General features: G+C 38.5%; 6 protein-coding genes and 1 long non-coding RNA gene across 7 annotated transcripts; 5 read left to right on the forward strand and 2 right to left on the reverse strand.

Moving 5' to 3' along the window:
- Positions 1–15,606: 15,606 nt before the first annotated feature.
- LOC140933813 (uncharacterized) lies at positions 15,607–45,444 on the reverse strand. Its single transcript, XM_073383471.1, has 26 exons — positions 45,218–45,444; positions 44,963–45,142; positions 41,281–41,428; positions 40,378–40,671; positions 38,589–39,819; positions 38,464–38,498; positions 36,981–37,033; positions 36,352–36,411; positions 34,604–34,725; positions 33,441–33,547; positions 32,466–32,564; positions 31,967–32,017; positions 31,745–31,820; positions 30,665–30,720; positions 30,068–30,254; positions 29,850–29,960; positions 29,075–29,287; positions 23,871–23,954; positions 23,091–23,263; positions 22,467–22,669; positions 21,912–22,050; positions 20,543–20,688; positions 19,635–20,074; positions 17,574–18,746; positions 16,919–17,208; positions 15,607–16,125 (listed from the first exon to the last, which is right to left on the reverse strand). Exons 1-26 carry the CDS (start codon positions 45,411–45,413, stop codon positions 16,080–16,082), a joined length of 5,913 nt encoding a protein of 1,970 aa, XP_073239572.1. The 5' UTR covers positions 45,414–45,444; the 3' UTR covers positions 15,607–16,079.
- Positions 45,445–45,580: 136 nt separating this feature from the next.
- LOC140933814 (bridging integrator 3-like) lies at positions 45,581–57,964 on the forward strand. Its single transcript, XM_073383472.1, has 12 exons — positions 45,581–45,686; positions 47,300–47,339; positions 50,196–50,236; positions 50,642–50,703; positions 51,082–51,161; positions 51,472–51,525; positions 52,480–52,520; positions 52,713–52,773; positions 54,406–54,486; positions 55,822–55,884; positions 57,086–57,157; positions 57,669–57,964. The coding sequence occupies exons 1-12, from the start codon at positions 45,679–45,681 to the stop codon at positions 57,816–57,818; spliced, it is 753 nt and encodes a 250-aa protein (XP_073239573.1). The 5' UTR covers positions 45,581–45,678; the 3' UTR covers positions 57,819–57,964.
- Positions 57,965–58,606: 642 nt separating this feature from the next.
- Positions 58,607–66,395, reverse strand: LOC140933816 (uncharacterized). Its single transcript, XR_012165082.1, has 5 exons — positions 66,191–66,395; positions 64,558–64,656; positions 63,895–63,968; positions 60,550–60,627; positions 58,607–59,724 (listed from the first exon to the last, which is right to left on the reverse strand). It is a non-coding gene; the product is annotated as an uncharacterized lncRNA (long non-coding RNA).
- Positions 66,396–73,716: 7,321 nt separating this feature from the next.
- Positions 73,717–106,548, forward strand: LOC140933817 (U5 small nuclear ribonucleoprotein 200 kDa helicase-like). The gene is made up of 44 exons (XM_073383473.1): positions 73,717–73,888; positions 74,930–75,093; positions 75,887–76,058; positions 76,258–76,323; positions 77,161–77,287; positions 77,921–77,979; positions 78,886–78,978; positions 79,470–79,853; positions 80,421–80,495; positions 80,892–81,065; positions 81,608–81,901; positions 82,686–83,120; positions 84,314–84,495; positions 85,131–85,338; positions 86,100–86,261; positions 86,816–86,918; positions 87,035–87,126; positions 87,471–87,557; positions 87,664–87,897; positions 88,221–88,304; positions 88,420–88,526; positions 89,092–89,310; positions 90,066–90,310; positions 90,707–90,880; positions 91,928–92,088; positions 92,988–93,086; positions 93,737–93,865; positions 94,858–94,959; positions 95,270–95,359; positions 95,737–95,915; positions 96,680–96,737; positions 97,281–97,483; positions 98,146–98,296; positions 98,573–98,720; positions 98,981–99,057; positions 99,643–99,730; positions 100,377–100,498; positions 101,358–101,501; positions 101,934–102,023; positions 102,370–102,456; positions 102,862–102,945; positions 103,495–103,571; positions 104,363–104,494; positions 104,908–106,548. Exons 1-44 carry the CDS (start codon positions 73,844–73,846, stop codon positions 105,116–105,118), a joined length of 6,417 nt encoding a protein of 2,138 aa, XP_073239574.1. The 5' UTR covers positions 73,717–73,843; the 3' UTR covers positions 105,119–106,548.
- An 18,701-nt stretch (positions 106,549–125,249) lies between these two features.
- On the forward strand, positions 125,250–126,341 carry LOC140935911 (somatostatin receptor type 4-like). Its single transcript, XM_073385486.1, has one exon. It carries the CDS (start codon positions 125,349–125,351, stop codon positions 126,333–126,335), a length of 987 nt encoding a protein of 328 aa, XP_073241587.1. The 5' UTR covers positions 125,250–125,348; the 3' UTR covers positions 126,336–126,341.
- Positions 126,342–131,986: 5,645 nt separating this feature from the next.
- LOC140934762 (uncharacterized) lies at positions 131,987–133,867 on the forward strand. The gene has a single exon (XM_073384332.1). The coding sequence runs from the start codon at positions 131,987–131,989 to the stop codon at positions 133,865–133,867; it is 1,881 nt and encodes a 626-aa protein (XP_073240433.1).
- A 4,396-nt stretch (positions 133,868–138,263) lies between these two features.
- Positions 138,264–139,371, forward strand: LOC140934763 (somatostatin receptor type 4-like). The gene has a single exon (XM_073384333.1). The coding sequence runs from the start codon at positions 138,382–138,384 to the stop codon at positions 139,369–139,371; it is 990 nt and encodes a 329-aa protein (XP_073240434.1). The 5' UTR covers positions 138,264–138,381.
- The last annotated feature ends 4,808 nt before the right edge of the window (positions 139,372–144,179 follow it).

A 144,179-nucleotide genomic window follows, 5' to 3' on the forward strand; every position in this document is an offset into this window, starting at 1 on the left:
GCCTGGGAATGAAAGAGTAAAGCCGTAGGTCTTCAACAGATCCGATTTTCCTGCTTCCATCAAATCATCATGGTCATCGCCATTATTTCATGAGACTCCGCATTGGTGTTTTTTTCGTTGAAAACTACCATCAGTAACTGCCCACCTACACTAGAAAAATTCTGTGAAACATTATGCTCCCCTGTCATTTTTGATTCTTGAAATTTTGGCTGATTAGATTAGATCTCTTATCTAGAGATCCACCGTTTATAACTAGAAGGATCTTCATCCACGGTTTTTGCAGTTAATTTAATTCAAAAATTCAACCCTATCCCTATGCAATTTTGCGTATTTTTGGTCAGTAAATAGCTCTGGCCTAGACACGTCGGTTGATGCCATTGGCACAGTCATCTACCCAACCTGTTAAAAGTTATAAGGTGACAAAGATTTTGAGAGGGACCACGCCAAAACATTTGACCTTCTCCAATTGGTCATCAGTTGACTTCAAATACAGATATATAGCGACAGTAAGTCTCTTGGTACAATGATGATACCCCAAATATGGCTCAAGATATTGATAGCCAAGATAACTGAACAGCAAATAACATTATCACACAGGTTCACATCGGGATTGGGATTGAAATCCGGTTCCCGTTATGATCGGGATCAGGTTTGGGATCGGGATAGGAAACAGGATAGGAATCAGCAACCATAACCCTAATTATCTTCCTTTGAGCAAAATTCCCTGCAGGTTAATTTAGGTAATTCTACAAAAAGACGTCTTTATCAATTTCACAATTTTTGCAGCGATGATAAATATGACCAAGGTACATTGTTTTGTGGAAGGTTAAAATAACATCGATAAAAGGGAGGCAAGTTAGGGCTTACCCTAGGGAAAACACCGAACTTTGGGAGAATCGAAAAGGCAAAGCTCTCTGGAGCCCAATTTTTCGGGCAATGGTGTTATATTTCAACCTTACTTAATGTTTCCAGTACCTCGCCTTAACCCCTCTCCTGAAAAAACCATAGTTTTCAAAGTTCGAAAATTTTTACGTCTTAGTCATATCTAGTGACTCGATTTTGGATCAGGGTTGAGACATGGCTGGTTTTTTGGTACCCATGTCACTTTAATACCTTTTAACTCCTGTCACTTTACCAGTTAAGATCTGAAAAAATTCACATTAATACAGAACAGATGGAACGATCTGTCAGCCAAATTTCAGGACTTTTGGTTAAGACGGAAGCTGCTGAGGATTTTGGTGTTGTTTTTGGTGTGGACAAATCATCAGAGCAATTTTTCCAAGCTAAAAGCAGATAACGCTCCCCAAAAGCCGTACAAGGGGGGGCCCCACAAAATCTTGAACTTTCGCATAATGTAACGCTGTTTTTACTGCTTAACTTTGCATTGCTTACGCAAATGTACAAAATGCAAACGAAAACGGCAACCTTTTGGAAAGTAGGGAGAACATTAAAGTTGGATGTGTCATGCACCGCGAGGTCACGTCACAGTACAATGCATCACTTTTTACACGACAATCTTTTTACACAGACAATCTAACGCAAGTTCCAGCTCTTAACTCCTAATAGTTTCGGACAGCCCGGAGTAAAGCAAGTAATAGGGAAAATAAATGAGAAACGTCAAGACACATACACGTTACTATGCAAATGTCATCAAGCCTTGAAAGACCGCGCTCTTACCTTTGTAACGATGCTTTGTTTGTCTATGGGGGTTGGAAAAAATAGAAGCGAAATAGATTAAAAAACGCAGGCGAAAAAAAAAAGAAAACAAGAAAAAAACGAGGAAGAGAAAGACCAGAAAGAGGAAGAGGAATAAGGAGGAGGGAGAAGATCATGATGGTGAAGAATTCGGTAGCCTGCGTAGCAAGCGTTTCTGTGCGGTTTAGGAGCAAAGAACAAGGAACGATCGTCAAAGACAGCGCGAAAAATGGCGCAAGTTAAATAGCGGACAGGGGGTCGCGAAGAAAGGAAGGAAACGCCTGCAAACAAACCCCTGGATTTTAAAACCGCCCACTTTGGCCTGTGTTGCCTGAGTTTGTGCACCGACATTTGATGCTGTCATCGTTGACCAATACAACGCCTGGCCTTCCGTGGAGGAGAAATTAACTTTACAGGACGCGTGTGTAAAACCAACATTTTGTTTTTTTGTATTTTGAAACGCGTGGACGCCATTAATGGTGAAACTGCAAGTCCACCTTGAGTAGCCGGAACTAAATGCTACCTCGAGAATTGAACAGAAAACTTGTGTATATGAAAGCCCAAAGTCAGAGAACTTTAACATGTAACGGCCTCTGCTGCGGAGTTTGAAATAGCGTGCATATTATGCTTGCCAAAGTTGAACTTTCGTAAATGCATGTTATTTTTACTAACAGTAGGCCTAACTTCCTTTAGTTTGTTTTGAAATGCCACTCTGAGATTTTCTAAAAAGTACAAGCTTTCCAACGATATCTTGCTTTCTTCAGGAAGGCAATGTGGTCTGTTATCAGAGACCTCCTGCCCAATCTGCACATCATGAGATGTGCACACCATTGGATGCAAGCTCTTTGGAGAAAGGTATGTTATCTTTACTTTTCTTAGTAGTTAATAGCTTAGGGGATTTTTGGTTGTCTCCAAAGATCTATGTAGCGTTTTATTCTTAGCCGAGTAGCCCTTCTATCATCTTAGAAAACGCTGGGGTAGGAGCATGTCTTATTTATACCAAAATTTTCTCTCGGTTAATAAGTGGTATATAATCGCAATATCGTGGTGATACCAGATTTCCCATTGTAGAAGTTGGGTAATTTTGTCTTGTAATGCTTGTGCTTTCTTACATTTAGGTGCAAGAACTTATTATAAACAGCCTACACAGGTGTAGCTTCCCAAGCAGACGTTCTTAGGGGTTTGTCACGCGTTCCTGCCCCAAGAACGTCTGCTGAACTGAAAGATAAATTCTTTTCCCATTGTTCGCAAATATCGGCTGGAGATCACATGCAGCTTATCGGAGATCCAATTGGCGTTGTTGAAGTCAAACTGTTGACAAGCCAAACACATATGTACAAGCTCTGTAAAATGTGATACGTGACCAAAGATGTTTGCTCCTGAAGAGAATATGGGAGATAAGCGTTGGCTTTTTGTATATTTCTCTCTGTAAAGACTGGACTAGATGTCATTTGCTCATAAAGTCGTTCTTTGGGTGATGCAACGGCGGGGCTACCTTGTAAGACTGAACAAAAGGCAGAACTTTTTTCCACACGTTATTGTTTAGTAGTAAAGCCGACTTCCGTTCAGCAAATTTAACCTCCGAGGTAATTATTTGCAACGACATTCTGAGGGTAGCCACTAGTACGAACGCTTGTGAGTTAACGGAGTAGTTTGTTTTAAAAGTGTAAGGTCTTCACCTTTCATGAGACCTTTCTTATCTTTTCTGGAGCTATAAAGTCAAGCGCGAAATTTCGCAAGGTCCAAAGTGCACTTCCCAGATCTGGAAGTCTGCTGTGATTGGTCTACGTTTTTTCCCGCTCAAGTCAGCAGACGTTCGTGGGGCAGAAACGCGTGGCGAACCCCTAAGAACGTCTGCGTGGGAGGATAACACAGGTGATCAAGGTACCTACCGCTATTTGCGGAAGATCATGGCACTTCCACTTATCCGAACCACTGAGATAACTCCAATGTTTATGTGGTTAAAGCGCCATGTGAGAACAGAGCCACTCCAGCAGCTTGTGGATTACATCGAGGACATAATAATAACAATAATGATCATAGTAATAATAATAATAATAATAATAATAATAATAATAATAATAATAATAATAATAATAATAATAATAATAGTAAAAATAATAATGCAGATGCATACGGATAGAGTCTCATCAAGGACCATGCCAACCGGTGTCGCAAACCACGTAACGGTACAATCCGCCTGAAACACCTCGACGAAAGTCATGATTGAAAAGCTCTCAAAACACAAAGATCTTGAGATTGAAACCACGAGAATGTGGGGAATGAGGACAGAGACTGTGTCGGGTATTGTTCGTGCGCTGGGACTTATTAGAGAGGGAATGGACCAGAATTTAGGAAAGATCCCTGCAGCCATAACATTAATGACCTGAAAGAGATCATCCCCCTAGGAACGGCGCACACGCTGAGGTTTCTGTCCATCAAATAAAAAAACTCCTCGTTTCTAGGAGAGTGTAGGAAGCTAAATTCCCAGATCTGGTATATGTTTGGTATACGTATATTACCAATTTAAAACCAAGAAATTACCGTAAAATGTCAGTATCGTAATCTGGGACTGCTGTGGCATATTTTCCCAAGTTTTGTGCCAGTTTAAGTCGGGTTAATCTTGGTCAACAGAATAGCCGATTCCCAAAGCTGGAACATGGTGGTGAATAATGCTTTAAAAAGGAATTTCATTGGCAGCTTTATAACAAACATGCGAGTAAAGAAAGGCTAAAATCCCAAAATTGGGATGAGCTTGGTAAAAATGCTCTTTACCACTTAGGGAATATAACATGCAAAAACAGGCTCACTTAGAGTGGGTCAATCGTGGTAAACACAAAAGCTGATTCCAAAAGCTGGAATTACCTTGGCAAAAAGTGCATTAAAAAGGGAGTTTTTTGAGAGCTTTTTTATAACACAAACTTGTGGGTAAAGAAAAGGAAGCTAAAATTCCAAATGCTCTTTCCCACTTGTTGAATAAAAGATGAACAGACACGCTCATTTAGAGTGGGGCAATCTTGTTTAACACAAAAGCTGATTCCCAAAGCTTGAATTACATTAGTAAATAGTACTTTAAATTGGGATTTTTGAAGGGAGCTTCACGTGAGGCTAAAATGCCAAATTTGGGATGAGCTTGGTAAGAATGATCTTTTTCATCTGGAGTTTGTTTCCATGTCCTGTATTTAATCTTGGTACCCATTTGGTGCAAAATCGCATTCCTGCATCTTTTTTTAATCAGGAGAAAAAAGTAACTCTTATTCCCACAGCAATTAGATGGCCAAATCCCCCACGTGGTATCTTGTGTTAAAAGAAAGCTGTCAGTAAGATTTTAAGTTGCGAGGTATATGTAATTACTAGGCGGGAAATCGAACAGCTAGGAAGTTCTATTGGTTCTATTTTCCTTTGCCTCAGATGAATGTAGCTGGTGATCATGCTCATAGTAGCCAGGAGAAATCTGTAGCTCCCAACCCTTAGTGACAGCCCTGATAAAAGGAAACTTTAGTTTAAATACTAAATTAAAACATGAACATACAGAAGAGAATTCAGTACATAACATTCAGGACAGTTATCTCACATTACAACTATTGCCCTCTTGCTTTCATTGAATTAATTTTTAAATAGACAATATTATTAAAACATACATAATGAGAGCAAAGTTGGATACTGTGTGGAATATATTATGCAGAAACTCAAATAGTACTGGGTAAATGCAATATTGAACAACTGTGCAAAACAGGCCCATGAAGGATCCACAAATCTTTGGTCAGCATTGATTTCTAGCCCGCTGCCATGCTACCAGTCTGTACGAGTCGAGTGCACAGTGGTTCAATACGGTGGTAAAATCCCAGTATGGGCTAAAGTAGAATTGCTTTGCATAAATTTTGATGGACTGAAAGTTCAGTTTGATAATTGGCCAATTTCAATGTCAAAGTTTCAAGCCAGACTTATTCACAAAGCCATGGAACATTTTGAGGAGTCAAGCGGCATTTTGTGAGAGAACTAACTGTGTGGTTTAAAAACTGAACCTACTTCGAAAATTGCTGGGTTGTTACATTTAAAATGTCGTCTATTTATGAGACTTGGTCCAGGTGACCCCATGGAAGTGAGAGGTCTACGTGCTGTTCAGGGGGTGCCACCATTTTCCTTTCTCTCTACTAATGGAATGGTGGATATGACACAGAGATTGTCTCAAAAGACGATTCAGCTGAAGAAATTAACATTTGGCAAGGATGGCTGCCAGAAGGTGCAGATATATTACGATAAAAAAATTATTCTGCATATTTTGTAAAAGCACAGTAAACCATCACTCTTGAAAAAAAGTTTTTGCTACCGGGCATCAGCCAGCAGCAGACCATATTGTTGAGCGATTTGAGATTTTTCATTCCATAGTTCCATGGTTCAATGGTTCACTTGTGACTGCAGCGCTGTGCAGTCAGCGGTTTGCTTAAGCAAGTGCTTAGCTGCCGCGCCTGTTTTTCTCGTAGGAGCAACCTGCCATTTTGTTTTGCTCTCATGTAAGATCTGTGCAGAAATCGTAGTTTATCGGATGCTTGCTGTCTTGCTAAATGGCCTAAACGGTAAGAACAGTTAAAGAAGTATTGTACGGAAAATTTTTTTGGTTTATTTTTTTTATTCTAGGTTTCAAGAGAGTATTCTTTTGTCACACAGATTGTTATCTCAGGAATCAGGATTGTAAGTTACATAAGTGAACGGCATGTGCTGTACGTCTACCTGACCTGCGAATTAACAAGTTTTGGCCTTTACGTTATTTGTTCGCAACTCATCTCATCCTGTGTGCGATGATTGTTCGATGAAGAAACAGCCTATCAGTACTGCTGTTGTTTTAGAATTTCGTGAATTATTAAAATGAATTACAAAATGGTATTGAAACCTTAGCGAGTTATATGAATGTAAGCATATTTGTCATCATGATCGGTTCATTTTCTAAAATTACGATCTGAGTGTTTCATAATGCCAGCAAGTCTAAGTTATTGACTTTAATAAAAAAGAATTCATATGTTCAACTGTTCAACAAACTGTCTTTGTCCTATTCGCATCGCAACTAACGGCAGCACTTCCCTTGTTAATGAGAACTTCTAGTTTTTAAAATTGGCTTTCGAAAATCCCAGCCTCCAATTCGTGCCTTGTTTTCATTTTGGCGCACTTTTAGTCGAACGATCTGCAGTTGGCACTGGCTGGGAAGAAAGGATAGCTTCTGCTGGCGGGTGAAACAGTGCAAAATCTTTCACTTTTTCTTCTCCTAAGAGCAAAAGTACTTTACAAAAAGATCTGCTAGGTAACATTTCATGAAGTTGCTCTTGATTAACTTTAGAACATGGTCAATTTGCTGGCGATTTTGCCGAATGGCTAGAATTCCTGAAGTGCGGTCTTTCTATTCATCATGGTGAAACGCTACAAATTGTCTTGTAAAAAATTTTGGAATTTGAGTTGTCTTAGTAAGTATTTTCTACACTTTTCTAGAATGGAATACAGATGATGTCCTGCAGTGGTTAAACAGCCAGGGGCTTAAAGCTTTTAGGACTGGTTTTCAAGGTGAATTGTTTTATCTGTTGTTCAAAATTGAAAGCCCGCACGAAAAGATTGCGACAGAGAAGAAGAACTAAACGCAAGCTTACTTGTAAAGAAAATAAAGGCCTTAAATTTGAACATGCATAAAAAAGCGTCTTGCCACAATAAAGATGACAGTGCATCAACTGATGCTAGGAAACATGAACTAATACACAGGTTAGCTTTCCTAGCATTTTCTGCCGGAAAAAAATTCATACCTTTTAAATAGATTAAACCACCTTCCATAGAGTCGTTTTACCACAAACGTTCATATTCATCTAAACCTCCCTCGTGTTCAATAGTTCCACTATTATGATAATCAAATTTGGCAATGATAAAATGCATTATTTATAGAATATTGAACCCCTGACCTTATCCCGATTTATTGGTTAGTTCATTATCAGAAATAGAGCTACCATACAGACTTAAAATAAAGCAATTGCTACCACTCAAGGACAACTACCAATGCTTTGAGGGTATTACTGTTCTTCTATGTTGAGAGAATCAGTGGAAGAATTATAAATGAAGCTGAACGCCTTCATAACCAGAGGAACAAGACAAAAGCAAATTACCTCAGAAAATCCTGCGACATTTAAGACAATGACGACATTGATTTAAAAGGATCTCCAAGTCACTACGGTGGAGAGAAATGTACAAAAACCTGATAAACAAAATAAAGAAAACAGTGTGCAAGATTAGGGATCTTATCTTTGAGAAACTTGAGGCAGTGGTCATGAATATCGAGAAGCATCTCAACAATTGACCCTTAACATACAATGAGGGCAGACTAGAAACCTTGAAGCCAAATGAACGGTGTTGCCACAAATCCCGTGAGCTAAAAGTTGTTTGGGAGCTTGAGCAACAATGACAGGAATGGCTACGAAAACATCACTTAAAAAGCAAATTCCCTTTGTTTTCAACCTCGCTGTCCAGATTGCGTCACCTTTTGGGAGCTTGCATCCTTGTTACTGCCGTTTTCTTAAGGCCACAGAGTTTAAGCTTCCTAATGCTTTGATTTTTTCCTCTCATATTCGCTTGACTCTTCAGGACATTGCTGCAGAATGCCCAGTTTTTCCATCTTCAAAGTGCGTCAGAATCAAGGCCTCCAAAAATAAACCCTTTCTTGGGGGGGTTGAAATTTACATTGGCAAGGGCTGCTTCCCCCTGTGTGCTGTGGGTGCTTCGATGGCCTACCTCGCTTAAGGAGCAAGGCACCAAGGTCTTTGTTGTAGCTTCAGGTTGGTCGCCTTCTTTCTTGCTCACAGCTTAGAGATTGGCTTAGGCATCAACTGGAGAGGCATCTGGTATCAGATGTACATTAGGACTCCATGTGAGGTTCGGGCTGTCCTATCTTAGCCAACGTGATTTTGTTGGTCATAAACCTCTTTAGGAATTTGCATTCCACAGAGAATAACTTCTCTGTTTATTGTTGACTGTTTTTTCCTTCTTAACATAAGCTCAAAAAACGATTGTGACACTACATAGCATCCAAGTTGAATTTTAATGCTTCTCACATTATGTACATCACTTCTGTGAAAATGTCGGCCAATTGCATTGAATTTTTACTTTCAGGTTCAATTTTTGGGCACTTTTCAATACACTGCTAATTTATTTCGTTTGAAAGGACTTATTATTCTAGATTATAATAAAAGAATTTTTAAAGACTATTTGCACTTTAAGTTTACTGCACAGAGGGTCACCAAGTTTGAAGTGACAACTTCAAGAAGTCACGTTTTCATCAATGAGTTAAAAGATGGCATCAAAATTTACACACAAATCAGACTTAACTGGTAGTGTCGGAGGTTTCTTTGCTGAAATTTTACAATGTTCACAACCTCTACTTGACAATAAATGAGACTGAAAAATGTATTGAGACCTTACCTGTGGCACCTGAATCAAGAGCCCTCCAAAAGGGCACAAGATTACCATTCGGCTTACCGAACACCCCAGCTACTTTTCTCAAATCTAAATGGACAACGACCATAAAACAAAAAAAAGGGTCTCAAACCTGTTAGATACCGTACAAAAAAAAGAAACTAAGCAAGCTTAAACTCACTCTTGCTTTTAAAAGCCCCCATTTACAACATCCTCTTTCGCATATCCTCACAACCAATAATTTGGTTCACTGCACCAGCTCTACCAAAATAATGAGAAACAATGCCTACATATTGCCACCCTCAACACAAATGGCCACTGCAGAGAGACAGCCCAGTTTTGGTCTCACTATGTTTGGTGCCTCAACCATGTTTTGTGCCATCAGAATGAAAATCTTCGAAACCAAAGCAAGTATGACACACGAGGGCACCTACGACTGGTTTACATTGTTTTAGTTTGCTTTTCAAAATCCAATCCAAAAACAGCAACCAACCAATATAATTGCCAAATTAAAAAAACGTTTAACCAAAAAAGAATAAATTCAAGATTAGACAAACAACTACTCAGAATGGCAAACTTTACGAGCTGAGTAGTTACAATAACTACAATACATTCTATATGGTTGTGACACATGCAAGCTCAAGTGGACAATAACTTAAATTTACGAGAAAAATAATAAAGAAATGAATAAATAAATAAAAACAACGTAGAACACAAAACAAAAAGCTACCAGATAACTATAAAGTTTACGTTAATGAGGGTAAGCTATATCATGCTAGCCAGCATCAAAAGTGGATAAGAGATTTGCCTTCATCGTTTGCTTAAATAAATGCAAAGAACTACTTTTTCAATTTAAATTTTGTGGAGGCAGCATGGCCGAGCGGTTAGAGCGCTGGACTTGTAATCCGGAAGCCCCAAGTTCGTCCTGCTCTGATCGCTAGCTGGATTTGCTCTTGGTAGTCTCAAGATCAAATCCTTGGCCACGCTTGTACATAACCAACTGGTTCGCCTCCTACAAGTTGGGATTCTGAAACATATATTCTATTTGAATTATTGATTCATCATCCCTGTAAAGCCCCATAAGGGGAGAGGATAATTAAGTATTTATTACTACTATTATTATTATTATTATCATTATTATTGTTATTATTATTATTATTATTATCCAGATTATTTCATTAAACCTAGCTGTGAAGACAATGGTCTGGAGTGAGCATCTCGATTAGAAGATCTATAATTTCAAAGTTAGTTACAAGTGAGAGAAAACAACTTAAGCTATGTGTGTACGAGTCGCACAATTCTGATTTTCAGCTGCTAACCTTACGACAATGGTTGAAAAATAATTATTAAATTCATTTGCTATTAATTAAGGATCAATCATCTCTTGAAAATCCTTAATACGTTTATTGGGCCGGACGAAGTGTTTTTTTAAGTGATACAAACTGACTTATGGCTCTCCAAATAGTTTTGACATTACTTTGGTTAGCTTTAATATAGTTCTGGTAGTAAAGCTTTCCACTAACTCGCAGAAAACCAGTAAGTTTGTTCCTCCAAGTTTTGTATTTGTGATGACTGTATGAAGATTTAGTTCTAACAGTATCCGTACAGAATATTCAGGTTGTTAATTGATTTTCTTAGCTCCTTAGTTATCCACGGTTTGGAGATAAATTTAACTGCGATACAGGAACGTTTTCTTATGGAAAGGTGCCTATTTACAATTGCTAAGCACTTAAAGAACTAGACTCGCCAAGAAGTTTACTAAAACAGAAGGCCACCTTCCCATTGATCCTGATTGCACTGAGATTTTAAATAAACGATCCTAATTTGCTGTCCACAGTCTGCACGAGGAAAGCATTATTATTTTTCCACAAAGATAAAAATATTCATTTTTAAGATTTTTCTCTTGTTATTTTTCTTCAACTTAAAGGGGATGCGCTTTAGTGGCCATTGCCATGTAGAGAGGTTTTAATAGGAGTCAACCTATGGACTGTCTGCCCGAAAAAAAAGGAAGTGGCCATTGTGATGGGGTAGCCATTAGTGGAGGTTGGACTGCAGATGAAACAAATTTTTTACCACAATACCAATGAGTTGTAAGTTCCCTTCAGTTTGCTATTTGTCTCAACCGACGCTTACTTTTTTTCGTTGCAGAAAGTTATCCTGTTCTTATCTCCTCCAAATTTTTTTGTACCAGCCAAACAATAGAGAAACACTATTCACAGTCCTTGGGTATTAAAAAGACTAAACGAAACGCACACTTTGTGCTCGTGAACATGTTTCCTTCTGATCACAAGTGCACAAACTCAGAAATTGTTATCAGTTCCAGCTGTTGATCTCAATGCACAATTGACCTTTTTATCAATTAGAAACCAATGGTTGATCCATATTAATGGTTTATCCATATTACACTGTTTTTGCCCCTTACATTTACGGTTTCTATTCAACACACAGTTTAGGAAAATACAGGTCGTGGATGTTATGTGCACTATGTTTTGAGTTAAATCCATTATAGGCATTTAGTTTACCCCTCCATAAGAAGGTATGCATGGCAAGATACTTTACGGGAGCTGTGATCTTTTAAAGGTTTCTGGAAACTCGCTTTTGCTGACATCAATATAACGTGCTTGCTGAATGGGCGAAGACACAGAATTGAGGAGAAGCAGAGCAACTCATAACAAGATCATGCACAAATTTTATGATAAGAAGTGAGTAAGATACAGATACAAACAAAGGCAAAACCTCTGGGCCACATAAAAAATAACTGTAAGCTCTATTCAGTCACCACACCTTATAAATACAGCTGATATTTCCCTCAAGTTGGTCATTGTGAAGCTCCCAGCTACCCCAGTGACACTTTGAACATGTGTACTAAATTCTCAAAGTTCCTATTTTCTATTTCCTGTAGTATTTACTAACTCCTCAGTAGGTTTATGGATTTCAAAATTTAAAAGATTGAAATAACCCAATAAAGTACATAGTTTATATTCTTCATTTACAATATCAATATCTGAATAAATCTTATTTAGGGATGTGTCTAGATTTGAATTTGGGAGATAATAGTCCACAGAGTTGTCTGAATTGATCCAAGTTTCAGTAATACCAGTAAATGAATGGAAAATTTAGATCAACTAACATTTGAGTTAAGTGATCAAAATTTGCCTTTAGACACCTAATATTACAATTAAGGATTGAAAAAAGTGTTTCGGATATCTGTAGAGTTGTCGAAGTCACAAATAGAGTAATAAGCATATTGCCATCAGGGTCTGGTGGTGAAAGTTGAGGGATGTTGATTACATCTTATATCAACCAAAGACAGGGTGGATCCAGTAGATTTTCACAATTTGTACAAGTCATCCGGTAGTTGTTGTGCTTGCATTTGCATCATTAAACCAGCATCTAAAACCTGAGCAGCTCTTGAGGATTCCTCAGACAGTGTAGGAGGCCTTAATTTGGCTTCCCATTTTACCAGACCTTTCTTGGAACAGATTTGAAATGGGGTGCTAGCATCACCCTTACATAGAAAGACCAACTATATCGAAGTTTGCATTTCTTCTTAAACTCATTACATTTGTGCAATAGCTCCCTCCTTGCTGGAATAAGACTTTCTTCAATAAAAATCTTGTTTCCACCTTGACTACCCAAGCCAATGTCTTCAATAGTAAAGTTCTTTAACCTCGACCTTACTTTGTAAAGAGCATCCCTGGCACAAAGACGAGTAAACTTGACAATTATAAGAGGAACCACATAGTCACCTATCATTCTGGGGATATGAAGATGTCTTTATCTTCAATAGAAACATCAACGATAGAGCCAACATTTTTAACCCATGGATTTGTATTCTCTTGCGCTGAAATGGGAATTCCTCATACCTCCAAACAATTATGCTGGATATATTGTTACTTATCTTCAAGTTGTTTTCATTTGGATTATCACGTTTGCTATACGGGATCTCTCTTGCTTGAGGAAATTACTTTCTTTTATCAAAACCGCATTTCTCTCTTTTTTCATGTCCTTGAATTCCTTGTTTACGAAATTTATCGATGAATGTAAGATATAAGGGTTCAAGCTTTTTATCCAGCAACGAAGCTAGCTTACTTTCCAGCATTTCACCTAAAGCTGACCTAACAATCTCTTAGCTGTGACTTGTCACAATCCATCTTTGTACTTTAGGTTAGGATGGTACGATAACAACAAAAAAAAGAATAAACATAGTTTTACAAGAGTTAAATTAAGTACTTTGCATGACATTACAAGCACTCTTTAACCCACAATAGCAACTTCGGAAAAGTGCACAGCCATAGCACAAAGCTGAAAGGAAGAAGCATATCTTCACTCTGTTTTCACCCTCCTGGAGAATATGCAGGGTGAAAAAGGATAGGGGCTTATGATAGTACCCAGAAGTTTTTTCTCTGAGTAAAAAGATCAATCACAGCAGATTAGGAGTAAATTGCTTCAGATTTGCAGCCAAGGCCAGCTAAACAAGGTTTTCTGGGATTCAAAGAATCGTAAACAACAGACAGTTCAGCCACATGGGAAGGTCGGTTTCAAAGTTCAATTGGAAAGCAAAAAACACCAAGGAAAGGTCAACCTTTTAACTATAATCTAAAATCAAGGGGTAAAATTGGCTCTCTAAAGGGGAGATAGGAAATACCATCATGATAAATAATCGTTTTAATCCCCCATGAAGCTGGTCCTTGCAATTAACACTTGGCAGATACACAAGCATGTGACCATACTGTGGGTTTTGTCACAAAAGTTTAGTTTTTAGCATAAATTCTATTACATCATTTTGCATTCAATGTAATTTATAAGCAACAAATTCAAATCTGTGGGGGGTCAATGAAGCGCTACTGTATACATCTGCGACCTTAGTAACTTCTCTTGTGCAAACAATGTTTTCTTTTCATATGAAACGGAAAACTGATGTTACATGGCTGAAGCACAATGGACTGAGGAGTCCATCATTTTGTACCTTTATAAACTATTTATCTGTTGTCCACAAGAGACATGAAACTATACTTGACACAAATCAACGTAGTCTTCCAATACGTTTTCGTTTCCATTGGCACCAATTTCATATCGACATATGATGCCAATTGCTGGAAAACATACCAAAGAACAAGAACCCTAAGCAATTCCGTCGCAGATTACAGACCACAACACACCATCAGAATCCTCTAAATTTCAAGTGGATTTTTCCACTTGTTTTTAAAACTTTTGAACAACTTAAGTTCTCAACACCAACCACACCACCACCAATTGAAAAACAAGACAAAAAGAGACTGACAGGTTGCAGAACTTCAGCAACAGCCCTGTGATATTTGCCCTCGAGGGGGGTAACAAAGGTGTTCCACCACTGACGAAAGCAACAGTTTGCAAAACAAGTCACTGGGCTTGATAGTATTTCAACTATGCCATATATGGTCAAGCAAAAACAAGCTGATACCAGCCGTGTAAAAACCTACTGGGTAACAAGGACGAACCTTTAAAGTATAGAGCACAAAGTTCCAGTTCTTCTAGTTTTAGCCTTTTTTTTCTTGGCTATGTTTAATCCTCAACTTTTCATGATATTCACCTTGGCATTTTTGGAAGAGCTGTTTCTTTGTTAAGGGTTTACTTTTATCGTTCTCTCACGATTGTCACTACACCTGTATCTAACCCCTCTATACACATTATCCACAATGGTTAATATCTTTCATGACAGCTATTTCCTTTTTGTTATAAACCAACATACCACTGAATATCAAAAGCTTCTTTCCACAGCACACACGACCACACGATAATGACCAAAAATAAGAAAAACTATTTTAACTTGCAACAACATAACTTCTAGCAAAGCCAGCGAAGTTATAATGACTATCACCAGGTCAAGACAAGAAATGAAATGAATACCATAAAAAACTGGGTGTTTGTCAAAGGTTTCAAGTAAAAATATCAGAAGAGACAAGTTTTTCATTTGCAGAATGGTTTGTCTCAACAATTAAATTGAGATATTCTGGGAAATCAGCAGATGTCTTTGTCCTTGACATCTATGATGGCAAAACCCACTAAGAGTTCCCCTAAATAGACCACAAATGCTCTTATAATTCTTTAGTTAATTGACCAAAACACCACCAAACAAGATCACCAGATCCAGATCAACCAAACCAGCTGTATAACCATTCTAATAAAGTGTCTCAACTGTGTTGTCACCGACACTTGGTAGTGCTAATGTGTTTGTTGAAAAAATAGAAATTCCGTTGCCTCTCAATCTTCTCGCTCTTTTCTTACTTTCTGGTACACGTTACTGGTACGGACTACTTCATTCACTCTCAACTTGAGTTAATAAACCCGTTTAGCAGATCTTGCGATATTTACGTAACTTAAATCAAAGAGCAGGAAAATAAATAACTTAATAATATATATGTTTAATAAAATCTAATATCTGCCCAATCATCGCCAGTAAAACTATGCCTGTAAAGAATCCACTGATTATAGAATCTACAACAATTTATTGAAAAATAATGCAAGACTTAAAGACTGGCCTCTTATCAACTATAACAAGACATTTTATGAAATTGTATAATACCAATTATTTATAATGCATAGAATTACACACGTATCAAACAAAAGCTACATCAGTCCAATCTAGGCTTTCTCAATTTGAGAACAACACATGGAGTGTCACACCTTTTGAGAGCAAAAGCCTAGTGGGAAAAGAAATCTGCAAAGGATGAACGATGAACATTTTAAAGTTGCTGTGGGCAATGCGAGCTTATATGCATTGGAAGAAAGCTATTGAATAATATTGCTGACAAGTCCATGTCCCATTTATAAGTTGCAAATCCAGCTAGCCAAAGGTTTTGAACTTGTGCTTTATTTACATCATTTCATCTGCAAATTTGCATCAACAATGACTCGTGTTTCCTTTGTCCTCGTCCTTTTAACTGGGTAAAATGGCAAGGTTAGGTGGTCTTGGTTATCTTTAGATGGCCCCTGCCTGATACTTTCCTAAAAGCCAGAAAATAATAGATCTTATAGAACATCACAGACTACCTTTAACAAGAAATGGCATAAGCTGGATCAATGGCCAAGTAGAAAGCACAATTTCAGTAGCTTAGGTATGCCTCCGATCAATTTTCTGACATTTTATGCTGGACTTCTACTTTTAAGCCTGATGGTAAGCAAATAAACGCTTGGTAAAGAATCCAGTAACAGCGCAACAGTTCTTCAAACTGCCCACACCAATGATCATTTGAAGGAACCACTATCTTACAAAACAGAAGCAGTGCAAGGGGTTTGCAAAATAGTGTTAAGAATTGAGACGCCTTATCTACCACTTTCAAAACCTTTTCAGAGGATTGCAGTAGCTTTTAATTGAAGTTCAGTTTTTAAGTCTAGCTTTCTGTAAGAATCCAAGGCAACTTTGTCTTGCCTCTCAAATTAGCTATTACATACTTTCCTATATGCACTTGACATAGAAAAGTACAGTTCATTAGACAATAAAAATGAAACAGTACGATGCTTAAGCAAGACAAGGCTGAGTAATATAATTTCGTTACTCTTGCAAAAATATTACAAAAAAATTAACACCTAGGTAGAAACTAGTTAAACATCCCATGAACTGTTGTACACTTTATCATGTACTGCAAGACTTGCACAACATACTGCTCACATAAATGTAATACAGGGCAATCAGAAGAATATGGTTTATATCACCATAAAATTTCAAGGGCCTTTTTTCTTTAATTACACACTATTTACAAATAGAAGACATCTAAAAAACAGGGTGTATTATTCATACCTGGTTAAAGGTTGGCCGCGTCGATTTAAAAATGTAGCAGGCTGCACTTCTTCTGGCTCAATTGTCTTGCCAGGTGCAAGGCTGTCAGCCTCAGATACAACAAAAACTCTTCGATCTCCTCTTTGATCATCTGTAGGCACTACATTAGTCATACCTGGTAGCAGATAAGGGTTTGACCCTGAAGTGTGGGCCCTAGAGGGAGATAGTAATCTGTCTCCACGTCTAGAGCGTCCGGAAGCAGGGTTTGCACGAAACCACCTCTTCAGACTCATGACATCAACAATAACCTCCTGTTGGAAAGAGAGTACAAAGCTTTGAAGGTGATAAAACAGGCAGATCATCATTTATTTTACCATTCAGTAAGTAGAAATTTTTACTGGATACTTGAAGACTGATGACTGTAAAGACCAACATTTCCTAGCAGACCCTGGGAGAAAGACTTTGGTGACACATCTCATTTAAAATTGTGGTGAACAGTATGGAGGGAAACCGCCACGACATGGAGTAAAAATATGTCGTCACAATGCATACAAATTGATTACACATTTCAATGTTTAAAGTGTAAACATAACACAACTATTTTCCCTGCACCATAAAAGGGGACTTATTGCAAGTGTTGTTCTAAAACCTACTCAACTTCAAAGTGAACTCTTACCTCATCCCTCATTTTCGGATGGCATGCAAGAGGAGGGTTAAAATCATTAGCCAAGACTGTGCAAAGCATTTCTCGAACATAGCGGATGATCTCATCACCTCTCATGAACTTATTAACCACAGTCTGCTCCTCATCTGACTCTATAACAACCTTGAGTGGCCTGTAATACTTGTCATCTAAAACAGCATCTCCCGAGGCACAAGCCTGTTTTTCAATGTGGAGGCACAAGACGTCCAAATGTCTTGCAATATACAATTGGCTTTCAACTGCCGAAAAACTAGTTCCAATGACCACTGTCCATGGATCATCTACTTTGAAGGAGTCTGGATAAACACCTGCATCGCAACCATTCGAGAAGTGTTGCCTTGCTTGTGCTCCAAATCCTGCAGCTCCAAAACCCCTCACAAGAGCTCTTGTTGTTTCTGGATCTACTAAAATTGAATTTGCATCCATTATTTTAACAACTTCTGTAGTGACATGTGGTTCATTATTGTTGATCAAGGCGACAACTAATTCATTGTAAAGGACGTTTACCACATCTCTACCAAATACATCAATGTTCCCAACTTGAGAGAGCAATTCCTTCACAATGTGTAATTGCTTGTCATCCATAAATTTCTTGCACAAACACAGGAAAACACGTCTTTTCCAGTCTGCCTCCTCAGTGGTCAATACAGTTTCTCTTTCATAATAAGAAAGTGCAAGGTTTGTGCTCTGGAGAACCACCAGAGCATCATCGTAAGCTGGTTTCTCAAGATTCAAGCAAATATCAACTGCAGTCAGTACTACCTCTGTAGCTGTCAATGGCCTTTGCTGCAGACCAAACTCGCCACCATACAGATAGTAGTCAATACCTAACTTATGAAGGAGGTACAGAATTTGACGGCCCTGAATAAAATGCTTGCTTCTATAACAGAAGTACATTAAAGCAACACCTATCTGACCAATGAATTCCTTGTCAACTTTATCTAGTTCAGCCATTGTTTCCTTCAGATTTCTTTCTATTCTTTCAGCAAATCTCTCAAAAGACTGCCCAATGGTGTCTGCTGCACAGAAAGTTTGGAACGATTGATAAAAGCATTCAATGACACTGTTATTTATCTCCACAGCTTCTTTCTTCATGCTGATGTAGACATATCCAAGGTCTTCCCAACTATTTTGTTGACTGGCAAACTATGAAGAATTAAGACATTTATGAGCTTTAACATCAATACTAAATTGGCAGTCTTCAAAATTAGCTGACACAAAGTGGTCCAAGAAAATCATTCAGTAAAGGTATGGTTTCCCGAGGAAGAAGCAGTGGAAAACCCAGCAATGTTTTTTTGCCTCAACAAATGTAATTCGGAAATTTAAGGTCAAAGTTTAAGGTCAGTTACATTTTCGGCCATTATCTATGTCTATCTATGTCTATCTATGTCGAGGTGTAAAAACTCTTGGATTGACTTAAACCCAATTTACTAAAATGAAGAAACTTTTAAAGTATAGTAATAAATAAGTGACTAAGGTGTTTTTTTCAGAGGCAAGCAAGGATTTATAAGGGCAACCAAATTCCCTGGTTTAGTAATTGAGCATTTGAATTATCTCTTGTTCTCTTAAATATATATATATACTTTTTAGGGGATGGCATTCATTTGCCTCCTCACCTCACTTGACTAGGGAGCTTTAGCACCAACGATGGCAATGGCAGCGAAAATGCCACTTTTAAAATATAACTGCATTTTGTCGAACTTTCCACCATTTATCACAATTCACCGAAAATGTCAAAGGTAGGCAAAGTTCCCTTGAATTTAATTCAGCGGGAGACCACATTCAAGTTTAGTACGAGAGAGAAAAATAAATTTGTTCTCGCTTGTTTACACCATAAATAAAACGTGAAATTAGGCATTGTGGAGTGACGGTAAAACAATGTACAAAAAAGAGTGATCATATTAATGTGTAAAAAATTGCTATTGCTTTTTTGATGCTCTTGTCACTGTCACCGCCATCATTGCTAAAGCTCCCACTCTCTCCCAAGAGCAACAAGGCAGCTGAAATTCAGGCAAGCATTCTCCCAGACCCTACCTGTATCCTGGGTAAGTAAAACTCAATGCTCTTCTTTGAAGGAAAACGGAAGTGGCTGATTCCAGGCCTTTCTGGCACAACTGGCGCAGAATGAGCTTGTTGATTATGTTCAGTTGCCTTATGCTCACTCAAGCCATCCAAACTTTGTGTTCTTCCAGGAAAGTTTGGCGAAAATGGGTTTTTCCCCACCAGCTGACTACCATCAACCAGTTGGAAATGGTTTGAAGCTGTTACAGGCTTAGCTGCAGCACTGTGCACAGTTGGGGTGACAGGTGCAGCTGGTTGAAATCCTGATGAGGGGGGTTGCCAATTATTTGCAAATCCAAACAAACGATTTTCACTTGCAAAACTTGAGGTGGATGACAAAGATCTTAGCACAAAAGGGTTTCCAGTGTGGTTCTTGCTTACTCTCGCTTCAGTGCTTCGTACAGGTGGAAGTTCTGTTGTAGAAAGTCACAACAGAACAAATTACAAACTATCATAAACACTAGACATTACTCAATGAACAATGAGGCATATTTGGTTTAGATGCTTCAACCAAATTAATTGCTTTTAAACAGCACCTACACCACTATTTTTTGGCCACATTTGTTTCTGTTTTTGTTGTTTTTTCACACCTTGCTTTTCACTCTGCCAAACTAAAGCATTTATAGTTCGCTTTAATTACAACTAAAAGAGGATGAATAGCAGTTCATAGACCTATCAGTAGCAGTTTTTGGTTCTTTAAGTCAACAATGTCGTTACTTAGTTAAAAAATACTGATGTGAGTGAGTGATCCAACCAGAGAGCTTTCCCCGTTACACACATATTACAAAAGAGTGACAAACACCTTGGGGTTACACAGAGTTTTATTCAGTTACAGTTATTTGCCCCATACCCAGGATCTAACTGTCAAAGATATTTTTTACCTGGTACGACAGTATTTGAGTCTGCTTCCATGGCCACACTGCTTGTATGATGGATAAATCGGCAGTTGTCACCCCAACGACACCATTGATGGGTATTAAAAAACTTGCAAAGTTGAGTGGCTTGGCTCTGTTTCTGTGATTTCATGCTGGCAGAGTAAAAATACAACAAATTATCATCGACCTAGAAAATAAAACATTTTCAACTGGCAAAAGAGGGGAAGTATGGCCATATGACAACTTGTCTTGGTCAAAGAAGTCAATTTTAAGCTAATACACACAAGGCTAGAAGACCTATTGCAAAAAATAGCAGGATTCCTACACAAAAGTAGCACTGCTCAGATTATAACAAGCTGTCACACTGCCGAAGTTTGTATTATCTGTCACCTAATTTGTTTACAGGGGAATTTTCTCTTTTCAGATTCAGGGATGTGTGATGGGATCACCAGCATCCCCCACAATTGCCAACCTAGGGCCCCTTTCTCAAAAGTCCTGGAAACGTTTCAGGCCTGGAAAGCTGTTTTATGTTTGTCGTGTTGGTATTCAACATCAAGGTTAATATAAGTTTGACAATGATTCAATGAAACTACCAGTTAACAAAGCAAAATTGAGTGGTTTTTGAGCTAGGAACTGTGCAACTTTTCAACAGGTTTGGAGTTTAAAATTTGCCTTTGGGCCTGAAAAATTGCTAAGCCTTTTGAGAAACAGGCCCCTGTACATTTGAAGACAAGCATCGTCCGCCTGCCCCAGACGACATGAAATCTGGTTTACCTTCGTGGAAAACACCTTCTCCCAGATTCACGAATATGACATAGAGAAGTTCACGAGGCACTTAAACTCCAGGGACCCACCCTGTACATTCAGTTTCACCAGGAAATGGAATCCAATGGAAAGCTACCCCTCTTGGATACTTGCATTTTCATCAAAATCAGTCATTAAAGATGACAGCTATAAACCGTGGATGTGTAGAAACCCTCTAAATACGGTAAAAACCTCTGGTACAAAGAGCAAAGTCATTTCCACCAACAGCATCACGCTTTCCTATGTATGTGGGGTTTCAGAGAAGCCCTTAATAAAAGATTTGACACCTACCACAAGCCTTTCAACAACAGGCAACATTTGGTTAACCCCAAAGATTCACCACCAGGGGAAAAAATGTTGGTTGACTAACAAAATACAGTGCTTGGGCTGTGATGATTTTCTACATTGGGGAGACAGCTACACCTTTTGAAGAAACACCTGAACTGTTTAGGCCACACATTGGATGTCAACTCCTCCACAATCCTTGCTGACACAATCAAGAGTATAGTCAGGGAGGCCATCACCAGTTCCTAAAGATCTTAGTAAACCTTAGTATTATTAATTGCCTTACCTGCAATGGGATTGCTCAGTGCTAGTGCCTTGGACACTACCCAAATTAATAGTGAAGGGTAAGGGATTTACACTGGTGGACTGTAACATAAATGGCGACATTTCAGACTCAGCAGCAGCATTGATAATGGGGGCATTTCCTAGGATAAAGGACAGTAAATGTTCAGCATGAATGTGAATCAAGCAGAGTGCAAAGCAAGTTGTGTCAGATAGCCTGGGGCTAGTGGATTTTGCTATCGGGCTAGTGATTTTTGCTCTTAACTTGCCCAACGGACAAGTGCTGTTTTTTGGGAAAATTCAAATTACGGAAGGATTGTAATCAATCCTGCTAATCAAAAAGGCTTTTGGGGTAGTTCAGTGATGTTTTGAAGCAAAAACAACTTTAAATAGTTGAGACTCCAGTTTCACAGAATCATTTACTATTTGGTTCTAAGCCATCAGTTTTCATAATTATGTTTATAGAAAAAGCATTAATGTATAAAACCTGGAGAAGGTCACCAATATTGGACAATTTCTAGCAATAAACAGCTGGATGCAATGAAACTATTATACCAACCTGCAGAACTATTGGTGTTTTGTTGCAATGTCTGCAAGGTAGCAGCTGGAACAGGTTTTACTGATTGAGGTGCTGTTTGCTGAGAACCTTCATGTACAGGCATGGAGCCTTCTGGGTGTAGAAACTTACATTTGACACCACTGAAACACCCTTTAAGAGTCCCTATGTACTTGCACACTTTTCTAGGAGCCTCATTCTTCACACTACAAAATATCATGATTTATAAACCTGGTTTGTACCGAGTCAAAAACTACACATCAATTCACATCCACAAAATCAAAACAGAGAAATCAAAATGGTGTAGGCTTGTGGGAGTAAAAAAAGGATTAAAAATGGTGGCAGTCTAGCTCTCACCATACAAAAATGTAGAGGCCAATTGGCCAATCACAGATTCACTGTGAATTCACTTTCTTGGCTTGGAGTTTCTAGGTCAAGAAAGTGCAGAACCCACTAGTCCAAACAACTTCAGTTTTGCTACTCTGTGCTTAGTTAGCTATTGTATGTCTAGTGCCATGGAGAAAAAAAAAAGAAAACTAGTGGTGCAACACACAATAACAAAATAGTTGAGATGTAAAAAAGACAACTGCCTCTGATAGCATCCCTGACATCACACAAACAACCAACCTGTCACTTGAGGCTTCATTCTTGTTTGCAGCATGGGATTGACCAGATGGATATGCACGCCGCATAGCAGCATAAGGTTCAGTTGAGGCCTCTGGATCTTCAATCCACTTTTCCAAAGAAGAAACTATCTCTTTGTATACTACCAAAGGTGCTACAATGGCATTATCTTGAAGCTACAAAAGAGGAAAATGGTCTCCTTTTGATTCCCCCGTAGTAACAAACCCAAAATTGAGATATTCTTTTTGTAACATTGTGAAAATCACACTCTACTAGATTCAAACAAGCAATAATGAGGAAAGCGAAAGAGGGCCATTAAGAAACTGCTGATAAAGAAAGTTCCTGTAAATATTACATTCATTCCACAAGATCTTGTCGACATAATCAATAACTTGGACAAATTATGCAATTATCTCTTACTGCCCCTCAAGCCATTGACTTGGTGGCTACATCTATATCAGTAAAATTAATTAAGGCAGAAGTGGAAAATGCCCTTGGTGGTTAGTGATCTCATCCTTTTATCAAGCCCCTAGAAATCAACTCTGAAGGAAAAGATAGACAAACCAAGGCTGTGTTCTACCAGCGCCCAGTGGTGCCTGGCACCCACATTTTGCTCCTGAGTGACTATCAAATCTTAGATTTTTTCATACAAATCATAAGCAGGGCACCCTGGGTTTTACAGGTTCAGAGCACTGGGCTCTTCTTATATGTTTCTAGAGCACAGCCTTGCAAATGTTGGTGAAAGCTTTCACAATACCAAATCTATAAAAAATACTTATATACCTGTTTGAAAAACTCCTGCACACCCTTATAATTCTTTTCATTGTCAAGATATTCTACAGCTGACTGTAAGACACTATCTTCCGGCTAGAAGAAAAAAAAAGTGATAAAATAAGTGAAAACACTTACCGGTACATAAGATATTTTAAGACCTTTTAGTCCTTTTAATCCTTAACCCTATTCAGACTGGGCTTTTTTGGTCAATCTGTGACTGGGGGGGGGGGGGGGCTCCTCGGATCCCCCCTCTGTATCTCTGGAACCAATAATGCTAGGGTCATGAAATTTACACACAATGAACATCTCTGTACAAAGAAGCCCCACACCCAGTTTTGACTTGCCACGCCCAATGATGACGTCACAGTGACGTCATAATCCGATTTTTAAATGTTTCTTATTATTTTTCCACTTAGATACGTAAAATATCAATAATATTGGTAAAGTCATCTCTTTGTTATCCTTTCTTATGAACTAGTAACAAGGAAACACTTGTACAGTGAGAAAAAGCAATAGGAAGCAATAAAATTTAAAATTTGAAATGGTTGTCCGCCATCTTGGATCCGCCATCTTGGATTTCCGTTTTTTTGTTAAAATTATAATTTAAAGCAACTTTCAAAGGGGAAAAAGCTCAGAATGTATAAAAGAAGTATCAAACTAACGTTTATTACCCAAACAAATGACTTTGGAAGTGTTATTTGGAAAATAGAGCAGCATATTTGTCAAAGCAAAAAAATGACAAATTTTACCCCACCCCTCCCCCCCAAATATTCGATGTTGAAACATTTTGATGTAATTCAAAAACTAGTCCCAAGCAAAGACCATTTTAACAACAACAAGAACGCTGTAAGTAGCGTTGAGTCTCGCTTGTTTGTAGATAAGATAAGAAGTGAGGAGGCGAATAGAGCGCGAGCGTTCGTCACTCGAAGGGGGGGGGGGGGGGGGGCGCTCCGCATATAAAAGGGCTTGGGATGCTGGTCGTCTTGCTTAGGCCGGGGTGTAAATTTCTGATTTTGGTCTCATTTACGGTGTTCTGGGCAAAACGGTATTATGTTTAGCCGTGAAGGTCTTGTTTAGGGTTGCATGTGAAAAAATATAAAAATACGTGTCTTGTCTGAGTTTTCAGTAACATAGTCTCTCAGGGGACAAAAAAGCTTGGGCTACGCCCGGATCGATCTCTTGTAGGGGTTTAATTCAAAATTTCCGACGAGCATCCCCTTGCCTTTCATATGCAGAGTCGTCCTCCCCAGGGGTTCGTCATACTTCCTCAGAGTCACCGACAGCAAGTGAAAAAGTTGAATTATGATTTCAATCTACTGCACAGGGTCCAGAGGAGTTGCGTGTGAATAAATTAATTAATTATTTAAAGTCTCACCTCGAAAAATGTTTATGCCGGTCGCTTAGCACGATTAATTAGCCGAATGGGATCTTTATGAATCTACTATAAAGGATTTCTTTGCTTTTTACCTGATCCAGATCGACTTTGTTGTTCGCCATTTTGAAAATCAATAACCGCAAGCTATATTCTCGTTGGTGCACAGCAGGTCGTCCGAAGGGTGACGGAAGACCGTCGCCCGAAGGGCGACCGAAGCGCGAAGTGGCGAGTAAAAGAAAGGATAAGGGAGGATACTTGTACCACATGACTTAGTTCGTTGTGAACCGCATCTCTCGGTGACGGAAGTGAATGAGACCGGAAACGCAAAAGCAACAGACCGCTGCTAATTCCAGAATCAAAACATCAGCTGCGGAGGGAGTTTTAAAGATCTTAGAGATCTATGTGGAGGCAACAGAGTTTTAAGTGAAGTGAAGATCTTTCAAGACTGAAGATTTGTTGTGTACATGCCAACAGTCTTCGATGTCTTTAAGCAGGTTTCGCTTGTGTAAAGGCTTCCCACTTCCCAGTCGCAAAACGAACAGCCAAAGACGCAAGAGGTAACATTGTTGGAACCACCGAAGAATGGCTCAGTCGTGATATTACAGTTGCCTTGTACCTCCGCTCTACTCAGTATTACGTTTTATTGCAACAGTACACACGACCTGTAAATCACTACCCGTAATAATTTAAGATTTTCCAAACAAAACTAATGAGTTGGGCTTAACGTGATACAGCATTGCACAAAAACATTACATTCATGGACTAAAGAAAATCGCTTAGTTATTCAGATCCAGAAGATACTTTGGAGAAAATTGGAACCCTCATTCAGCCGTAATAAAAAGCTTCACTATCATGCTTCAAAATAGTCTGCTACACAGCCGTTTTTAATGTCGTCGCGCAACGCTCTTCCCCGCTAATAGCCACAGTAAATCGATATGTGTGTCATGATCTCTCAGTGTGAAACATGCGGGTAAAATAACATTTACTCAGTAAAAATGTAGAACCTTCCAGAGCATAATCTACCCAGCAGACGAAAAAAACTTTATTGGAACGAGCAGCATTTTGGCATGAGGTAAAAGTTGTGTACGTTTACCATCTCCTTTTATTGCTCTGATCTTGAACACTTTTACCTTACTACGTCATTTCCGTCATCATCTGTTGTGGTGGACAGCAAACGGAAGTGCTGTCTCGAAGCCGTAAATTTCGGTCGCCGAAAATGAATTTGAATTCTTTTTTATGCCGTTTTCCTACAGTATTTCGCAAATACATAAGAATTCTAGATCAGGTTAGTCAAATCAGGCAATTTCATTGAATTTCATTTGAGTTTCAAAGATTCCAAAATCGGCCCAAGATTTGTTTCCTCGACATTTATCATCGCATGTACAATAATATTAATGATGTACGAAATATCAAGTTGTTCGTTACAATTAAGTATCCAGCATCATGAAAAAAAGGAAAAGAATCAGGCTGTTGAACACGAGAGGTAAATTAACGACGATTTGCTTGTTGTTTTTTACCTCATCATCGAAGTTCTACCCATGAACATTCTTCCTTGTTTCAACATCTGATGTATTCACTTCTTTCAAAGTTATCAACGCTTTCAAACGACAGAATTCGTGGAACGAACCATTCCGAAAACGCTCGACATCTTTTAGTGTGGGTCTACCACGAATGGTGTGTGGATTTGTAAGCGACATCACCGTACAATCCATTAATCTTTCCAAATTTTTCGTCTCAAAACATAACATTCGGACAATTACGCGTTGTTTTTCGAAGCGTTCACTGAGATTGAGAGCATCGTGTTGATTTTCATCCCCAGATTCTGCGCTACCATGACCCGGAACACGTCTTTACAAAACTATTCTTTCTATCACGTTTAGCTGTATTTACTTTTTCGAACGTGATCGTGAAGGTCAGAACCAAATTACCATAAGATCAGAGAGAGTTTACAGTTTTACTTTTTGTTATGTCTGTTTTGCACTTACGATTTTATCGGCTTACTATGTCATAAGCATGAAACGTAACCTGTTTTAACGCAAAAGACAAAGTCTGATTTCTTGCATGGAAGAAAAGCACTTAAACGTGATTTTGCCCTCCAGCAGCATGTATAAAAAATTAAAATATTGTTTGAATGAGGCCCTTGGCTGCTGAAATTAAAAATTTAATAATTCTTTTATTGAAGGCGTCACTCAAACGTAAATTAAACTACAATCAATGTACAAGGGGGTCCAATGCAAACAAACAAAAATTAACAGGAATATTTTAAAAACTCTTTGAGTCCCAAGAGTGACCAACATCAGTTTTTCTCTTAAAGGGACTGGTTCACGATAATGCGCATGCGCGCCGTTTGTCTCTACAGAATAAATTTGTCGGGTCAACACTAAATTCAAAATCGCCATTACCGGTACGATCATTGAAAATCCTTCGTTTTAATTCGGACATCCGTCGCTTTGGCTGGTCTAGTTACACTTCGGTAGTGTTGATTAACGTGTGGTTGTGTCGTTTCACTGGTTACGTTTTAAGAAGACGCAAAAAATAATGTTTTGATCATGGAGGTTCAGAAGAGCATCGTGGCCATCCGGCAACAGGACGTTCTCAAGAGTCTCTGGAGATAGAGAAGCTTAGCCTATCGATCTGGTATGGTTCTAGGAGTAGTGTCTGGGATACGAAAAGAATACACGACACTTGGAAAGTGGCTAAAGGCATGAGTTTGTTCAACTTTGATTTGACTTTTGACTCCGACCTGTAGTTATACCGCAACAGGCCGCGCGATCTTCACCGATCTGGTACACTTGAAATGTTCCTTGTATCTTTGCTTTACGATCGTATATGTTTAAGAATTGATGTTTTTAAAATAAATTGCCTGAATATTCTGTTTATAATCTAGTTTCTTTATGTGTGCTACTGGATAACATTTGTTTTGCGGAACACTGACCCAATGCAACGCGAATGAATTTGTTCATTTGCTGATAAGTTATTGAAATTTATGCTCAATTAAGGATAATCTTTACACTCATACGTTGTGTGTTTTTGTCACCGGTCAGGCGCTATTTGTAGGTATTTCTGGGTTTATACAAGGCGAACTGAGAGAACAGTAATAAGATGTTTGTTTAAAACAAAAATTTTGTTTGCCGATCAGTGACTGTTTTGTTAACGTGGGTACGACCTCGTAAAAATACACATTGGTAAATGTTTGTTTCAAAGCAGGACAGGGCTGTAAATCTTATTCTTATCGGCTGCAACATATATCTGAGGAGTAGCAAAGAATAAACTTGAATTATGGGGATAAATAAAATCAAACCAAATGCCTGGAAATACTCTCGCATCACAAACAATTAATTTGAATTCTGTAAATTTACTTGCGTGTATCTAACTCGCTTCCAATTGGTTGAAAAACAATCAGCTACCGTCAGAACTCACACATGCGCATTATCGTGAACCAGCCCCTTTAACAATACAAATACATAATCGAGAACAGAGGTTACAAGAACAGATACAATGATCAGCAATATAAACCCTCTGCTCTGTGAACTAATTCTTGCACCTGTGGCTACGTTTATAGACCTGTCTGGAGAATTATTTGTACATGGTTAAAGAGCACTTTCTCTTAAGTGGCCGGCATCTATGCAAATCATAGGAACAAAAGGAAGCATTCATATGAGAAGAGTTCAACTCCGCCACAGGATTTGTTTGGCACAACAACATATCCGCCATTCCTATGTTTTGGAACACCAGTATGGCTGCCCTGATGTCAAGTGAAAATGCTCTGTCAGGGCTTTAAGGCCTGATTACTGAGAAAAAATGTATTGGAGAAATGAAAATACAACAACATTCTCACCTTTATGTGATGTACCATCATAAAGTGGACCACATTAAGCATCCCTGAAGAGGCGGCCGCTTTCTGTAATGCTGACGAAAGAGCAATCAAACCATTTTTCAAAGCCTGGGCCTGTTGAACAACTTGGGGATCTTTATGCACTGCAGTAAACAACTCCAACGCTGCCATCCAGTTGCCACAATGACTCAGGGCTCTCATGTAATTATTGACAGACTGTGTTTAAAAAAAAAAACAAAAGAAAGAGAAAAAAAGAGCAGCTTAGACTGCATTCTTCATGAAAATCACTTAAGAATCAGTTTGAGGCAAAAACAAAGAGTAAAGCTGTTCATTTCACTTAACAACTTTTTGAGCACAGTTCAGAATTTGATAGCAATTCCAAAGCATTCACATATAAACAATGTCAAAAGCAAATCCAAAATAGAGGCATGTAAACCAAGGCATTTTGATAGAGATAAGTACTGCTAGAAAGGGAGAAGCAAGATACAACGTAACAGTTAAACCTTGCAGCACATACTTCAGAAATTCTTTGTAGTGTCTCAGTTGACTACTAGTAACTGATTCATTGGTGAAGTTATGAAATGCAAAAAAGCATAATAGGAAAAATTAATACTTCAAAGTAAAAAAAATTGAGTCAGCTGAGTTTCAGTCTTAAAAGACATCAAACTTTGCTTGCTGGAAGGGCAACATGCCACATGACATTCAGGTTGTCAGAAAAGACATCTGGTGTCCCTTGCTAACAGGCTTTCTGTGCAACAGATTTAATTTATTCTCATACCATGGGTGAAAGAGGTATTTCATTCTGCTGCATCAGGGAATAGACCCTCTGAGCAAATGATATGTTCTTGCCATGATCTGTACAACAGTTTGACAAAAATGTATTCCACACCTGAAAAAAAAAATTGTTGTAAATAACCTTAAAGGTACTTATTTAACTAATGCAACCAGCAAAAACACTCAATGTGTAAGGTGTAACAAACAACAAATAACACCTACATCTTCATCAAGCACAAGGCCTTTTTCAGCCGGAGTCATGGCAAGTACTGCAATAACAGCTTCAATCCAATCAATCTTTTGAGTGGCCATCAGTACGGCAGACTTTAAAATTTCACCAGGTAAAGCTTCTGAGACTGCTAGTAACACTGACATGATTTTATCCCACTCATTTGCTTGAGCCAGGGTGCTGAGATGTAAAACATAGAAACACTTAAGCATTAACACAGACTGAGATGTCTCTATATAACATTATTAATTGTTTCACTCATAATAGAGTGTTAAAAACTTGCTTTACAAAGTTCGAGATTCTCTTTGTAAAATCTTCACAAATAACAATAACAATTATATTTTCAGCACCGCACAAAGGTTTGGTCATAGGAATTTCATTTGAATTGTAACATAACTAGATTTCATGTACAGATTTTAAGTTAGATTGGCCAAAATTCTCACCATAAATTGGTCTTCTGATGGAGGGGTTATATTTTTGTTCCACTAAAGAAGATAGTCTAGAGCACCAATTAGTCTTTTAGTAGTAATACAAGCAACAAAAAATTGTCTTATCGCTTGCTCTAGAATAGATAAGCAAACCAAACTTACAATAGGATTGCCGAGATTGCTTCTGCTGTAACTTGAACTTGATTTTTAAGTGCTTCCTGATTAAAAAGCAAACATTAAATATAAAAAATATATTAAGACTTGGTGTTTTACTTTCACAACTTATGCAATGTGTATATCATACTGTGTTCAGGACAAATGTAGAGGAAACAAGTTTACATGAAAACATTTCTGAATTATCATGCTTGAAAAAGCACTGTTCACATGTGCCTCTTGAAATGCATTTCACTAACTTTGCATAATGTATGCATTCTCATTGCACCTAATATCTTGATCAGTGATTCAAAAGGGTGATGCAGGAACATGCACTCATTTTATAGTATTGTTTCACTCATTAACAAGGGCAGAGGACTGTAAGTCGTTTGACCCAGGTAGTGGATCAAACTAGCCTGGCAGTGCACTTGCAAACCATTTGCATCAGGTAACTGACAATGAATTTCTTCACCACTCCATAATTTTCCTCATGGCACCAGTTTAGGTTCTTTAGACTTCACTCCTCCCCACTTTCGCCCACCATGTTTAACATGTTTCATCTGACTGAGATTACAACTAATTGTTGCTCAGACTAACCAAAATTTTGTGCAACACACTGCCTGGGTGACAAAATTCAAAGTGAAATATCTTTTATTTGTGATCAGACTGAACTGTTCAATGCAGATGTGAACACAGCATCAGTTGAGTGACATCTATTGCACTTCATTTTAAACCACATTACTAGACAACACTATTTACCCTCTAAATAACAAGTTGAATTTTGTCATAACCTTATCATATGAGTAGTCAACACTCCGGTTGCATTGCAAATAACATACATTTTGTGATGGCAAAGATAGGTTATAAGGATATAGGTTCAAAGATAAAATGGTTAAAGGATAAGCAATTCCTTAACAATACACAAAATAGTTTTACCTATGAACAATTGGAATTGCATTAAATCAGCATACACCAGTTTTAATCTGTTCATAAAAAGTACTTTTTAAATGAATGGCTTTGTATGAAAAGGAAGACATACAGGTAATAAAGAAAAGATTGGATATGGTCTCTTCTTCTGGCACACTCTACCTGAAACAGCAGCCAAGTTCTTTCAATAAAGAACTCTCCGCTCTTGCACCCAAGGAGTATGAGGTCACTGCAAATCCTGTTTCAAGACATAAACCAAAATTAAATATGGTAGACAGTGGTGGTCAGAGAGAAGAGAAAAAGAACAGGAAACTTAAATGGTTAGACATCATCAGAATACAAGACTTGCTTTATTAATTTTAAATCAGGTATGGCAATACTTACTTTGACCTAAACACTCCAGACTGTTTAATTTCATCCAAAAGGCTGAAAGCCCTATATGAAAAGAGTATCAAAAAAGCACAGAAAGCACAGTGGTGACTTACTTGTACAGTACAGACATCTCTTACATAGGATGAATGATAACAGACACCAAAGTAGCTGTTTAATTCTCAGTTCAGTTTGAAAATGTTTTATCATTTTTCCAGAGAAAGGGTAGAAAAAAAATCAGAAACATTGCTAAGAGCAATATGAAATGGGGAGACATTGAACCCACTCTTGGCAGGTGACTGACAACAACAGACTGGCCAAGAAAGAGGATATTTATCAAAGCTATACTGAAAACCTTGAACAGTCTTATTTGCAATGACTGACTGCAAACAACGACAATGACAGAAGTGTACAAAACAATGTACTGTGCATGCAGAGTTCTCATACTGGCATTCCTAAGGGAACATAGCACCTTAAACAAAACCATTTCAGCTATGTTAAAAAGAAAGATTACCACTCGGGGTCTTTAACTGATGCCTGTACCAAATCCAGAAAAACATCATAAGTTGGTGCATGAGAATCCTTCTTCATCAATTCAAGCATCTCATAAGCCCTAGTTTTAGATAACAAAGAACTGTTCAGATCATTTTGTGTGAACTCTTTATTAAGTTATTATTGTGTTAAGGTAAAACAAATGGTGAATCTCTACGAAAAAGGCACCTCTACTAGTCAGACGACTGGGCTCCTCCAAAAGGTCTCGCCATAAACAAAATAAACTACATTTCATTTAACAGTATCAGACAACCAAGAAGATGGGTCACTGATAGTAGAAGCATGCAAAGAAAGTCTAGTAGCCAGGGCTGGTGGATTTTGCTACTGGGCAAGTGAACGCTGTTCTTAAATTGACCGACAGGAAAGTTAAGTATTTTGAAGGGAATTCAAATAACATCCAATTTTTTTTCTGGGCTAGTTGAAATGAAATTATTTGGCCAGCATCTGCTAGCTGGCATTCTGAAAAATCAACTTTCTTTGCACTCTGTATAGGTTTACAAACACCTAAAAACACAGCTACTGATGTCCTTATTTATTATCTTATTACTTCTACCCACCATCCACCCGTCCTGGCAGGAATAAACAAATACAGTGGAACCTCAATATAACAAAGGGAAGGGACTGGCAAAATTTGTTTGCTACATCAAGGTTTGGTTAAATCAAGGTTCTTTTTCTCATATCTTTGTATTACTGGGGTAAAGAAAGGGGTTTGTTTTACCGCGGACTTTGAGGTTTGATATATCGAGGTTCCACTGTACAATGCTGAGTACCATCATTTACTGTTAACTAACACAAGAAAGTCATTTCACACTGTTTCCCTCTTTGTAAAGGGTATGAACAGTGGGTAAAACCCTAAGATGAGCCCCATACAAGCTTTAAACTAAAGAAAATGGTAGTGTGGATAAACTATGATTCATGACATAAAACAATACAAAACCTGATGTACTGTCCAGAGTGACACAACGTCTTGATCAGGGTTTCATAGTTGTGACGATTGTGATGAACAACCATACCACCAATCATGTCAAATGCATTGTGAGCAACCTGAAATGACAGATAACAATGGTAATGAAGTTACTCATTAATATATTGATTTACTTAATTACTTTATGCATAGAGAAGTACATGTTATGATACATAGGCCATTTGCACTAAGAGGTCATGTGACATCGTTTTTATGAAAATGAAAGTTGTATGATTTTGCCTTCAAAAAATGATTAGTGGGTCATATCCTAAACAAAATAATAGTGATTTGGTTTTTCAAACCTGCACCGTTGTCTTAAAATGAGTAAGTTTGTAGCTGGTCATGTGACCAAAATGTGATTTTGAAAATTACGAATTACTTCTTTCTGAACACAAATTTTGCACTTAAACTTCAAGGAAAATGTTGAAAAATGATGTGGTAACGTTTGCAGCACATCTGAGTATAACTATCAAAAGTTTAACAAGATGTAAGCAAAAACTAGTTTTAGCCGCCATGTTGGAGGGCAAGAGTATGCCCAACATGGCGGCCAATACAAATCATACTACTTTGTTGAAAAATCAAAGTGCCATAAAATATCTCCCTTAAATTCTTTTCCTCTTAAATTTCGGGTGTAAGATAATTTTTATGTGCTCTGTCAATTTTTGGCATCAGCAGGATTCCAACTAATTGTTTAAGGGAAGTATTGGTCACGTGACCTCTTAGTGCAAGTGGCCTATTACACTGTAAAATATCCAGAAAAAAAAAGAGACAAAGTGGCAAGGAGACCTGAAAGAAACTAGAAAGCTTGATGGATTGATGGATCAAGTGAGCAAAAATGCAACTAAGTCTATGGTGGAAGAGACAGCTTAAAAACTACCTATAAATCTGCCCTTAAGTATTTTCATAAAGGCATGGGAAAGTGCTTTGTTGATGCAATATTAACTAACATCACGAGTCTTTGGCTATACATAAAAGAAGTACACCTCCAGATACAAGGGGAAAAATTAACAGTCTATGTTTTCACTTGTACTAAGTGAGTACCATTGTACTAAGTGAAAACCAGTACCATTAACAACATCAGAAGAGCACCTGCACTTATGAACCATTCTGTGCCATGACCTTTTGTAAGTGCCTACCTGTGCAGCAACATCTGGGTCTTGCAAGTGTTTACTGCACAACGTGAGGACATGTTGAAGAACACTCAAATCAGGGGGATGATTCATACTGCGAAGTTTCTCAATCATTTGCCAAGCAGCACCTACAGACAGAAAAGCAAGGCCCATATTTCTCTCAAGATCAAAATGCACTTTTTCTAAGTTCTCTTGACAAATTTTCACAATGCAATTTGCCAGCCTGGACTGGGGTCAATTTGCTGGGAAATCATAAGGCAAACACAAGAAAAAAGGTGACTGTATTCTGATGTGTGGTTAAGTTAGAGAACAGGTGAGCTTGATCATGGCAATAGATGTACAATTTGTGCCTGGCTAAGAATTTTTAAAAAGCAGCTGATGAAAAAGTTAAAGGGCAGAGGTTTTATTATTATACAGCAATTAATGGACGAGGCTGAGTATGATCTGAAGAGCTATGGAGGTTGAGGAGGGTGCCATCTACTGAGGCCAATTAACTTGAGCTGGATAACACCGTCTAAGATGTCAATAATTCCTCACGTCACACAAATGCCCAATCCAATAATTGTTTTAACGTTCAATCAAAAACTTGATTAAGAACAAGCTAAAACATTATTTGTTGGTTTTTTGGTAAGATCAGGAGAAAAAGGGGTGTTTAGTTCTGGAGATATTCTCCAAATAGCAGATGTTGTCTGTTGAGTTGCATTCTTGGTGCTCTTCCTATGTTTCTGGGCAGAAGTATGGCTATTTCTTCTTCACAAAACATGTAAAATGTACCGCCATTTTGTAATGCTCTACCAAAACAACAGAACCTCGTTCCCAGGGTTTCTCAGTTACCATCCATTTTTCGGCCATTAATGCTGTTCTATTGATGTCATTATTTACATATAACTAATGCCTTCTAATCTTGGTCAGGGCTAGCTGCTTATGAAGAATTTGCCTTGGAATTTGAACCAATCAGAAACAGAAATATTTTGAATAAATATTTTTATTAATACTGTCTTGTTATGACTTTCTATAGATCTCATCAGTTGAAGAAAGCTGTTGAGAACTCTGGAAGCATATCATGGCTTGGAACCATTTTTTCAACAAGCTTAGTAGGCTTTGTAAAACTAGCTATGCCTGTCTAAAAAAACTGAACATCTATTCAGTATCTATTTACCTGTTAACATGGTTCGTGCAACTTTCGGCAAACTAAATTTCAAGGACAAAATAATAACAGTTTTCAAGGACTAAGATTTATTTCATAAATTGGCATTCTTCAACCCCCTATGATCACCCTATTCGCTAAAACACGTCATAGAGTCAATCACGATTTTTACTTCTTCGGCCACTGTTGATCACATAATTTTATACTACTTTCCACAACAAAACCTTGCAAAATGACTTGGTATGACTTGCAACTGCATCTGAGGTACAGAAATAGAATTTAAAATAAAGAAACAGAAATAAAATATTGTTCATGCGCAAAAATGTTTTTACATTTCCAGTGAGTTATACAAGTTCTTACACTGAGGATAAGCCAAATTTTCCTCGGCAAAATAATCTAATTTTACAGAGAAAGGTCTCTGGCTTAGATGAGGTTGTGAATTTCAAGGACTTTTTGAGACCTAATAAAGAAATCAAGTACTTTTCAAGGACCTAAACCGAATTCAAGTACTTTTCAGGAGCACTAGTAAAATTCAAGACCTTTTCAAGATTGCACGAACCATGTGTTAGGAGACAATACTGCTTACTAATTCTATCAAAAATCTTACCCAGATTTCCATTTTGCAATAGTTCATTGACCAAGTCATATGACACATCAGGAATGTCCACTAAAAGAAATTGATTGCAAATTATGTTACACTTACTTCACCTTAATAACCAGCACTTTACTGACTGTACATATGGTATCAATCAAACTGGCCCCAGCTGTTCACAAAGTGGATAACACTATCCACCAAATAAATCACTATCCAATGGAGAAAACATTAGGAAAACCAACTGCATTGTAGCCCAGATCCCATGGATAGCATTGGTATATGAGCCAAAAACATGGCTCAGAGTTCTTTTTGAGCAGAATAAGGTACTTGCTAGATTGCACTACATGTATTTTAACATTTTTGCACATACAAAGATTAAAATTTGCTTATATTTACTTATATTTCTTACCTTATTTGGGCTTTACTGTAAAGACTACCATAATTATTTGAAAGTTTTTCCAACAACAAAAGTTAAAATTTCAACAAAATTCCCAACTCCAAGCCTGCTTTTGTGAAAAAAACTCAGCTGACATACCAGCTGGTCAGCAGGTTCTCTGTTCCTAAACTAGTTCCATTTGTCCAAGAACCAATGATTCATTAAACAGAAGTTATTGTTAGACCTTATCCTATCAGTGCTGTACCTTTGATTTGTTGCTGCACAGAAGCTGGCTCAACAACAACTAGATGGTCTTGGCTGAAAACAAACACATATGAATTACTACTATCTTAATACAGTAACAAGTAACCAAGATATACATGTAATGTTTACACGTAAGAAGATCTCTCTTCTTTGCACAAATCAAATGTCAAAGTTATCTATAATGGTTACACTAGATTTCCCCTCTGCTACTTTCATGGGAAAGTTAAAAGAGGAAAAAAAGAAATCCCTAACAGTTTGATTCCATCCTTACTTGCTGTATTTATATGCACCAGGCAACTTGAAATCTCAGTGATAGCCCTGGTTGTGTCAGAGAAAGCCTCACTTCAAAATAATACACAAAATTTATAGCAGAAATGAATTTGCATGTGCAGCTTCTATTAGATACAAAACTTTAATTTATTCATGTTTTTGCAATATTTTGCATTGTATCACTTACTGGTATAAATGTGCCAATCAAAGTTGCTTTTGTTGTTGGTACATTTGAATAACAAAAACAATGTACCATTTAAGCAATAGATTAAATGTTTTCCATGTTTGCATAGCCTGATATAAGCACAAGAGTGGTTGGGAGAATTCGAGAGTTGGGTTTGCATAACTGTTGAGAATTCTCCCAACCCCTCAAGTGTTTATATCAGGATATGGAAACACAAGAAAAAAAGTTTCCTATTGCTTTTATAAAATAACTTTCCCGAGAAAAAAAGCAAACCTCTCTTGTTTAGAGCACTGATTAAAAGAGAAATTCTTACCAGTCACGAAGTCTTGTACACAAAGCTTGTATGAATAATCAGTCCTTGTTTTGCAAAAAAGAAGCTTGCCAAAATATGGGTTTTTCTCGCATGTTTCTTTCTCTGTTTCAGCCGACGAGGAAATGGGTAAATAAAGTAAACATGTTGAGTTTTTTAACTCAAAACCTTTTTCAAATTTGTGCTTGGGTGATTAGCGCACGAAAAGCAAACATCTTGACGTTACAACCATGTTTACATACTCTCATGCAAACACTCCTCTCAGCCAATCAGAGCGCGCGTACTTCCTTAGTTATTTTATAATTAACAGTTATTCCTCGAGCCCAAGTGGGCTATTGACTCAGAGGCCATGAGGGCGAGAGGAATAATTGTTTTAATAAAATCCAACTAGTTGGTCAAAAATAAAACATTTAGCTAGTTAAAGCTAAATTTTAATCCTTTTTTGCCGCCAAAAAGCCCGCACTTTTCGCTACTAATGGGCTATAACATATAGCCTAGTGGTAGCTCAATCAGTAGCTCAATCAGTAACCAATCAGTAGTAGCTCAATCAGTAACCAACCAGAATGCAGCATTGATAATAGACCACTAGTTGGATTTTACTAATATGAAATATCGTTTTATATAATGTTACTTGAGTAAAGTAACATACAGATATTTGAGTTTTATTTAATCATCATATGAGCTTCACATCTTAAGAATGGAGAGGTGTAGCCTGGATACCTGTTAACATGTCCCAGTTGATGCAATTTTTGGTGCTGAAAAATAAGAGGACAAAAAGGGTCATTTTACAAGTTTGATTTATGAGTCCATCAATCCAAAATAGGCTTGACACATTTATTACCTACCTCCTCAAGCTCTTGTTTTGGCAAATGCCAGGGTTTGCTCAAATAGCTCCCTGTCTGAAACTGTTCGGGGTATAACTGCTTGGGACTTCTATTCTGCATTCTTGGCTGAGGTATTCCTTCTGGGCTTGTTGCAACCACAATCTTACCTCCATGTGGCACTTCTTCAGCATGAAATGGACTTCTCCTTTTATTTGATGACAACTGCCTCTCTATGTTACTGTCTGAATGAGGAGAACGATGGGTTAGCGTTGAATCAATTATTGGTCTACTGCTGTGGCCATATTCAAAACTTTCTTTTGCAGTGGCTGTGTTCTTGCTTCTCGGTGACACAGCAGTATTTTGTTCATCTTTGGTTGATATAAGACCTCTCACAGCATTTGCTTGGCTTTCTTGACCTTGTTTATATGTCTTCTGTAACCACTTAGGAATATCTCTGCCCTTGTTGTCATTTTGCTGAGAAGATATCTGTGCAGGTTGAGTAACTGTTGAAATACTTGACTGCTTAGAGACACTTGAAGGCTTCGGCTGAGTGTTATGAGTTCTTCTTGCTGAATGCCGGCCACTGTTCCTGAAGTCGTTTGGAACATTCTGAGCCCCACGCAAAACACTAGTATGCTTCTTGCTTTGATCAAAGTTTGTTATAATTTCTCCCGGTACTGGAGGAGGGTTTGTCAGCATTTCCACTTGAGTTTTTAAATTATTCACAATGTTAGCCTCTAAAGCTCTTTGTATCTGGGACACTAAACCCATATTAGCAGGACTAGGAAGTGGCAGGAGACCACCACCATGTCCCAAAAGGGACGGCAGTGGAGGTATTGTATTAGGAAAAACATTAGGAACATTCCCTTTCCTTGGAGCTTGCCTTGATCCATGACTACCTTTACCCCTCATGAGAACAGAACCTCTAAACTGAGCTCTGCCCTTTCTCCTGTCAACAAAATGTCTAGAGTCTCTCGGTCCGTGCCTATTATCTCGTTCTCTACTTAACCTTTTATGAGAAGAGTTTCTAGAATCTCTTTCTCTGTTTTCTGACCTTTTAAGCAGACTTTCATCTTGCTCTGAGGACTTGGACATGCCCTGCCTTTCATCCTTTACTTCATCACCTTCAGGTTCGCCAACTGTTATGTTGATCATTTTAGTGGAGTTTCCTTTCTGTCTATCAGTAATTTGACTCCTTAAATCTTTTGATTGACTGCCTGATCTTCTTCCTAATGTCCTGGAATTTGATGACCTGATGGCAGAATGGTAAAGGAAAATTTTTTAACATTTGTTACTTCTTTTGGTTATAGAATTTACTATCATTCTCTCAAAGTGTCACTAAAAAATAAGAATAAATTGCTGGAAAAATAAATGGATAGCTACCAGCCCTTGGGAACCTGCACATTGTGCATTTAACTGAAAACCTGTGCATGTAACATGTGCATTGTAACTGAAAACCTGTTATATGTTGACTGCAAAGAAACAATGAGCAAAAACAAAATCAGAGAAAAAATCCTTGGGGATACCAATTGGCCCTTTGCAAATACTCATTCGCATGGTACAAAACCGCCATACTAGAGATGCACTGGGAGTAGACAAACAAAGGAAATTACCATTTTAAAATTAACGATGTGAGCCATTTGTTTGTATCCTACCTGCGTGCACCTTGCTCTCCTGTGTGGCAGGTTTGTACCAAATGAATGACAAACTACAAAGGGCCTATTCAGAAGTAAAATGGCCAAACAGGTTTGGGAGACACATGGTACTGTTGTCAAAAAAAACACATAACCATGTGATGAAGTAAACTAACCTGGGTTCATCCTCCTCATCGAACAGTGAATCATCAGGATGAAGGGAGATCTCATCATCTTCTGGCTCATCACTTGTATAGGAACTGAAATTGGAGTTCAGAGACTGTTTCAACGAAGAATCTCCCTCCATCTCTATTTCTTCATCCTCCTTTAGCAGAAAATCTTCATCATAGTCTTCAACAGAGTCACTTTCCTCATCATCAACGTAATCAAAATCTTGTTCAGCCAATTTGCTGTCAAAATCCATCCGCACCTCACGAGTTTCCATTTCATGTTCCTCCACTTGTGATAGACTAAATGAAAGGACAAACATAGGAAGAATAATTCAGATTATATCTCAGATACATAACAAATCAGGTTACCAAATCTCACAGAGAAATTTTGACTTTTAAGACTGACATTTCATATCAAGTTTATTTACCTCTCAAATTCATGCAATTTCAGCAGAAATCAAACTCCAACTACAGCCAACTGATTATAATTCAAAATTGTTGCAGCTAACAGAAAATGTTTTATCAAAAGAATGCGTAATCACATTACTGTTTCCGATGAAGCAACTTAATTTTCACCATACTATACACTGAGGTGCTGAAAAATTAGTAACTGTCAATTATAAACATGGCAAATTGAACATTCAATCAATGCAAATAACTGGAATCCCAGCTAACTCAAACTTTTTTTGTTTCCCTATCGAGTTTGAGTTAGCGCAGTTCTACTGTAGATTTTTTGGTCGTTATGGCTAGAAAGGTGACCGTTTAGAACTTCAACAAGCTAGTAAACTGGCAGCAAAAAACACTTTCATACAAGCGAAAGTATCAAAGGTGGGTTCTTGGGGTGTGATACATTGATCCAAGGAAGGGTTATTTGAAAGATAAGAAATACAGATTTCACTTTAAACATACCTTGAGACCGTTGCAACTTGGGGTTTGGCATGCAATATCTTGCAGTTGGCTGATGATTGGGCTGGTAATGGTTTAAGAGGAATGGAAAAGTCTCTTAGCTTTGGTTTAGCTGTACTTGAACCAGGTACACTTGCTGAGGAAGTTGGCTCTGCAGATAATATAATAATTAATAATAATAATATAATAATTACTCTACAATATAGTACAATTACAGGGCTCGACATTGTGCCAATGCGACCAGCTTTTACTCAGTGGCGACTAAATTTTCACACCTGGTCACCAACGTGGCCCCCAAGATAGGTAACTTTCTTCTTTAGGAAAACATACACTAATGATAATTTGTTATCCTTTACAAAACTAACAGATAGCTAGCGGTTTTTCTAACACTCTAACGGTTTGTCTAAACGTTTTAACAATTTGTCTAAACGCTTTAACGATTTCTTTCAACACTCTAACGGATTGTTCTTATGATCTAACAGTTGGTGCGTCTAACACTTGACTTTTACTTCACAGAGGATTGTGAAAATCACAAGTGATGAATTCAACGGCAGTTTTATTGACTTTCGGGCAAATCCATCGCAATTCTCAACAGGTCATCCCATGTTTCTCCGGGAATGATTTTTAGCACATCAATTTAAAACAATTTCTTTGTGTCAAACACGTATCTCAATTGCGGACTCGCTGGCAGATTAGTTTGATAAAAGCGACATATCCATGATTGTTTCGACTCTACTCATGTTAACTATTCATGGAAAAATACTATGAAATTGCTGCATGCATAATACACGATGGGGTTGTACAGAAATCTTACCCAGTTTCCTCTTACAGCAATACGACTAAACAAAAATATAGTCACTGCCCACACAGACTACCTATTTCTGGCATGAGATCTCAACTTACAGTTATCTGTTTAGACAGGGTTCATACAAAAAATTGCTACCATTTTTCAAGGATGTTTCAAGGACTACATTAGATTTTCAAAGACCACCTACCAGGAATATAATTTCACAGATTGTACAACAATACACATTCCCAGTATATTCTAATAAGACTTTAAGGCTTGAACTGTTTGCTTCACCAAATTCTCTACATTTTTCAGTTCACTTGTCTTAAACTGATAGTTATTTATTGCATAAAACATAGGCCACTAAATATGTAAATAACCTTTAAATTCTCTGAGCTGTGATTTACATTCTATCTTGGACAACCAAAAAGCATCAAAAAATTCTTTCCAGGCCACTACATTCAAAGGTGAAGAAAATTCAAGGTCTTTTCAAGGACTTACACAGAAATTTTAGGACTTTTCAAGTAAAAATGGAATTCGAGGACTTTTCAAGGACTTTCCTTAAAATACAAGGACTTTTCAAGACTGCGTTCACCTGTTTTGTTAACCCTTTCAAATGGGTGTGTAAGCCATTTGCCCGATCGTGTTAGCCGTTCGAAATACCTTCACAACCCGTTCAGCTGTTTGATGAAGCCATTCAAACAGGTGAAAAAGAAGTTCCCCTGCTCATGTTAGCCATTTGGAATACTTCATAACCCGTTCAGCTGTTCGTTGAACCCATTTAAACGGGTGAGTGAGCTGTTTGAAACCCATTCGGAATCCGTGCATTTCACCCATTTAACGGAACGCCATTAGTGTACGTTTTCCTGTGAAAGGTCACATATCTCGAATTTCATCTTATAGATTTTTGTGAAACTTTGCACAACAGAAGACAAGTACCCAAAGCATAGGTGGCATAAAGCATTTCCAAAGAAAATGTCGATGACGGCAAAAATTCGATTTAGAGCTAAAACTATTGTGACATCATTTTCATGTGATATGTATTATGATCGCCCAAAAATTAGTGTCATAATAAAGTTTAATGTGTGGTTCCAGAAAATATCCATACCCCCACCACGGAAGACTCTTTGATTAGCACCCCCCCACCCCCCAGGATTTTCCGTTCCAGGGGGTCTTTGATGACCCCCCCTCCCCCCAGGAATTTCCAGAATTTTTAAATGGGGACTTCACTTACCACACTTTGGAAATTCAAAGTAGTTTGGGTACTTAAAAACAAGGAAAGTTAATACTAACTCAGTAATGAAAATAGGGTAGAATTTTATTACAACAGTGCAGCGTAAACGTTTGTTAAGTTTATTATTCAGCCAAACTTTTAGCTTTTTAGCCATCACGTTTGCAAATTATGTCTGTGTTGTTTTTATGTAAGCTTATAAATTAAGCTTAAACATTTGGGTTGCAAAGTTTAAACGTCGATTGTTCTACGTTTTTGTGTTTACTCCGACACGAACATTATGAAGAGAACGCAAGTTTCACCCGCTTAAACCATGTTAACCAACTTTGCAAACGGTAGCAAGAAAAACCCAGAAACTTACAAGGTGCCTGTCTGGCTGTTTATATTTCTACACATTTTGTCAGTTTCTTCAGGTTGACTATTATTTAAGGGCCGAAAACTTCACCAACACGTACATTCCAACGCACTAGGTTTTGTGAACATCGTCACGATTGCAGAAGTTACTAGCCAGGTAGCCGGGCCTTGTGAAGGTCGAGCAAGAAATGGGAACGAAAGTACTCTCGTCTCATCGCATTTTTCATGAGTTACTACCCTCGATAATAACTGATAAAACATGAAACCTATCAAAAATGTGTGTCCTGCATGTCAAGGTAGCGAAAAGGGATACTCAGTGAACAGAAGTGAAAGCACTTTAATGTTGGTCGGACGAAAACAAGACGAAGACAAGACTCCAGTCATGTCTGCCATTTTCAATCGTTTTCGACTTCGTTCCAAAGACACATCGTTCTTCTGGAGATTGTAGCGCTAGCTAACTCAAAGAAAAACAGAAACATTAAACCTAATGATGTTAACCTCATGTCAATGGCCAGGAGTACTGACTTTTGTTTCAAAACAACGTACGTAGGTATGTTTTTGTGCTTCAGATCGATAGTACGTTGCATTCAATGTTTTGTAAGTGGTCTGTCACCCTTTGGAAAATAGTTTCCCATGAACCCCCCCCCCCCCCACCCCTCGAAAATTACTGCCTTTGAACCTCCCCCTCCCCCTCGGAATTTCCAATGATCTTCCGTTGGGGGGCAGGGGTATGGATATTTTCTGGAACCACACAATCTATGTTTAATACATGTGTTATGTTTTTACAATAAAGATCATATTTGTTTAAGTATAAGAGATTCAAAGATGGAAGGTGTACCTACAAAAATACTGGGCCGAGCGACCTTAAAGGGTTAAACCACTGCATCGCACAGATAGCAGCCCATAGGCCCCACCCATTGGGGTCTAGTTTGCAGTAAAGAGAAGACCGGCATGGCGAAACAACAATGTACCATAGAAACCTTGGCCGGGAAACTGGGCTAATTTAAAAAAGAGAAGCTTTTAATGCATTGTGCTAGACGACGAGTAGATTGGTTCATAAACTAAAATATAAAGCTGCTTTTTTCCACAGAACACGTTTTTATTTTCTTCTTAGCTCCTGAATTTCTGTTGTCTAGAGCTAGAGCAAATGTGGGACGCTGACGCAGCCTAACCATCCAAACAGCGTGATGACAGGAGCGTAAATTTAGATAGTCGGTTCTCACGACTTATTTTCGATCTAGAAGGGGTTCAAAATGCCCGATAAATTCTTTGCTTTCTATATAATTAAGGGTTTAACCCTACTAAATACTTACTGGAGCCATTAACATCATTCTCGGCACTATCTGCAGCACTGCCATTAGCGACCTTGGAAGCAGGATCATGCAATGAAGGGATGGACAAGCGCGAAAGCACAGCCGATTCTTTCCTCAATTCTTTCTCACGCTTAATTTCCTCAAGTGATTTGACTGTCACTTTTTCCAAATCCGTAGATTCTAGGATAGAAGCTGCTTTTAGAAAAAGGAGCAATTCGAATTTGTTTTAACAAGGTAAACATATCTTAAGCTCACCAGTTTTATTTTGGCTGATTCGAACGATCTTTCGTGGTTGGGTGGAACTCACAGGCGGTTTGAGGCGAAATTCTTTGCTTTCTTCGTTCGGTAAGGTTACCATTAAGTCTGTCTTTTGAAAAGTTTTTCTTTGCCCTCTTCCTCGACTACGAGGTGCTCCCTTTTTACCGCCTCGTAGACTCTGTTCTTCCTTCATGCTACAGACAAGATGGAGCCCTTTCACACATTCGCAATTCCATGTGACCAGAGTGGTTGCGCGGCCCAATGACCCATTTTCGGCGCGAACCGACTTTGTCCTTATTCGGTAGTAAACAAAAACAGCTGGAGGTTCGGAAATTTGCGGTACCGTACGACGAAATCTTCGGTTATTTCGTTCCAGACTCCTGTCGATTTCTCTTACTACGACTTGTTTTTCTTTCCCAGTTGTAGAGGAAAAGATGCAAGAACTCATATGATTTGAAATGAGCTGGTAAGTACAACGTAGTAAGACGAGATTATAGCTCCATAATGAGTGACAATTTTTTTTTCAAGTTAATGTTTTTATTTATATGTACTACACCTGATTCAGTTGTACACTAACGTTTCATAAACACAGCTGATCATGACTAGGACCGGTTGTTTTGTTACAAACCCGGGGTTACAAAGTCGTTTCGATACGAACTCAAGCAGTAAAGCTGCACAAAAATTTCGTGCACTTCAAGTATCGTTTACTTGTGAACAAGGAGAACATTTTGGGTGATCGAATACAGTAAAACCCCGGGACTAAGGACCTGGATTTTAAGATTACAAACCTGTTACCTGCTACTGTTTAGCCTAAAAGGTGAAACCTTTTATTTTCTAAAATTTATGAAAAAATTCTGCACACTAGGGCAAATAAGATAATAATAAGTCGACATTTAGAATCCTCTTTGGAGACATGGGTAGACATAGCTGCAACATAATGTTAATGCCAATTATGTTTAAATCAAATAAAATTGTCATTGATACAATTACAAATCCAATAAGTTCTTCTTTTTCTGTTCGTTTTACCATAACTTCTAATTTGGTATGCAGATATTATAAGCTGAACCACTAAAATACTCTTACCTACATTGTATTTTTTTCGTCAGAAAATATGAAACTTATAACTAGCTTATATTTGCGCTAACTACCATTTATATAAGAACCTGTTTAGGCTAACTTGGAAAAATCCAAGTTCTTAGTCATGGGGTTTTATTGTATTCTTGGTTCTTTAAGCCAAATACGTGGAACTGTTTCATGTCGCCCAAATTTTATCAGGTGAAGTGCACAGAGAAACAAAGTTAATTTTTGTTAAATAAAGAGTGTGTGTAATACATCTCTTTCTTTAAACCATCATAAGTCAAAACAAACAGAATGAATGTGTAACATGCCTCATTTTTTAAGTGATGATGAGACGAAACAAGCAGTATAGAGCGGTTTTCACTTGACTGTCGAAAGTAATTGAGGAATTGGTTTTGGTTTTGGTTTTACTACACCCTTTGGTTGGCTAGTGTATTTACTTTGGTTTTGGTTTTACGACAGTCAAGTGAAAACCGCTCTATTAAGCGCACTTATGTGTAATATACTGTATCTCGCTCTTTAACTGCCCTTGTTGAACAATGAAACAAGCACAATAAAGGATAAACATATCTCGTTCTTAAATCTTCGATGAGACGAAACAAGGGCAATAAATGTGTAATAGGATGTTGAGCATGATAAAATTTTGGGCAACATAACTCAGCATTTCAGGCAACTTGACTAAAAACTTGGGGTGGCATAACGTCAGGCAAGATTTCTTTTGGGGGACTTGACCATACTGTTTATTCACTACAAGTGTAGTTTGCATGTGAGCAAGAAAAACATGTTGGGTGAATATTTTTCATTCTTTAACTTAATTCTAGCATGTGGCACTATTTTTAACACCCCGAGTGAGTAAACTTGTATCGAAATAACTTGTACCAAGACAACTTTGTATCGAAACAACCAGTAACCCCACATGACAAGCAAATACTAGCTAGTTGTAAATTTATGTGCCAAATTTGCACCCATTATGTATGCAATGTGCTTTTCATTAAACAATAGGAATCCCTTCAGGAAATCAAAGCCCTCTCCGAAGCAAACGGTGAGTAGAAGTTTGCTTGTTTAGTACGTCTCTAAAGATAGACCTTTCCACGGTTTTTTTCAAGTTCAAGTTTCAAGTTAGTGAAAATCTACAGGTCAACTCCACTGGAAAGAGCGCCCTTATCAATTATCGATCCTTAAGACGTATCACTTTCAAATTTTGTTAGTTTACTAATAATAAAGCACTCTCTCTAGCAATATCAACGGATTTTCCCTAACAGGTCCATCTGGAAAGTTGATTAATATTTCAGTAATTGACAGAAACTAATCTCTTCTTTTCAATTTGATTGCATTGGGGCTTAGTTGCTTATGAACTTTTTTGTGCAAATGTGGCGTTTATTCAAGGGTGGCGCTTAATCAGGGACAGCACTTATTCTAGTAAATACAGTATGCACCCTAGAGAAGACTTATATTGCTGCTGCTTGAAAGCCCAATATGACACTCTAAAGAGACTTGCAAAGGCAGATAACCATTTTCAGAACTCTGGTGATTTTTTATTGCAATTAAGATGTCTCTCAGACCTCTCTGCTGCCGTCAACTGAGTGTAACAGTGCCTGTTTGTTTCTTATAACCAACCTAAGTGATATTTCTATGAGTAACACTAAACATTTTTTTTCCTGGACACCCTTACAAGTGAGACCAAAATATGAAATTTATACCTGCACCCCTAAGCAAGATAAACAGCATCCCTGTCTTTTTCATGGGGGAGTTGGCCTTTCTAAGTTGAAGCTGACTCTTTTAATAACATGTATAATAAACCAATTTGTTTTGATATGCTTTGAGTTCATATTTGACTCCAAGGCTTGGGGAAACACTCTAGAGAAATGTATCACAGTTTATTCATCCCTGAACTTTAAGGTGTTTTTTTCCTTTTATTTCCCTCAATCCCTCTACCCAAGTACATATGTATGGATTTTGTTCTTTTAATAGTTATCCATTGACATGAACTATGCAGTGTGCATGCAAGACAATTTTATAAGGGTGATTTAAGACTACAACCCCAGACAAAACTGTTGAGACAATTCCATCTATTTTCTAACTTTTGCGCCCTACTCCCGTCTCCCCTAAACACAAAAAATAAACCCCCTCCCCACCCCCTATTCAAAGTTGCCTTGGTCTAAAAACCAACGCGTATAACTGCCATGCTATCCTAAACAACTTTGGATAAGGGGAGGGGGGAAATCGGGCATTCATTTGGCGGAGGTTTCAGTTTTTGCCGAGATGACAGGAAAAAATAGGCATTTTCGCCATTTGTCTCAACAGGTTTTGTCCAGGGTTGTAGCTTTCATCAACAGTTTTTTTTTGGCTGAAACTGGTCATTTGTATATTCCAACCAGTGAAAAGTGATTTGGAGCAAACTGGTTTGCTCTTAACTAGTCACTTACTAAAATTGCCTGATGAGTGTGGTCACCTTTAGGCCATACTAAACAGAGCTGTGGCAATAAAGCTATGGATAAACTCTGAAGCCTGGAACTATCTTCAAATTGCATTGTTGCTCCTGAAAAGTTGAGCACTCTAAAAAATTATTCTAACCAGTTCAGAAAATATATATTTTAATTTGGATGACTTAGTGGTATGAATTTTTCCATTCAACTTCAGGCTTCTACAGTGTATTATGAAGGTGCATTATTTGTGGGCATTCTTTCCTAAATTTGTCAGACATTAAATTTTCAAGCATACTATTGACTTCTTTGGAGTTTACTAAAATATGACTAATTTTATAATATTGTCAATTAATGGTGATATGTATTAGGTAACGTGTTGTCTTCTGTCTGCTTGACTTTTCTCTTAACTTTTGTAACAAATTTTGTTAATTATCTGTTTCCATTAGATTAACCTTTTCCAATATATTCCTGAAAGTGCCAAGGCATGTGATTTTACTTAGCAGTTCTGAATATACATACACTACCTGATAATGCATGTTTTAAAACTGTTGTCGGATTTCTCACAATTTACAAACATTTTTTGTTTTATTTACATCACAAAATTGGCATTGAAACCAGCTGGTGTAAAATATTTTACCCACAGTACCACTCATCAAGACACTGATCTTGTTAATTATTAATCAGAGCCAATTTTCAAGTTCACTAATGCTTTCAATGATATGTTCAGGACACTAAAAGTCTTTAAAAATATTAAGTTCACAAAATCAGTCAAAGGAGAGGAGATTATTTCAATATCAAATACTTGGTTTAAGCAGAAAAAAGTACAAGTATATTATGTAAATTCAGTTGTAAACAATTTTGATCAAAGCATCGGAAATTCCGCAAGCTGGTGCAACTTTGTTTTGAATCTGTGGAAAATTTAAAATATAATGTTTAGCTGCATGGGAAGAAGATCAAAAGTACGAAGAAAATACAACACTCTTTGGGTAAGATTTTACTTTTCTGTGAGAGCTGAATTTTTTTCAACTGGTCTTGTTTTAATTTGTGTTGATGGGTATATATTTTTTTATTTTGATTTCTTTCAATGTGAGACACTGTTTAAGGTTGTGTGGCACTGTTTACTTAAAATATATCATAAGAAATATTATAGCAGAATTCTAATTTACCGTTGACTTATTTTTCCCCTGAATTAAAGCACAACTTGGAAAAATGAAGTGGGATAAATCCGTGTGATGAATTTCAACATTAATTGATGTATCAAGATAATTTCTCTCTTTATCATTCAAGATAACAGACCTGTTTGCATCATGTCATCATCACAGATGATTGAGAAATTTCTGGCTTTATGCAGTAGACAAGGAATGTTAGATAATATGCAGCAAATAACACAGTTCATTATAGCAAAGCAGCATTGATCTTGTGAAAGAATTATGTGCAATTAATATCAGTACTCATTTTAACTAATTTTCTAGGGTGATAGAGAATTTGAAAGGGAGGTAGCCAGATTTAACCAGTAAGTACACCGTTTAAAATTATGCTATACCGATACTTTAGACTTGCTTTATGGGTACTTTGATTATAAACATGTTGGTTGACTTTATCAGAAATATTTTTCACATTTCTGCAATCCTTTAAAGTGGCAGAGAGAACGCCTCCCAATAGTTTTCTCTAACTTTCATATTTTGGCCATGAGAATCTTTTATCTGTCAGTGGACCAAAAAATTGCTAACGTGATCAATTTGTGCATGTTACAATCAAAAGTGAATTTTAAGACTAAATCTAAATGTTCACTGGTTCTTGTTTATTGTCAGATTTATTGAACGAACACTGGTATTTGGTTAAGCCCAAGGTAGTGAAGAGAAACAAAGTAGAGGAAAAACTTGGCATAACAGTGTATCTTTCTATCAATTTTATTCAGATTGGAAGGAGCAACCAAGAAAATTTATAAAGACACCAAAAAACATGGAGATGCTCTTTCAGGTAAAATAATATTATTACTTTACATGGTATGCACTCAAGGATTAATGACAAAGACAGGTTTACACTCTTTGGTAGTCTTTTGTTCATCAGTGCAAAGTGCCTGTTACTGGCATACTGCCTATCTATCATTTCTCCATAAATTCTATGCACCCCCAGTACCTTCTAATGGAATGTTTATTAGTTTGAACCTCTGTGCCCAACCTCTACCCTCTAGAAATTCCAGTTTACATTCATACTTTAGATTCATACAGTTTAGATTCATGCATGTCCTCTTTTCTCCCATAATCCTGGGCCAGTGACCCACCCTTTTTGACGTGTGTATAGAAAATATTTTCTGGAACCAGTCATAACAAATATAATAACCTTTGATTCTTTTAGCCCTGTCAAAAGCTGAACTAAAGATTTATCAGGATCTGACGACAAGTCCAGTTTCACAAGATGAGTTGTTCAAGGAACCGGTAATGTCATTGATAATAATACTATTTATCATACTTAAACCTAAGATGTTTTAGTCTACTTTGAGTAATGCTCAGTCACTGACTCCGTCCTGATTTTTAAGATATTACTAAGTTATTAAACATCTGTGAATTCCTCCACACACTTTCTCTTAAAATAGGTGTTGTAACACACCAATTTTTTAAATTCTGGCACTACTTATTTTAAATTATATATTCAGATTCTTGGTCAACTCATGAAGCTTTAAGAACCACTCTTGTTTATTGCCATGTTAATCAATCTGATATTTTTCCTTTGTTATGTTACTAACAGTTGCAAGAATGCACTGCATGCGCTGAGAAGCTTGATGAGCTAAGGCAGGAACTGGTACGTTGGTTAATTGTATTGGAGATCATCCCCTCGTTGGCTTCTTAATTCTTGAACAGCAAAAGTGAAACTTAAATAGAATTTCAGATCGGACAAAAGCCAGCCAGCTAAATAAGGGTGCAAAAGCTCTGGGCGGAGTTGTTCAAAGCTGAGTTAAGATAACCCAGGGTTAGTGCGAGATTTGAATTTGGATTTGAAAGCTTAAAAAGCATTTCAGTTTTAATTCTTTTTGTCTACAAGTTGATGATTGGAAGCTCTAAAAATAACAGAGAAAATTATCAGAGAAAATGCTTTTGAACACAAGAAAAAGAAACCAGGGTTAAATTTAACCTCCCGTTAAGTGCTAATCAGCCTTCGAACAACTGGACCCTGGGGCTAAAATCATCCAGGAAAATGCTGAATACAAAGAGTGATCTGCCCAGTGAATTTGTGAGAATTGGATAAGGTTCAATGGACCCTTCCAAGATTTTCTTCAACGTTTGTCTGGGAACAGTTAGTGAAAATCTATCTACACAGCTGTAAAGAACGCGTTAAAATTAGGAAAGTTTTCTGGTGTGAAACTGATTTGTTGGAAAGTAATGAAGATGCAGCTGCACAAATTTGCAGAATTTTACAGATGTTTGTATAGTAGGGGGCACGAACTTGCCTCTCACCATACAGATGTCGGTAAAATTTTTAGTGACTTTGTGGAGCAAATTTTATATCTTCACTCTCTTGGACCTATTAAACATGGTAAATTTACTGATATGAGACCCTCTTTCCGGCAGTGTCAATGGATATTCACTAACTCGTCTATGATTTCCATCTTTCCATGTGTGTATCAGTAATCTCTAGGGAAGAAAGCGCAGTCTACACTTCCTGAGCCCAGAAATTATGACAAACTCTCATTTTAACTTTGTGGAAAACATCCCTTGGAAGCATGATTGTTTTTTTCTTCTTGTTCTTTTTTTCCAGGCAACTAGAAACCAAAAGACTGTCACGGAGCCGATGAAAAAGTAAAAGTTTTGTGTTCTTTGTTAGGATTTATTTCAGATGTTGTTGGTCATTCAATTATTTCCAATGCTTTTTGGCTTGTGTGTATGCTAACATAGTGTGTCCTAAAACTAGTTTGAAGATCGTAGATAAACAGTTGTTCCTTGGGTTGTCCACACTTAATTGATCAAACATGCATTTTTGTTGTAATCCAGGTTTAGTGGTGTGTTTCCCAGTGTGAATGCAGCAATAAAAAGAAGAGACCAAGCACTGCAGGTATAAGTAGCCCGGTTTGAAAAAGGTGAAGTTATAGCTGAATAAAGTGTGGCCTGTTAATACAAAATTTAAAGTTTGAAATTGAAATTCAAGCAAATAGTCAATCAATGTCCTGTACCTGTAAGCTACAAAGTTATTGGCTTTCATTTCTGCTGGGAGGGATGTATTCAATAAATATTTAAAAAATATATATCATAAGTTACATCCTTACAGGAACACTTTATTTTTTTCATTTGTTGTTTGTTCCTATGAATTAACAAACAACGGTTGTTGTATTTTTGTTTTAATCATAACTATAACAAAATTGTCAAATATGATTGGCTATCAACTGCCCTGATTTCAGCCTTAATAATATACATGAAAAAATTTCTCGATTGTGATTGGCTAAGAGGAATGCAGTTTTTAGGTAACACAGTGCAGAAAAAAGGTAATTGAGTGCAGAAAAAAGGTAATTTAGTGCAGAAAAGAGTAACAAACGTGACATTCTGATAGGCTAAAAAACAAAGGAACTCACTGAGAGCCAATCAAATGCGCCATCTAAATGGCGCAAAATTTTGATCCGCTCCGGACCAGTTTCGAGCAAAAACCGCAATGGTTGGCGTTTGTAGCACATTTGCTTTTGCGACCGAAACAACTGTAGAGGAGCTGAAAAACCGCTCTAAAAAGGAAAACACTGCGAAAAGGACTGGTTTTTGGCTCTCTTTTTGGAAGAATTGGTGCGTAGGTAAGGTAATTACTGATGAAATAGAAAATTATGAGCCGGCTGAGCTTAACACTTTGCTCGAGCATTTCTACGCCGAAGTAAACAATACAAAAAAGGTGAAGATTATGAACCAGAAAGCCTTAAAGTAATGAAGGCATCGCTTGATAGACACTTAAAGAACAAAGGCTGCACCCTGTCCATTGTACGTGACCGAGAATGTAGTTATTCCAAAGAGGTGTTGGAGGAAAAAGCGAAACAGCTTCGCTTGGCTGGCCGTGGTAAGCGCCCAAACAAAGCTCGACAAGTATCAGAGGAGGAAGAAGAAATTCTCTGCAAGAGCGGAAAACTCGAGGTAATAACCCAGAATCTTTATTTCAAACACATTGAACAATTCCATGAACTGTTCAGCCCGTTTCTGCAGCTTGCAAACTTTAAAAACATCGAGCAAAATGTTGTTTTGACTGCACGTGTGATGATATTTGCAGCATTTGAATAATTTATTTTTGCACGTAGTTTGGGTTGACTCCCTATTAAAGAGATTTTAAAGCTATCTCGCAATTTTTTCATGAATATTATTAATAAGTAATCACATGATTTTTCTCGTGCAATTTGGAATAAATAAGCACTCGTAAATTTTTTCAAAGACCACAAATTGCACTCGCCCTACGGGCTCGTGCAATTTTGTTAGCCTTTGAAAAAATTTACTCGTGCTTATTTATTCCAAATTGCACTCGAAATCATGTGATTACCTGTACGAATTGGACTCCACTCAGTCCTGTTATCATTACAAAGCACACCGCTGATTTAAAAATGATACACGGCCTATATTCCGTGAAAAATGCCAGGTAAGATAACATAACGTTTAAGAAAATTTATTTGTGGGAAAAAGTTTGCTAAAGTCCTGTCTCAAATTCTCTTTTTTATTAAAGGATTACCAGAAATACCAAGCTAAAGTGTTGAAGTTGCAAGAAAGGGAGAAAACGCCTCAAAATCAGGCCAAATTAGATGCGGTGAGAAACAACGTCCTTTAGCTACATACATCATAGTCTAAGAATTACTACAGTGATATTGTTCGAGCCTTCAGAAGTAATTCATCACTTTATTGCAACAATACTGTTTCGTGTAATCAAAACTGACACACTCATCAGGCATTACAACGTTGTTGATCTTAAGAAACAGTATCCTCCCAAAAAAGCTATGAAGTAATACTTCTATAGCATATCACAGCTGGTCACAAGTCAGGTTAGAGAGTACAGGTCACTGTGCTACCGTAAATAAATAACACTAAAAGTGTACTCCTAGTCCTAATGACAATCCGAAAAAGAGTTTTAGCTCAAGGGGGAACTGTCTCTCTCAGTTATTTATCAATAGAGCAGTGACCTGCACTTGTAACCTATGTCCGGTCCTGTGTTTTGTACCCACAGTTTTTGTACTATAACATTAGGGCCATTTATACGAGGAAAAATATGACGCGTCTTAAATAAGACGCGAACTGGACCATTTATACGAGCATGTCTTATCTAAGTCTTCTGTATACTTAAACTTACTTTTAAAGTGTAAGTTTATGATACGAATATAGCAATTTGATTAGTAAATATAAATTGTGATAGTTTCAAGTTAAAACGGTCTACTTACACCAGCAGATGTCACGCATTTGTCCAGGAGGTTTGTTATCGCCTTCTCTTTACATAATAACAAAAAATCTTTTTCCTCCGCGATGGACCAAGTGTTTCTTTTTACTTTTAATGGCGTGCTCATTGTATTTGAGCGAAGAAAAAAATAAAGCAGAAAAGACAAGGAAAAGAAAACGCGTTGTACTTATTTGTAAACAATTTTTCCCCGCCAGCCTGCCAGTGGCCTGCCAGTCCACCGCGGGGCAAGCGATAATTTTCCCGCCAAAAATTAACGCATGCGTACTACGCGTTCCCGTCTTATGTAAGACGCGAAGGTCATTTATACGATGTTTTTCTCGTCTTTAATTATAGCTAAGACGAGCTAAGACGTGTCTTATCTAAGAACAGGTGTTAAGGGCTGTTCTAAAATAAGACGTGTCTTAGCTAAGCCGCGTCTTATTTTAGACGAAATGTGCCGTTTATACGGAAAGTTCGCGTCTTATTTAAGACGCGTGTTATGTAAGACGCGTCTTATTTTTCCTCGTATAAATGACCCTATTGTCTGCTCCTGTGAAGTTGAGCACTGTGGGAAATTGGTCTTTTACTGAATTAAGTAACAATCAGAATTAATCTATGAATAAAGTTTTACAAAACAAGCGTGAAGAAACTTCAATGGAATATATATGTGACCTTAACGATTGATTTTTGTTGTTGTTGTTGTTGTTTCTGTAGACTAACCAAGCGCTGGCGGCAGCAAAACAGGATTATGAAAAACAGAACTCGGTCATGCTGGCGGTAGGTCAACTCTCTAAAGAATGTCTCCATGATGAAATATCCCTGCGAATTTGGCAATTTTATCCTTCGAATTTTTATTTACATGGTTTAGCTCATCCTTGTGGTGTTTTAGGCTGAAGTTTGATCGTAGCCTTTTCTTGTTTGCGCTCACTATTAAAATTCTATACCTTCCCCACGGAAGTTACTTTTATCTAAGACCCCTTCCACCCCTTTGGAGTTAATTCACCTTTTCTTACCTTTTAATTTCACCTTTCAGACCCCTTTCTCCCTTGAACCTTAAAGATTTTCCAATCATTTCTGTGGTGGATATAGAGATTTTCTCCCCTCCCTTCGCCGCCAATCCACCAAACAGGCGTATATGGCTTGCCGAGAGTACATCCAGTATCTATTTCTTTTCACTGAACGATGCAAAGAGAGTTGGTACGCGACTGAAATAAGTTATGCGCAAGATATATCTCTAGCCGGATTTTGGAAAGCGTTACCGCCAATTAAAACCTCTTTCGCCGAGCAGTTTTTTTTACATTCAAAGTAGTGCAAACGTCGCTTTTTTCCCTTTCTCCTCCTTTCTTTCTCCTTGCTCTTTCTTTTTATTCTTTCCTTTGCATTTGCTAGTGAGATATTCGCGTTAATCATAACTATAACAAAATTCTCAAATCTGATTGGTTCTCAACTGCCCTGATTTCAGCCTTAATAGGACAGTTTAATAGGACAGTACGCGTCATGCCTAAGTAATTGGACAGTACGCGCCATCACGCGCGCGCTTAAATGGCTTTTTTTTTTCATTGCTAGCGGAAAAATCTTAGAATTTCTTGTGTTTTGATTTAAAAAGAGCCCTATATATCACAAATTTTGTTAAAGTTATGATTAATTGGTAACAGAACTTCGTGTCGTCCAATTCGGTCTGTAATCATACTCGTGATTAAACAAATCGGACTCCCGCTACGCGGTCGTCCGATTTTGTTAATCACTCGTATGATTACAGACCGAATTGGACTCCACTCAGTCCTGTTACCATTACTTATCAGGCGAAAAAAATCCTGCCTTTTGGGCCTTCTCAATCAAATGGCTGCAATTTCGGTAGGTTCTTTTTCCATAAAATCGGCTAGATATATTTGTTTAACATAAAAAAAGTCTTAGTAATCGATCCAAATTTCGTAGTTTGCCTAATATTATTTTTTCTTTCTTTTTTTATCTGTCGCAGGACTTGCCTCAGCTAATAGAGGGTAGAATAGACTATTTTGAACCTTCGTTTGAAGCTATGATCAGATCTGGGGTAAGTTTCGTTTTTTTACGAACCTGGCAGGTGCTATCTCAGTCATGGTTGCTATACATTCCACAATAGGTTAACACACAGGGACGACCTAAACGGATTTATGTCGTTCACGGAAAGACAACAGCAAACGCCTTCGTTTTCTGCGTTTGCACGAACTGGTGTGGACGCATAGCCTTGAGACGTGGCTAGTGCCTAGACGTGCTTTATTGAAGTCGACACTACGAGTTTCACAGCAGAAAAACTGTAAAGCGCGCGGTGACGACGAGTCCATGAGAGGTAAACGCGGGAAAAGCATGCAAGCACGTGACATTTTGTATTGAATTTCTACTGCTGATTGGTTGAAAAAGTGGAGTAAGCGTCTTAGTTGAATAAAGTAATCACATGTTGGCAAAGAAAAGAAGGGCAAATACCTGCCAATTACCAAACCAAACGCTTTCGGCATCCACACCTTCAAGAAGAGATTTCTTCGGCCAGAATTTAATGCAAAGATTTTTATTCTGTTTGTTCATAGGCCAGTTATTACAGTCAAGCATCAGAAGCCCTTTCAGACCTCACAAACAAACTCGGCTGGAAAAAAGAACTTTCGGACGAGGATTGTCAACAACAGCTCCAGCAAAAACTGGCAGAAATAAAGGCACTTTCAATTGTGGAAGATGGCTGACCTGTAATAACGGAGCATTACATCAGACCTGTTCACCAGACTATGTCCGGCTCGGCTTGTTCTGCTATGAAGAGAACCGTTATAAGAGGGTCCTTTTCTCACCTTTAATCGTTACGGAACATCTAACAAAAAATTCACCTGGGGGGGGGGGGGGGGGGGGACTCCGCGTATGAAAGGGGTTGGGATGCTCGTCGTCTCCCTTAGGGGTGTAAGTTTCGCATTTTGGTCTCACTTAGGGTGTTCTGCGCAAAACGCCATCATATTTAGCCGTGAAGGTCTTGTTTAGGGTTGCACGCGGCTGATATTGTCTATGTTTTAACATGGTCTCTTTTAGGGGTCAAAAAAAGCTTGGGCCACGCCCAGATCGGTCTCCTTTAGGGGTTTAATTCAAAATTTCCGACGAGCACCCCCACCCTTTTCATATGCGGAGTCCCCCCTCGGGCAAAATCATAGCTTCGTGACCAAGAAATATGTATCCTGAGCGTTCATGTATTAAAATGTACACATATCAGATATAAACTTGAACAATCTGTTACGTTGAGAAGTTTTTTAAGAATTTAAAACCCTGGTTCGTGTAATTTTAGGCGATGTTCACACTATTGGAGGCCTGTGTGGCCGAGCGGTTAACACTAATGGTCTAATGGTCTCTATTTGCAACCACGCTACGGAGAAATTTTGCTACCGAGCAAAATGAAATAGACTGACTAGACCGCGCTTTTGGCCTGCAGAAGGCGTGACGGAGATGAACTTTTTCCGCATCAATTTTATTTATTAATGGTCAATCACAATGTTTTAAAAATGTTTAATGAATAACACAACATTGAGCCCTTTCCTTGTAAAGCTTTGTCAAATTACTCTAATAATAAACTAGTATTGAACTGATTTAGCAAAGATTTGGCAGGATATGCGCACGCAAGTCTTACATTTTACGGGCGCAATTGTCAGTTTGTTGTCGAAGCCGCGAGAAGAATTGGGTTTGAGGCATGGAGTATCGCTACTCGCGGGGACAGAAGCATTCCCGCACCGATATCTCCAGCTACACATCTACCCAGCTGTAGTTCATTTCTTATTGACAGGACGGTGTAAATAGTAAAATACAACTATTAAATACTAAAATACAGTCGAACCCCGTTTTACAGACACATTATTTCGGACAGTTTTCCTCGCCCCTGTGAAAAGTGAGCCCTCATGTTTGCTGTAACTTCAAACAAGAGCCATTATAGCTCATTATGGCTCTTGCTTCAACCCGCTTTATACGGACATCCCCTTAATACGGACACTTTCTATGGCCCCCTCAGTGATGTATGAGGCTGATTTAGCAACAGAACGGGAACGTCATTTGACGACGGCGCGCGCAAATCAAACAACTGACTTGACCAATGGCAGAGCGAGAAATTGGCGACCGGAAGTCGAGTTTACTCCTTTTCGCGCGCTTCCCCGTCGTCAAATGACGTTCCCGTTCTGTCGCTAAATCAGCCTATTAACTGGGTTTGACTGCACAACTGTTAAATACGTCTAATATATTACAAGATCTTTTGATCCGTTCTTTGCTGAACGGTATATTGTTTTGTAACTGAGATTATTTATGGACTCAGCCACAGCTACAATTCACGATAACTCTGGCGTGGCGTGTACCCTCAGTCCCGGATGATTTCGGCAACGAGATGATTTTGTAAACCGGTTTGCACTTGGGAAAGCCGAACTTGGCAATGCTGTGCAAACAGGCGAATGAATGTTTCTTGCACTCCGCGACAAGTACATCCCCATTTGAGCCTGGATGGCGACTCCACCGTTTAACACAGCCGTTGATAGCTGGCTCTGTTGCGTTACGTCTGATCCTGAAAGGCGTTGCTGGGATGACGGCCATGGAGAACACCATCAGTAAAACAACCATTGCTGTTACAAACTGAAAAAAAATAAAGGCTGTCACAAATTACGTTTTCAAGCGGAAGTTTTTAAGCGATAATTGATGATCGTCTTATCCTGTTTAGTCCGACACTTAAAACGTTTTTTCAGAAACTTTTGTGTAAATAACAATTAAACGACAATTTCGGTAAGAGTTACGGGTAGCCTACGTAGCACGGAAGCGCTTAGTACCTGGTCTAAGTTAGGGGTTTCTGATCATATTCGATCCCCGGATTTAGCAGATGTTGTCGAGAGAGTATATTGTACAGCCACATGTACAATCTACGATAACTCCGGCGTGGCTTGTGCCCTCGGTCCCGGTGGATTTCAGTAGCCTTCAGTAATATTCTCCCGATATTCTTCGTTCCTTTCTTCAAATATATCATCCAGGATTATTTTCACCAACTATGCCCTGACTCGATACGTTTGATATCTTGCCAAGGTCACTATTGATTAGGGGCGACACACTTCCTTCCAAAGTTCAACTATTTTTACGGACGCGGAACTTTGAAGTAAAACCTTCATTCCACGTAATCTTGTAGGATAATTTTAAGTCATTGCAGAATTTGGTTAAAACGGAGCTTTGACGCTAATTTTCCTTGTTACCTGACGGATATATGGTAGAGCGGTGAACCGCTTGGTTTGATGATGATAACAACACGCGTATGACTGGGATTAATACCCTATTTGATTTCCTGTTGAAAACATTTATCCGATATATGTTTAGCCCGATATTTAAATAATTGGACACAGTTGATGTTGATTCCCCAGCCTGAGTCTGCCAAACCTGCAAACGGTCCATCTCATTGAAACGTCACTGACATACCTTCATCATCCGTTAGTTGTTTCTTGCTCAGTTATATTTCTGATCGAGTTGATAAGTGAAGTGTGGGGCAGTAGGTTCCTATGAAAACAGGAAAAAACATATAGCGTGGATTACATACATCACCATTTCTGTCTCTGCATTTCGATCGAGCTCACTAGTTTAAATCTTCTCAGCAATTCAAAGAAGTGTAGGAATTTTGCAACCCATAGCGACGAAGCAATTAGTACAAAATTAGACTTTGAGACTTGACACGGGGACATGCATGTAGAAGGTGAATTACCCGGGGTAAATTACAACTGATTCAAACGCTTACCATGCAACTAAGAATTGACATTGAAGCTTTATAAACTATAATGCTTTGATATTGTTATTTACTATCCACTTCTCCCATGTTCGCCTTACTTTAGTTTCATTTAACCTTACTTTAATCTAATTTTATTACTATTATGATTTTATTTTATTATTTATTTCCTTTAGCTTATTTAGTTGTGATTGCACTTTTTTCCTATTATTTACAGGAACTCGCTTTATTATTCCTTATTCAAACATTTTAGAACTAGTGGCTAACAAGATAACATTATAGTTTACTTGGCCTCTAGACACCAAAAATCATATTAGTAGTAATAAATAGTAATAGTAAAACAAAAAAGGTACTACTAATAATGTGTGTGAATTGTTTAAATAAAGTGTTATGTTTTGTTATGTCATGGCTTGCTAGTCGTCGCTGGTCGTTGGTAGGGTATTCATTTTATTCGAATAGTAGAGAGTCTAAAGACATATCATGTGAAAATAGCTGATTTTTCGCAACGCCCCTGCTGATTCCGGCCCTGCGAAATGACGGGGAAACCCGGAAGACAGTGGTGACGTCGTGAAATATTAGCTGCCTTTTTCCTCGAAGGCTTCACGTGTTGTATATGTAGCAAATGTATAAATGCTTTTGAGTATTTTTATAGAAAAAGCGCAATATAAGTATTGAATATTATTATTTTAGCAAGATGAACGATATTGAAAGATTTAGTTCGCATTACGCCAGAAAGCCACAAGCTTCCCTTTGAAAACATGGAATAAAGACGTAATATTACCGTTTACAGCATTGTACATGATGTAATATATCAAACATGAGATGCAGTGTTTCATCACCAGATGAAACACCGAGAAGAGAGTTGAAAAATACGACGCGCAGCGGAGTATTTTTGACGAACTTCGAGGTGTTTCATCTGGTGATGAAACACTGTGTCGAATGTTTGATATTTCTTCTCAAACAAAATCATTTTTGAAGGAGAAATTAAGGATGCAAATACTAAGCAGTGTTTCATCCGATTTCCAAACACTCATTAAACATTAATTTCCTTTGTATTTTCTTAATGAATTATTAATGAGTTTGAGAATGTGATTTCACACGAATGTTACTTTCTACTTCCCGTCGGTTTACCGAAATCTATCTTAATGTTGACAGTTTACAGGAGAGTATATATGTCATGGCTATTTCCTTCACATCAAAGCCGAAATAAACGTAACAAATTTCAGTTCAAGGCGGGCGTTCCAAGGTCTTCGAAACGTAGACTGAATACTTACTATGGAACCTACAGCCTAAATCAGGGGCACCGAACAAGGCGGGTGTCCTCTTGAATACATTGACAACACTTCTAAGGCTATCTAAAGTACTTTTAGATCACTGGAAGTTCATTGTAAGCGGCGCTATAAAGTTTGTATCTGTTCCGAGGTCATGCTCGGGCAACTTCCTCTCGAAATTACAAGGGATTCAGTATTGGTTTCCCGAAAATTTTAGAAGTAATTGATAGCTTTACGAAGTTTAGTGTTTTCTGACTCCCCTCTCCATCTAATTTTCCAATCCGAAAATTTTACTGAGGTTTCCTTTTTCTTTGAAAAATCTGAAATATAGCTTAACGTGGGGAGTGAAATGAGGAAAATTAAGCTTCAGAAAATCGTCAGGAATTGTTACTTAAGCTTCGAAAATCGTACATTAATGGAACGGTCCTCTAGGAATTTTTAGCCGTCCTTAAGCTATAGAAAATTATAGGCAAGATTTGCTCTTTCGCAAGGGATATTTTACAGAAAATAATCGTTGAGTCTCTCTGCTAAATGTTCCCCACACCGGCGGGGTATCGGAGGTCCGTTATTTGGCTGAAGTGTCATCAGAGATCTGAAGGGTGGGTGTCGACTTTCCAGACTTCCCATTTCATTCGTTTAGAAAGTAAATTATTTTTGACTAATTTGCCCTCGTCTAGTAATCTGCGGCCTAGAGTTTTGGCAAATAAATAAGGCCAAACAGAGACGGATTTCAAGTTGTCTTCAAGATAGATCATTCACGTTATTAATCTGTACATGTTATAATTGGTTTACTTATATTCACTATTGCGCTAACAATGGTTGAGGATAAAAAGTCTACTTAGCATGCTGTAATCCGCTTTTAGTTTTTCCCTTATAATACTGTTCCACGTTGTTCTACCTTTCTGAGTCCTTTACTGAACTCCTGAATTTTAAATGTTTTAATGTTTTCGTATATAGTACTTAACTTCTGACAGTTAAGCCCGACTCTTGTAGATGAAATCTCTAACTTCGACCACTCATCAGACGCGTCTGTTCATTGAATGCATGTACCGGAGTTATGTTGTTTTCGCCAGCTTAAATTAGTTTTATCCTTTACTTTGGGAATCAATGGCATTTTAGTCATAAATGTGAGCATGTTGCTGAAATCCTTCTCTCCTGCGATCACGTAGTACCTTTCTCATATGTTAACTGGGTACGATCACGTCGGTAATTCAGTTAAGAGCCCTGTTTATTGGTTCTGTGGCTGCCCTCGGCTCGTAAATTAGCCAGGGTATTGCCCAAAAATTGGCAGTATTGTATTGGAGCATCTAACTTTTTCAATGAATATTACTAACACCAGCTTAGTGCCCAGATACGTGTGAAACAAGGTGCTTTCGTAATCCTCTAGTGATTGTACCCAGAGTAATTATCCTAAATTAGAGAACGATAAACGCACTTATAAAGTGCTTGCCAGTGTTATGAAGGCTAGGTTTTACGTAGTGTTGCTTATCATGCTGTCTGTGAGCATGGCTGGTGGTGGACAGGATCCTTTCAAAGACGATCATCCTTGTTTGAATATTTTGTATGATCCTACGACACGCTAAATTTCAGTCGCGAGTTGTGGCTATTCCTTAGTAAGATAATCAATTGATGGTATAAAAAACTTTAACAGTGCTTCAAACTGGTTAGAGAATGAGCCTTCTTGTTCTTTTTACGCAGTGACGTTTCTAAAGAATTAATAGTGATGAAAAAGACCTAAACACTGAATCGATTAAAGCCCAAAGGCGTACTTACCAAAATCAAGAAACTTCCGAGACAGCGTTGTTATAAAGAAGTGCAAGTCGTCTTTAAAGCTGATGAAGATCGATCTAGACAGGAGAACGTTGAGATCAATTAGATTGTTGTAGTGAAGTCATTCAACATCTGGTCTCACCGATTAATGGACATAAGCAGCTGGCATACTTTTTGTGATCATGTAACGCCCCGTTTTAAAGCGGCTGGCGGATGACTACTTGAGTTTCGCAAATTCCTTGGCGGAGACCATTGAAGGCGATGCAAACAGCTGCGAACATCACTTAGAGTTCTACATGAAAGAAGCTTGAAGGATTTTACCAAGAGGAACTCGTTTTTTTTATCACTTATGCATCCTAAATTCCCAATGAAGTCCATGCAAGGACAAGCGCAGGAGCTTGCAAGGCTCGCAAGGACACCGTGTATTCATAACCTTTGCATCACTGTTGTACTGTTAAAACTACTTTGTCACGTTGGTCGGACTTTTGAAAAAAAGAATTTACTTATATAATCAAATGCGGTAAAACACGCAGAAGCGTTTACTTAACTTTGCGTCTCAAAGTAGAACGTGCGTAAGCACTTATTGCGCCTTGCCTCAAAGCTGCGCTTCGTAGATGATGGTTTAGATCTTATAACAGTGAAACAAGTATCAAGGAATTGAACTACCTTAAAGCTTTTGGGACACTTTGTCTCTTTTGTCTCCACGTCCAACTGCAGGTAGAATTTAGCGTCTGAAAGTCCTATATTTCTTATCTCTTCCTCTGACTGATAAAACGCAGAATCAATTATCGAATCTCTCGCCGGAATACTTTATATTGATCCCCAGCGGGGGTATAATGTGTATGGGGAGGCTCTCACCGAACGAAAGGGGTGAAAAGATATATTGAAAAGTTATACTGAAAAGGGTACATAAGTTTTGTTTTCAACTTTCTTTTCCTCGTGTTTGCGCTTATACGCGCCTCGAAAAGCTCAAAATTCAAAGCTCAATTTTGTTTAACTTTTTCACGGTCGCATTCCAGCCGGGATTGGATTTGAAAGGTTCACACTTCACCTCAGACGCATCGTGTACTCGGAATCAGTGTTTATAAACTGCCATTTGAAGGGACCAACCAATCAGATCACAGATTTAAAAGTTAAGGTGCAAGCTTTTTAAAACGAAATCTAACGACGGTCGCGGCCATTAAGCAGTAAGTATTTAGAATTGCTGAATTTTAAGCCCCTGTACTTTCCCTCTTGAGATAATTGTTAAATTTAAATATCAGTGTGCGTGTGTGTCATCATCGCCCCCTCACTGCCCTAAAAGCAGTAGAGCATTTTCACATGACGTCACGGCGCCCATATTGGTGTTCCAAAACAATAGGGCCATTTATACGAGGAAAAATAAGACGCGTCTTACATAAGACGCGTCTTAAATAAGACGCGAACTGTACCATTTATACGAGCATGTCTTATCTAATAAGACGCGTCTTAGCTAAGCCGCGTCTTATTTTAGACGAAATGTGCCGTTTATAAGGAAAGTTCGCGTCTTATTTAAGACGCGTCTTATGTAAGACGCGTCTTATTTTTCCTCGTATAAATTAGCCTGTGCCAGGCTCTCAGATAGTATATCGGGGACGTATTAAACGAGCAAAGCGAAAATAAGACGCGCGCGACTTGGGTCCGCCGCCCTGTCTCTCCCCAGCTCCCGCGCGTTTTTCTCATTTCTTTTTACTGAACGACTTTTCACCACTATCTCGGAGCCTGGAACAGGCTACGTATAAATAGCCCTAATGAAACGGCGGCCATGTTGGTGTTCCAAAGAAACCCTCTGGGAGTTAAATTCTTTTCTTATGTAAACACTTTTTTTGTTTCAATAAATATGCATAGATGATGGTCACGTAAGTGAAAACGCTCTATAACGATTTTATAAGAAAATGATCTTGTATTCCCACGATCGCTGGAAATCTTAATAAAAAGGGAGGTAAATAGCCTTGCAAAAACTGTCTTCTTTAGTGGTTCCTTTAACGAAAAATTCGTGCAATTGGTTATTGGAAAGTTAGTGTTCCTTTTGTCAGTAGAAACTACCTGGCATATTTGACATCTGATGGTATTACTCTTGATTTTGATCAGTTCAACCGAGCATTATCGCCCTTGGTAAGTCTGAAGCAATGCCAACAGAATAATACTCGTAGGCTAATATTAGGATGATTCACAATATATGAAAGCTGCTGAAGATTTGTCATTTTAAACATACAGGTAACAAAAATAAATCGCCGCGTTTAAAAGCCACCTATAGAACCAATAATGAGGGATTACTCACCAAAAAGATACAACTGTTGCTGCCCTCCTGTTTTTCACAATTAGCGGAGAAGGAAATGTTCACGCTTATGAGATTGGAAAGGCTTATATGTATTTTAACCTGCCCAGTTTGGTTACTTATTTCCTGTAACAATAGCTCAACATAACGCCTTAGATACACCTGAATTTGCAAAGCTTTAACTTCCTCAGTGAACTGAAAAATAACTTCAGTTAAGATATATCTGGCTTCCTGTCCATAAACGCGTTCCATATTACCCTCTGGGAGTATGCCAAAAACTTAATCCCCTTCGATTCACAGCAATGGGCAGTAAACCAACAAAATATCTTCTTTCGACTTTCGATCTTGAAGATCAGAATCCACCACAATTTGTATTGGAATGAGTTTTTATTTATGATTATTTTAATTTGAAACTCATTTAACAACGGGACGTTACCCGGTACTACTCAAATAAGGAAGTGAGCCTGAAGCGGAAGTGACGTCATAACGTCAGCTGGGTTGGCTGCACGAAAAGTTGCACGAAAAGCAACAAAAATTCTGTTCAAGTTGTTTTTCCAACAAATTTTAGCAATCAGGGAACATTCCCCTGTTTATTTAATGTGGGATTCAGAGTAGAAGATTTTGGCATCTTTATCTCCTAAGTCTCTTTAGTTAATTTCATAAAAACAGCACGTTTGTCGTAACCTCAGTTTCAGTTAGGTCGGATATCATAGATTCCTCAAAAGCACCTTTCACGTGCGCGCGTTCGACACGTGTATTTTATCCGGTATCCTCTGTAAACAAACAAAGACAAATGAGTAAAATGTGTTGTTTTCTCGTTTGAATAGAACATGTCGTAAATGTGTGGTGCCGGGCGATTCCTAATACCTCTTAAAGCCCATCGTGGTTTCTAACCTTGTTTACGTGATAAGTAAGAAAAATCTTACTTATGGTATCACTGATGCCAGTACGTCTCATCCAGGTAGCTTTACCGGATCGAGCTTCTTTTACCGGCCGGAAATCTTAAAACGGCATCGTGTTAGTCATGTTCGCGCTTGATGCCTAGTAAAAATAATAAAAAAACAAAGACAGGGCTCGCACTTCTGTGAAAATGGTTTACTAGGTATGATGTTTTTTATCTGTTGCAGTTCGTTGACAGTCCTCGGAGAATTTCATATGTTATGACGTCCCTTTGGATTTCAACGTTTGCTAAAGTTAGTTTAATAGCTTCCAAAACTTTAAGGATTTCCTCACATGCCATTACATCATCCTCACTTGCTTAATTCCGCGTACTAATCTCTCTGAACTCACTGAAGTTTTGCTTCGGCCAGAGCCTAGCTGTGAACACGTTCGAAAACCGATCGTATTCGGAATACTGGCCGTGTATTGTATTAAACCAAAAATCATCCGATCGTTTGGGCCTTCATTGCACCGTAATAGTTATTGTCCTAAACTATGTAACTCGCTCAAGTTTGCATTTTTATTCCGTAATACGATCGATGGAACGCTCCCGTACTAAAATTATATGGTGCTACTGGACGTAAAGCTGAAGGAAACAGGACGGAAGAATTGCGTCATTACTTTCTTACGCCCAAAACTAATAGGTGACGTTGATTAAGATACAAATGTACATTACTAAGAAGGAATCGTACAATGGGAAATGATCCAGCATGTTGAGGACTACAGAACGCGAAGACAGTAGTAATCCAATTTGAACGCTCTCTATGTTGATGGAGAGAAAACAGTTATGTGTTTGCAAAAAGAAAAGGGAATCTAAGCGTAATAAGAGGAAATCATGTTATTCAATGAAACAAAGGTCAGGCTATTCAAGTGGTTTAAGGAGTGGTAATTAAATGCATAGCTGGTCCTGGTTTAGAGCTCGACCATCGAAAAAGGCTAATTGGTTTCTGGCTGCACCAAAAGAAAAACACACCTTATTTCTCGTGTGATGCCCAATAACTTTACTAATAATTTCTCACTCTTAGATTTCTGTTTATGCAAATATTTTTCAGTTTTGGTGTTTCCTTCCCTACGATCACTGAGCTTTCTCTCGGATGGGGGATAGAGGAGCTAGGCTGGGTGTTCCTAGGAGCCGATTACTCTTGTTCCCATGTCCAAATTATAACTTCTTAGCTTACAATTAGCTGGTGAGAAATGCCCGTTTACAGGAAGGGCGTTACAACTAGGAAATGTATGCTACCACTTACTGAATTTCCTTGTTTGCGTTGGACGTAGGCGCTTCGAAAGTGAAAAGATTAGCGTCGTTTCATCCTTTTTTTCTGAGAACATTTCGACCCTCGATTGAGCAGCCACCTTCAATAGAGGCTTGTCATAAATTATCATAATCTTTGGCAGGAACATCATTTTTTTTAACAAACACGCGACTGGAGCAGCATTACTGGCCCACAATCTGTAGTCATATTCTGTCTCTGACTGTATTATCCTTCAACATATTTTAAAAGTAGAGCTTAGCTAAGTGTACCAAGCTCATGACACAACAATAGGAGAACTCTCATCGGGATGTAAAAAGGGCCTTTGCTGTCTTGATGGAGGTGGCCACTTGCAATTCTTTTCTACAGTTATTTCTGGACTCGGACTACTACTCATAGAGGGTGGCCACTTAATAGGTGAGCGTCTAATGAAGGTTCAATTGTAAGTGATACAAAATACCAGAAAACCAAGAGGGGAGGAAACACAATCCTGCCCAGACACTCGCGTCTTCGGTTAAGCTTAAAATTGCACTTTATTTATCATAAATAATTTTTGTAACAAATTGATTAGTGGTATCTTGTTCGAACAAATTTGAAAGCTGTTAACAGGATGTTGACGACCCGTAGGTTGACGTAGGGCCATGCTCATACAGTGCCTCGTTTCCCGTCGCCCGACCGATCCAGGAAGGTCTCAATGAGCGGAGTGAAATTTACTTTCAACACTAAATATTTCTCGTTACAGTTAAACGACACATGGAGACGAAAAAAGCAGTTGCTTTTGAATAAAATAAAAAGTTTTTTTCCGGTTTAGGCCTCTAAGAACCTTTTCAGGATGGAAAAGAAAGGCTAAAAGAGGGTCCACGTGGCATTAGACGGGACTCGTGAAGTCCTAAAACACGATATTGACACACTCTGCAAGACAAATTGTGGCAAGAGAGGATCGCTAGAGCAATGTTTACGGTGTGCCTTTTTTAAGAATAGCGGTTAAAATTTTCCAAAGCAGGAAATCGATGGCAGGTATCGAACCCAGTCCCTTCAGTTCCGGACGGACTAACTACTGACTAAACTGCCGGCTATAAACTAGCCTTCCTTTCCTCCCTATCCCCTGCCACCCCATTTGACGTCTTCGAAAGTAAAATACTACCTGAAGATCTAAGGTTATATAAGGACGATTTAAATGTTAGTAAATCGCATAGATATTTAGGAGCAAGGCTCTGAATTGCTTTGAACGTAATACTTGCAGTATCTTAAATTGTTTTCGGGCTTTAACAGGAAGCCAATGCAGACCACGAAGAAGGGGTGAGATGTGGCAAAACCTAGGGGTATTACAAACTAGCCAGGCTGAGGCATTCAAAACTCTCTGCAATTTGTTAAGCTGGTAGTTGGGCAGCCCATACAAAAGACTATTACAATAGACAAGCATTTCCGTTGATTCTCGAGACAAATACTTTGTATAGACTCGCGGTTCTTGTTGTTTAGACTCCTTTGCAACAACAGCTATACAGGGCTATACAGACAATTAACACAAAACTGAATGCAAGGCTGGCAATACAGCAAAGGACTGATATATTTGAGTCCAATCTTTCGGCTAACAAATAAGCCTTTCTCAGGGCCAGAGCTACACTGAAAAGGAATACCTAACTATGACGGCTCGTAAAATACAGACAATGTCTGTTCTTTGCTTAAGACAATTCAAAGCGTCTATTCGACTCTCTTTATATTATATAATGTAATGGGTGCCCAAGCCATTGATATCCGATTTTGTGAAATAGTCATGATGTAATCGGTAAGCTTTGAATATTATAGTTTGTGTAAGCGGATGTGAACCTGAGTGTCAGATAAAGATACTTGAACCAAACATGCTCTGCTGCTGGTAAACTTGTCCTCTGTCCCTCTTACCCATCCCCTCCTCTGGTTGCCTTTGCTCACTTTCATTTGGGAAACTCGGAAAAAACTGTGAAAGGATAAGCTGGCTAGAAAATGCACTTGTTGCTTTGGTGACGTAAAAACTGAACATGCTGTTTTCCCTTGTCTTCTAGTCTGTTAACAGACGTTGTTTTCTTTTTCTTTTGGAAAATCGGCGAGCACTGTACGAAAGCGAAGTGAGAGGGCGAGAGCGAGCGCGGCACTCCCTTACACTTGAAGTCAATGAAAACAACGCCGTTTTTATTTTTAGACGCGTGCGCTCAACGATCTCTAAATAGAACATAGAGGGTCTGAGAATAGATACCCAGATACTACCTTCTTCGAATAAGCGTCCACATCTTCGGGGTAAGCCTAATAGGTACAGTAAATTTTCGTTTTAGCTCCCTTCTTCAAAGAAGCCCAACCCTTTGAATTAAAGGAGCTTTCCACTTGTCAGAACTGACCGGCCAGGACATTCCCGTCGTAATGAGAATTTTACTTTTAATCAATGCTATCCAGACAGATTAGTCAAATCCTAATATATAGTATGCACGAAGGAAATCATTTTTCATAAAAAACTCTTGGAAAAAGTCTATTTCACTTTCAACAACAACAACGAGCTTTATTTGCATGACCATACAAACACATACGTATTGCAAAAGCTATGTTCAGGAATCAAAATTACAACATAGGGCACTCAAAATGAATGATCCGTCCATGGTCCTGCCGGCCAGTTCTGACTTTTGGAAAGCACCCTTTAAGGGCTCACCAAGAGAGAATGAGCTAACACTTTTTATTAAAAACTGAATCATTGGATAATGCAATTCTAGAGCTCTGATATGGTATACGAGCCATTTTTCAATGCTCTCTAAATATGGTAACTCTAAATATGATATGGTATGTCTGCTCAAAATTAAAAAGCCTGGGCCAAGAGCAAGCTAAACAAAAAAAGATATCATGTTATGCTAAACGGCCACGGAAATGAGAACGGCAAAAAAACTCAGTAAGTCTAATTAGCAAAAAAAACCAATAAAACCGACTTTGCACGTGCAGCACACAGTCCTGGTTTTTGTACATTTCTTTACTGTTGATTTGTAAGACTACAACTTGAAACTTAATAGTTGCACGTTTTATCATGGAGGAAATGTCGTATGTTCTCACGAAAACTTTTGTTGCTTGTGTTCTTGTTCACTGCTGCTCATTTTCACCTTGCTGGCCGCTAGCATTTCTCATTGGGGCCATTTATACGAGGAAAAATAAGACGCGTCTTACATATAGGACGCGTCTTAAATAAGACGCGAACTTTCCGTATACAGCTATTTCGAAAAAGGTTGTCGGAGAAAAATGTGCACGCGACAATCCCGAAAGGTAATATGGGATATGATGAATACACTATTCCTGACACTGTAGCTGTAGAACTTAGTTTTTTTTGCTTTCCTTTAGCACTTTCAAACATAAGTCCATGGCCTTTCGTGCCATTTTTTCAAATTTCTTTGAAGAACAGTGAACTCAAAACCACCCATAATACCTTTCGGGATTGTCGCGTGCACTTTTCCGACAACCTTTTTCGACACAGCTGTAAACGGCACATTTCGTCTAAAATAAGACGCGGCTTAGCTAAGACGCGTGTTATTAGATAAGGCAAGCTCGTATAAATGGTACAGTTCGCGTCTTATTTAAGACGCGTCTTATTTTTCCTCGTATAAATGGCCCTATTTTCTCACCGCCGCTAGAAACTTTTCTTGTTGTTTTTCCAACGAACTTGCGATCCTTTGTTTTTCATCTCTCGCTCTCTCTGTAGCTCTTTCTCTGTTATCCACGTCAGTGTAGACATTAAAATTTAGTCGAAAAAAAGGCCAGGCTTTGTTGTTTTTTTTTTTCTGTTTAAAATAAAGTCCTGGTGGCCATGCGATTTACCGCCAATACGCGCGGGAGCTTAAATGCGAAATTTCAACCCGACTTACAGGTAAGGGTGGACGTACGTACGGACGCACGGTCACGTGAATACCAATTTTCTTGCATCTGATAGGTTTCCATTTTCTATAGTAATGGAGGCTCCGCTGCATGCATTTTGGGTGCCAGAGAGCTCCGCTATAATTACCCTTTATGAAATAAGGTATCGCTGAAATGAACGCGACTTTAATTTCGTGAAGTGTTAATTCCCTATAAGGATGTTTAGGATAACATGTATAATCGCTGGAAAGTGACCCATTTGAAGACACCACACTATGGAATGTTATGGATGCGGCTCCTCTCTGCCCTCTAATAATGTGAATAGTACAGGATAATCACCTCCGGGCGAGGCAATAAAAGCACTTTTCAATGGCTTGGTACGGATACCAGTACCTGTTCAGGGGCACCCAAAGAGAAATGTGGAGAAAAAGACCTAAAAACAATAACAAAGCATGAATAAAGCTTTCTGAAGCCATTTTAAACATTTTGGGAGATTGCTAGGAAAAGTTTATCTGTTCCTTGCTCCCAGCAAGACTGATGGAAGAGTTCCCAGCCAGCAAGGTGCACCTACAACCTGACTTACTTGGAAGTTTCCCAGCAGACGTATGTCTAGACATTGATGGCCAGTTTGGGTGTGGCCATAGGGGCAAAGTTCAGACCTTCAGTGGTGGGAAGGGGGGTGTTCGGTAGGAAAATAGGGGTGACCTATCGGCGAAATTCACCCTTTCAGTGGTGGGGAAGGGGAGGGGAAGGTTTATGACAAATAACCCATAGCAGCTATTCTACACATAAAATCCCCTCAGACACCCTGAATTATTTTTTTCCCAGCAACACTTTCCTTGCAAGGACATATTATTTCTTCCACATCACCCAGCCAGCAATTTTTTTTTCGGAAGATATTTTGAGGAACAGATCCATTGGGTGCCCCTGCCTGTTAAAAGCGACTGAAAACAGTTACAACAGAACGTTCAAAGCAAAGAATATATACCACACACTCAAAAAATTCAGAATATGCATAGTGAATATAAGTTTTATTTTTCGTGCTTCATATTGTACTTCATTTGTGACAAATCTTGAGGCTAAAGATCTTTAAAAAAGGAAGAAGAAAACAGAATCCATTAAATTCTCATAAAGAAGGGCGATAGCAAGTCTTGAACCCGGTACCTTCCGCGTAAACGCCGTGGACTGCGATGCTGAAGTTTAGTGATGTGATTAGGGTTAGGGAACTGACTGAATTAGGTTGCATCTAGGGACATTAAGGAGCTCAAGCAACAACGACGGTGACGGCAATGAAAAGGTCTCTTAAAAAGTAAAGTCGCGCTTCTTCAAACTTTATTCCCTCTCAGTTAGTGTTTTGTCCACAACCCTTGCGATGACACACAGCCACTGGTCTTACTGGCCGCTTCGGGTCCGTCGCTTCGATTCGCTTATTTTTAACTGCCCAGCGGACAACACCATTTGTATACGCACTGGCAACGTTTGGCGGCCATTTTGGCTTTGCAGCGGAGAAAGTTAGCAGTCTATATGTCCGCGTTCTTTGAAGCAACTTGCTGAAAAGTTGCTGTTCAAGACAAGCTTTTACACTGAGATATAGACCTGTAATACTGCCATGGCGGATGCCACGGCCAGATCCTTACAGTATGAATATAAAGCGGTAAGTTTAGCACTTTTCTAGCTCTCGATCTGTTTTCAGCCAGCACGTGTTAGCTTAATTAACCCTTCCTGATTATATAAGCTAACGTTGCTGTAGTTTTTGATCGAATTTTACATAGTTGAGCATCTTTTTAGTTGATGTACTTATAGGTCGTTCCTACTTGTTTACCGTGACCTCAGGCAAATGCGCACTTTTGAGCACTGTTTTACATTTATAACTTCATGTATTACCGGTAAAAAACTTAGCTTCGAGCTTGTGGTACCAGGTTCGAATTAGTTTTTTCCGCAAATAGTAATATTATTATTAAAATGACCGCAACTCCAAGGAGTTATTTTTACTTGGGACTCATCTGAAGTCTTGCGGTTTACTTGAATTTTAGGCCTTTCAAAATAACTGTTTCTCCTGGTAACCACTTGAGCCTGGTCATCACCAGGGTATCTGATCACTTTGTTCCCTGGTCAGATCCTTCCAAGCCAGGTTGGCATGGCACAGATAGACAAACTGTGGTTATAAGTTTAAAATGGATTGGAATTGTGGCTTTTGAAAACTTGTTAGCCTAACAATTTTTCACAGTTTATTTTTGTTATTCACTTCTTTTACATAAACCATAATGCACCTTGTTTCCCCCCCCCACCCCGCCCTCCAGACTTTGCATAACCATTATTTCCAATTTCTCCGGGGTATAACAGTCACCCCAAGAGAAATCCAATACAATGGTCAGGCAAAATGTTTGAGGGTGTATTATGGTCTATGTGAAATGGTTAATTTGTAACATTTGATGAAATGCTTGGAAGACACTTTTGTTTGACACTGAACTGCGATTCTGTTATTTACAAGTGGCTTCTTTACTAACGTCAAGTTTGACATAGCGAATAAGGACGTGTTGTCGGCAATTTTGAAAATTTGAACTAGACAGCCGTGATACGGCCCCTTTGAAATGACCAGGTATTCTGTAGGTATAGCTGCAAGTTAATATAATTGTACTGTCATTCCACTGTAAAGCATAATCAATACTCTTGTATTAATGCTATTGTTCTTTAGAACTCCAATCTTGTGTTGCAAGCTGATCGCTCACTTATTGAGCGCCGTGGTCGTGATGAAGCAACAGGAGAGGTTATGTCACTGGTGGGACACATTGGAGGAATCAAAATGGGTGACAAGTATCAGAGAACTAAGCCTCCTGTTTCAGAAGAGAATAAAGCCAAGTTAGTAGTTGCTATGGTGTACACTGTAGTCAGCAATGTTGAATTGAACATTACTGGTTTTACTGTTTGGTAACTGCAACATTATTATAAGTTTGTTATACCAATACTCAGGGTATTGAAAATAGAGATACATAAAGTCTGGAAAAATAGTAAAAAGTCTGGAGTTTTTTTTTTCAATGCTACAACAAGTACTTAATAAGTGAGTTTTTTTCACCATGGTCAAATCCCATTCAATCTTGCCATATAGAAGACATTTAATCACAGAATGAGAAGTCTCTTAATTCTCTTATGTATTCATTGCACTGTGGTTACCGTATGTTTGAAGTGCAGCATGAAAAAGGCTTGGTTCCTGTGTTTTTCAAGATCTCTATTGCTCACCTATTTGTTAACCTTGAGTCTGGAAAAATAAAGTATTGTTTTTGGTAAAAGTCTGGAAAAAGTCTTGACTTTTGGATCCAAAAATCTCTATGAACCCTGAATACAGCTCCTTGCCACCACCCCCACCTCTGCTACAGCAGTAAAACTGGCCCTTATGTTTGAACTTCATCCTTACTACATGTAGGATACCAATAGGTGTTGTTATTTCAATAGTTGTTTAGGTTGGGGGCTGGAGATAAATTTTGCTTGGCTGTTAGGAATCATTAGCTCAGCAACTTTGTTAAAAACAGGAGTTGTTGACAACACAAGAATATATTAGACAAGAACATTCATAATGTTCCAGGGGTTTCTTCACAATAATTCTCTTCCTAATATCAGTTTTGCTGTGAAGTTATTTGTTATTTGTTTTTTTTAGACGACAAAAGTTGGCTGAGCGAGAAGAGTTTACCAAGGGTAAAACAAGTGGCAGCCTTTTGTCAGAAGATGCATCAGATTTAGCAGGAGTGCGATACCGACCAAAAACCAGAGAAACAAAGTCCACCTATGAAGTTCTACTTAGTTTTATCCAGGCTGCCATTGGAGATCAGGTATCTTCACTTTGTGTTGTTGGCATATTGCATTCATGTTTTCAAAGTCTTGTCACACTGTATATGAAATCCTTTAGAGTGTTTCAACCAATGACTTTCCCAATTTTGCCTCATTTCCTTGAATTCCAGTGTAAACAAACTAAACAGATACATATATTTATGGATAAACCTATGTTTTTGATTTTTTTGTTTTGCCCAGCCACGTGATATTTTATGTGGGGCCGCTGATGAAGTTCTAGCAGCGTTGAAAGATGACAAGATGAAGGTAATGTGTAGGCACAAGTCTTTTGAAGAAAAATGACTGAATTTTTTTTACCCGATTATGTGTTTTTAGTTTTGTTATTCCTTTTTAAAGACACTTGAATGCCTTTACTTTGCTGCTGTAAATGCAATGTTTGCAAATTATTTGTGAAAGGGGCCATGTGTTTGGTGTTCTCTTTACTCTCAATAACGACTAAGCTCAGAAATCTTGAGCAACAATTTTTTTGGCTTAAAAAGTGTACTAATGCATTATCTTTTATTAAGGTTTTAAGACACCAACCTTGCAGGGAATTCAGTTGGTCATAATAAGATTGAACAAACTCTGTTTTAACTGTTGTGTTTTATTCATTTTGAAACCAACATTCATGAGTTTGACTATTATTATTATTATTATTATTATTATTATTATTATTATTATAATGTTATTATTATTATAATGTTATTATTATCAAAGTGGAAATGATCCTCGCAGTTGAATAAATAATTGAAAAAAAAAAGTAGCTGAAAAAGAACCCAAACAAATTCAGGCTTGACTGGGAATTACCGGTAAACCCTGGCCTTTATGATGACCGGATGCAACGCTCTATCCATTAAGCTAATCAAGCCAACTGGAAAGGAGGCCATTATGAGTTTTTCAACTGCTTAGGTTGTTTATCCAACTGCGAGGATCATTTCCACTTTCATATCTTTATCAGCAGTTCAAAATATGAGTCATTCCATATATTTCCGTTCAATATAATTATTACTGTTACTATATTGTATGCTTGGACACTTTGATTTTTTGTCATGATTTGGATATGTAAGTGTTTGCGACTTAATCTGGGTTAACCAATGCTCCTAGGACAAAGAACGTCAAAAGGAGATAGTGTCTTTGCTTGGTGGGATGCCAGATGAAAGATATGCTCTGCTGGTGAATTTGGGAAAGAAGATTACGGACTACTCTGTTGACAGAAGCTTACTTAATGATGGTCAGTGTTGATGAATTTGTTTTTTATCCTTAGCTGGCATTCATATTACAGATTTGATCATTGAAATCTAGTCAACTTGATGCCCACTACTTTGTGTAACTTTGATCATCATATCAACCACCACATCCCAGTCAAAATCTTCTACAGTGCAGAATAATTGGAGTAGCAGGTGGGAGAGGCAAAGTTGTGTGTTTGAAAGTGACAAAATTGCTGGTTGTCAGCTCTTTTTCCTGTCTTACCCCTTGCACTATTATTAACTGCAATGTAAAATGAAATGTGCTAAAGTAAGTATTCAGTTCTTTCCTTGTGGCTGTATTTCCGAAAATGTTTTTTACTATAAACTGAAAAAAAATTTTCTGTCTGAGTGAAAGGAAAACAGCATCAAAATTTAACATCTTACTTGAAGCGCAGCATGTGTTGTAGAGATGAGCATATTGCTGGTAAGGTTTACAAATGTAGTAAAGCCTGCTGATCATATGATTAAAACTAATCCTTGCTTTACCTGATTCTGAAAGTCATGTGGATTATTTAGGTTATGATTATGATCAGCAAACTGTGACAATGTTTGTGATCTCTCCTGTGATTCAAAGTTGTAGTTCTCAGTAATGTTTTTCACTTGACTATATACATTAGATGAAGTAATTGACGAGACATATGGAGTTGCTGTACAATTTGATGAAGAGGAGGAAGAGGTAATTTCAAAGAAAATCTTTCTTATGTCAAAGTAATACGGCAGGGTTTTATGGGTCATGGAAAACCTGGAAAGTCTTGGAATTTAATTGTCAGTCATGGAAAATCATGTAAAATTGACGGTTACCTTGTGAATTTTGTGATTTTTCCAGCAGTCCACAAAATACATGTAAGTTCCTGCAAAAAAAAGAATTACCGCAAACATATTTTCTGCAAAAATTTACTACAGTGTAAAAATTTTCTGACTTAAATTCACTTCCGATTGATCATCAAATTAATAACTCACCGCAGAGGTTATTGTAATTGACGGACAAAGGAAAGTAATCTGTTTTACTTGTTTAACACAGGGTATGCACACCCCAGTATTGTTTGAAAATAATATTTGTATTTCCATTGCATGCAGTCAATAAAAGTGAAAATATTATCAGTGATTTTTCCTGGACTTTCTGAAAATTGCAAAAATTAATTCCCAGTGAGAAAAACCAGTCTGTCCTAATCGCAAAAAAATTAGTTTCTGCAAAACACAAATAATCACCAATTCCCAATAATTAACTTGTGCAGAAAATTTGTGCCACACGGTATAGAGACAAGTAATTAAATAGTGCGAATGAAACCCGTTTTGGTGGACACCAGAGTTTGTCTGTCAAACTGAGTTATAACTGTAGGTAAAAATATCACAAAAAACAAGAACAGTTTTGAAAACTTTTGAAATGGGCAGCTGAACCTTAGGTTATGGAAAAGTTTAAAAGGTCATAGAAAAAGTCAGAGAAAGTCATGGAATTTGTAGTTTTCTTTTGAATGATCGTGTGTTGTGAACTCTTGAGGCTAGAATAGCTGATACAACATTGTCAGCACTATGTTCTACAAGGATATTTAAAAATGGATTCCTCTATGCTTTATTCTTGCAGGAAGATAAAGACTTTGATGAAGTCATGGATGAAGAATCGGGTGATGAGGCAGAGGGTGTGGAAGCTGATACGACAATGACTCTTCAGGGAGGGGTAAGCAAAGACTGATAGACAGAATGAAAACAAATAGATAATCTTTGTTGATTTAACAATCCAACCCTCTTTATATTTTCTAAATAATGATATAGCTCAACTTCTTGGAATCAACATATGTCATAATTTTGTTTTCATTCTCCTATTGTCTTGTTCTGTAAGTAAATCTTTTAAGTAATTTAAGTTGCTTCTTCTTCTTTTTTCCTGTATCTTAGTTTAGTTTATGGACCCCATTTAAGCCCCAGGCTTCCAGTTCAGGCTTCCCTGTCACCGTCTTTTGGGTTATTTTGTCTAAATTCTACAATCTGTGACAAAAACAAATAAATCAAATCAAGTCAAACCTACCGTAACCTTCTGAGACTTTTCGCATAACAATGGTAAATGTGCTTGTTGGCCATAGTACATGTACTTGAATTTGTGCATGGCAGTAGATCTAGATATATTTTAAGAATTAGAATTTCTCAGAAATGTTTGTCACATTTGTCTTGTAGCTGGAAGAGGAAAGATCTCAAAGGTCAGGAGACAACCTTCACCCTCGAGACATTGATGCCTTTTGGTTGCAACGAGAGCTGAACAAATATTACGCAGATGCAGAGGCTTCAAGATCTAAAGCTGAAGAAGTCTTGGAAATTCTTAAGAGTGCAAAGGATGAGCGAGAACTTGAGAACAAAATGATGTTACTTCTAGGACATGACAAGTTCTCATTTATCAGGCTGCTACGCAAAAATAAGAACATGGTGCTGTACTGTACATTGCTTGCGACAGCACAGAGTGCTAAGGATAAGAAGGAGATCGAGGAGAAGATGAGCTCTGATCCTGATTTAGCATCGATACTTCATGCACTGACAGAGACAGAGCAAGAAGACTTGATTCAGGTTGGTTAAATGAATAAAACCAGTAGATATTGTTTTGTCCCATCACAAGCAAGAGTGCCCCCTATACAAAATTCCAAAAAAATAACTAAATGAAAAAATTTCGATAAGATACTGAAAAGCAGTTACATGTACAGTACTACCACATGGGTGAATTGCCATAGAGGTTTTGTTTTAATGAATGGTCATATACATGTATATTGTAATGGTGTTTAAATCCCAGAATTAAAATTTTAGATTTAAATTTAACATTTGTAGATTATTTTATGTTGTATAAAGTGCTCTGGGGGCAGAAGGTTTTGCAGGTATTTTTTCTATTTAAAAATCAACGCTAGGGTTATAGCATTTTGTTACATCTAAAGTATGTTGGCAACTTTTCTATACTGTAGGAGTGCAAATGTCTTCCCTATTACCTGGTTACTATGTGGTACAATAAACAAGTAGACATTGGTTACCATGGGGAATTTTTCAACATCTTACTTTGATCACAAAGAAATGTATTGAACAATGGTCATGTACATGTCAAAAGAACAATGGTTTGACTAATCTTCTTTCATGTACATCTCACAGGAGGAACGAGCACGGAAGGCAGCAAATAGAAAGGCTAGGATTGCTGCAGATCTGGATGCTGTTGAATCTGATCAGGTACAGGTTCTATAACAAAATCACTTGATATTTTAACTAAGTTTATCCGATCAAGTAGAGTGTTTTCACATGACATCTCAGCAGCCATATTGTTGTTCCAAAACAATGAAGTGGCGGCCATATTAGTGTACCAAACCAATCCTTTGGAAGTATTGAATTCCAATAAATTTGCGTAGATGCTGGCCACATTATTGAAAACTCTTGATTGGCTTTTCCACACTTTCTTACATTTCTTTGGGAAGAAACAGCCCATAATGGTGTAACATGTGTAAAGCAAAGACCTAAAATGCTTTGTTTACTCAACTTAAGATTGTTTTTAGATACTTATGATTTGTCGAATACACCTTGTCATGATTTCTTTTTAAAAGATGGTTTATTTGTTTTGTTCCCTTGTAGACTCGAGGCAGTCGAAAAATACTGGATCTTGAAGATCTGACCTTTAAAGACGGCAGCCATCTTATGGCCAACAAGAGGTGCCAACTTCCAGATGGTTCATTCAGGAAACAAAGGAAAGGTTATGAAGAAGTTCATGTCCCTGCTCTGAAACCTAAACCTTATGAAGCTGGAGAGGTGAGGTAGTCTGCTTCATTAAAATTAATGAAAATTAAATTCTTTTTGTAGTATCTTTGTATTGAGAACTACAAAAATAAAGTTGCATTCTAATTATTGCTTTAGTACCCCCAGAGAAATATTACTCCATGTTTTTTGTTTCCTTTTTAATTTTAAACTCAGTTTAAATTAAAGGTGCAAGGGAATCATCTTGAACATGTAGGTGTGATTTTGTCCATGAGAAACTTAGAAAGGCCATATTTGTTTTTCAGTAAAGCTATTTTGAAAGTGTAAAGAAGGGCTCAAAAAAAAAATGGATTCAAGTGTTGTTTCCTTTAGACAAGCATCTCTCAGATTTTTCTTGCCTGGGGCCACTTCTTGCTTGTCTTAGTCAATGATTTTGTTGGAGGATGACTTGCCAGGGGCAAGTTAAGCTTTACAGATTTCTTGCCAGCAAGAAATCTATTTGGTCTGGACTACTGGACAGGATTTTTGTTGAGCCCTGTGGAGAGAGAAAGGAAGTAGTAGCTAACTTGCTCTTGTATTCTTTGTTTTATTTGCAGGAACGAGTTCCAATTACAAGTTTGCCCAAATACGCTCAGCCAGCCTTTGAAGGTTATGACACCTTAAACAGGATCCAGAGCCGACTGTGCAACACTGCTCTTAACACTGATGAGAATCTGTTACTTTGTGCTCCAACTGGAGCTGGCAAAACAAATGTAGCTTTGTTAACAATCTTGAGAGAAATTGGCAAACATATTAACCTTGATGGTACAATCAATCTGGAGGAATTCAAAGCTATCTATGTGGCACCTATGAAGTCTCTTGTGCAGGAAATGGTTGCAAATTTCACTAAGGTAAGTTAAACTTTCATGGAAGAATTGGTTTAGGATTAGGGGTAGGGTTTGTTATTCCAGAAAATATCCATACCATACCAGGGACAGCTTCCATATTTAAACCTGTCTCGCCTTTGGAATTTCCAAAATGTGTTTTCCCCCATACCCCGGAATTCCAAAATCATTAACCCCCATCTGCTTTAGGATTTTCCATTTTTTCTGTCAAACCCTTTGGCAAATATGCCCAATTTGGCTTATTTTATGCCAAATTATTTCGAATGACTGTACTTCCATTCAGTGAAACTGGTTATAGAGGGAACAAAACACTAAACAAGACAAGCATAGATAGATCGGGCATGTGTTAGTGTTGATTTGCAGAAGAAAACCAACAAAACGCGTACGTGGGTTGTAAAAGCCAAGGTCTTAACATCTATTATCCATGAAATATCGATTTGATATTGTCCATTCACTGCAAAACATGATCTTTAGAAGAAACCAAGCGAAAAAAGCAAAGGTATAACTTATGCAAGTAAAGTTAGTACAATATGTGTCCCCATACATCAAGTACCTACCCATTAGACTGACAATGCCTTTTTTGAAGCTCATAGGATTGGGAGTAATTGCTGACCTGAAAGCTCAAATTCATGAAGAGGGAATTGAAAATACACTCAGTCACAAAGTCTCCTGCATGCACACATGTTTTTGACAAGATATCATTTTAATGTTCTGTACCAGTTTGGGGGCAATGTAAAGTTAACATACATCATAATGACTTCTAAGAACAGTGATAATCTCCCTGTTATAGAGGCTCAGTACTTATGGCTTGACAGTATCAGAGTTGACTGGAGACCACAACTTAAACAAAGAACAGATCAACAGCACACAGGTTATCGTCTGTACACCAGAAAAATGGGATATCATCACTCGCAAGGGAGGGGAGAGAACTTTCACACAGCTTGTCAGACTGATCATCATAGATGAAATACATCTTCTACATGATGACAGAGGACCAGTGTTGGAATCATTAGTTGCACGTACCATTAGACAGATTGAAACGACTCAAGAATTGGTCAGACTTGTTGGTTTGAGTGCCACTCTACCAAATTATGAGGATGTAGCTACCTTCATGCGTGTGAATCCTGCCAAGGGTTTGTTTTTCTTTGATAACAGCTTCAGACCGGTTCCACTGGAGCAGCAGTATATTGGGGTCACAGAGAAGAAACCAATCAAGAGATTACAGGTTTGTTAAGTGTAATGTACATAATCTAATAATACTGGATGTTCTGGATGTTCTGTGCGGGAGAAGCAATAATAACCGAAGACAACAAATAAATATTTTTATTAATTTTTTAATTTCTTTGTCCTTAAGGCTCACTATAAAGATTGAAAGGACAGTGTTGATAAGTTTTTTTATGTTCAGTCAATGGTCAGAAATAACCCACTTCTGAGTTGCCCTGACTGTTGTTTTTTATACTAAGGCTTAATTTGCATGAGAATGAAAAGTCTTTTTCATATGAAAGGTGAGCATCAGCACTCGCTTTGAAAAAGAGGCCAAAGTTAATACAAAAATAGCCTATAACATGTTCATTGTAGGTTTTTAGGTTGTTAATGTTAGTCTAGCCTTCAGTTGACCCCTTTTAGGATGTCTTTAAATAACAGTTGACTCTCTGTAACTCAATCCCTTGCTAACTCAAATGTGGCGTTAACTTGAACCAAAATTGATTTCCACTGGATTTCCTTAGTACATTTACTGTAATTTTACCCTTGGTAACTTGAATCCTCCATAACTCGAACCTTCCACTAATGTTGTTTTCCCCTCAGATCATTTCTATATAATTTTACCCTTGAGAACTTGAACCATGTTATACTGTAAATGCATAAAAAAAACAGTGCATAGCGGTCTGAAACATCCAGTGTCAGTCTTTTTTGTTTTTTGTCCAGCCCTGTATATTGATCGAGCTTTGTTGCCTAATTGTTTTTCCTTGATATCAATATATCTCTTGCTTCCCTTGAAGTGGACTGTGCTTGTTACTTGTACCCCTGTCCCATCCCATTTCCTTATTTTCGGTTATTTGCTTTGAACTCCCAATAACTCAACCTCCTTATAGCTATAATTTTTTTTGATTTTCCCAGAAGGTTTGAGTTATTGGGAGTTGACTATATGTAAAAAATGAAATGTTGATCACATGAGTTTGTTATACCCAAAGTTTCAAATCCCTGGTTGCTTAATAGTGGTATTCAGGGACGAGTCTTTGGAACAAAGAACGTTCAGATGGCTCACTGTTGGCAGCTTAAGATTCCCACTTGGCTGTCCGCTGCTGTTTGAACACAACTCATCTTGCTCAAAAGTCATTTAAAAATACACGAACCTTCCTTTTTTTGCAGAAGAAGAGAGGTTTTGTAATAATGATGTCACTGTAATTTTTCTTGAAGGTAATGAATGACATTGTGTATGAAAAAGTTATTGAACATGCTGGAAAGAACCAAGTGCTGATATTTGTACACTCAAGGAAAGAGACTAGCAAGACGGCTCGAGCCATCAGAGATCTGTGCCTTGAAAGAGACACATTAGGACATTTCTTAAGGGAAGACTCAGCTAGCACTGAAGTCCTTAGGTATGTACTCTACAAGACTTTTGAGCCTGAATTATTGATAAAGGTTGCTTAAAAAATAAAAGATACTGAATGCTATGTGAGTAAGACTATACCTAAGATGACACCTTTGTTTTGAAGTGTTCTAGTAGACTCTTCTTTTGGCTGCTAAGCAGGCGACCACGACTTGTCTCCATTTTTAAGTGCCATTTGTAACTCTGTACTCTTGTTATTGTTGATTTTTTGTCAACCTTATAAAAATTTATTGAGGCCTTTATTTGCAAGGGATAGTTTTGGACACGCAGAAAGGCAGTTTTATTTTGCTATGTTTTTACTTTGTTTTTACCTTGGTGAGAAACAAAGTTATAGGCTAAGACTATACCTAAGATATAACCTTTGTTTTGAAGTGTTCTAGTAGGCGCCACAATCACTGCCACCTTTCAGCTGCTAACCAGGCCGTGATCACGACTTGTCTCCACTTTCAAGTGCCAGTAATTTTGTACTTTTGCTATTGTTGATTTTTGTCAACTTTACAAAAATTTTTTTCTTCAATTTGTATTCCCCCTCCCTGCTGTTACTGTTTCTTCTCATTCACTGAAATGTACATGTTTATCTTTATCATAATAATAAGTAATTTTATTGCAATCACCATTACTTAGAACTGAAGCTGAACAAGCTGTTAACTTGGAACTGAAAGACTTGCTTCCTTATGGATTTGCCATCCATCATGCTGGCATGACCAGAGTGGACAGAACACTAGTAGAAGATCTCTTTGCTGACAGGCACATCCAGGTTTTAGTTTCCACAGCAACATTGGCTTGGGGAGTAAACTTGCCAGCACACACTGTGATTATCAAGGGAACACAGGTACAGTTATCCACATCATAGATCAGATGTAGTGTGTATAGTATGTCCATTCAACTTATGTAGACAGAGACAAATTGTACTCTAAATATGTGTAGGTTTATCACATTCATTGAGTTGCTGTTGCTCTGGGGGGAGATGTTACGTGGTATTTTTCCACAAAGCATCTGTCGAAAGGCACATTTGAACTCTTAAAAAACGGGATGCTGTGCTTGTCATTGAAGTCCCTGTAAAATACTGGAATTTAATGTTAGATTTCAAGAGTACTTGAAACACCCTTAAAGAGAAGAATTTTTGAAACAGTTGGGAAATAATAATTATAGTATTATATAAAGTCATTCAAAGGTTGAGGGCAACTTTTAAAATTGGGGATAGATCATATTGTTAAGAAAAAGTGAATAAGCACAGCTTAGATGAACACTGTTTGAAAAATAAAATGTTAGTGCTTGAATATGCCTTGATATACTCATGAATTTTATAACCAAGAACTACATGTGCATTGTAGCACAAACCCAAGGACACTCACACGTGCACTATGAACAGTTTGTTATTCACTTAACCTTTTTTTGTTTGTTACATAGTCTTAAAGCCTCCAACATTCAAAGTACCATGATATTTTTAGTACTATAATGCTCTTACTGGTCAGGTTAAAAAAATATACATGTACATTATATGACTTGCATAATAAGTTTTTTAAATTTTACATAACAATTTTAACTATCATTACTATCATCAATAAAAATTATAAATTATTCGCTTTGCAGATTTACAATCCTGAGAAGGGTCGCTGGGTAGAGCTGGGTGCACTGGATGTGATGCAGATGCTCGGGCGTGCTGGTCGACCTCAGTATGACACAAAGGGAGAAGGCATCTTGATTACAAGTCACAGTGAACTGCAATACTACCTCTCGCTCATGAATCAACAGGTAACGTCATAGGGGAACTTCTAATTGCAGAAGAAATTGTAGTAGTAGAAGGCTGTAGTTAACTTTAGCAATAGCAGTAACAGTACAGCTATAGCATGTATATTACACTGTACCTGTAGCAGCAGTGGTAGTGGTAACAGTAGTGATATAGAGGCCAGTAGGGGCAACAGTGAGAACAGTACTTCTATTGGTAACCTTGATAATGTTCTTATTCTGTATTATTTTTTGCGCTTCAAGAATGCAGGAATCATAAATTATAGCCTGAAAAACAAATCACCTAGTGCACTATGAAAAGTGCTTAGCACGTGATGTTATTGGTGTTCTGTGAGAGGATTGCAACAACAGTAATATTGTACACTTACAAAAAAATAGAAACTAAGTGAAACAGGTGACAGTAGCTTGAGCAATACCAACTGAATTAATTGAGAGTAAATACAACTCATTTACAATAATTACTCAAGTTTGCCTCTCAATTTATAATGGCCTAAAAATGTATTACAAGTTTAAAGGCTAGATGTAAGTAACCTTGTGTTGTTTGTTTTTGATTCCTTTAGTTACCCATTGAAAGTCAGTTTATTAGCAAGCTAGCTGACAACCTCAATGCTGAAATTGTGCTTGGAACAGTGCAGAATGCCAAGGAAGCTGTGCATTGGCTAGGTATTTTTTCTACTGACTCTTTCTGATTCCTCTTGGAAGCATCTTTAATCTATTGGACGTAGTATGGTGGTCTCTTGCTGACAGTCTTTGTGCATTATTTTGTATTTTGTTCTTAGGTTACACATACCTTTATATTAGAATGTTGAGAAATCCATCCCTGTATGGTATATCTCATGATGAGATTGAAAAGGATCCCCTACTTGAACAGGTAAACAAGTCTTTTTTCACTTCTATCGTAGCAAAAAAATATATGCTTAAAAATTCACATGTGAAAAGCGGCATGTACGTCCCCAACCTCCAGAGTGCATTTCATCGACACTGGAGAGTTTGTATTTGTGGCCGCATAGCTTAGTCATTGAAAGACAAAATTCATATGTAATGATTTTTTTTTAGAAATATGTTGTACCAGACTTAACAGAGTGATTTAACTTGTTAAGGGGTTGCTATGTGTCTAAATTGCGTATATAACTAGATTGTTGCAACAATTATGTGTTAACATTTTAAAGTAAAGATCTTGTTATTGTTGTGTAATGTTGAGTCATTCTTTTATAGCGGAGAGCAGATTTGATCCACTCAGCTGCTACACAGCTTGACAAAAACAACCTTGTGAAGTATGACAAAAAGTCAGGAAACTTCCAGGTTAGCACAAGCATTTGCCTGTTTGACTTTTTCGACTTTTAGTTTTGAAAAAATTTAATTAAGTGCTAATACCAGTAATAATTTACAAAGATATCATTTTTTTAAGGTGACAGAGTTGGGACGCATTGCCAGTCATTATTACTGCACTCAAGAAACCATCGCTACTTACAACAGTTTGCTCAAACCAACTCTCAGTGAGATTGAACTGTTTAGAGTTTTTTCACTATCCTCTGAGTTCAAGTACATCACAGTCAGAGAAGAAGAGAAACTGGAGCTTAACAAGTTGCTGGAGCGGGTTCCGATTCCTGTGAAAGAGAGCATTGAAGAGCCCAGTGCAAAGGTAGACTTTGTAATAAGACAATCTAGTGGCAGATTGTTGCATCTGCAGTATCAATATGTTCTTCATTTTACCTGCATAATAGCAATGAAACCCAAAGTGTCAAATTCCTGCATGTTTTAGCATAATAGCATTCAGGGCCCAAATCTTTGGAACAGTGACTTCAGATGGCTAATTTTGGGCAGTTGAAATACTGTGACTGCATTAAAGCTGTTTGAAAATAAATGTAGTTTGAGTGTATTCAGGCTTGTGGCTTTGTTGACAGTGGTTTTGCAGAATAAAAGCTGGAAGTTCTTTCATACATATATACTTTTTTCTTTTCAAAGGTAAACGTTCTTCTTCAGGCATACATATCTCATTTGAAGCTTGAGGGGTTTGCTTTGATGTGTGATATGGTTTATGTTACTCAGGTAATTATTGTTCAAATTAAACAGTACTTTATTTCTGTAAGTCGTTGAACATTTCTCACTTAACTTGTAGGCAAGGAGAAAAAAATGACTGTTTTAATTTTGCTTTTTTGTGCAGTCATCAGGCCGGCTGATGAGAGCAATCTTTGAGATTGTGTTGAACCGTGGATGGGCTCAACTGGCAGACAAGAGCTTGAACTTGTGCAAGATGATTGATAAGCGAATGTAAGTCAACTGTTTAAATTATGCAGAGTACAATTCCTGCTAATGGGTTTCATGATTTGTTGGGTCTTTTCACAAAAAGTTAGAATTCTCTGGTAGCTCTTGTATGGAGCTTAACCTTGAACCTTTCATAGCAGTAATATTTTGCAATGTAACGTTGTTATCTTGATGATTCCACTGACCAACATGCTTTCTGCTCTCTTCTGCATACATTTCCAACAGTGCAAAGTGACTGTACTGCACTGCACTGCACTGCGCTCATCTAAGGAATGGTTTCCAACTTCCTTTAAATGACTCGTCTGTTCAGTCTATTTACACTAATACAAAACATTGTTGTGATCATCCAGGGTTAAGGTGAGGTATGTTAGACAAGGATTATATGGCGGCAAGGTGGGGTCAATCCTGTGTTCTAATTGGCCACCTGTTCAGACTAGATGGTCTGATCTTGCCTTCTCGGGATTACTCACCTTGTTTGACCAATATCCAGCTACCTTGACCCCACAATTGATCAATAGGATAAACATAAAAGAAACAATTCTGATTTGTCTTGAATCTGATCAAACCCCAGGTGGCTGTCCATGAGTCCACTGCGCCAATTCAAGAAAATCCCCATGGAGGTAATCAAGAGAATTGAGAAGAAGGAATTCCCATGGGAACGTTACTATGACTTGGGAGCCACCGAGATCGGTGAACTGGTGCATATGCCCAAAATGGGCAAAACACTGTACAAGTTTGTCCATCAGCTGCCCAAAATGGAGTTAGCCACCCACATCCAACCCATAACAAGGTATGTTATACTAGGTCAGATGCTTAAGGTTATGTTCACACTGTACTGAATAGCTTTTGCATCGCCATGAAAAGCAGACTGGACAGGGCTTCTGTTCAGACACAGGAGTGGTTGTGGCAGCACGATTTCTGTGATGGAACAAAGGTGCCCTGTGCCAGTCTCAAAAGTGGAGCATCACATATTGCATAGATTTTGTGTGGTACTTTGGTGCAGTGTGAACACCTATTCAGCCCGTCACAGAGGTAAATAAGTAGGAGTGAGAACTGGAACCCACAGAGATGGAAGTAAATATTCTGGGGTGAGAACTAGAATTTAGCGCCCCAAACCCTCTTGGCTAACTGTGCCGGTACGATGTTCGATGTTTGTGAATGACGAAAGCTATCCATTATAGTGTGAATATAGCCTTGGTGTTTTTTCAAGTTGCTTTCTTTGTTTTGTTTTCTGTCCTTTCCTTTTCAGAATGGTCAGTGTGTTTTTTTGCTACATCTTATGTGTATGATAAGGCTTTCTTAGAAGACTTTGAGATTGGCAATTTCATGTTGGTCTCTTCATAACATTTTAAAACGTCCAAGTTACTAAGATAATTTCATCATCATGTCTCTTCACACCATAATGCTGTCGCCCACAAAGTTTGGAACTCTAACTGTTAACTTGATGTGGGACACATTATTTTTTCCCGTCCCTTTTCTTTCTTTATACTTCACTTTGTGTTGCTTTATTCTAATACAACCACTCCAACATGTTTTCCTTGTCAGATCGACTCTAAGTGTGGAACTTGTGATCACCCCAGATTTTCAGTGGGACGAAAAAGTTCATGGAAACTCAGAGGCAATGTGGATATTTGTGGAAGATGTTGATAGTGAGATCATCTTACATCATGAGTACTTCCTGCTAAAGAGCAAATTTGCCTCGGATGAACACACGCTGAAGTTTTTTGTTCCTGTGTTTGAGCCTCTTCCACCGCAGTATTTCATCAGGATTGTGTCTGACAAATGGCTTGGTGAGAGTTTATTATTATTATTTTTTAATATGCCTCAAAAATCTTAACCGTTTAGCCCTTTAAGTCCTGTTACTTGAGTTATCACTAATGCTACCATGTATGTTCTCCCTAAATTTATCGGTGATGATATGAAGACGACATGAGGTTGCACTTGTTGTTTTAAGCGGTAGTACGCATCACTTAACTGTCGTACAGTAGCGGCTGAGAATTAGAATAGTTGGTTTTGTGCGACAGCTCACCAGTGCAAATAGCAAGTAAGAACTTTTGTCTCAGATGAAGTGGTGACATGACATGACATGACAAGTAGTGCGCTGATAGTTGTCTGGTTTGAACATTTCAAGTATTTACAATGTTGTCATTATGAAAGTTTTATATTTTTTATATTTTTGTATTTAGGGTCTGAAACGCAGCTACCAGTATCATTTCGACATTTGATTCTGCCGGAAAAGAATCCTCCACCAACTGAACTGCTTGATCTTCAACCTTTGCCAGTTTCTGCTCTCAGAAATCCTGCATTTGAGAATTTATACAAAGACAAGTTTCCATACTTTAATCCTATACAGACCCAAGGTAAGAAGAACTGACATGACTGTTGTTTTGAAATATATGAAATAATTCATTTTTGAACTGCGGTTGTAGATGATCGTTCTTCACTTTCATGACTGTTGTTTATTAGACGCGCAACGTGAGCATCCTAAAAACCTGGTTTTCAATTATGGAGCGACACAAATACAAGTGCAAGCACAAGAGTTCTTTATGTCCCCTTAATAACAGTCTAGACTAAAGCACAAGGATCAAAATTTTCCTTTTGTACACTCACTCTTGTGCTTGAGTTGTGCTTGAATCGTACTTGCTTTGATGGTGAAAACCATGCATTAGGGTAATGGTACAGAGCAGCTCCCGGTTGTTCAAAAGTTGGATAGCGCTACCCACTGAATAAATCACTATCCAGCGGGTAAGTAGAGATTTATTCGGTGGATAGTGCTATGCACCTTTTGGACAACTCAGTGGGGCCTGCCTTCAGAGTGTTCGTATGAATTTTTTTAACGCTTTATTAACTTTTATACACACTGTGATTTAATAGGTTCATTTATTGTCATAATGCATACAACTAATGTTGTCGGTCGTTTTGGCCTTCCTTCAGTGACTAGGGTTTCCAATAAGTTTTTCGGCGTCCAGGATTTGCCTTGTTTTGAAGGCCGGGATTTGGGATTTCAAAGCAAAATAGGGTTGGGATTCGGGATGAAAGTACGCACAGGATGCGGGATGCCGAAAATTACCATCGGGATGACGGGATTGAGCGAAGATTAGGGTCGGGATGACGGGATTGAGCGAAGATTAGGGTCGGGATGACGGGATTGAGCGAAGATTAGGGTCGGGATGACGGGATTGAGCGAACATTAGGGTCGGAATGACGGGATTGAGCGAACATTAGGGTCGGGTTGACGGGATTGAGCGAACATCTGTGTCGGGATGACGGGATTGAGCGAACATTTGGGTCGGGATGAGAGGATTAAAGAACCCTATTGGGGAACTACAATGGTGTTTGTTGGATTAAACTAGAATAACTTTATTACTACAGTGTTACATGGTCTGCCTTTGTTTTTGTCTTGTCAGTTTTTAACACTCTTTACAACTCTGATGAGAATGTTCTGATTGGTGCACCGACCGGTAGTGGTAAGACCATCTGTGCAGAGTTTGCGGTGCTACGACTCCTTCAGCAGATAACTGACTGTAGATGTGTGTATGTCACTCCAATGCAGTCGCTGGCTGATCAGGCAAGTCGTGTTTTAAAACACATACACTAGGTGTCTGTGGTGTGCAGTAGAGTACAGGAGACAACTGCTCAGCAGCGTCAATCAGAGCCACGGAAGAATAAAAAAGAGAAAAACACCTAAAACGCGTTATCAACCACTGGAAGTAGCTTCCCTTTAAAATGGTCACATAAGTAGCGTGCGAATGCAGATGTATTTGCGTTCGTCGCTTCTCTCCACCCGAAAAGGTGGAGAGAAATACGTTTGAATTTGCAGGCTACCACATAAGCTGTTTGAGTCCAGATTTTGAAAAATCCTCTCCTGCTTTGCAAGTTTTCGTTTTACCTGGGCTTAATCTACTCCCCCGCGTTTCACTCGACGGACTAAGGCTATCTTCACACCATACCGGACAGCTTTCCTTACCGACACGAAAAGGTATCCGGTATAGTATTAGTAACAACGGCACAGAACTGGAACAAGTCCTTCACACACATCGCGCTGGAGCGGCTGGCCAAGAGGGCGTGGTGACCTTAATCCCACTCCTCACTCCTGAATAGTTTTTTGCTTCGCATTGGATTCCAGTCCTCGCTACTACTTATTCACTTCCGCCACGGTCCGAATAAATCACCGTTCTCATGTGTGAACAGGAACCCCATCCGTTATGGTTATCGTGCCGGCGCTAGATCCATCCGGTATAGTGTAAACATATCCTAATAGAATAGAGGGGCTTCTCATAGTCTGTATGAGTACTAGAAACAACTGTAGCGTTGCAACCTGTGATTAAAAATAATAATCTTTATCCTGACCTCGTTCATGGTGATATTAGGACGGCATGAGGTTGCACTTGAGGGTTTTATGCAATGACGTTCTTTTGTTTCCATAAGAGTTGAATGGTCAATGTGTGCTGTTCTTGGTTTTATCAGGTTTTTGCTGACTGGCAGAGCAAGTTTGGCTATCAATTAGGCAAGAACGTGGTCATGCTGACAGGAGAAACTAGTGCAGATCTTAAACTTTTGGCCAAGGTAAACAACAACAACAACAACAACAACAACATGAACACAAAGTTTATAACTGTGCTGATATTTTTTGTTAGACCTAATTGTAATTGCAAGATTTCCCTTGTTACTGCTAAAGGCTAACGCAAGCGATATTCATGTGATTTTTACTACAATTTTGGGGCGATGTTAAAGCGAGGTAACCATTGGGTGCATGATCTCATTATCTATGGAAGCAATGGTGATTTTGCACGAGTTAAATTTCGCAGCAATAATTCCTGAATAAACGGTCGTAACAACGAGATGTTTTATGTAGACATTCAACAATGGACTCAGTTTCCTACTCGAAGTATCGTTAACACGGGAAAATATAAGTTAGAAATGTTTGCCACTGTTGACTGGAAGCCAGGGGATTTGAAGCATGTTGGCAATAAACTGCTTCTGTTTCTAATCACTTAATACTCTCTACCAGTAAATGCAATTTTTTTTGTTTTTTAAGAGAACGTTCCCGCACTTCTGCGGATAGAAGCATCGAGTCGGGGCTTCTTGTGACAAAATACAGTCGTTTGTTCACTGAAATTGTCCATTCAAGCCTTGACCTGTTTTTAGTGTATTTTCTCACGAAGCGGAATGCGAGATAGATTTTTAGGATTTGTCCACCCGATGTTTTCTTGTAGGGTAATGTGATTGTCAGCACTCCAGAACAATGGGACGTGCTGTCAAGACGGTGGAAACAGCGGAAGAACGTGCAAAATGTGCACTTATTCATCCTTGATGAAGCTCATATGATTGGTGGAGAATCAGGGGTAAGCTGAAAAGAACCTTTTTGCTATTGGCTATTTTCAGGTTAAGCGGTAGACTGGGTAGATGTTTTGTCGAATTGCTTTATGGGACTGTTGTTGTTGTTTTTTTTGGTCAAAAATTGTCCGCCAAAACAGCCTTAAGGATGCAGTTTGACACACCTCCTACCCTGTCTCAGGCTCAACTTCAGAATGGTTAGTAACTATCTTTGTTTATCGGTGATTGGCAAAACACGAAGGGATTTAGGCTGAACAAATCGGGTTTAGCGCGAAGTCCTAAGACAGAGATGTCACAAACCCTTGTCATTTTCTTGTGAAATAGCCATTTTTTTGTGTCACCCCAGGTGACAATTCGGTTTAATGGATAAATGCAATTTAACTGAGTTAACGACTTGAAGCAAGAGTAGGTGACGTTAGCGTTCTCTGGCATTTACTGGTGTAGCGAGGTTTTCGGGGCTCTGTGAATCTTTGTATTCCGGCAGTTCCGTTAGCTCGGCTCTTAGGCTACGTTTGTTCAGTGGGTCCTTGTTGTTGTTGCATGCGTGCGCCATTGCGCGTGCTTTGCAATTGTACCGTTCGGTTATCGACAGCGGGCTTGTTTTTTATGCATTGTTAGGTTTCCATCCCCATCCTTCCCTTTTTGTTCGTTATAATTTTCCACGCAGTCCAATGGTTTCAGTGTGACAGGTACTGGGGAATGTTTGGCTTCTAGGGCCGGGTGTGTTACTAGGTTGCCAGCTGGGAAGCTCAGTACACCTTGAATTTGGTTTCGCGGTTTCAGACTTCGGGCGTAAGGGTACCTATCCTCCACTTGCCTTGTAGGCGTTATTACTGGATGGCATTTTCAGGTTCCAAATACAAAAATCGAAGTTGAATTTGCTTTTAATTTTGAATTTAAATATTTTCTTTGTCTCGCTTGCATGCTGAACGTTAAATGTTTTGTTCTGTTTGTAACTAGTGTTTAGTTTTTGATCTTTGTTATTATGTTTGACTCCTAGCCTGTAATGGAAGTAATCTGTTCTCGTATGAGATACATCTCATCACAGATTGAACGTAACATTCGGATTGTGGCTCTGAGTTCTTCGCTAGCAAATGCAAAGGTATTAAAACCAGTCATAGTCTTAGTAAGAAACAGATTTGAACACAAGTTCATTTTCTGATGCTTAACTGAGAAGCTAAAGTTTATTAGTTTGATCAGTCAGAGAGTCAGCTAATATCAGTTTTGCTTTTCCTTTGTAGCCCAAACAGTCCGTTTTCCCGTCTTAAAACCTAATTTAGTCATCTTGAAACTCGAAACATACACTTCAAGATTATCATTTCCAAATGTTAACTGTTCAAGGATTAATCTACCAGAGACTGTCGACATACGTTTGAATTGTTTTTAATCATTTCTTATCTGATATTTGCCAGGACGTTTCCCAGTGGTTAGGAGTTGGTGCTACAGGCCTGTTCAACTTTCACCCCAACGTCAGACCAGTGCCCCTTGAACTGCACATTCAGGTATGATCGTAATAAGGCTAGCTTAAGCACGACGACGGCAACTAGAACTGCATTATTGTAGATCATTGAGGCGGCTAATCAGCTTGTTGGGCTCGGAATCCAATCGTCCTGGACATTCGAGTCGCTCTCTGACCACTACCGGGATTTCTTTTTTTTCTGTCAATTCCATCTGGATGGCTTGTCATTAGATGGGACTTTAAATCGTGTGTTGTTTATTTTGTTATGTCTTTTGTTTCATGTTACTTCCTTCCAACCCGTCCATGAAAGGCACAGTTTTACAGTTGTTGTGTACTACTTTTCTCATCTTCGTTGTTAAGCATACATTTTTTTTCCGATTTCAGGCGTATTTAATCGTTTCTTGTTACCTTTTTTATCAGGGCTTCAACATCACTCACACAGCATCTCGTTTAATTGCTATGACAAAGCCTATGTATCAGTCAATTGTAAAGCATTCACCCAAGAAACCTGTCATTGTTTTCGTGCCGTCCAGAAGACAGACCAAACTGACTGCTCTAGACCTACTGACCTTCTCTGGAGCCGAGAATGATGCACAGAGGTAAGCTAGAAAAGATTTAACAAATGCAGGAGATGGAAAACCATCTGAGTGCTTGATGGGATTCCAACCCATGACTTCCCAGGCGTCGGCTCTTACTACTGAGTTGCGGAGAGACTGGTGGTGAACCAGATCGTGTACTGGGTTCTCATGTCACACGTCCTGCATACTGCTGGGATGCAAAAATCCAAACAAACAAACAAACAAACAAGAACAGAAACGACAATTGTGGAATCCATCGCTAAATTAACATGAGACTTTTTAACCCTTTCACTCCAAATTGTGGCTAAAGGTAGAATTCAACAAAATTTTGCAAATTTCATTTCTTAGAATGCTGAAAAACAACTAGTACCATGTGAAAGTACTGCCAAAGAAGTTTCATTTAAATGGTCACACCATAGGATTTCGTCTTCAGACTCAAGTCTGCAGACTCAAAAGTTACAACTACCTTACCAGACTCGATCATTCACTGTGAGAGAAAGGGTTAAGAAACAAGTTTGTGCGAGAAGGCAAAGTGCTATTAATTTAAATTTTAGCAGACGCAGGAAACGGCCTGACTTTTGCTATTCTAGGAAAGTGAACAAAGGAGAACATAAAGTGAACTTTAATAACAAAACAGCAAAGACAAAAGCGGAAAGCGGTTTTTGTGTAAAATCCAGCACAATTCCAGAACAGTAATTTAACGATGTTGATTCAAGTCGTAACTGTCGATTTTAAAGAGACTGGTTTAAGTTTATTTCCTTAGAGGGGTTATTTTGCTTTAACAGGTTCCTGCACTGCACAGAGGAAGATCTGCAACCTTTTATCAAACGTTTGAACGACAAGGCAAGTTTTTAGGAACTTGGTTTTTAGTTTACTAAACTACCGTTGGTCCTGCGGTGCCGACTCTGTTACCATGTAGTACAACGTTCCTATAACGAACAGACAACAACAACAACAACAACAACAGCTTGAATGGAAATTCAACATTGTAACTAATTAAGTAATTTTCCCACCCGCAAATAGCCTTGGAACTAGTCGAGACGGGGCTGGGGAGGAAAGACTTATTTACAATACAAGATTCTAGTGAATTGACTAAACAACAGAGAGGACAGGAAAACCAACAAAATATCCGATTTATGAGAGAAAAACGAGAACTTTGCGGTACACATTCACGGACACGCCCGTCGAGCATTGATCGGCAGGCTACGGACATCTTGCCGAAAGATTATTGATAAGCTGAAAGAAATGCGTGACTGCGCGAGTAGGCATTCATGACAAGTTTTAAAGTACTTGTAGTAACTGACAAGTGGGTGTAACATTTTGACGAAAAAAAATCATGCTTTTAACTGATGGTAATGCTCATAAATTTTGCCTTCTAATCTTCAGACTTTGAAAGAGACAGTGGGTTATGGAGTGGCTTATCTTCACGAAGGACTGTCTGATGTTGAAACCAAGATTGTAGAACAACTCTTCAACTCGGGAGCCATACAGGTGGTGATTGTGTCACGCAATCTTGCTTGGGCGATCAACATGAACGCTCACCTTGTGGTCATCATGGACACACAGTTCTACGAAGGGAAGATCCATGCGTAAGTCACGCAACGACTATATATGCGGTAACGGCAGCGTGAAAATGCAGGGAAGAGAAAAGTTATATTGATCGGATAATTTTCTCTCTCTTTAAGACTTAAGAATTAGAAGAATATTTAAAATTCTCCACGCAATATCACGTTTTTGATCGAGGCTTTTTTCAAATAGGTAGCAGTGTGAGCAAACAGAAGAAATCAAAGAAAGAATCTTAACGTGAAACAAACATATACTGTAGGACACCGTCATGTGGAAAACAACACTTGGCTTTGAATCACAGTTGGTTTTGGTTTTTCTTTTGAATGTCTGAGAAATTGGCAGTGTAGCAATGCAGACCAAAGTAACAACGAAACGGCACTCATTTGAAAACCTGGCGCGCCTGGGAGGTTTAGTTATCGGCTCGAGCTCCAAACCTTCCGCATTTTGCCGAATGCATAAATACGGGTTATGAGTGGTTAGAACGAGTTAATTGTGTGATTAAATTATCTCAGTCAGGGCTTGAAAAAAAAGTTCCGTCCGGTAGTCCGGTTGTAACTTTTCGTGCTTACTTTCCCAATGAGCTTATATGCCTTATCGGGTTATTATATAAAAAAAAAAAACGCTTCGAAGACTTCCTTGAGTTGAACTAGTGCTTCTGATACAGTTTTGTTTTCTTCTTTTTCAGTTATGTGGATTATCCCGTGACAGATGTATTACAAATGATTGGCCGAGGAAACAGGCCACTATTGGATGATTCAGGAAAGGCAGTGATTCTCTGTCAAGCATCCAAAAAAGAATACTTCAAGAAATTCCTCTATGAGCCTTTGCCTATCGAGGTTAGTATGTAACACGCCAAGGAAAAGATTTCTACAGCGGTAACTCCGCAAAATACAAAACGTATTTTGTCTCCCAAAGGTTGGGAAAAAGTGAAAAGCCTGTCTCGTCTCACACAGTCGCTCACCCAAGACAGTTTGTTGTCGCGTTTCGTACAATGTTTGCAAAGAATGCTCTGCCATCTAGTAACTAAAGCAGAATCCCTTGAACCGTACGCTGGTATACAGTTTCCTTAAGGTTATAGAGTAGAGATCTAATGCGGACTTTCGCTGTTTCAGTCGCATTTGGATCATTGTCTTCATGATCATTTTAACGCTGAAGTGGTAACAAAGACGATTGAGAACAAGCAAGATGCAGTGGATTATTTAACATGGACCTACCTTTACCGCAGAATGACACAGAACCCAAACTACTACAACTTACAAGGTAATGATTCGGACTGGCACCTGCGTAAACGTGAACGCTTGAATAATAATTACCTCTGGCATGTTGTGTTTGCGTTTGTTTAAAAGCATGATTAAACCGCAGCTTTGTTGTACTAATTGAGCTGAATTGCGCTCAGTATGCGTAGATTTGGTAGATTTGGCTACAAAGTTGGCTTGGCCGTTTCAGGTATCTGGCAGTCGTTTCTAAGGAGTGGATCATTCTATTCGTGTGGTCAATATAATATTTTTTATCACCCACAGGAGTTACCCATAGACATCTCTCTGATCACATGTCGGACATGGTAGAGAACACACTTAATGATTTGCAGCAGTCTAAGGTATAGTTAACTGTTATTTTTCCAAGTGTATTACTTTTAGTTTACAAAATCCGCAAAACCCCCAGTTGGTGAAAAATAATGCGAACAGTGCCTTTCCTACTGGCCGCTTTGACGTTTTGGGGAAGACTGGACTGGGACTGTTTTGGGGACGTTATCGTTTTTCTTTGGCTATTACGAGGAAGTCGGGAAACTGAGTCAAAATTCGCGTCTTCAAACAGACCCACAGAGCAATTCGATTCAACGCCCACCCAGGCTTACTTGTAACTTCAAAATGGCTCGTGTCGCTCTCTTCTGAGCAAGAATAGTTGATCGGAATATGATGTTAGCGACGGCAAAATTGGTCATCAAACACGGTAATCTCTTTTCTACTTATATCTGCCGAGACAACCAAAAACTAAACAATTTTGTCTCTGTAATGTGTTTTGCGATGCCATTAGTGTATGTTAGCCCTTAAAGGGGTGACTGTTGTGACGAATAAACACGGTTTTGTTCAAATGTTTTGGAACAAAATTAACTGTAAGTAGAGAGGGTTTCCTGACCTGACTGGGCCGACTCATCATTTCTTGCCTGTTTTGGTTCTTGTAGTGTGTATCCATTGAGGATGAAATGGACGTATCTCCATTGAATCTGGGCATGATTGCTGCTTATTACTACATTAATTACACTACTATTGGTAAGAAGCAATTTTTGGTCACCTTTACCGCTTCTTGTAAGTACTGACAATACAAGGCCCAGCGCCTTCCTAGACTTTTTATTAAACGAGATCGCAGTGGTGTCGGATTTTGCTATCGGGCTAGTGAATTCTGTTCTTAACTTGCCCGACGGACAAGTGAAGTTTTTTTTTTTGAAGAATTCAAATTACAGAAGAACTGTAATCAATCAAAACGTTTTTAGGGCTAGTTTAAATAACTTTCGGGCTAGTACATGCTAGCTATAACTTTCCCGAATGGCAAGCTGTAAAACTGACTTTCCTTGCACCCAGGATCGGAAATCTTAGGCTAACCTGTGACGATTGGTTCCGGAGCTCACTCTTGAACAACCCCTCGAGTTTTTATATGTTATTAATTGTTATATATGTTGTTTGATGACAGAATGTAGTGTAACACTAGCTTGGATTGACCATTTAAATGAATCCTCTTTGGTCGTTCTTCGGCATGTCTAGTTTTCGTTTTGGTATTGTGAAAAATAATTCGGAATTTTTCCTAATATATTTGATGGATATTCGACTCCTCTTTTCTTTCGTCAGTTTTTATTTTCTCTGTGATTTTAATTCTTGCTATTGATTAGACCTCATGTTCTCTGTTTTGTCAATCTTATAGAGCTGTTTAGTGTGTCTCTGAATGCCAAGACCAAACTGCGCGGTTTGATCGAGATCATCTCTTCCGCCTATGAGTATGAAAGGCTTCCCATAAGGCATCACGAGGACGCTACCCTTAAACAAGTGAGTAACTGTCTAATTAGTCTGTTACAAGCAGTTTGTGATGTCAGTGCCACCCAAGGTGTTTAATGTACCCAGGCCTCGTCCACACGTATCCGGATATTTTTAAAAACTGAGGTTTTTTCTCCGTTTCAGAATTCCTTCCTCTCGTTAACGGCGTTTTCGGGTAACAAAAACCTAGTTTTTCTTAAATACGCCGGCTTATCGTTTTCGTGTTGACGGATGAAAATGAAGGTTTTTGAATACGATGACGACATACGTCGTACAGCGCATGCCCCACAAGAGATGCTGTCGTATCTCTATCGTTTTAGCGTTTTCGTTTGGACGAGCGAAAACGATTGGAGTACGCTCCGTTTTCAAAAAAATCGGGGTACATGTGGACAGGGCCTCAGTCGTGTTTAATTAGCGGGAAAAGTACCAGACGAGGAGACCTGAATGGTGTATTGTGGTGTTTGAAAGCTTGTCAGCCTAACAGTTTTTCAAAGGTTCATTTTTGTTGTTTGTAAAGTTTGATATAATGCTTGGGAGACTCATTTGTTTGACACGAAGCTGTGAGTTTGACATTCGCAAAATATTTCTAAAGCACCATAATGATGGAATAAGGGAACGTAATTGGCGGCCTCTTTAACCCTTCAAACCCTAACATCAACATTTATATTCTCATTTGTTGTGCTCATACGTTTCAATAGAAGTAGTGGAGAGAATTTAGATTCATCTTTTGTGATCATGTCCTCATTATTCTCATGACCACTCTGTATTATATAGTATTGACAGTTACAAGGAGAAATTCCATGTTGATTTCTCTTGGGGATTAAAGGGTTAAGCAAAGCTAACTGCGTTACAAAATGTGTTTGTCTTTTAGCTTATGAATCGTGTACCTCACAAAGTGACCAATGCCAAGTTCAATGACCCTCATGTGAAGACAAACCTGCTGATACAGGCTCATATGTCCCGGATGCAGTTATCAGCTGAGATGCAGTCAGACACGGAAACCATCCTCGGCAAAGTAAGTGAACTAATACACAAACAGGGACGAAGAAATGCATGGATACTGAAAGGAATCGTCCTCTGCTCCGCATGGGAAACAAATGAATGAGTGAGGATAAGTAGTAAAGTTATGTAGCCGAATTTGAAAATCGTCGTCTTAAAAAGTACTCATTTACTAAGAAAAACAGTTGCTTTGGTATGCTGATCTTTCCTTTTTTGTTTCTCTCTTTCTTTGATGTGAGTGTGGCCTAGTTTGTCTTAATATTAACAACTATGTCCAGTTTTGCAATGCTAATTCACGCAGAGGTAGCTCACGTCTTTAACTTCAGCGTTAAGCGTTCAGCGTCAATCGTTTATGCAACCTCTGGAACGTCTTACCTGATAATATCAAAGCAGAGAAATGTTCAATTGTAATGTATGTGATATATTTTTCTTGTTCTTTTTCTACCAGGCCATGCGTCTTGTGCAAGCGTGTGTTGATGTGCTCAGTAGCAATGGCTGGCTCTCTCCTGCCCTTGCTGCCATGGAACTTGCTCAAATGGTATGTCAACTCAGCCAAATTCGTTTTCCAATAGATTGCATCTGCATGAAGTGTAGTGTTTTATGAGAAAGTAAACGTTGAATCTTGTCGTCGTTGTTGCCATTTTGAGACGCCGAAATTTAAGGAGCGGACTCACAATCATTCATGATCAGTCTGAATTTTGTTAAGCGGCAGTCAGTAGTTCTTGCTGAAAACAACGTGGACTAAGTGAATCCCGTTTTGCCCCCAGTACTCGTTGAAATGGTGATCACTCAGATGCATGAAAGGCAGCTCGACTACTCCTGAGAAATGAAAAGTGTATAGGTAATCAGCCAGCCGTAAACTAAATCCTTTTGTATTTATTTAGGTTACGCAAGCCATGTGGAGCAAAGACTCTTACCTCAAACAAATTCCTCACTTCACCGCGGAAATAATCAAACGATGCACGGACAAGGTATTCCAGAGCAGTTTTACTCTATTTGTTCTCGCCTTTCACCTTTGGCTCTTGAAACTGCCATAGTCGGGTTCAAATTAACAGTGGTGTTGTAAAGTGGAGAATGTTGTAGAAAGAGGTGTAACTTAGAAGGTAGAGGTAATTTTTACGAGAGAACTCTAACAAGGACGAAATTATACCTTTACTCAGCCGTTCCCGCCTGTCTTATTCCCAACTTCCTGCCAGCGTCAGGCAAGAGATGGGGGAAAAAGCGTGTACTTAAACAACAGCGTATACTCGGCTAGAGAGACGTTTCATACTTAATAATTTTTGTGTTTTCTTTCTCAAAGTAGCCCTTTTGCGTAAAGGAAAGATAAAGAAACTTTCACAAGCTTGTCCCCTTATATTCTTATTGTCTTTCTGCAGGGTGTGGAGTCAGTGTTCGATATCATGGACTTGGAAGACGAAGAAAGAAACAAGCTTTTGAGGCTGGATGATAATCAGATTCAGGTGAGAACGCGCTCTGATTACAAAGGTTATGAATTAATTGATAGGCTACGAGAGGCTATAACATTCGTTTTTGTGTCGTTCGACATTAGAGACCTTTGCATTCAAGACGACTTTCTCAATACTGAGTTGTGCGCGCGTGAACCAGCATCATTTTGGCGGGAAAACGTGACAGTCGTGCTAACTTTTCTGGCAAAAAAAGTACAGTGAAACTTTCCGGGGTGATTATTTTTTTTAGAAAACGCGGAAAAAGCTTAAAGTGGAATCTGGTCCTCGTAGTTGTCCGGCTCGTCCTCGATCAATCTCTAAAAGCCTCTTGTCATTGTGGTGAACGGCAAAAGGAAACCTCATTGAACCACTGGAAAACCCCGGAAGCGATTTTTGATTTTGGATTCATTTGCAAAGAAGCAGATGTTTCTAATTATTGTCCTTCTTCTGAGTGTATCTAATAAATATTTAGTCTCTGTTCAACGGTGCATCAGCATGGTGCTATTTTCTTTGTGAGAATGAAATAATTGTTTGTAAGTTATTGATTGTTGTTTTTCTTTTCAGGATGTTGCCAGGTTCTGCAATCGTTATCCGAACATTGAATTGTCTTTTGAAGTTCACGACAAAGACAACATCACTGCGTAAGTTGGCAGTTAGTAGTCTAAGATAAGAAAATTTAATAATATCGCAAAAAAGAAAAAGACAATGGCAACCAGGACAAGCAAAACAAGCACAATCATTAACAGCCGCAAAAAAAAGGGAAAAAAAAAGAAGAAAATCGGAGGAAGAAAGAAACGCTTTTCAACTTTACCACGATTTTTGGTCACCACTTTGAAAGCTATACCTTGATGTGTTATGCGTTCAGTATAGGATAAATCATAAATATTGCAAACGCGAGTGCGTGTAAAATCTGAGCTCACGAGGTTGTTGTGTGTTATTTCAGTTATCAGCGGCTTTGCATGGAATCCCTTAACCTCATCTGCGTGCCTTTTTAAAACAGAAACATTTGGCCTAGGGCTTGACTGAAATATAAGCAATAGATTTATATTACCAAAACAACAACTCATTTGCCGTCACTGCGCGACTACGACGTGAAAGTGCATACTTTCACGTTTTGTGGAGGTGAACTCAAGACAGTGCGGTGTCTTTCTTTTTCTTTTCCCAAACTTCGATACAACCTTTTAGAATTCAACTCCATAAAAAATGACCAATATTTGTCGAATTGAACGAGACGGAATAAGCGCAGCCGTCACCGTCGTCGTTGCTTAAGCTCTGTGGCGACTCAGTGGAGACGTCTACCATCGGCTTAAATCAAATTTCTCATGTAGTGGACAGCGGCTGACTAAAAAGGAAAGAAGCGAATTGTTTTCTTTTTAAGCATTAGTCACCAGTTACTATCTCTGACTTTATGTTGATGGATCTTTATTTGTAGGGGCTCTCCTGTGAACGTTATTGTGGACCTTGATCGTGAAGAGGAGCAGTCAGGCCCTGTGATTGCACCGTTCTTTCCTGGAAAACGTGAGGAGGGCTGGTGGCTAGTGGTTGGTGACACTAAGAGCAACGGGTAAGAAACAGTGCTTATTGCTTTTTATTGAGCACCTGCGAAAGGGCTTTCCTCCAGTGAACGCCGCATATAACATCATAGCTATTGCAACCGTCAGGGTTCTTCACAAAATTAAAAAAAAAGGAGAAAAAGTGATTAAGAGTAGATAAAAAGGCGCTCGCTCGCTACATCGCTTGCAGGTAAGGCACCCCTGAAGGTATCCGGTAACCTTATAATTCGGAAACAGTCTTATTCGGGGCGCACATTTCAAGATGGCCCCCTAAATATTGTCCATCTGAGAAGTCATTCGCCTTACTGAGTTGGCCGCTGCTGAAACGAAGAAAGTAGTCACATGTGAAGATTCACCTATATGATATACAGATCCACAAATCAAAGAGAATTTTTAACCAGAGCGCTTGTAACTTGCTTCGTAGGCTAATCTCGATCAAGCGTTTAACACTCCAGCAAAAAGCCAAAGTCAAACTGGATTTTGTGGCTCCGAGTTCACCCGGTACCTACTCCTACACATTGTTTTTCATGTGTGATACTTACATGGGCTGCGATCAGGAATATCCCTTCAAGATCAGCGTAGGAGAGGCGGCAAGCGGAGATGAAGAGAGCGGCGATAGTGAAGCAGATGATTAAACATCACCGCGTCAGTTGGCAGGATAAACATCGGCGCATGCTAAGCCGTTAGCGATTTCCAAAAACCTTCATAACCTGCCATGTGAAAAGGAGATTTTTTATATGTATAGCATGAATTTCAGGCATTAAACTTTACAAATAGGATTCTCTAAAAGTTACATTTCACAAGTTCTGTCCAATCGGCCTCCTGTTTAGCTTTTTTCTCTGTCTGAAATACATAACCAGGAAAGCTCTAGAGTAGAATCGTCAAACCAAACGTAGCTTAGCTCTTAAAATGGTTCGGTGGAGCGCATGTGAGGAAAAAATTTATATATAAAGAAAATCGTTTCCACCTCACGTTTTGTTACAAAAGGCTTAAGAAATAATTCGTTCGCTTTCCGAAGTTTTGCAGCTCGCGAATAAATATCCGTAGGTCCCAGTTTCTGATAGCAGGTGGTTGGTTAGAGGAAGCTTGAACAACAACAACAGCAGTAGCAGTAATAAGAAGACCGTTCATTTCCCCAGATTGTATTTTAAGTAGTTTCTAAGAATTAACTTTAATCAAGAAGATTTCTTGCATGGAATAGTAGAATCGCTGAGAATAGTAGAATGTCTGGCCTAATCAGAGACTTTGTTTTTGTTCAGGTTTTATTTATGCACATCAAATACCACTTATCCATGTTAACGTAAGACGAACAAATTTCGCCACCAAGCTTCGTTTTGAAACTGTAAATTTGCCATGATTTCTTTAAAAGAATGTCCACGCACAGAGTGCAAATGCGAAGAATGAAGCCCTGCGGTGGAATTTGCTCGTCTGACGTGGTATAAGAGCTGTGCTATCACTTAACGCCATCTTGTTAATAGGGGACGTCTTGAAGCTCGCAAAGTTGTTTACAACCCAACCCGTCATCTTTGCAGGCACTTTAAGATCGATGGGATTAAAGCAATGTCATGTGGTTTTTCAGTGGGGCAAACAAGTGATAAAATTTGCTAATATTTAGTAATCACGGTCGAATTGGTTTATTCTGTTGTCTGGAATAAACAAACTCGACGATTTCTTGCATTGGCAATTTTTTCACTTGTTTGCTACCTGAGAGACCACTTGACATTGCTGTTATCCCATCAGTCTTTGAGTGCGTGCAAAGATGGCGGGCACCGTGAATAAGGTCTAGTAGCGGACGAGACAGTAGATAAATGACCTGCAAATAACGTACCTATTCCCAATAACTGGTGGGTGATGGTAGAGATTTCTGAGTGCTTCATGAGTACAGTCCTTTAATAATCAGCCTAACCAGAACGTTTTGGCGAATTGTTTTATATTTGTGTAATGTAGTGTCATGAGTTGTTGCTTTACTCGTGTACGAACAAAAACAGTTGACATATTTTGTAAATGACCCCATACCTGTAGAAAAATAAATAACTGACACTCGTTATTGTTTTCTTTATGCTGACCAATTTGCGTCTTTTGCGTTTTGTTATTATTTGTTACATAGTTATCTTCATTATTAATATATTCAAAGAACTGAACTGATAATTCATTCAGACAGTGAACATAACACGTCGGTATATTTAATTTCATTACTGTTATTGAACCCTGTGTGTAAGAAGTTCTTTTCGTTTATAGATTTCTGGAATTACCCCGCTTAACCCTCGTCCACACGTATCCAGATATGTTTGAGAAACGGTGATATTTTCTCTGTTTAATACTTCCGTCTATACGTAAACGGTGTTTTCGGGCAGCAAAAACGCAGGTTTTCGAAAACGGTCCCCAGAGTGGAGTTTTTCGGAAACGCCAAGACAAGCGAAAAAGATTCGAATACGCTTCGCGTGGACGCGTTTTTTTTTTTTAAAAAATCCGGACTTTGGTCAGGAAGAGGCCTTATCCTGTGTACAGCTGATTTGCCCGTTATGTAATTTATCTTCCGACTGTCGGTTTAACCACTCGGCTTAGTTAACGATCTTTTATAATACTGAAGTAGCTTCTCTCTAATGGTTTATCAAGTTAACAATTTTGAGTAGAAACGGACTAGACTTCACTAAACACTAAATGCTAGCTTGGGATCACAGCTTTCCCTGAGAATGGATTTGGGCTTTTAGATTTACTTTGCTAAAAGCTCGCTATTGTTGTATTATCGTCATTACTCATTTTGAAATCATCTGTTGGGGGATTTATTACTAGTAGAAACGGTTTTGATAGAGCTAACATAATTAACACCTCGCTCAGCCCACCAATCATTCAGGTGTTTGTTGCTAATGGTGTATACGTTGTTCCGCCATTAAGACTACGGTCGCCAGATTCGCTCGCGTGAACTACTTGGGTCGGTATTTTTAAAAGCAATTTAATATCTCTTTATACTACTTTCGTCATTCGTTTGATTGATTTTGAGAAACCCGGTTTACTGCAGTAACTGGCACCAACTTTGAGACCAGAGTTAGGGCAACATTTCTTGTTTACAAGCATGCGAAGTCTACTCAGTTGACGATCTGCTGACAAGTAAGTTTCCAGCTTTTACCTTGTAAAAAGTTGAATTTATATTTGTGCGATTTTAATAGTATTCTATATATTCTCGATATTCAGTCAAAGGCGAACCGTGGAAGGTAACACTACTCTGCCGTTGTGAATTCTGAATCTTTATGTCATAACCTTGCTATTTACATCTATAGGTATTAATAATAAAGTGCGAAGGGGTTAATGGTTACCTAAGTTAAGTTAGCCTCGACGAACTCGCGCGGAACCGCTTGCTACGCAGGCTAAAGTTAAGTGCAAAGAAAGGGACGTATTCGTTCTCATGGCTCATGCCCCCAGGCTTGTGAAATCTAGGGGGGTTGAAAATATGGTTTGCGAATTTTAAACAATTTCTCTGTAAGACAAAGTTTTAAAATACGATTATGCTTACTAGATATTCAAAATGTCTAAAATTTGAATTTTTAAACAAGTTATAGCCGTTGTGAGAATATTCTTAATGAGCCGATATCAAAAGTGGACGCCTAGGATGCATGCGTTATTTAAGACTAAGCGGCCGGCCGCGGACTGGGAAAAAACTTGCTTACGAAAACAGCCGACATTTCGCAACTCCACCACTCACGGGTTCTCCCGTGAAATTTCTTTTCGCTGGTAGCGTCACTAAATGACGGCTGTATTCTCAAGCTAAAAGAAAAGGCAATTTTTGACCTTCTTGACAAGTGGGTCACATCTGCTGGTTTTGGTATGAACCGTTTCTCATGACACCATTCACACGAAAACTAGTCCAAGACTAGAAATGAGGGGCCAACAAGATGCAAGACTAATGCGACCATTTATACGAGCTTCTCCCTAGTTAACTGATCCTAACTGAGCGAGGACACAAATTTTTCTCATAAGCATTGGGTTCTTCACCTGTAAATTTTGATGTGTGACCCTGGCTTACTATGTTGGACACGTCTTATTTTTCCTAGAAAACCAAGAACCTAATTCCGATTTTCGTTGTAAATTAGTTGAAGACTGCGGTAGGGTTATTCAAGAAAAAATATACTGCATTCCCGAAGAAAAATACATTTAGTTTCGCATTCATCCCTAAAGATCCTAAAGTTAAGGAGAAAGACTCGATTCGAATAGTATCATCAGCTGTATCATGAAGATTGGGACAAGATCTACCAATAGTTATAAATTCATGCAATGTGTTGGAGGAGACAGCGTGGACGATCCTGTTAGAGCGCTTACCAGCTAAGTCTCTGGTTTCAGGGGCGGATCCACACCGGTTTCCATCGTTTTACGGAAATCAGTCAGAGTTTTCATGATAAATATATTTTTAATATGAAAAATCTCTCCAAGTTGAAATCGAGAGATGAAATAATCCGCCGATTTGCAGGGCGTTATTCGAGGAGAATGGAATTGGCCAATATCCTATCTGAATGAGTCAGAAACCCAGGAAATATCCTTGGGGAGCATGCCCCTGCATCCCACTAGAACCTTGAGCCTTCGGTGCTCGTTCTCAGGAAATCGATCAATATCCAATCCGCGCCTGGGTTTGCCACGGCCAGTTGGGATTCTTAACCTTGTGGGCCTCAATGAAACTTTTGGTTTACCAGAAGTGTTAACCCTATAAAGTCAGTTTTTCTCTCTCTCAAATCTTGTAGTAAGTCAGTGAAAAACCTGGAGATTTATTGAAAACGTAAAAAAGAATTTGAGGGTACATGGATAAAATGAACCTACTTGTGAGGAAACAAGTTTTTCCATATGATGTTTCCAGTTCTAAAGTTTTGGAAAAAATAGAGTTTCGGCCAAATTCGCAACGACGATTGTTAACGCAACACAGGGTTGCCGGCAGTGTTGGAACGTTGTTCGAACTATTCGAAACAATGTCGCAACAATGTTGCAAAGTTGTGTTGCGCTAAAAATCGTCGTTGCGAATCGTCTCGTGTAACATCACCTTTAGGCCTGGGCCAAACGTCGAACTCAGTGAGTTAAGTTCATGTAAAGTTCGACGTCTGGCTCAGTTAAGGTGATGTTACACGGGACGATTTGCAACGACGATTTTTATCCGAACACAGCGTTGCAATGTTGGAACAATGAGCGCACCTTCGGCCTCAGGTTTGTTAGTCAAAAGACTATTTCGAGTTGCCATCGTACAATAAGGACTCTTTACCTTTTATCTTTGGGCTACAATCGAGAAAAAAATATGCAAAAGCTTAGGGGAATGAAACAAAATAAATTATCTTAAGGCTCAGGAATGAATAGTGAATTTCTTTTGTCTTATTCCCCCAAGACTTGGAGCCAAGTATGAATTTTAATATATCGAAATAGTGGTCCATTTGAGCATTTTCGTTTTAAGATAGCTTCAGTCAAGACATAAAAACCTACGTCAATGAATAACGTGCGTAAATCTGGGAAGTTAAAAAAAATGTCAACTAAGCTTATAATTTACTTACACAAAAATAAAATCGTGTAATGCTAAACGACGATGGCATTGAAAACGGCAAAGAAAAAAGAAAACAACAACAACAACAATGATAGGCCCAATTAGCAAAAAAAAACAACTTTGCACGTGCAGCACACTTTTTTGTACATTTCTTTGCCAATGTCGTTGCACGACTACAACGTGAAACTTTCTAGTAACACTTATTACGGATGAAATGTCGTATGTTCTCAAAAAAAATTACTGCTTGTGTTCCTATTTGCTTTCTTTTTCACTGCCGCTTATTTTCTCCTTACTGGCTGTTAACATTTCTCATTTTCTCACCACCGCTATAAAATTTTTATGTTGTGTTTCCAACGAAATTTGTCTCCTTTGTTTTTCTTCTCTCGCTTTGGTCCTTCTTTGTTACCCACGACAGCCTAGACGTTAAAATTTAGTCGAAAAGAGACTCGGCTTTACTGTTTTTTTTTTTCTCTAAACGTCTGGGAGGATAACCAAGATGACCTTAACATAGACGTCCATCATTACAAAACTCTCAAAAGAGCCGAGACTCGAAGCCGAGAGAAGAATAGCAAAAGAATTGGCCGAGTCAGAAATGACAATGATCTGTTGGTCTTTGATGACCATGGTAAATCAGTCATCATGAATTTTTTTCGCAACAGTAGGCCAGAAACTAGCCTCTAAATTTCCACCCTCGGCAATGGATGCTGATAGTTTGTCATTTACTTCTAGAGTTACACCAACAATTTCTAATACCACTTTCCGACATGAGGATTTTTCCAGTAAGCTGGCTAAGATCAATATTCGAAAAGCACATAGGCGTGATGGCATATCATTAACGAAAATTAAAAATGTTTCTAAGGACGTCGGTTACCTCATGGCAAGTACTGAAGCAAAATGAACTATGAGGAAGGCACATATCCAAGTCAGTAGAAGAATGGTAAAGTCAATGTGTTGCACTTGCAAAGGAGGAGATAGCGCAGATTGTGGAAACTATAGGCCCTTGAATATGTTGAGCATACCTAGCAAAATATCAGAATAAGTTCTATGTGACACTATGTACACCTTAATGAAGACCTGCACCAAAACCAGTCAGGGGTTATAGAAAGTCACTTTTATTGTTATTCGTACCCTACTGAATCTTGGAAACATTATATGGATGAAGGAAAAGTATTGGTGCAATTTTTATAGATTTCCGTAAAGCTTTTGACTCCGTCTGTCCAGAAATTCTGTTTTACAAAATGCAGTCTTGTGGAATAAGCGGTAAACTCCTTGAGAGTTGAACAGCTATTTATCCAACCGGCAGCAATTCGTAGGGCTGAATGGAGTACAATCACCCACGTTAGAAGTTAAATATGATGTCCCTCAAGGTCCACTACTAGGCCCCAGGTTGTTCTCAATTTATGTAAATGACTTTCCAGAAAGCATAACAGAAGGTGAACTTCATCTCTATGCAGATGACCCCACAACCTCTGTTATTGGAGACAACCAAGGTGAGGTATGAATGATAACTTTATTTATACACAGTTAAAAACATCAGCCTAACATAGAAAATTAATTAAAAATTCTCAAAAACTGTTTTTACATATTTGCCGTGTGGGAGTACTGATCAGAAAACCATCTATGGGAATTTCTCTTAAAGAAACCTAAGGAATTTGATGTGCGTATTTCCTCACGAAGATTGTTCGATAGAATAGCGCCACTGTAACTGAAGCTACGCTTCAGGTAATCAGTTCTTGGTTTTGGGAGCATTGACTTTTTCTTCGCTTGGCGAAAATAGTAATTCGGTGATTTTTAGGCTGAACCGTCTCTTTAGAGAAACCTGTACCTGGTGCAAACTCAATAAGCTGACTTTGCATAGCGGAAAATCTGAAGTGATGAGCATACAACAGAAACAGTTTAGGGGCTCATTTTTGTGTGATGGAAGTTTTTCCACTTTGAAACGAATTTAAGGCTCAACGGGAACTCGGTGTGTGACTCACGATAGGGAAAACTAGATTCAAATGGCAACTCGCTTGCGGTGAAGAGCCGTCACTTCCCTGTAGGACCGGTATCAAACCACTAACTGGTACAGCAGTAGATAAAACAGAACTAAACTTACTTATATATGATTTTTACAACCATTGAAGACAAAAGAATACAATAGAAATATTAAAAAACTAAATACAAACTCTATTTTTAACCTGAAATCTTTTGTTACTGTTGCTATTTTAGAAAGTAAAAGTACTGAGACAGCGTTTATGTACAAAGTGTTACAATATGAATTAAATTGCAAGTTCAGCTATCGGCTGTTTAAACAGGAAAAGCGCAGACCAGACTAATTGGAAGTTTTCACCTTAAACAAAAACGGATCTAATTTAAAATTGCAACACCGCAAAACCTTTCATGTTCAAAATTCGGTTGTTACCTCTCTTTAACTAACAACTTAATGAAATATATTTTCGCAAATAACTATAACTAAATCGCAATTAAAACGAGATGCATCTGCACTGAAAGGCCTTACTGAATGAATAAATGTCGTCGGTAGTTAAATCGTGAAAGATAGACTAAGTTAAATAACCATTATTCAGAAACCAGCTATTCTTTCAAGAGTCAACATTGAAGTAAAATCGGTGTATAATTGAAAAGAGAACGAACAATTTCTTTTGTTTGTTAACGAACACTGTTGGCTTTTCTATGATTATTACTTAGTGAACACAAACAAATGAAACAAAGGACGATAAAATGGCACGAACCTTTTTGCAGAGCTAAGACCTCTTTATGCAAATTCAGTATGAATTACTAAGAACAAGGTCAAAGCGAATATTTGAAAGCTATATATGAAATTCGAGGCAAATAAGGAATTCATGGAAAATCTCTACTACAGTTGCCAGTTAGGTGTGGAAAAATACAAATTAACTATAAATCAAAGACAAAATTATTGGGAGTAGTCATCGATAATAACCTCACATAGAGAGAGCAACTGGAGAAAGTCCACAAATCGTTTAGCGGTCAGTAGGGTGTGATGAAGAAAATGCAACACATACCTCCAAAACTTATGAAGGCATTTTATTTTAAAGTAGTGATTCCACAAATAACTTATTGCTTCTCTGTTTGGGGTAACTGTTCAGTTGCAATGTTGTCCGAAATCGAGAACTTACACATAGAAGTAGAAAGAGTCATTTAGAAAGTCCCCAATGATGTTTTGGACAGTTAAAAGTGTTGGGCTATTTCACGTGGCAAGATCCAGGATACGTATAAAAACTTAGACTAGCTGTTGAGGTCTTTAAGGTGACACAAGAGCTCAACAGCAGATTGATACCATTTTTCACTTTTGTTGAATCTAAGCGTAAGGGTTGAGGTAAAACGGAAGAGTACAGAATTAGGGAGAAATAGTTTCGCATACGGGCCGGGGTACTGTGGTATGGAGCGACAAGGGACGAAGATATTGCCTAGTCGCTTGGCCTTTTTATTGCGCGTTTCGGGTTAAGTGTCCCCAGCGGAGCCCAGCGAGTTTTTGACGTTCGTCTCGGATACGTCATCGAAATGCTTTGACCGAGAAGGCCTGGGAAGACGCCGTACAGGCATTGGGCAAGGCTAGCCTGGCACTTCTCCCTCTCCCATGCAAGAGATTATTCCGGGGCTTTCTAGACCGCCAAGCTAGTCAAACATGTCATTTGACTACCCCTAGCATCAAAATGATGGCAATATATTACGGAATTTGGAATCCAAGTGAGATATAAGGCCTGATTGCCACCATCATTTTGATGCAAGCGGGATTTTAAAAGAAATGCTTCAAACGAGCTCAGAGGTCTAAGATGCCTCAGGTGAGTCCATTGGCAGGGACTAGCCATTTAATTATGTATTGTATTGAAATTTCGTGAAATAACTAAGTACATCTAATGAACTAATTCAAAATGATTTGTTTTTGGGGAGCGATCTAGTGTGTTTTCTTCTCAAATGGACGGAAAATCAGTGCAAAATCAGTTACTTCTTTGGTGTCATGGATGGGGCGGGGCTATCAAGAAATGACTTGATAAGAGTAGCACCCCTCCCCACCTCCAAAAAAAGACAGTAGAATTTGTGTCTACATCTGTTTAAACAAAAATTGAAATCCTTGTCGCAGAAGGATTTGCATTTTGGTTTTATTTTTGTTCGGGTACTAAAATTGAACTTGATTTTAAATCTCGAGTTTACGGTGGAACTTACTCAGGTCTTTTGCTATCTTCTCCTTATAATTATTTTTCTTGTACACGTGTTAGCTCTTCAATTATCAACATCACGGCTTGTGACGGATGCTGGCATATCTATCACAGAAGGGCGACAGAAACATCACAGCAGGCTTAAGGTCTTAGCTATCCAGAGGAGGATTACTTGAATGACATTTCAGATACTTCTTAAGCGTTACAAGGAACCTTCAGAAAAAAATCGTTAATTTTTCTGGAAATAGCCAGCCCTTACATTGCCCAGACTAACTAAAAGAGATCGTCGCTTCCAAATCCGGAGAAGAAATTAAGAAGCAGTGTTATATTTAGTATGTACTCTACAAATGTATTTACTTAGGTACGTTAATTTGGAAAACTGATTCTTGCGATCTGATAGGTGCAGCGAAAACGCAAATGCAAGTCTGTCTTCCTTGAAATAATTAATTAATGAAATTACTGCTATGCGGGGAATACCTCTCCACGGACTTGTAAACTTTCATATTTTATGACATAAAAACTGATACACCCGTGTCGTCCGCTTCCTTATTTAAGTTATTAAAAAAGGCTAGACTGACTTGTCAAGAATGGTCGGTTTATCATGTCGGTGGCAGCTAAAAGTTGTCAACTGTAGACAAAACAGCTTTTGGAGAGAATCGGCTGCAAATGTAAAATACCTTTAAAGATTCCTTGCCCTTTACATAATTACAGTGGTTTATTCGCCTCCTGCTATGGTTGCCTCTCCAAAGTAGCAAATTTGACGCAAGCGAATACGAAACATATCCTCAATTTTAAAGGATGCGGAGTGCCCGACAGGAAATGGTATCTTCTTTGAGGCTACTTACATTGTCATTTGTTATTTATACATTTTTTTAAAATGATAAACCTTTGTCTCTTTTTCCTGCGGACGAAATTTCTCCTATTTGCATATGAGTAACAGCTTTTTGTCCTTGTACCGTCTGAGCTTTTATTGTAATTATAAATTGCGTGATATTGGCAACTCTTGACTAGAGAAACAACATTCGCCGAATTATCTGTTATTTTTTCAGTGATAAGTGCAGTCTAACAACGCTAAACAAGTTTTCTGCGGTGATGTAAAGAGCGGGGATTTTTGAAAAGGACATTTTTGTCTTATCTTCTTTCTCTCATATACGTCAGGTTGTATACGAATGGAGTTTTACGATGAAAAATTGAACTCTGAGATGGCCATGGAGAATAGAACCACGAACACTGAATAGTCCTACGTGAAGTCCTGAAGTTCGTTGACATTTTAAACTATTTAAGGTAAGGAATCGCTGCACTTTCTTTGGTAAATAAGCAGTTTTTTTTCTTGTTATTGTCTGTCCTTTCCTTTTCTTCCATACTATGTTAATAAGAGTCCATTTTTATTGACTCGCACTGGAAATTCTCCAACTTGGACAACATAGAACAGGATATAGTTTTTCGCGTATTATTTCAGAGACTTTGATTTTCGTCACTTGGAACTGACAACAGTTAATTCTGAAATTGCAAATTGTTATTTATTAATGTAGGGAGCTGTCATTACCGCGAGCTTGCGAGATTAAACTGTTAAAATTATCTCGAACTTTTCCCCTGCGGTTGTAGTCTGTCCGTCATACAGAGAACCAGCAGCCCGAAACAGTTTCTTACAGGAAAGTATAGTGAGGTTTTCGCGACTCCAACCTGACGACTAGACAGGGCGTTGTGTACGTAGTATTTTCTTATTTTTTTTTGTAGTTTAGTGCTTACTGTATAGAAATCAGAAGATAAATATGTATATTTTAATGCGTAGAAGCCGAAAACGATACTTTTAACACATAGGGTATGATCTACCGGCCTGGAAAAAAAAAAAAGCAAATCACATACGACAAAACTGTGATATCGCTTCATTCAATTTTTTATCTGAAACGGGTCGATGTAAAATCTGATTGCTTATTCAAAAAGGTAAACAAATAACTGTTGAAAATGAACGAAGAAATTGAGCCATAATTTCCGTCTCGACCTCGGATGTCTATCATTTCTTTAGAAATCGTAGCCTAAAGACCTTCTTCAACATATCTTGGCGCTACAAAATAATCTACTCTTTATTTTTCTTATTAAATGTGATATGAAGTTGTCAGAAGAAACAAATTTTGTTCAACTTTGAGAATTTGATCAAGCTCGCCGCACGAGTCCCTATATTTGATTTGTCAATGTGCAGCTGTTCACTCGAGAGGGAGAAGAAAATAGGATAACGATTTTTGTAATATAGTTTTAAGAAGCCGTTTCTTTATCTATTCAAAAACAGGAAATGGGAAGCCATTATATTTATACTATTAACGAAATAATGCCTTCTGTTATTAATTTTTCCTTTCTCCTTTGGACTTTCACCTCCGTCCCTAGTTTGCCCTTTCTGTTTGATCGCAGATTTGCCTTTTAAGTCCTCTCTATTTGCAATCAAATTACTAGTGAAACAATATACGCCCTACGTTCTAATAATCGATGTCATTCTAAATCTGAATGTGTTGCATGAACGTTTTCCAGTGAAGTGGCGTGACTCTTAGTGAATTTGACTGTGGAAAAATTCTCCTTTGTGGATTGTTGAAGAAATCAGTTTGAAACGAAAATCACAAAAATTCGAAACCGCAAAATTTGAAGCCATGTACAATTAAAGCAGTAAAATCACATTCATAATTAACAAGTAATTTTGTACATTGATTTGGAGTGATTCACTTGTTACGAAGGTACATACAACTGGAGAGAGAGTTAGCTTTTCTGACAACGATTCAGCTGACGATTGTCAGCACCATCGAAACTCAAAGAATAAAACGGTCCATTTTTTCATCCATGTTACTCCTTTGTTTTGGGCCAACGTTGACCAGTTAAATTGAGGATAATAGACCATTTCGGATTTGCTTCAAGTCTCTGTTTTTCCCGCAGATAAAATTTATTTTCACAAGTGAAGAAAGGTTTCGCACTCGGTCTTATTTTGATCGTGAGGATTTTTTGAACTCGGAAATGGCCTCTTGCAAAAAGCCCTCGGGAAGAAGCGGATGACCGGATGATAATATTTATGGCGCTAATTCATGCATCGTTTTTTAATCTACCGTCTCCTTTGCCATTTAATCTTATTTTACTGAATAAGGTGCATGTAGTTGAATTGTGGTTATGATAAGCATGACAAATTTAACCGCGACTGGTAGTGTTTTCAAGTTCTTTGAGGTGACGTAAACACTGAGGGAGCCACAATTATGAGAATCGTTTTTCGGATAGCTCAAACCGAGCGGTTCGCCTTGCGTTCATTATCGAACTACTCTAGTTTTATCTCAGGTCATCGCACTGACCAAGCTTTTTGTGTTTGAAACTTCGCTTTTCATGTGAAATCCTTTAATTATCTAGATTCGTTTTCCCCTGACATAAAGAGATAATTGTTTATTTTTAGATTTTACAGTTCTTTTGAAGGGTCTTTACAAGATCAAAGCCCTTTATGTTGTTAAATTTACCTAAAAGGGTTAGATCACCACGCAAGTTATATAACCTTATTATTTGAGCACGCAAGTTTCACAAGTTATGTAACATCTGTATTTGAGCAAGCGTAGAACCACATCTTGCACCTTCTTCTAACGAAGTCACTTCAACTGCAAGCAATATGTTTGCCTTAGCTAAGGGTGGCGTTTAGTTTGCTTCCGACAAATCGTTACAATCACTCTACCATTTTAGTATTCCGAAATATCCACGCAGCTGATGGAACTACTTTTAATCCAGGTTTTTCCCAAATTTTTGGAAAAAAGAGAAAACAGCCTTACAAGGTATGACTAAATTTCACCTTTTTTTTTTCTTAGTTGATTTTGACATAACGAATAATCTGCAAATCGCTTACTGATGGGCGTCATAGGAACAAACGCAATTCTTACGATGCATTTATTTTCTTTGCAATTATCGTTTTTTCGTTTCACAGCTTGACAATTGACAAGGGGTCACGTGGGGAAGGTCGCAAAGGAAAGGTCATTAGCCTTTCTAGTCGAACCTTCCTTTAATATACGACTACACCTCTTAGAAAAGCCAGAATAGAACAAGTGTCCACCTAACAGTGACTAACATCAATTTTCTCTTAGAAATATCAATGCTTAATCAAGACGAAAATTGATAAAGTAATCACCGAAGGGAAAGTGCTTTGATTTTTTAACAAATTCGTTCAACTTATTCTTTAAGGAAATGTGTGGAGATCAGTTTGGAGAATTTGCAAGTAGATATTTAGGGGGAGGTGAAAAGTGCGGTTTATGTTTAATAATAGGGACCTTATACCATCCGACAATGGCGACGTCCACGAAAACTTTGTTGAAAATAGACTTCGCATCCTTTCATTTTTTTCGCGATTATACCTTTGGACCCAGCTACTTATAAAAAGGGAATTTGGGTTGGAGCTGAAAAGAAGGGACCGCACCCGAGTTCAAACTGAGCTCGTAGAATCTATCGCCTTGCGTTCCCGTTCCCAAGTAAAGTTGAAATTTGGTCATTTCACGTCGTAGTTGTGCAGGGACAGCAAAGAAATGTACAAAAAAGCGTGATGCACGTGCAGAGTTGTTGTTTTGCTCATTAAACCTATTGTTTTTTGACGTTCCTGTTGCCATCGCCGTTGTGGTTTTGTAAGGTCCCTAATGTCACTGGAACAAGAGAGAGAGATAGAGTTTAAAGCATCATTCAGGTACAGGACAAACGGTAGACATGACCACGTGAGTATTTTTGCGTTTTTCGCTGTTCATTTTCAACATGAAGATGCGTGATTTTACTGTGAAAATCGAGAGAGACACATTAGCAATTGTATGAGAATTTTGCCCCCAAACATAATGCTTGACCTGCCTATTGACATCGTGTCTTCTTTTTAAAGGGAAATTTCTGGGTATCTCCTGTGGGTATTATTTTTATGTAACCTGCTAACGAACCAGTGATAATGGCCTTTCAGTAACTCCTGAATACCCGAAGGGTATTTCAAGAGGTTATCGTTGTGGGTTGAGATATGCAAATAGATCACTCATTCATTGTAGACGATCCTCGGCTGCCCGATATGAAAGCGATATATTCGAGACATACCGTCGTTGTTGCCGAAGTGTACTTTGGGCAACTTTGGGGGGGCGTGCATTTACTCACGCCACCTCGTAAGAAAAACTCTGGGAATGAGATTGTCACGCTTACGTTCGCTGCCGAAACATTAACGTAACACTTGCTTTTGATTTTATCAGTTGTGTAGGTTGTGTATTGACTGTATTTACATGGTACGCTACGAGTATCTCAATCGTAATAAGCACTGCTAGGACGGTTTAATTTTCCAGTAACATGACAAAGGAAGAATGTTGCCGATAAATCGCGCTATTATCGTGTTTTTTTGTTTATTTTTGAGTACCACTTTGCAGTTCCTTTAGCTACAGGTTGCCTTAACTCAAATTGCGACCATGGGCACTGTTGCGTAGCGTTCAGAATAAGGATTTGTTTGTGAGAAAAAGCTATTATTGTTTGTGTAGCCTGCGAATGTTTGATCTTTCTGAGAGAGCAAATCAGTTCCAAAAAAAATCCCATTAAACGGCCATAAATCGGCTCGGAAACCACATAGAAAAGAAGAAACACCCAACTTAAGCGAGCTACGCCTTTTTAAAATATTTGTATAGTTTTGAAACCTTTTACATTCGTAGGCTACAGAAAGAATCGTTTTTTTCCCATACAAATCCTTATATCGACTTATATTTTGCACGTTACGCAACAGTGCCTTGCTCTAGCATGCTTTAGCGAGACCTAGATTACAGTCAGTGCTAAAATGTCGTCTTCAAAGGCATTTTTCTCAGAAAACCGGCTTTATGCCTAGGGATGGATAAATTCAAAGAGAGTCATGCCATTTCTCGAGTTATTGTCAGCGAGAGACGAGTCATAATTTCATCACAACTCAAAGTGTATTTTGTATTGTTACCGCGGAACAATTGCTTTCAGTTTGGCTAAATTAAATTTTGTTATTCATAACATTATGTTGTTTCTCACGTATTTTTTCGCTGAAACGTTATTTGCAATAATATTGTCTGAATCTAAGAAGTGTTTGCTTCTGTTATATCCTCCAATTAAGAGCGGCGGTCAGGAAAAAATCGGGCAAAATATTGATTTCTTGGCAAGAGTTGAAGAATCGATTTCTTTCATTTTTTGTCCATAGAGAACTTTGAAGCAGATAAGAAACGTGATGCAAGGCTTCCCGCCAAAAGCCTTTTTATTTGCGAGAAAAATCAGAAGATCGCTTTTCAGCGTCGGAGTCTCAGAATGGCCTAACAACTCTTCTTTCTTTCACTAGAAGATACTTTCAGGGAAATATGGAAGCTCCCAAAGAAGGGCTACCTTGTAGTGGAGAAGAAGTAAAGGGAAATTTCTATAATTTTAGTCCCTGAGAAAGCTTTTAGCCTAAGGTATTTTTTTAAGGTTAAAAGATACTGTAGATCAGAGGATGTGTGACTAGCATATTAGTTTTAGGGCTAAAAGGTCGTGCACAGACAGGATATTCACTCTTCGGATTATCGTTAAGAAATTCCTGGAGCTGCAGGTTAATCTGATCTTCTGCTTTCTAGATTTTGAAGAAAAGTGTTTGATACTTAGCGCTGTGGATCCCGATAGAAAATTTCGAATCTTGAATCACACTTGCCAAAGTTCACAGCGAATGGATAGACATGAGAACGGTGGCGGTCGGAAAGGGGTGTGTCTTCTTCCCATTCCTATTTTGCATAGAAACGGTTGGCTAATGTGGGTCAGTGTTGCAAACCATTTAATACAGAAAGTGCAGAATCTGGGAAATAAAAGAAGATAAATATACAGAAAGCCTCGGCAAGAATCAGGTCTGTGTGATATTTCATATGCAAGATCTTTGGAAAAATGTTTTACCCAAATTTATGAATCGTCATGTTGGTGTCCCTTTGGGTGGCACAAATATGGCGGCCAAAAACAACAAAACGTCTGTCTTTGAACTTTCCTACAAAAGCGTGAATTCATCGCTTTGGGAATTCATAAAGATTAAAGAAATATATATTTTTAGATAAGGGGTGTTTAGATAGCAAATTTCAAAAATCGGTAAGTAACTTTTTTGACCCAGAAAAGAGGTTTCCCGGCCGCCAGCTAAATGACGCGTCACGTAAAAGCTTGGAAATTTGAGCGTCCTTTATTGCGAATCGAAGAAGCTTTCGAACCGAAAATTTGTATACATAAAAAGGTGTTCAGCTGCTCTTAAAACTCATGAAAGTAGAAACTCAAAAGAATCTATAAATCTTTAGTTTGAATTTCGCTGACGTCATGTCAAAAAACTTCTTTACATAAAAGCCGTATGGGACTGACACAATGTATGTGAAGGCCCATTAGTGTCCATTAGACTACAAAGGAGAACGCGCGAAAAAATATGTTTACAAATCTATACCTATTTCATATTAAAAGCACTTAGAATTCGAATTAAAACAGACAATAACGGAGAATAAATTTAAGGATTAAGTGACGATTTGACAATCACCGATATGTCTATTTTTAAAATGCTCTTAGATTAAGCTGATTTCAATTTTTGAGGCAGGGAGTTCCACATTTGTGCCTCCATTTACAAAATCGAACCTTTGTGACATTCCGTTTTTGGAACATGTGATATTTCAGTGTGTAAGTCATTTCCTCTAAGGCGAGATTTGTCAGTGTAGGGGTTGCTTTCACAGCTCCTCGGAAAAAGTTTTTATGTATGATATCAAACATAAGAAGGTAAAGCCGTCTGTCCCTTCTCATGGCCAAATTAGCCCAATGAAGGAATTTAAGGAGGTTTGCTGATCTCTTTGGAACTACAGGCAAGTAAGATGAGAGGGCAATAGTGCGAAAGTAACAATATATGGTGGTGAGTTAGAAAAAGTGAGATCTTTGCCTACTGTACTTGGGAAGCAGGATTACACCTGATAGTTAATTAGATGAAGATTGACAAAACCGTGCTCTAAAAAGCCGTTTCATATAGTATAGCGATCAAAGAAAAAAAAAACCTGAATGCAGAGCTGGCACTACGGCAAAGGGCTGATTTATTATAGGTCAAACTGATCATGCAGTCTTTACGACAAGATGATACCCTTCAGAAATTGTTTGCTGACAGTTGTAATAAACGGAGTAGAAACCTGGTCCCAGTTTCAAACGTTGGAAAGCGCTAACTATCGGATAAATGACTGTCCAGTGGACAAGTATTAGGAAAATCATTTGTGTTATTCACTGGATGGAGATTTATCCAGTGGAGAGTGTTATCAAGCTTTTGGAACAACTATGACCGGTGTATGAAGGTCGTTAATGTTTGCAAACCGGATGTGTTGAAGATCAATACCTGATCTGAGAAGAATCTGTGGAGTGGATGGGATTGACAGAATTTCCAACAGGGAGATTCGAAGCAACAACTAGTGGCGGTTAGCTCTAAAGCTATGCTCCTCTTAATACCCTTCAATGCTCTCAAAGCCTTTTAAATCTATCTTTCCTTCTTTTATCTGATACTGGGTTTATTCCTATGTTACTCTATGATCAATGTAAATATTATATTTATAAGTGTGAATAGAAACTGAAAAAAAACCCGAAACTACACAACTTGATTGGGGAAGTGTTGCAGTTATAGTTTACAACGCTTGAGGTCCGCAGGTAGCGTATAAGCGCTAGTCGAGGTACACGAGATATAAAAATACAGGTGCAAGTACAGTATACTGGTATAAAATATAAGCCTAGAACCAATGTAGATTGTGTTGTCAGTTTTAATTATTGGACTTTCAGTTTTGATGTGGATGAGATACGGAAATGGTATCAAAGTGTCAAAGTTTTGAAAATTTTACTGTTTTTCAAGCGTTATATGCAGTGACTGTGGACTGCTGCTGTGGTGACTTATTTTCGTGGATAAGTTAAATCATGTCATGCAAACTAGGATGATAAACAAAAGAAAATAGTGGATCGCTGGAAAAATGTATCTTTGAACTTGACGTTTCGCCTGCTACAAAATATCTCTTCAGAGGGAACCGTTAATAAATAAATTTCAATGTTACTTTGTAAATGACGAGGAACAGAGGCCCAGGCTTCTTTAGCGGTGTTGCGTACAATGCCCGCCTCCTCCTCAGGCGCGTCCGAGTCGTTTTTCGCAAGGTAGAGGCTAGCCTGTTGCAGGCTCCTAGATAGTCGGGCCCGCTGAAAGCGCGAACACGAAAATAAAACGGCCCGCCAACGTTTCGCGTGCCTTTTAGTTTCGCGTCTTCCCCACTATCTGAGAGCCTGGAACAAGCTAGGTAGATTCGAGCGACTGGTGGTGAACCGCAAGGGACCATGGAAAGGGTACAGACGGTAGTTGTCTCCTTCCCGCCTTCCTTTGCGCGCACATTTTCATCAAGAGAGAGACGTCTGGGTACAAGGTAGGTACAATGCAATATCATCATCGAGCCGAACTGAAGGCTTGCAAATTTCATGGATGTATCGACCTTAGGATCATCTTCGAAAGCACTTATCGCCAAGTTTCTTTTTTTCCCACCAGGACAGCTTCACCCGTGGTTTGGTGGTTGGCTGTATATTTGGCTAGTTATTGGGACTGTCAGGATTCTACACTAGACCAGTTTTAGGGCTACTGTTTCCGCTGAAATCGCTTTGAAATTCCACAACCACTAATACACACTCAGTAGGAGAAAAGTAAGACGCTAATTCATTAAATTTGTTTCCCATTTTTCGAACTGCTGTGTCATATTCCGATACAAATGCTTATACAGCATTTTCAGTTGTTACGTAATGTTTACGTCATATTCTTGTTGAAGGCTCCTAAGAAGCGTGGGCTACCTGTCCTCTCAAGCATCTGCTATTCCAGATTACGTAACGTCGACTGGTCCTTGGACTGGTCATAACTTCAAATGGGACCTCTTTGGCGTAATAGCAAAAGAGCTGTCGGAAATCCATCGAAAAATAAAAATCTCTGCAAATTTAAGGTTTTGAAGACTTCAAAAGAAAATATTAGAAGCGAAAAGCTTATTATCTTTATTAGATTGCGTGCCATAATTTACATGCACATATTTTCTCACCATCTGTCTTTTTTATTGTTTCTTTGGCTTTAATTAGTTACTTATCTTACATCTAAATTTAGTAGTTATTAACAGCTCCTCCCGAGGATATATATGTTGTAGCACTGACGAGAAATGTCAAGTTAAAAATATATTTTTTCCAGCAGCGCGCTTTTAGCTTTCTTTTTTTGTTTATCCCTCAGTTTCACGTGTTATTTCTTATTAAAGTCAAATCAGACTCCGCAGTAAGGCTCATGGGCAAGAGAAATTTTTTTTTTTTCCTGAGGCCCTTGATATTGGCCGAGGTTCTGAGAAGTTGACGTTTCAAATTTGTCGGTCGACAGCTTTGTCAGCCTGGCCACGTTACCTCTGGTACGTTTTGCAAAAATCTTACGTAGGTATACAAAAAATTTAAAAATATATTCATGATTTAGGCTTTCATGCCGACCGTTAACGTCTTTAAAGTCGTCTTGAAGTCAGAAATATTACTAGACAAGTTCTTTTAAAGTATGGCAGTAAGTTCAGTTGTTTAGCAGTGTAGAAAATAGTGATGACCCTTAGTAGTAGTTCAAGGCAGTGTCAGAATAAAAATGGAAATTATAGGAAGCAATACGTAGAGTAACATACTCCCCATGGCGAGACAGGATACTTCGTAAAAAACAAACTTTTGGAAAATGATATTGACATATAGTGTTTACGTCTGTTACAAAGAGAAACATAGTTGACTTTGTGTAATAAAGTGTTTTATGCAAATTCGGAATCATCTGCAAATCTGAGATTAGTTTCTTTACGAACTTCTTTGCGTGCCATAGAAATCAATTCCACACCGATGAATAGTAATGATAAACGCAAATTCTGAAGAAAACAGTGTGTTTGGGATTTGATGGGGTTAGAGATAACTATAGGTCCCAAGTTTTAGGTGTGTTAAAGTCAGAGTAAATGGCAAGTTGTTTCAGACTTAATAGTGTTTAATAACTGTTTTTCTTTTCAAAACTAACAGGCCTTTTTCATGATGATCACGAAAGACGGACGAGAGAATATGACCACCTGCACCCGCTACACAACAGATCCTCTGGCCGAGACTGGTTGCTTTGACGAGGACTCCATTGCTGTCAAAGTAAGCAGAATTATTCCTTACGTCTTCATCATGGCTGTCTCCATTGCAGGAAATATTCTGGTAGCCGTTGTGGTTCTCAGAGTGCGCTCAATGCGTAAAGCAATAAACTTCTTCATCTTAAACATGGCCATCAGCGATTTGCTTATAACACTCGTGTATATGCCACGGGTGGTCAGTATTTTAATGGCAGGATATAAATGGTTATCAAATGGAGCTGCTGGATTGGTATTGTGCAAAGTGGTGTATTTCATCCACGAAACAGCTCTCAGCGTTTCAATTTTTTCAGCTGTTTGTATCAGCGGTGAGCGATTTCTCGCTGTAATCCGTCCGTTAAAATCCTTAGCTAACAACACGAAACCAGCGCGTTACCTTATTTTCTTTTCGTGGACTGCGTCAGCCGTAATACGTCTGCCGATTCTTCTAGCAAACAAGACGACAAAGGAGAGCTGTGGAAAGTCTTACTGCGACTTACATTTGGAAGATTTATTTGGGGCTGGATCCACCGTGGTGTATCATAAATTTAACTTGATTGGGATGTACGCCACGCCGTTAGGGGTAATGGTCGCTCTATATTCCGCCACAATCTTCACGCTCCGAAGACGCAACAGGCCCGGGAACACTACAGCTACAGAGGCTACCTCACTCCCCGAGATTTTAAACAGGAAAGTTTCACGCATGGTTCTTGTTGTTATCACTGCATTTCTCCTTTGCTGGTTGCTTTACTTTATTGTAGCAGTGATGCAATCATATGAGGTTTCAATTCCATGCAATGTTCTTTATGTTAGGCTTCTTCTGGCTCATTTTAACTGCGCATTAACGCCTGTACTGTATGCAGTTTTCAGCGAAAACTATAACCGCGAATTTAAAAACGTTTTGTTCGGGAGTCCGTGGTTTCGCAAATCGAGGGTGCGCACGCGCACGTTCAACATGGATCAAGACCTAGACGCTAAACAAGGTGAACTTGGGCCACATGGTTTCCCAAGGCAAAGATTAGAAACCGCAACAGAAGTAATATAGAAGTGGTATATCTCAAAAGGTGCATTAAGTTTCCAAATTTCCATTGTCAGTGGTGTGTTCTTCCTTTTATTCCTTAGAGATGAATAAGTACAAGATTACACGAAATATAGATTTGAAATATTTTCTTCCACGCGTGTAAGACCGCATGTTGTGGTTCGTTCTTCCCCGAGTAAAAAAATATTGTAGAAGGGCGGTCATTCACTGAGCTTTTTCCCTCCAAAAATTGGCACCAGCTCCCACCTTCGAAGAAGTCGACGTCATGTATTCATACATTTAAAGTAGCTCAAAGTCGATCTCATTAAAAAACGCTTCCAATGTTTTCTTTTAATTAGGGTTGAATGTAATTATTGATTTTGTTAAAAACCTTAGCTTTGTTGGCGTTATTGAATATCTTATCATAATTTGATGGGAATACTAATACGAAAGTTTAGACAAAATTAACTCTAATTGTCCCTGAAAAATGTGAACTAGCCTAGTCGGAAACCCTGTTCAGACTTGTAGAATAAAGTCCAGGGACCGGAGGAGGGGGGGGGGGGGGGGGGGAGGGCTACTCCTATCTTTGGGCTAGATAGGTAGGTACCGCCGGATAGGGTATGGTTTTTGAGGGTCTCCATCCTTAAATAGGGTATCATTTTTGGCCTTGTAATCCTGGCCCTGGTTGTTCAAAAGATGGATAGCGCTATCTACTGGATAAATCACTATCCAGTGGATAAGTATTAGGGAAACCAGTTGCTATACCCAGTGGATAGCTAGAGATTTATCCGATGGATAGCGTTATTCACCTTTTGAACAACTGGGTACCATTATTATATCAGCTAACATTCAAGTGCGTAAATGCTCAGTTACACGAGCTTGCTTAAGCTTGGTGTCATTTTTCAGGCTTGGGCTTTAAATAGGGATCCACTTTTTTTTTGCCTCATCCTACCTTGGTCGGCACACACCTATCCGAAATTTTTAGGAGTACCCCCGAGAAAAAAAGGAAGCTTTCAGTGAGACGTGAGCTGGCAATCTGCAAGTTTAAATTAATAGACAGATTAAGATTCACGTTTACGCCAAACGGCAGACGTGAACTTGTACCACGTGACCAAGTTTCCCCCTTATTTTCCGTTTACTCTTTATTGCTTCTACACAAAAATAAGTAGTTTTATACCAGTTTTAACCATAGGAATCGTTCAGGACTGTTTTTGTCTGCTTATTTTCTATTCTGATAAAGTCGCCGAGAAGTTTACCGTTTGCGGTAAACGTGAATCTTAATCTCTCTAATGTAGGAAACATATATGACCTGTACAAACCTAATTATCTCTGTTGAAATAAAGTATTTAATACTGCAGCAAAATGGCCTGATGTCCTCTTCTGAATGGCCTGTGAACTTTCTCCCGAGAGAGGGTGGTAGGGGACAAAAGATCCTCTACCCGTCCCCTCTCCTTTTCCGTATTAACTATCGACGGACTATCACATATTACCGGGTCATTACCGTTAAGGACAGCGATGAATAAGCGCTATAAAAATAATAAATTATAATTATCAATTATTATTACCGGGTCAATGCTTGTCATGTTTATTAGAGCGGTGGCAATTTTTAACTGGTAATAAACTCAAAGGCGCCTTCAGTCCATCTTGTATGTCAAATCCGACTAGAGGTGTTGCGGCTGACGCACCTTATCTGGAATATTGTTTAGATATTTATTTAATTCGTTTTGTTCGTCGCAATTGTTTAAGGCACAATAACGTTACTGACTTCACAAGAAACGTGTTCGATTTATAGTCTCGCCCTTTACCGCACTACTTCAGTTGGCTTTGCTTAGGCACGAGATAAGTCGTAGTAGAGAGTGCCTTATATCTTTGGAGTCGTTTTGGTCTAGCGCTACAAGCGGGACTGTTATGTAAGTTATAAGTTTTCTTTCTTTATTGTACTTACTCTATTTAGTGATCTTCTTAGTTTTTGGCTAAAGGTTTTTACTTTAATTTCTATGAACGTATTGACCATGAGACAAGTCATGATCGACCACGCTATTTGGAAATCAATCCGGAGTCAGCTGATATACTGAACGCAAGGCTGGTACTAAGTCAAAGAGCTTATTTATTAGAAGCCAATATCACTGCTTAAAAAATTAGCCTTCCTCAGGGCCATCCAGGCCTACCCTGAAAACAAAAATACTTACTCTAGAATTAAACGCTGTGAGCTAGGCCTGTAGTTTTTTTGTTTGTATCCGGGAAGACAGATAAAAAATTTAACTCCTGGCCTAATCAATTGTCACAACAAAGGAAGCACGGTTCGCCACAGCAGTTATTTTAAGACCGAGAGTTTTTTACCTGAATCGAACGGGGACTTATCGTCCTGAAGCCCTGTAGCAAGTTTACCAGTCAGTATCCACTTGTTTAACAATCTATCATTCATCTATCAGTCAATCAATCGATGACTTCAACAACATCATTTTTGATTAAGAAATCGACGCTAGTTTTTTGTTTGCCTCTTCTTTAATCACCATCATTATCCTTATCAGCATCAGAACCAACATCCTCCTCCTCCTCATCATCATCATCACCATCAGTACCTTCATCATCATCATCATCATCATCATCATCATCTTTCACATTATCAGCATCATCACCATCATCAGTACCATCATCATTATCATCACATCAACACCATCAACATCATCATCATCATAATCACTACATAACCATCATCATATACATTCCCAAAAATTTAATGATAGCAACTTTTGAGGTTAAAACGCCGAAGTTTTCAATTGCGTTTTTGCCCTTGGTATTGCTGGGCCATCTTTTATATGAGGAAACTTTCACATTTGGATCTTAAGTGACGCGACACGAGCAAAAATCTCTTTTTCAAAAACTTAGTGTTCCGCACGTTTTTTCGTTCCTTTAATTGCTTTAGGAACAAACTAGGAACGAACTATAAAGGAACTTTTTTTGCACAATAGGAACAAAGGTCAGCAAACTCGGAACAAAACTGATCCGTTAACAGCAAATTGGAACACAAATTTCTTTTATCCTTTTAGGAACAAAAGGTTCTCTTTCAATAGTTCCGATTTTCCTTCCTGTTCCTTTCGAAGTGATTTGGGAACTTCCCAATGTAATTTCTCGCTCGGCATATTAGGGAACTCCTTGTTCCCATTTACTGGCATATCCATTGCTTCTGGTAACACCTTGTCCCCTTTCGGTTCAAATTGTTCGTTTTCATGCCCCCCAGAAACAGAATTGTTCCTAATCAAGGTGTTCTTTTTTTCTCAAGATGAGTGTTTTGTCCCGCGTATAAATAGGGACAGGTTCCGAATTTGTTGATAAAGGAATTAAGTAAAGTGTATATAGAAAAAGGGAACAATAGTTCCTATTTAGCGTAGGCTATCTGGAACTACTGTCTATCATCTCCTCGATGCAAATTAATCAAAATATATTCTTCAACGAACAAGTCGGGCTCGAGACTTGCCCGTTACATGCTTAATTTCGTTCGAACTGGCCCGTGCAAGTTCAGGTTTGTGTCTTTGTTCATTTGATTAATTGTGTACCAAATACTGACAAGGAAACAATGGGGCAAGGGGCAAGAATGACCAAGTGTGAGCAGAGATGAGTTAACAAATATCTCATTGGTCGATAGGATGATCTCTTGGGGAACCTTTTTCTAGTATAAAAGCGTGCATCCTTTAGAAAGATATCGATTTCAAGGATTTCAACTTGTCAAACTTAACAAATGCATCGCCTAAACCAAAGAGACTTCACTTAGAAGGGGATGACTATGATGGTCTTTTTCACTGTCCAGTGCAAATTTGTCACCACGATGGATTCGCTACCCAAAGAAGCTGTAGAAAACACGTAAAGAACAAACACAGTTGGTACTATTACTTCGACGAGAAGCCAGACGGTGCTCAAATCGATCCGCTTCATGTTGATCAAATCGACAAATGTGAAGCCAGTGATCAGAAGATTCCACTGCTTAAAGGCAGGGCAATTGCCTCTTTTTGATCCTACAAACAACATTGCTAAGAACTTTCTTTCATGGCTTACTGGCATGGCCGGGGGCTGTAGAAGTGATCGACAAGCACAACAGCTCGTTAGAAAGCGCTTAAAGTTTTTCAAATTTTGTTGCGAAGACGAAGACGAGCTCACATTTGACATTGTGGACAATTATTCAAAAGAAGGCTTTGAACAATATGGCTCCGGGTCAATCGAAAGCGATTCTAAGCAATCCTGAATTTCGTTTTCAAAAGGGAAGGACAGCCAACTCACTGCTGAGTCGTGCAGCACGAAGATTCAGATCACTTTCTAAGTTACCATAGAACTATAAAGGCTTAGTGGTTCTGATCTCAATTCGTGGATTGATGATACAGAATTAATAATTTTTTTTCTAGTATGTAGTTAATAGTTCTCTTATGTAATTTAGCTAAGTTTTCTTTTTTGCAATGAAAATGGAATAAATTAAAATTAAATTAAATAAACATCGCGTCGATTAGGATCAGCAACCGACAAAACGGTTGCAAGTTCAGAGAAATTGTCTCTGAATGTTGAAATTCACGGCAAGCAAGGACGACTTTTTAAATAGAGGGATTAAAAGCACGGTTTTAAACAATTGACTGCTAGTTTGAGACCCGGAGATCCCGATTTCACATTTCAGGAGGGAAGGGCGGCCGATTCTCTGAAGAAAAGGGCTCAATCAAAGTTTCTCTAACTGACACGGCTTTCTTTCGTTTCATGCGTTAAACTGTTAATTGTAATCTAAGGTTGATCTTAAGAGATTAACTGCTAGAAGCTAGAAAAAAGAACATGTTTTAGCCGAAAAGTAGCTTTAATCACACACTGAAAAGTACTGAAAGTACGGAACTGAAAGTCGGAAAGGTTAATTACTACTTTAGTTAAACACTAGTCTCGCGTCTCATCTCATCGTGTTTAAGAAAGAGCGGAAAGTTTGCCAGTTTTAGCTTTGGCTAGCACTGAAGTAACGTAGCAGTGTGTTTCGTGGTCTCTCTCTCGATTCTTGCATGGAAATGTCGTCTCTTTTTTGAGCGAGGCAACTCGTTTGACTCTTCATGGCCATCTTCATTGGCAAGGCGCAACCTCTGAAGTAGCACTTCTTGGGACGGGAGTCATCAATAATCTCTCGCTTCATCAATGTCGCTGTAATCGTCAGATGCAGGAGCGTAACTAAACGTGCACGGTGACAGTGTGCCAAATTGTTCGAGGTGGTCTTGTGGGACGTAATTTGGCGTTCTGCGTTTTTTCTTGGTCCAACTCCTCTTCAATTTCTTCGCTCTGGCTCAATCTCGCTACTGGCGGTGGTTCAGAGAGGGTTTTGACCATGTGTTGGTCCTCCTTCCTCAAGAGTCCTAGTTCCACGCACATCCTTTTCGATCCTTTATGCAAGGGCTTCCTGGCATCCAAGAGCGCCTACGTTCATTTGGTGGCCCTTCAGCTTTTCTTCAAGGATCTCTCGCAGAGCATTCATCAAGTCTCTCATCTTAGGCGCAACTCTCGATTACTGGGTGACCTCAAGAAATCTTCGCGAAATAAACCAATCTCGTTTTCTGTCAGGCTGTTAACCAAAACTTATTGGAAGTATTTAGGCTGCGGGACTTTGAAGGGATCATAATGCGAAAAAGCCCTGGGATTCACGAGGTCACGTGTCGGCGGTGAAGATGGCGGCAAATTTAGCTCCGTCTTCTTCGCCCAGTTTAAGACACTTAATAGCCATTATTTTTGTTTACCACGTTCTTAACTTCAAGATAAATACTCCTCAAGACGTCAGGAGAGATTCTACTCATTTATTTCGACCTGAAAGATTAATATTTCTGGTTTCTGTTCCTGAACAAGCTCAAGTAACGATTGTAAAACAACACGTGCGAAAGAAGAAATTTCTCTCCTCGTCGATCAGTTACTATCCGAACGCTACTTCTCGTTTCCAGATCAACAGAATAAGTATAAGTGGTGATGTAGCCATCAATCCTGGCCCTCAAACAGCAGCATCTAACACGACTAAGGACAAATGCTCGATTTGCTCGAGAACAGTCGCTTCGAACCACCGTGCCATTGAATGTGACAACTGCTTAAAATGGTGCCATGTAAAATGCGGTTCTGTTACTCCTCGCGAATACCAACAAATGATCAATTTGGAAAATCTCTTCTGGCTTTGCCCGAAGTGTATGTTACTGCAGCAGTCTTCTGACTATAATAAAGAGTACCTGGAAGATGGTGACTTCGCTAGTGTCTCGGAGCAAGAAGATGATCCTTTCTTTGTCTTGAATCAACAACTTGGTGACAGGAACTTGAAAATTGCTCATCTTAACATCAATAGTTTACTCAATAAGCTACCAGAAGTCCAAAATATTTTAGATCAAGCTAGTTTTGATATCCTGGGCATCTCGGAAACCCATTTAAGAGAAGATATGCCAGATGAATGGATTAATATTAATGGATACAGTTTTGTGAGAAGAGATCGTGATTCAGGTCCTGGAGGAGGTGTCTTAATATATTTCAAAGCGAACCTTACTGCTTATTTGGTAACCCGTTGGAACTGCACCCATCTAGAAGCGACATGGCTGAATGTAACAATAAGATCACAATCTTTCCTGATAGGATGCATTTATAGACCACCTCAAGATTCCTTATTTTTCAATCATTTCAGTAACGTGCTAGAAAACATCTGGCTAAGAAGGAAAAATATTATTTTTTTGGGTTACTTCAATTCTGACATGTTAAAAGGATCAAGTAATACTGAATCTCAATATGGAAAAAGGCTGGAAAGGATAATCTCCTCCTTTGGCCTTAAAAACATTATGTCCTGCCCGTCAAGAATCACACTTACTTCAAAGTCTCTCATTGACCTCATCATCACCAGCCAACCAGCCAAAGTGAAAACCTCTGGTGCAATTGATCTTGGTATTTCTGATCATCACTTAGTATTTGCTGTCTTTATGACTAGTAAAGCTAATCCTAAACCCAAGTATATAACAACCAAAGCTTACAAATCACTTGACATCAAACAATTTAGAAATGATATAGAACATGCGCCGTGGCAATTGGCTGGTATTTTTGACGACGTCGACGATAGCTTGTACCTGTGGGACTATTTATATAAGGATATAGTCAACCACCACCTCCCAACTAGGAATGTTAAAATAAGATCCAAATCTTTACCCTGGATTTCTACTTACATAAGGAAGCAAATAAATCTTCGCTATAAGTTACTTAAGGAAGCCAAGTCATCTCAAGATCAAGTCAAATGGGAATTATATAAATCCAAAAGAAATGAAGTAAAAAAGTTGTTAAAACAATCGGAAGCTGCTTATTGGAAACAGGAATTTATGAATTCTCAAGATCCTAAGAAATTTTGGAAACTAACCAACAAGGTTCTAAGGAAAAGTAAGGATAGTACTATTGGTGCCATAATAACTGACAGTAAAGATGTATTAACCAGTGATCTAGAAAAAGCTTCTTACTTTATTGAGTTCTTTGTTAATATCAGTGAAGAACTTACAAAGAATTTAGAACCTCTTGATCCAAACACCTTAACTTCTTAAGTAACAAGAGTCACTCCTACAAGATGCGACATAGAGTTAAATTGGGAGCTAGTGAAGAAGAAAATTGAAAAATCATCAAACCCGAATAAAGCTACTGGACCGGACCTAGTCTCACCCAAGGACCTTAAACTCCTTGGGGCATCTTCTATCCATAGCCTGCTGCCAGTTTTCAAGAAAAGTATAGATGATGCAGTTTTTCCAACAAACTGGAAACTCTCACATGTTAAGCCAGTATTTAAAAAGGGAGCACCCACTGATATGAGCAACTTCAGGCCCATATCTCTCTTAAGTATCCCAGGAAAGATCCTTGAAGATATTATAATCAACAGCATAGACAATCACATTGAAGCTCAGAACCTGCTTAGTGACAATCAATAGGGCTTTCGCAAGAATCATTCTACAGAGGGTCTCCTTCTTCATCTTACTGACACTTGGAAGTGGGTCCTAGATAATAATCTTAAAGTTGGTGTTCTGTTTATTGACTTCAGGAAGGCCTTTGACTCGGTGAACCATACCATCCTATTACAAAAGTTGAAAGCTGTTGGTATATCAGGAAATTTACTATCTTGGATGGGAAGCTACCTGTTAAATCGTAACCAATTTGTTCAAGTTAATGAAGTGAAATCAGACACTAGCTCTATCAAGTTTGGAGTACCACAAGGGTCAATCTTAGGACCCAAACTGTTCTCCCTTTATGTCAATGACTTTCCTGAATCTGTAACCTCGGGAGAACTTTATATGTTTGCTGATGATACTACCATATTTACCATAAGTGATAATATTGATACTATAATTAAGGCCATGCAAGTTATACTAGATCAAGTTCTTAGTTGGTGTGGTGCTAACCGATTGATTGCTCATGAAACTAAGTCAGAAGCCTTATTATTATCTAAACAAAGATTCATTGGTCCATTGTTGCCTTTGAAGTATGGTGAAAAATTTATTGAATTAAAATCATCATGTAAATGTCTAGGAGTAACTATAGACAGTAATCTTTCTTGGCAAGAACACACTAAAAGTCTGTCAAAATCTTTTAATAAGAAAATAGCAGTCCTCAGAAGAATTAAATTCTTGCCATCATCCATTCTACAGACCATTTATTTTAGGACTGTACTTCCAAGTGTCTTATACGGAATACTAGTATGGGGTTCCTGCTCACCTGCACTAATGGATGATCTTGAGCATGCTCATATACGAGCTTCTAAACTTATTTTTAAACTTTCAAGGAATTCGAATGCTGATCAATTAAATAAATTGAAAGGCTGGAACAATTTATCATTTTACTATACTAAGAGACTGTTAGTAGAAGCGTATAAATCCTACTATAGATGCAATACCAATGTTTTAAATGATCTAGTAATGTTAAAACAATCATCTCACTGCCTGAGGAAATCAATGAATATTGAATTTCCAAGTCCTAAATCAGAAATTGGCAGGCTGACTTTTAAGCATAGAGCTGCCATTGCTTGGAACTCACTTCCTGATTCGATCAAGAAGTCTTCTAGCATAGAATGTTTTAAAAAAAGACTTAGATCTAGCAAGGACTTAATTAATTCTATAAGCTATAATAAGGAATCTTCCATGATAAGAAATAGGAATGAGGAATTTCTTTATTAATCTTATTTATATTTGTATTGTTATTATTATTTATTATTTAACTTCTGTTGATTTTCTATTTATTCACATGTATATACTTTAGTTTTTAACAAGTAGATAGGCAGGTCCACATCAGGACTTCAGTCTTGCGTATTCTGCAACCTGCGTTACCAAATAAACTATGTATGTATGTATGTATGTATGTATGTATGTATGAGGCCCACTTTGTCTGCTGGAACTGCGTTTTTCAAGAACCGTCTTTCCGTGGCAGACCAGCAGGTTACCCTTTGTTCACCTCTATGAGGTTGTTGTCGACAACAAAGGGACGAATTACCTCACAATCGGGATCAGCCAAGATTTCGATAACTTTTTTGGGTGTCCCTCTGCAATCTGGCTCTTGGAGGAGCAGGTGTAAGGGCGTAATCCAGCCTCATCATCGCAATCGATATTTTATTTATGACGATTGTAAGCTTGTCACCCAGCCGCGGTTCCATGCTTTCACTTGTTCTTTCTTCTTGGGTTTCTTGGCTGTCACCATCCAATCCATAACGATCAATCACTAGTTTCGCACCTATCATTTTATCTATTGCTTCAAAAAGAATAGATTTAAAGGAGGACTGAATGACACGAACGCTAACTACGTTTTCCGTCCCATATTCCTCTACATCTATTGATTCAGAATCGTTCAAAAACCCCTCCGCGACGGACAGAAAACACTGCTGATACCGAGGAAGATGTTACTAGTACTCGATATTACTACTGTTAGAAATAAATGTTGTTATCAAACCGCCACAAACTTCTTGCACTCTGTACAGAATACAAGAAATTTATACGGCCATGTTACTGAGTTTTGAAGTCGCGTCGATGTCAGTGCCTTCGTGCGTGGAAATAAATAGATACTGAAAGAGACAGCAGTCGATTCTATTATTTTACAGTTATAGTCCAGAATATAGAAAGCACGTTGAAAAACACACTATTTTAGTTTACTTGGATCATTTAAGCAACACAATGACTACAAATGACTATAAATGAGCCAAAATTGTCTTTTATCTATCGCGTGACGCCTTCTTGTTTATGACGTTAATTTTGGATCAGATTGCGATTTTATCGAAATTTAGTCGGCGTTCGCTCGAAAACTTTACAAGATCCCAGAAAAACAAAACTGTAACTTTTAATTACTGTATTTTAGGAATTTATGGTAGCTATATCAACGATTTTCAGGTACTACCACATACCTTTCCATCGAGATGATTTAGCCCTACTTTTGCATGTCCTTGAAGGGCTGCAAATGATCTATTGTTTATTTCTTAAAGGAATAACCTTAGACGGAAACTATCTATATATTTTAATTAAACAAGGCCCCTCCCTGTTGAATAGATATAGCAAAGGAAGAGTGGTTGCTATGCTTTAGATCGAACACGATTATCTGGAATATAGTGAAATTTTGAATTTTTTTTAACGGTTTATTTCAAAAGAAAAGCGTATTTCAAAAAACTAGTTCCATTTTTTCTTGAAGGTGGCACCTTAATCTTGCCCTTGAATCGACTTTTAAACCGTGGCCACGAATATTCCTTGACTTTTACAGACATTCACTCTTAAAAAATTTTATCTTGCTGCCGTCATGCATGAAAGAAACCTTTTACGTTATTTTTTCTTATGAATTGTGTAAGATTTAACAGCAAAAGTGTAGAAATCTTTGTGAATTATGTTATAATATGAAGCTAACCTCAACCAATCGGATTGCTGTTTTATGGCATTTATAAGGACTCTAATATACAGTACTTTACCGCAGGCTTATTGTTAAGAAATAGTAACGCAAATTATTGCTAAACGCAGTATATTATATCCCAAATCAAATTATCAAGTCTGCAATCACCAAGATACCGCCACGTTGTTAATGTTATTTGATTTTCGTTCTGTTTGTGTAGTCTTAGTAGCACAGCAGTTATCCGGAAACTTTTGCCGAAATTCATTTTGCTTTCAAGTTGTCATTCGTGGGGAAAAATATATTAATAGCATTTTATTTCATGTGTTATGTTTTATTAAGCTAAGTCAGACTCCGCAGTAAGGCTCATGGGCAGGAGAGATTTTTTTCCTGAGGCCCTTGATATTGGCCGAGACTCCGACAGGTTTACGTTTCAAATTTGTCGGTCGACATCTTTGTCAGCTTGGCCGCGTTACGTCTGGTACGTTTTTCAAAAATCTTAGGTAGGTATACAAAAATATTAAAAATATTTACGTGATTTCGGCCTTCAAAGTCCTCTTGAAGTCTCAGAAAAATTACTAGTCTTTTTGAAGTACAGTTGTATGTTCAATTGTTTAGAAGTGTAGAAAATAGCAATGGCCGTAAGTTCAAGGGAGTGTCAGAATATAGTCAACATGTAAATTATAGGAAGTGATACGTAGAGAAAACATATTCCTCATGAAGACAGGATACTTCGTAAAAAACAAACTTTTGTATTGGCATATAGTGTTCACGTCTGCTACAAAGAGAATCACAGTTGACTTTAAGTAATAAAGTGTTTTATGCAAACTTGAAACCATCTACAAATCTAAGATTCCATTTTTTAAAGAACTTCTTCGCGTGCCACAAAAATCAATGCTTCACCGATGAACAATAATGAAAAAGTTGCAGGTTAATTGCCAATTCTGAAGCAAACCGTGTGATAACTATAGATACGAAGGTTAGGTGTGTTAAAGTCAGTGTAAATGGCATGTTGTTTCAGACATATAACAGCGTTTAATAACTGTTTTTCTTTTCAAAACTAACAGGCCTTTTTATGATGACAACGACAGAAGGACGAGAGAATCTGACCACCTGCACCTACTACTCAACAGATCCTCTGGCCGATACTGGTTGCTTTGACGCGGACTCCATTGCGGTCAAAGCTAGCAGAATTATTCCTTACGTCTTCATCATGGCTGTCTCCATTGCAGGAAATATTCTGGTAGCCATTGTGGTTCTCAGAGTGCGCTCAATGCGTAAAGCAATAAACTTCTTCATCTTAAACATGGCCATCAGCGATTTGCTTATAACACTCGTGTATATGCCACGGGTGGTCAGTATTTTAATGGCAGGATATAAATGGTTATCAAATGGAGCTGCTGGATTAGTATTGTGCAAAGTGGTGTATTTCATCCACGAAACAGCTCTCAGCGTTTCAATTTTTTCAGCTGTTTGTATCAGCGGTGAGCGATTTCTCGCTGTATTCCGTCCGTTAAAATCCTTAGCTAACAAGACGAAACCAGCGCGTTTCCTTATTTTCTTTTCGTGGACTGCATCAGGAGTAATACGTCTGCCGATTCTTCTCGCAAACAAGATGACAAAGGAGAGCTGTGGAAAGTCTTACTGCGACTTACATTTGGAAGATTTATTTGGGGCTGGATCCACCGTGGTGTATCATAAATTCAACTTGATTGGGATGTACGCCACGCCGTTAGGGGTAATGGTCGCTCTATATTCCGCCACAATCTTCACGCTACGAAGACGCAACAGGCCCGGGAACACTACAGCTGCAGAGGCTACCTCACTCCCCGAGATTTTGAACAGGAAAGTTTCACGCATGGTTCTTGTTGTTATCACTGCATTTCTCCTTTGCTGGCTGCTTTACTTTATTGTAGCAGTGATGCAGTCATATGAGGTTTCAATTCCATGCAATGTTCTGTATGTTAGGCTTCTTCTGGCGCATTTTAACTGCGCATTAACGCCTGTACTGTATGCAGTTTTCAGTGAAAACTATAACCGCAAATTTAAAAGCGTTTTGTTCGGGAGTCCGTGGTTTCGCAAATCAAGGATGCGGATGCGCGCGCACACGTTCAACATGGATCATCTGGACGCTAAACTGGGTGAACATGGATCACGTGGTCTCCCAAGGCAAAGAGTAGAAACCGTAACAGAAGTAATATAGAAGTGGCATATCTTAATAGGTGCATTAAGTTTCTAAATTTCCATTGTCAATGGTATGTTCTTCCTTTTATTCCTTAGAGATAAATAAGTACAATATTACACGAAATATAGATTTGAAATATTTTCTTCCACGCGTGTAAGCCCGCATGTTGTGGTTCGTTCTTCACCGAGTAAAAAAAAAAAGAAAACTCATGGAAGATCGGTCATTCACTGAGCTTTTTCCTTCCAAAAATTGGCACCAGCTCCCACCGTCGAAGCAGTCGACGTCATGTATTCATACATTTATAGTAGCTACTTTTAATTAGGGTTGAATGTAATTATTCATTTTGTTAGAAACTTTAAGGTTTTTGGCGTCATTGAATATCTTGTCATCATTTGCAGGGATAAATAATGGCAAAAACTCAACAAAATTAACCCTAATAGTCCCTGAAAAATGTGAACTGACAAAATCGGAAGTCCTGTTCAGACTTGTAGAAAAAGGCCAGGGGCCGGGGGGGGGGTACTCCTCTATGGTCTTGATTGGTATGTGCCGCCCGATGGGGTAGGGTCTTGACGGTCTCCATCCTTAAATAGGGCTATCATTTTTGGCCTTGTTAGCGTTGTAATCCTGGTGTGATTCTCAGATTGGGTACCGTTATTATATCAGCTAACATTCTAGTGCGTAAATGCTCAGATACACGAGCTTCCTTAAACTGGGTGTCATTTTTCAGGTTTTGGGCTTTAAATAGGGTATCAGATTTTGTTTGCCTCATCCTTAAAGAGGGCCAGGGTTTAAGACCCTTGGCGGCATACACCTATCCGAAACTTTTAGGAGTACCCCCGAGAAAAAAAAAAAAAAAAGCCTTTACTTAGACGTGGCTGGCAATATCTAAGCTTGAATTAATGTAGGAAACATAATTTTCATTATATGGCCTGTACAAACCTATTTATCTCTGTTGAAATAAACTAATACTGCGGCACAATGGCTTGACATCCTCTTCTGAATGGCCTGTGAACTTGCTCCCAAGACAAAGTGGTAGGGGGCGAAAGATCCTCTACCCCTGGTAGTGTGGATAGGTGGCCGTTATGGGGAGGTAGGGGTGTAATATGAAAAATTGTTTTTAGGGAGTATAACATGTTTATTGTGATAAGTTCATGCATACTGTCTCCCATAATGATAATCCAATCATAAATAATATAAAGGTAAAATACACAAAAAGCTTGAATTATGTTTTGAATCAAAATGTTAACGTGACAAAACGCCCAAGGTTCGCAACATTCGCTATAAGTACCGTAGACAATTTATGCCTACTGCAGCAGCATCAATGGAACACAATCAATGTACTATCGTGCCGCGATTGATCATCAACACGCCATACGTATCAAATTTCATAACCATTCTTGATTTTTTCATCAGTCACTGAAAAAACTGGCCGTTGTCGAGAGGTTATTTTGGCAGCTGGGGACACGCTTTAGTGGCCGTTGCCGTTTTAGAGAGGTTTAAAGAAGAGTAAATGTATGGACTGTCCTCCGGGGCAAAATAAAGTGGATTGAACATCGATCATAATCTCGATTATGGTAGCCATATAGCCAAGATAATAAAGAAAGTCTCTTCTGTCATTGGGGCCATAAAGCGAGTAAGGCTCCTTGTCCCCCAAGCGACCTTACATCTAATATATCAAGCTCTTATACACCCTCACTTCAATTATTGCAATACCGTTTGGGGAAACTGTGGGATAACCTTCAAAAACTTCAAAAACTACAAAATAGAGCAGCCCATGTTTTGACATTTTCAGACTATGATGAAGGCGCTGGTTACTTGTTTGAACTCCTAGGATGGAAAAATCTGGCGCGCCAGCATGAAATTGAAAAAGCAACGACGGTTTAAAAGTCTTTACATGGGTTAGCTCCAGAATATTTATGTTCTAGGTTTTCAACACGAGAAACGGCATATAACCTTAGGAACTCTGAGAATAAACTTTGCATCCATTACCACGGAAACAGATTAAAATAGATTAGCTATAGTGGCGCTGTTCTTTGGGACAAACTCAAATGTAAGGTGAGGCAGGCAGAGTCCCTTTAGAAATTCAAACGTCGTCTTAAAAAAGTATACTAGGGCACAGCATTTGTGGACAGCAGCTTTTTCTTTAATATTTTTTATATTGTAGATAGTTTATAATGTTTTGTTATATGAATTGTAAAGTAGACATTTCTTAGCTGATGAATTGACTGTGGATAAATGAAGATTATGTATGTATCTATCAATCAGTCTATCTATCTATCTATCTATCTATCTATCTATCTATCTATCTATCTATCTATCTATCTATCTATCTATCTATCTATCCATCTAGTGAGGCTCGAATGTTTTCACATTAAAGAGTATAGAACAGTGGGTAAAACGTTTACTAACACTAACGGCTAATAATGATGATTAGGATCACAAACAGTAATTTAAACAAACAACAGTTTCAGTCGTAAGTCATGTATACATAAAAAAGATATGCCTTTAGATCAGCCCGGGGTTAACCGATTACTTTGAAATTTCCTGCTTTTTTACAGTGAGGGTTTCACAGTAACTTGACATTTGGGTCTGCAAAAGTGTAGCTAAATTTCGTAGGTCGTGGGTAGTGGGTAGAGGTCGTGGGTCGTGGGTGTGGGTGTGGGTGTGGGTAAATGTCGTGGGTAAGAAAAAGTCTTCCAAAAAAATTAAAATTAAAAAAATAAATAGCAAAAAGTTGTAAAATTCATGAAACGAAAATCTCCGCGTACATACCAGTCCTATTCCCCTTCCCCGCGGTCAGCAAAACAAATAAGCGAATCCTCTAGTACAAACGGACTCTAAAAAGACATTTAGGTGAAAAATAAAAGAAACTGTGCGCTATGTAAACCTGAAGGAGGCTATAGAAAAACTGGAGGCTGAACTGCTTTTTCTCAAAGATGTCAACATTCGTGATGGAAACGTCCTTTCAGTTTAAGGAGTGATATTTCGAATCGTTACAGCAAAGATTTTGTACACAAAACAACAACAACAACAAAAAAAAAGAAACGAGAAAGTTGTATTTCGGTACGGCAATAAAATTTATATAGTCTCGCCTTAACTTGAACGGTTGGGAATGAAGGTGGTTCCTTCGTAAGGTAATTGAGACCTAAAACTTTTATCCAAAAATATGAATTACCTAAAAATTGTCCTTTGTCCCTCCCCTTTCTCACGATGATCGCATTCCATCGTGTTAAAAAGTCTCCACTGATCTTTGGAATTGTAGATCGAATAAAGATAAATAGCGAGGAGCTATTTCCATTCAGTGAGTCAGAGCTGTCCCATGCTTTCTGCAAATTGCAGTATAATTTACGTCTGTTTCGTTTATTTCGCGGCGATAGCTCAGGTATGGATAAATCTTCATCGGCAAAATGTCTTTTATGCAGTAATGTTGCGAAAGAGGAGCCAAGTCCCACAGGAACTGCTAGGATGAAGAAGAAGCAAAGACGAAAAAGGCAATCAAGGAGTTGGAGGTTTTCGTTTCACAAACATTTTACAGCTTTTTTCAATTTATTTCTTTTTTTCAATTACTTTACTTTATCATTTTTTTCTATACTTTTTTTACCCACGACATTAACCCACACCCACACCCACGACCCACACCCACGACCCACGACCCACGACATTTAGCTACGCTCGCAAAAGATACTCGGAATTTAGTGTTCGTATGAGGTTGTTCAAATTAGATTGAAATATGAAATCGTCCTCGAATGGTTCTGCTGTTTGTTGGAATATTTGGGACTGCGTTCGTTACTTTTTACAACTACCAATGTAGAATAGCCTGTGTACAGACGCTCCCCCCTCCCTCAGAAAAAAATCGGGAGAAGAGACGACTGTGAATCGCCGTACGGTAGTTAATCGAGTTCCCGTTTCCCCGGAATGTTGGGGAAAGCCTCTGATTGGTGGTAATGTTAATGCCATGACGCAAATAATTTCTGGTGTTGTTATTGGTGAATGAATCTCAGAATAGATTCCCCAGGGAAACCTCAGCCTTTATGGACAGCTTACCGCATTTAAATTTGTTTACTCGTATTACGGCTCTGTGGAATAGGCATGTTAAGTTAACAAACCACCGATGTTTGCTGCACCGGTTGCCGGTGCGTCTGTTCTCTACCGGTGGCTATTGTAAATAAACGAGAAGGACGTACAGAATTCAACGCCAAATGAGAGATCTTATATCTGGATTTTAGCGTGGACGTTGCGTGAAAATGTTCGGTTAGCCTGTTACAGACGCCCCCTGGCGTCTTTAAAAGGCTCATTCGGCCTACATGTGCCGGTCATGAATCGTATAATTAGGCAAAAGTTGAGCTATTTCTATTATAATTCCTTGCTGAAGAAAAGTCGAAAAAAAAAATCGAAATCATTGAATGGATCAACTCCTGCATAAAATGCTTGACTGGAAAAGTAAACAGCTTGCTTCCGAGATCAAAATTCTGTCAAACCAAAAACCACAGGAAATCGATGCACAGTAAACAGACCGACTTTATGAGCTAAAAAGAAGACCGAAGAATGTGTTAGAATATATGAAGAAGGCATAATAAACTCGTTATAAATGACATTTTACTAGATAGATATTCTAGTTGGAGCTTACTAGCTTAGCTATAAAGGTTGAAAACATCCGAGGGAATAACTACGTACGTGCTCTAAAAAAGTCCAGAGTCGTTTTGATCTGTCAACACCTTTTCAACTGTCAGAGAAAAAAAAAAAACAAAAAAAATATTTATGCAAACGTAACCGGAACACGATTAACGACAGCGATTCACAGACGTCTCTTCTTCCGATTTTTTTCT

Source organism: Porites lutea, chromosome 4 (genome assembly GCF_958299795.1).
Source record: "Porites lutea chromosome 4, jaPorLute2.1, whole genome shotgun sequence".
NCBI lineage: Eukaryota > Metazoa > Cnidaria > Anthozoa > Scleractinia > Poritidae > Porites > Porites lutea.

Excerpts from the sequence above, each read along its gene's own strand:
- LOC140933814 (XM_073383472.1), top strand. Across the intron at positions 50,704-51,081 it reads ACATGGAGATGCTCTTTCAG|CCCTGTCAAAAGCTGAACTA; the intron begins GTAAAATAATAT and ends TGATTCTTTTAG. Across the intron at positions 57,158-57,668 it reads AAGCTATGATCAGATCTGGG|GCCAGTTATTACAGTCAAGC; the intron begins GTAAGTTTCGTT and ends GTTTGTTCATAG.
- LOC140933817 (XM_073383473.1), top strand. The coding sequence starts at position 73,844 with ATGGCGGATGCCACGGCCAGATCCTTACAGTATGAATATAAAGCG. Across the intron at positions 87,127-87,470 it reads AGGATCCCCTACTTGAACAG|CGGAGAGCAGATTTGATCCA; the intron begins GTAAACAAGTCT and ends ATTCTTTTATAG. Across the intron at positions 90,881-91,927 it reads TAATCCTATACAGACCCAAG|TTTTTAACACTCTTTACAAC; the intron begins GTAAGAAGAACT and ends TTGTCTTGTCAG.
- LOC140935911 (XM_073385486.1), top strand. The coding sequence starts at position 125,349 with ATGGCTGTCTCCATTGCAGGAAATATTCTGGTAGCCGTTGTGGTTCTC.
- LOC140934763 (XM_073384333.1), top strand. The coding sequence starts at position 138,382 with ATGGCTGTCTCCATTGCAGGAAATATTCTGGTAGCCATTGTGGTTCTC.
- LOC140934762 (XM_073384332.1), top strand. The coding sequence starts at position 131,987 with ATGGCGGCAAATTTAGCTCCGTCTTCTTCGCCCAGTTTAAGACACTTA.
- LOC140933813 (XM_073383471.1), bottom strand. The coding sequence starts at position 45,413 with ATGAAGGAAGAACAGAGTCTACGAGGCGGTAAAAAGGGAGCACCTCGT. Across the intron at positions 22,051-22,466 it reads AAACACCAATAGTTCTGCAG|GAAATGCCCCCATTATCAAT; the intron begins GTTGGTATAATA and ends CCTTTATCCTAG. Across the intron at positions 17,209-17,573 it reads ATCCGAAAATGAGGGATGAG|GAGGTTATTGTTGATGTCAT; the intron begins GTAAGAGTTCAC and ends TCTTTCCAACAG.